Raw genomic sequence first — 144,179 nt, 5'->3', positions numbered from 1 at the left:
CAAAATCTTTGTAATAAAAGAAGACAAAATTGTTCACAATTTCTTTCAATTTAACTCGATAGGAGTGACAGAGCAGCTGAACTTGAGGAGATGATAGTCACAGATCATTAGGAAAGGAAAAAAAAAAACAGAATTTGACGAAATGGGGGGGGGGGGCGATAATTAAGTAAATACCTTTTAGGCCACTTGTAGCACTTTAGCCTATGCATGCAACTAGGGTGTCAAAGAGGTAAATTTCTAGGATATGATTTATATTATTCTCCAACACACCCTCTCAAGTGAGTTTTTTGAGCTTGAAACTTTCATAGATACACATTACTTTGTACTTGATTTGTATTAAATAAAAGAGAATGGTGAGATTCGAACTCGTAACCACATGGTTATTAAAGCTCTAATACCATTTCAAAGAACTATCTCAACCCAAAAGCTTAAGCTGTTAGGTAAAGTCCCAGGATATAATTTATAATATTTTCAAACACAGGGTTTGATTGAAATAGGTCCTAATTCTGATTAATCTCCAGTAGGCTGAGTAACTTGATCAATGAAATGCTGCAGACCACATGTGAGAATTTTGATGGTGGTTTCTTAAAGAAACAGAATGGGATTTAAGAGGTGCAAAGGGAATCGGGACTGTGCTTCTACAAACTATATATTTATGTACGAGTGTTGGTCTGAGAAACATGTTTCATGAATTAAGCCCTTTTCAGTGTAGTAAATATGATTCACAGGCAATTATCAAAAAGGGGAAAAAAATGATCACAGGACTGTTGGTCATGGTGGCTGGCAATAGTCCAGAAATTTGGTTAGGATCGAGAGTATAGTCATACGGAGCTCTCTCAAACTTCCTGCTATGAGAATTAATGCCATATGTCTCGAAGTAGATGGTTAGTCTACTAGAATTTCAAACCCATCAGTAACATATCCCGACGAATAGATTTCTACTTGTTTCTCACCTTTGAGCAAGTTATGAGAGGATTTCCGTAGAAATTTTGCTTCCCATACAGTACATGGAGATCATAACCCGGTAGTGAGGCAATTTTTGCAGTGTTATTAAAATATATTCATGTTTTTAACTTCTATAACATTACAGCACGTATAAGGTGATGAGTGAAGGTGTTAAGACTTACAGCGTTTTCAGAAAATCCGATTTCCACACAGCTGTTGGGATCACTCCAGTTAAATTGATGTTTCGCAAAACCCTTCAAAGAAATTAAAGATAGGCTTAATTAGTTCTCAATAGAACATGTTCTCAAGTTTATTTATTTTAGACATTTTACGGACAGTTGACGAACAATTTTTTCACTCTGGGGGGGATGGTGGCTAAATTAGACTCTGGTCCAGACATATCAGTGATCCTCCTGCAGTACATTGAAAAGAAAAGAATGTTATAGTTCCCTTTATTCTTTCTGTCTTCTTCACAGAGGAAACACCAAAATTATTGTATTTATTGCTGTGCCTCTCAGGAAGTAGTTTGACTCACAAGTCTGTCAGCTTCTCTAAAGAAAGAATGGCAGGAGGTATGGGCCCTTGTAGTCCACTTGCGTATAATTCACTTCGTAATTAGTCCAAAGAGGAAAAACAAAATATCAGAATATTGTGTAACATGTAGCAGAGAAATGAAATGAAAATCTCATGCAGATAGAGATCCTCACAGTCTATCAAGATAACTCTAGTTCCCAATGAAATCAGGTATTCTGCCACTAAGATTATTATCACTTGCACGACTGCACATTGCAAAACCGAATTAAGGAAACCAGATGCTATTGCATAATCAAAAACTGTGTTTAAAGAAGAAAGGAATTGATTGCTTACAAATTAGTCAAGTTTAGCTTAGCGAGAGTCTTTGGCAAGGTTCCCTCCAACTGATTGGAGGAAAGTATCCTGCAACCATTAATTCATAGCACAGCATCAAAGATCGCAACTAAAATGTCTAGCTTGCGTTGGTTTAATAATGATGAGCAGTTAAACGCCTTACAGGTCTGTTAAGTTGACAAGATCACCAAGCTGAGAAGGAATAGTACCAGAAAACTGATTTGCTTCAAGGGACCTTCATGTATTTGTATTTGATTAATTGACAAAAATGAAATTAGTAAGCTAGCATTGTCAAAAACAGAAACAGAAAACAAATCAAATGATAAATCGGCAGAACATATATATATTTATGACTTCAATACATACAAATAAGTCAGGCTACGAAGACTTCCCAGGTACCCAGGAATATTTCCTGACAAGCGATTGGATGTAAGTGAGCTGCATGCATAAAACGTTATCTAGTTATGGTGAATTCTGCCTTGAGTATGAACTGGTAAGCAAAGATGAGGTGAATGAACTTACAGGTTTGTCAAATGTTTCATTGAAGCCCATTCCTCAGGAATATTGCCGGAAATGTAGTTGCGAGTTAGGTCACTGTAACAGATAATACATCATCAATACTTGAGAATTTAACTTGTTCAACTTATAAATTAGTCGATAAAAGTTACTTTGAGATTCTAAAATTAAAATTAATACACATAGAAATACAAATAAATTATATCCTGAAAAGGTTCTTACAGAATTTCAAGATATGTAAGGTTGGCTATTTCAGGCGGGAGCTTGCCTGGAAGACTGAGCGTTTTTAGATATCTGTTATTGAAAGGGAAAAACACCATCAGTATATAAACATTTATTTTAACAAGAAGTATTCAAATAAATATGGAACGAAAAAAAATAAAAATCTTACAGTGACGTGATATGACAATAACCATCATTATTGAGGGTGCAATTGCACATGACGGTGCTATTGGCTTCTAAATCTTGTTTGAACAGATTCATATCGTGCAGAGGTCCTGGTTGGTTGCAAGCATCGCCCACCTCGAAGGGTTGCCCACCCTGCGTCAGTGTCTCGCCAATTTGTTTTAACGCCGTCACTAGTTCAAGGATCATGCATCCACGGAAAATCTTATCAAAATATATCCATATCCATAACATCGGTTAATATTAACTCTTATAAAAAAAAAAAAAAAAAACTTATAGTTTTCGAGTGGTATTCTAACACATAAAAATGGTCGGAATCTTGAGTACAAATCCAGTAAAAATAGAAATAAATAGTGAAAAATATATAAAATATAATACAAATCCTTTTCAATTTGTTGCATGTATTTTAGGTTAATTGAAAATCAAAAACCACTTTTTTATTAACTCATTTATATGTTTTAATTTTTTTTTACTCAATATATTTTAAAAATCATGTCCCATTTTCTTATATTCTTTTTCTTCAAGTATTCTTTTTTGGCTCTTGATTTAAATCTCTTTTTTTAATAATAATTAGGGGCATTTTTTGGTATAAAAAAGGTTTCTGTAATATTTTCTTAAAAGTTAGAGAGGTTTTATTAAATCTTCAAACTTTTTTTCATACTATTTGTAGTTTCCAAATACCTCGAGAATTTGCTGTAATTTTTGTAGAAAAAGAAATCTGATATAAATTAAATAATTTATGCATCTTTAATACCATCCCACATGAGCTACTTCCTGTTGGATGCACAGTCGAGAGTGAATATGTACGGATTTGAGCCTTTTTTTCAAAATTTCCTTTTATGTTCTTACCCCATGAGTTTTTTTTTCTGTAGCTGTACTGTAAAGTGATGAAATGATTCTCCAATAAAGTAATTAATAAGCAATAATTAAGGGCATTTTCTTATATTAATATTATTCATATATTGAAAAATCATGCCCCATTTTTCTTATATTCTTTTTATCTAAGTCTTTTTTTTTTAGTTCTTGATTTAAATATCTCTTAAAAATAATAATTAAGGGCATTTTTTTTTGTATAAAAAAGGTTTTTGTAATATTTTCTTAAAAGTGAGAGAGGTTTTATGAAATATTCAAACTTTTTTTAATGCTCTTGGTAGTTTCCAAATACCTCGAGAATTATTGTAATTTGTAGAAAAAAGAAATCTGATACACATTAAATAATTTATTCATCTTTAATATCATCCCCACATGAGCTACTTCCCGTTCGATGCACAGCTGAGAGTGAATGTACGGATTCGGGCCCTTTTTTTTCAGAATTTCCTTTTATGTTCTTACCCCATTAGTTATTTTTCTGTAGCTGCAGTGTAAAGTGAAGAAATGATTCTCCAATAAAGTAATTAATGAACTATAAATTTATATTAATGAATTTCTTAATCTTAAAGTATGAGGTTGTAGTTGTAAGCAAATCTGTGGATATGTGACTTAGCACACCAATGGAATGGAAAGGCGTGGAAATTAATTAGCTCAGATTATTACAACACTCCATTATTGCAATAAAAACAAAGCTTAGTCTCTTACCTTCGTCTGGATGTAACTGATATGGTATAACTGAACTGAAAGTTGCAGAACTGAAAAGAGTGATCACGACCACCATAACTCGGCAAAACTGAAGAAGTCCATGCGGAGGCTGAAGCGTCGTGAACATGTTGGGTGCAGGAGTAGGGAAGAAGATTGAATAAGTTTTCATTTTATGAGGAACGTACTTGATTTATACTGGACGGACGTGGGGACAAATCATTCTTGTTTTTAAAAATCTTTTTTACAATACATCTACGGCTACACCAACAACACATGATGCTCGTAATTTTTGGTTGTGGTAACTTTTATGATTGTAGTTTGAAAAAAATTATTTTATAAAAAGAATTTTTTGTTGAGGTTGGTTTAGTATTTATATAAATTTGGTTAAAACTGTGGTTGAAATTAAGGTTGAATAAAAAGTAGTTTAATGTGTTTGGTTAAATATACTTTTCAAATTGAGGTTATAAAATAACTAATATATATATATATATATATATATATATATATATATTGATGATTTTTAATTTAAATATTGTAGATTTAACCACTACTATTATATCATTAAATAAATAATACTTTATATCAAATATTTTTTTATTGTTCCATTAACTTATCTATAATTTCATCACATATGAAATTCATCGAATAAGAACTACAGTTTTCATTGTCTTTTGAGCGTGCAACAAAATAAGATAAAATATCATCAGAAACAAAATTAGAATTGCAATCAAATTTTGCAAATGATATGTCATCATGCGATTTCCTTTAATATTAAACATTAGTTTTTCAAGAAAAAATACAATTATGAAAAAAATGTACAATGACTCATGAAAAAATATACAATTATTAAACACTAGTTTTTACCGGGTTAAACGCAATCAATGAATAGTGACTCGTGAATTAATTCACCTGACACTATTTAAGTGAACAGTAGTTAATTCACTCGACACATATGGCAATGGGTTAGGCAATGAAAATCAATAATTTTTTGCTTTAGCAAAAATGGTTGTATGACCTCAATTTCTAGTAGGACCTATCTCTAAAATTTGTGTTTAAATGTTTACCAAATGGTTATAAATTGTGGTTGGAACAAAACATAGTTCCAACAATAATACCAAAAGGACATTAAGCCAATGACATGTGATGCCAACAGCTAAACCAGCAGTTAAGTCCATCAATTACGCCTCATATGGCTATGCTAGTGGCTACACCCAAGGAAACACCCACGATGATGCCCACAACTATGTTTATGGCTATGCCCCAAAGCTACGCCCACAAATAACTTTTGTATCATCCGGACATCGCGGTGACCATTAAAATTTTTCATGAAAAAAGAATAAATATCTAGTATCTTGTTCTTTGAGGAAAACGGTCTCGTTTAAAGAATCGTCACCTGTTATTATGGTAACTAAAAATCCTAATTGATCAATTGAGATTCTATGGTCAAGAACTAATTATGTGAAAGGAAAGATGCTATCACCCCTTAAACGTCTCCCTGAGACAGGCTGCATTACTAGTTTTGTCTAAAATTGGTAAGTGTTTTGTCCTCTTTTTTTTGCGTCAATAAACAGTGCATGCGAATATTTCCAACTCTAGCGTCAATAAACAGTGCCTGCGAATATTTCCAACTCTAGCATTGGTAAATATTGCACAAATGCAAAAAAAAATATGATATTCCTGACTTTAGCGTCAGTGAATAGTTCGTGAAATTTTGAATTTTTAATGAAGAAGAAACAATTTTTCTATGCCTTTTTCTTTTTGTTTACCCTTTTATTATTTACTCTATTTAAACAAAAATAAATAAATAAATAAATAAATAAATAAAGCAGTACACAACATATTTACAGTAATGGTCAACAGATTGAGCATATAGTAAAAAAAAAAAAAACAAAACGCAAAATAAAAAACAATAAAACAAAGCGTGAGGGGCTACAAATAAATCTACGAAGATCCCCGTATATTTCAAGAATTTTTTAATATTGAAAGAGGGCTTATTCAACCCATATTTCAAAATAAAAAGAGAATAAAATATATGGAAAAAGTATAACAGTGTATTTTTCCAAACACACTCTAAGTAAACACTAGTTGCCATGTCTGCGCGCTGCCACGAGCTTATGGCATGTTTGTGTGTTGTCATGGATTTGTAGAAAAATTCAAAAAAAATATTAAAACAAATATACGGAGAAACACTATATATTGCAATCCACAAATGTTTTTTTTTTTAAAATAAACTACAAAACTAAATTCTTAACCAGCTTAATATTAAAAAAATAAAATAGACAAAGATAATTTTTTGAAAACAAATCATAAAAAAACAAAAGGAAAAAAAATAATGTAGGAAAACACTACAGCAATCTATGGTGTTTTGTGAGGAAATATACAATTATAATTCTCAACGAACTCAATATTAAAAAAATAAAATCAATAAAGATAATTTTGAAAAAAAATAATAAAAAAAATAAAGGAAAAAAAAACTATGCAGGAAAACACTATAGCAATCTATAGTGTTTCATAAAAAAATCTACAGTTGTAAATTTCAACCAGTTTAATATTAAAAATATAAAAATCGATAAAGATAATTTTGAAAAAAAAAATTATAACAACTGTCGCACGCCAAAAAAAATTTCAATTGCGGGTTCGACTGGTGAATTTTTTTTTATTTATTTGATTTGATTTGATTTGGTTCTTTGGAGTCGCCACCTAGTATTTTGGTCACTAGGAACCCTAACTGGTCTCAGAGATCGGGTACGGGGACTAGTTGCGTAAAGGGAAGGTATTAGCACCCCAAATACGCCCTACCTAAGGTAAGCTGCATTGTTTTATTGTTTGATAAAAACTAAGGTATTTTCATGTTTTCCTAGTTGTTGGTCTGTCTATGGTTCAAGAAAAATCCTCCTCGGTAAGAAAGACTTTATCTTATCGGGTAAAATCCTAATCGTTCTAACGTCCATACCAAAATTTCATTAATAATATTTAGGAATACGTTTTACGTATAAATTCGTAATCCCAAATACTAAAAGAAAACAAAAAAAAAAGATTTTTTGAATTTTTGAAATATTGGCCTAGTTCTCATGGCTTGAATAAACTGGTTATTAAAGCCAAAATGCATGCTAATACATATATTGTTTTTTGGAAATTTCTTTTGTTGTGTGAAAATATGATGTTTTATAATATTTATATATATATATTGGAGAGACTAGGCCGTATTTTAAAACAAAAATTTTTTTTTTGAAAATATTAATATTATTATTGTTTTGACGAAAATCGAGTATTTTAATATTGAGCTTGTATCCTTACGGTATAAAAATACAACCCAATATTAATCCACTTTGATAAAAATATGCAGAAAAATCAACAACATTTTTAGGGACTTTTTTAGAATTTTTTTGAAAGCAAAAACATTTTTTATTCTGAAAATCTTTGATATTTTGACGAAAACCGGGTATTTTTAAACACTGGTTTTTGTATCTTTACGGTATAAAAATACAAACCAACATTAAACCACTTTGACAAAAATATGCAGAAAATAAACAATATTTTTCAAAGATTTTTCAAAATATTTTTTTTCTTATTTTTATACATATAATATGCAAAGATTTTTTTATTTTATAAAAATTATAACACACACACACCCACCCACACACACACACACACACACACACATATATATAATTCACGTCCTGCGTGAACAGTAGGACGTGAATTATATTTCACGCCTACTGTTCATGCAGTGAACAGTAGGTAAGGAGGAAGAAGAAGAAGAAAAGGAGGAAGAAGAAGAAGAAGAGGAGGAAAGGAAAAGGAAGGAGGAGGAAAGGAAGAGGGGCTCACTTGGCCGGAGAGGTTGTGGCTGCTGTGATGAGGTGGTTCAGCCGGTGGTTGCAGCGGTGGAGTTGGAGGAAGACGGCGTCGGTTTCCTGTTGCAGAGGAAGAAAGAAGAAGAAGAAAAATCTGCAGAAATTGGGCGAAAATGCTGGTTTTTTGGCTGACTTTGGACCTGCATTTCTCAACCCTCAGATCATCAAATCCGACTCTATTTATAGGCTGTGGAAGAGGGCAATCTTGTCTACGTTGGGGAAACATAGACTGCCCGAGGTGGCCACTTTGAGCCACTCAACGGAGCCGCTTCTAACTTTTCCGACCCGACCGGACCATTCTCCGGGATAAAGGGGTTTCATGTTGAGATTTTGGTGCAAGTTGTGTCGGATTTGGAGGCCACACGAGCCGGAAAACGCGCCTGGAAAGCAGCCACTCAGGCAGCTTTTTGAGGAAGAAAGTGAACAGTAATTTAAGGCACCTTTTCCAAATTGGTCCCTAGTTTCGGATTTTCTCAATTAAGTCCCTAATTGGCCATTAAACTTCAATATTTTATGCAATTAAGCCCCTGATTTATGACTTAATAAATTCCTAAAATTATATTTTGGCCCTAGAACTTAAATTTCTTCTAATTAAAGCCCAAATTGACTTAAAAATCAATTTTCCTTGTAATCAAATCCTCTATAAATCCAATTAGAAATCCAATTAAGTCCATAAACATCCAAATTTGGGCTTTTCTCCTCAAAATTCAAATTTCCTTCTCAACAGGGCTCTCATCCTTTCAAGAATAAACTGTTAAAATCCATCTTTGTATTTTAACCTCCTTGACCGATTTTCTGACCATTTGCTGAGCGCTTCTACCTCCTGTTATTTTTTCTAACCTCCTTTAGCTATTTATTTTTATTTCATTTTATTTGGGGACCCAAAAATAGGTTACAACAGATGCCCCCTCTTTATAAAGCTTACGGAGCAGAGATTTCTGCGGCAGTAAGTTTTTATAAAGATAAACCAAAACTGAGCTCCCGAAACTGATCTGGTCGGAGCTCGATTGCTCTGAAACTTTGTCCTTACAGCAATCCTCTTTAACCCAAAAACTATGATTAAAATCTAGTCATCTCGAGATCCCTTCTGGTGATCTCCTTTAACCCCAAAAACTTGGAATCCAATATGGCGATTCTTCTTAACCAAGGCTAAAATATGAAGTCCCTTCTAGCGACCTCCTTTGACCAATATCGAAATGCGAGATCCCTTCTGGCGATCTCAATCAACTTGGAATCTCATCTGGCGATTCCTTTACCCATAACCAAATACAAAAACGCGTGTGTGGTCTCACTATGATGGGTGACCTGCCCGAAAAAAAAAAAAGAGTGGTCTCATTATTATGGGTGACCTACCTAGGTAAAAGATGAAGAATGGTCTCATTGTATGGGTGACCTACCCAGAAAAGTAATGGTCTCATTGTATGGGTGACCTACCCAAATGGAAAAAGGAAGAGTGGTCTCATTATTATGGGTGACCTACCCAGGGGGAAGAATGGCCTCATTATTATGGGTGACCTACCCAGGTAAAAAAAGATGAAGAATGGTCTCATTGTATGGGTGACCTACCCAGAAAAATAATGGTCTCATTATATGGGTGACCTACCCAAGAAAAATAATGGTCTCATTGTATGGGTGACCTACCCAAGAAAAATAATGATGGTCTTATTGTGATGGGTGACCTACCCAGTGGAAAAGAAGAAGAGTGGTCTCATTCTTTGGGTGACCTACCCAGGGGGAGGAATGGCCTCATTCTTTGGGTGACCTACCCAGGTAAAAAAAAGATGGAGAATGGTCTCATTCTTTGGGTGACCTACCCAGTGGAAAATAATGGTCTCATTGTGATGGGTGACCTACCCAAATGGAAAGGGGGAAGAATGGTCTCATTCTTTGGGTGACCTACCCAGGGGGAGGAATGGCCTCATTCTTTGGGTGACCTACCCAGGTAAAAAAAAGATGGAGAATGGTCTCATTCTTTGGGTGACCTACCCAGAAAAAATGGTGGTCTCATTGTGATGGGTGACCTACCCAAGTGGAAAAGAGGAAGAGTGGTCTCATTCTTTGGGTGACCTACCCAGGGGGAGGAATGGCCTCATTTTTTGGGTGACCTACCCAGGTAAAAAAAAAGATGGAGAATGGTCTCATTCTTTGGGTGACCTACCCAGAAAAAATGGTGGTCTCATTGTGATGGGTGACCTACCCAAGTGGAAAAAGGAAGAGTGGTCTCATTCTTTGGGTGACCTACCCAGGGGGATGATGGTCTCATTGTGATGGGTGACCTACCCAGTGGAAAACATGAAGATTTTTCGAAGCGGTGAAAAATGCAGAGATTTTTCAAAGTGGTCTTGTTGTGATGGGCGACCAGCTCAGATGAAAAAGTTTGGAGGGGGTGAGAAATGCGAGAATTTCTCAAAATGGTTTCATAGAGAATGGTTTTACTATAATGGGTAACCGACCCAAAAATGAGAGAGTTTGAAGGTGGTGAGAAATGCAAGGATTTCTCAGAGAATGGTTTCATTGTAATGGGTAACCAACCCAAAAATGAAGGATTTTAAAGGTGGTGAGAAATGCCAGGATTTCTCAGAGAATGGTTTCATTGTTATGGGCACCGGCCCAAATGGAAGATGAAAAGAGTTTTGAAAGAGGTCTGATTATAATGGGTGACCTACCCGGGCGAAAAGGCAAAATGCTTGAGAGGGACAACATGATAGGACTCGATGGGGAACGAGGGCTGAAGAGTGCACTCGAAAGGAGGTGGTAGGGTTAGAAAAATACACTACCCGAGAAGTGAGGACTCAACGGTGCACTCGAAATGAGGTAGGGTTAGAAAACGCACTACCTGAATGGTGAGGGCTCAAAGGCGCACTCAAACGGAAATGAGGGCTCAAGGGCGTACTTGAAATGAGGTAGGGTTAGAAAATCATTATCTTCTCTTCTTGTTGTTCTGGAATCAACTCAATGATTCTTTCTTCGTCCATAATCTTGTTGGAATGCACTAAGATCTCCTCCAGTAACGATCCAAAAAAACATACATGCAATGATTTATGATTAGATGCAATGCATGCATTCGTACCTGGTTTTGAAACATAGGCCCCATCATCTTCTTCTAGTTCATGAAACTCTCTCTTAACATGAGCTTGCTTTTGGAGTCGTATGCTGGATTTATTCTCACGTTGCCCTATCATATCTTTGAGAAGAAGTCTTCAACTTTTTACAAGTAGCGTTTTCCAAAATGTGTGACTTGTCAATGCCTTCTTTGTCATTTCTTTGTCAAATGCTTTAACTTATCTTTTTCAAATCTACGGGCTCTCATCCCGTAAAACTTTTCATGAAATATCTTTTATTGCCCCCAGTGTGGGGTGTGATCCTAGTCTGGGTTTTCATAAAGAAGAAATTCATTCTGGCTCAAATAGGGACCACCAACGATAAACTCTTTAGAGAGTGAAGGGATAATGATTTCAAAATGCACCTTGTTTAGGGTTGATAAACTTTATTCTTATCTTGAAAGAAATAGATAAGCAATTTATCATCACAAATTACTTCTGCTATTTTGTTGCAGTAGGATCGAAGGTGAGTGTTTAAACCGGTGTACTTAATGAAATTAGGTATCCTAAAATCCTTTGGCACCATAATGTTTGGTACCAGACATACTTTAGCTGCTCGCATAGGGTGAAACCAGTCATTACCCTCAATTGCCCTTAATCTTTCCTCCAAGGCAAATAGCTTATCCTGGTCCATCAAATTGGGAGACCTATTATCCGGGATTCCCTCCGTTGTTAAGTCAACAGTGATTGGAGGATGAGTTGGCTGGATAGGGGTGATAGGTACAAAATGTTGTTCATTGGCCGAGTTTGCCCCCTGGTTTTGGGATGCTTGAGGGATATGAGCTGCTGGCGCTCCTTCAGGTGGTTGTGCTAACGTTCCCTCCCCATTCTTAGTTCTTAGAGGTTGCTCGAGTAAGTCGGTCAAACTAACAACTTCACCTTTTACGACTTCTATATCGATCTGGATCGGATTTGGTGAACTCTGGGCGTGGGACTTATGTTTCACGATTTGGCGCATATGATAATGTAAAAACAAAAATGCGTGATGAAGATGTGATGCACAAGTGATGCGCGATGAGTTTAACATTATTAATCTTGATGCAAATAAGATACATAACCTAAGGACAAGCTCTATTTATTAAGTGAGAGTGGGTAGGTTTTCTATCTAGTCTTGAAGGGTCTCATATCTGCCCAGTGACGTTCTTCGTAAAGATAGTATGGGGGCGTTGCAAGGAACAGTTAAGACACATATGCCCACCATTGCCAAGTAGGCACTCAGATATGAGTTGGGTGTTTCACTCATTTAAACCCTGACCAATAGTCTTAGGGCAAATCGCTAATTCCCCACTTAACTTAAGGCTTGTGTGTGCTTTTCAAAATTAAAGCAAGTGATGCATGAGACAATTGTATACAATGCATGAATAAATGCGCGTAAAATAAAAACAAATACGCAAATAAATAACATGAAAGGCATATATTAAAAATAAGCACAGGAAAACACAAATAAATCAGACAAAAACAAAGCTTAGTCTACAAGGTCCCCAGTGGAGTCGCCATTCTGTCGCACGCCAAAAAAAATTTCAATTGCGGGTTCGACTGGTGAATTTTTTTTTATTTATTTGATTTGATTTGGTTCTTTGGAGTCGCCACCTAGTATTTTGGTCACTAGGAACCCTAACTGGTCTCAGAGATCGGGTACGGGGACTAGTTGCGTAAAGGGAAGGTATTAGCACCCCAAATACGCCCTACCTAAGGTAAGCTGCATTGTTTTATTGTCTGATAAAAACTAAGGTATTTTCATGTTTTCCTAGTTGTTGGTCTGTCTATGGTTCAAGAAAAATCCTCCTCGGTAAGAAAGACTTTATCTTATCGGGTAAAATCCTAATCGTTCTAACGTCCATACCAAAATTTCATTAATAATATTTAGGAATACGTTTTACGTATAAATTCGTAATCCCAAATACTAAAAGAAAACAAAAAAAAAAAGATTTTTTGAATTTTTGAAATATTGGCCTAGTTCTCATGGCTTGAATAAACTGGTTATTAAAGCCAAAATGCATGCTAATACATATATTGTTTTGGAAATTTCTTTTGTTGTGTGAAAATATGATGTTATAATATTTATATATATATATTGGAGAGACTAGGCCGTATTTTAAAACAAAAATTTTTTTTTGAAAATATTATTATTATTATTGTTTTGACGAAAATCGAGTATTTTAATATTGAGCTTGTATCCTTACGGTATAAAAATACAACCCAATATTAATCCACTTTGATAAAAATATGCAGAAAAATCAACAACATTTTTAGGGACTTTTTGAGGAAGAAAGTGAACAGTAATTTAAGGCACCTTTTCCAAATTGGTCCCTAGTTTCGGATTTTCTCAATTAAGTCCCTAATTGGCCATTAAACTTCAATATTTATGCAATTAAGCCCCTGATTTGACTTAATAAATTCCTAAAAATTATATTTTGGCCCTAGAACTTAAATTTCTTCTAATTAAAGCCCAAATTGACTTAAAAATCAATTTTCCTTGTAATCAAATCCTCTATAAATCCAATTAGAAATCCAATTAAGTCCATAAACATCCAAATTTGGGCTTTTCTCCTCAAAATTCAAATTTCCTTCTCAACAGGGCTCTCATCCTTCAAGAATAAACTGTTAAAAATCCATCTTTGTATTTTTAACCTCCTTGACCGATTTTTCTGACCATTTGCTGAGCGCTTCTACCTCCTGTTATTTTTCTAACCTCCTTTGGCTATTTATTTTATTTCATTTATTTGGGGACCCAAAAATAGGTTACAACAACAACAAAAAATCATGTGGGGAAACACTTTAGCAATCAACGATGTTTTAAAGAAAAAAACTACAAAGCTAAATTTTCAACCAGTACAGTATAAAAAAAAAATTGACAAAGATAATTTTGAAAAACAAAATCGATATAAAAATATGTGGGAAAATACTATAGCAATCCACAATGTTTTTTTTTTCAAGAAAAAAAAACTATAAAGCTAAATTATCAATTAGCTCAATATGAAAAAAAAAAACTAAAATTAACAAAGACAATTCTGGAAAAAAAAAAAACATATGGAGAAACACTGTAGCAATCAACATTGTTTTTTTAAAAAAAAAACTATAAAGCTAAATTCTCAACCAGTTCAATATTAAAAAAATAATTCTTAAAAAAAACACAAAAAAAGAAGACAATTTTTGGGGAAAAAACAAAAAAAGCAAAAAACAAAAAAAAAATAAAGAAAAAAACATGTGGGGAAAACTAAAGCTAAATTCTCACCAACTCAATATTTTTAAAAAAAATTCAAAAAAGAGAATTTTGAAAAAAAAAACACGTGGAGAAATATTGTAGCAAAACAAAAACCATGTGGGTGAAATACTGTAGCAATCTACAATGTTTTTTTATAAAAAAAACTACAAAGTTAAATCCCCAACTAGCTTAACATGAAAACAAAAGAACAAAAAAAAACATTTAAAAAAAATCATAAAAAATTATATAAAAAAGTATTGTAACAATTCATAATATTTTTTTAAATGATAGAGCTAAATTCTCAATCAATTTAATATTAAAAAAAAATCGGTAAAAATAATTTAAAAAAACACATAATTTTTTTAAAAAAACTAGAAGTAAATCAAGAAAAAAAACATGTAAAAAATCAAAATAAAAATATTAGTATAACAAAAATAAAAAAGTTGAAAAAACTAGATTATTTTCCCTACATTTTTTAAGTATTGTCATCCAATTCAATGAAAATTTGATTCCAAGAAACACAGGTATTCAACACAACTTGGTCTATTATCACATATGATTATCAATTATTTAATTAAGTGTATGTATAGAGTTTTTAATTTGTGATTATAATTTTTTCTTGGTGCCAAAAACAGACATTGTAAATGCCTGGATGTTCATTTTTTCATGCAAAAACAAAATTATTTGGCTAACGATGAATTGCGAGTGACATAGTTAGTATACTAACATAAATATCTTCCTAGATTTTGAATGAATAACCAATGAGAATATAGTAATTATTCAATGAACATGAACGATTTTTTATGCCATAATTATATTTTTAAATTAAGTTTAATTTATTGCTTAAAACTATTTGATTTTTAAGTTTTAGGAATGGATTAACGTTATCTTGAAAACCAAACTTTAACCTAAGTTAATCCAAACAATACATTCTTTGATTGCCAGGTTTAGGTTTAATTCAAGTTCATAAAAAAAAAAAAGGCTGGTAATTATTCAAGATGGAAAAACCATGAACACCCCTGGAAATTACAGCACACCATCAGACATCAATAAGATAAATTATCTAGCTATCTTCCTTTTCTGAGATATGATGATATGAGCAGCACGTAATCAATGCATGATTATCCCATGATTATGCTTTTAGTGCGGGATTATCATCAATTAATTGCTTTTAGTAGGATTATCAGCAATTAATTGACAACCTTTCGAATGATTATCTGTCGGATACTTCAAACAAAATGCGATGTGACGCCCATAACATATGTAATTAGATAAGTATCGGGCATAATGTAAAAAAATATAAAAATCTCGAACGCATGAAATAAAAACTTTCCTAAAAGATCATGTCTACGAAAAATTGAATCAAGTATATTTTCAGCAATAGATCCATGATTTTATCCTTTAATGATGAAATAAAATAAATAAATAATATTTATTTTTTGTTTTTTATTTTTTAAAAAATAAAAAAAATTTCCAATATACAAGTAAAAAATAAAAAAAATTTAAAGTCTTGGATCCTGCTGGGAGCAGGACCCAACACCATTGAGTTATTATACAATGACCTAGCAATCCTTTCTAATTTATAAACATAAAAAATAATATTTCTTACAGGTATTATAATATTATTTACAATACAAATATTCTATATTTATAATGTCGTTCACAATATAATAAGTTTATGTACATAATAAATGTCTATTATTTTTCCCTCCCTTTTTAATATAGTGTGTGTATATAAAAGCAGAGCAACAATTAAAAGCCATGAAAAGCAACCTGACACGTGGGTTGTGCATGTGTTATGAAAAATGGTCTCGTTATTTTTCAGAAAATACTTTGTGAAAGTAAAATGTTTTCACTCGGCAAAACTGAAGAAGTCCAAGCGGAGGCTGAAGCATCATCAGAAACATGTTGGGTACAGGAGAAGGACATATTCTTAAATTGGTGAGGATGACCTTTAGCTACTTACATTGGATCCTTCTGCAACAACCCAGCAATCCTTTCTAATTTATAAACATTAAAAACAACATTTCTAACAAATATTACAATATTATTTATAATGCAAACATTTTATATCTATACTATTGTTCACAGTACAATAAATTTAGGTCCATAGTAAATGCCTATTATTTTTCCCTTGCTTTTTAATATAGTGTGTATATACATACATATAAAAGTAACTTAAAAGAAAAATAATAAAAACAATTAAATTAAATTTTTTAAAAAAATATTTTTAAAACAAAACTATAAACAGTTAAGTTTTTGTATTTGTCGTTAAAATAGGCACAGAAGGATCATATTTTCTTTTATACGTCACATCCATGTACGTACATACTTGTTTCTATGTCATTTCTTTGCCGACCCGTCATATTTGAATTCAATTTTAACTTTTTACAATCATTATAAAAGATTTATTTCTTTTTCAAGAGTTATTGGTTTTCCATGTCAATAATTTTTTTAATTTTTTAATTACACATAATTTATTTAAAATCATAATAATATTCTATGTAAAAAAATTTATTTTAAAGATTAAATTCTAATAAAATTTTTCTTTTCAAAATGATTAAATTCTACTTTTAATCTAGTGTAAAATATACCTATATTAAAATAAAATTCCAATAATCCTATTCATGAATATATATTGTCTGGAAAAAGTAAAAACAATTCTAAAATTTGTTGAGAGATATTGATTTGGTGAATCACTATTTTAAATGATTAATTTTTTACTTTAATTTTTTTTAAGTGAAATACCATTTAATTTGCTTGGCTAATTAAAAAACACAATATCTTAATATATTTGATTTATATATATATAAATCAAGATAATAATAGTAGCAGTATGAATCTTTTTTTTTGAATTTTAAATAATATATAAATCAAGTTGAATTTTCTGCTCTCTTTTTTTTTTTTTTTTTTTTTGCAAATACTGATTGATGTAGACATAGACTAATCTCTTTTCGACCTCGTCCTAAAGAACGACGAGCTATTTATTTCTCAAACGAACACCCTCTCGTTATAGCACAAAAATAGTTTAGTCTCGTGAGACGTGGGCTGTGCATGTATGATAAAAAATAATAATTAATAATTATAGTTGTCTGCCTACAAGCCAGTGAGTTGTGCATGTATTGTAAAAAATAGTGTCGTTATTTTTCAGAAAATACTTTGTGAATGTAAAATGTTTTCACTCGGCAAAACTGAAGAAGTCCACGCGGAGGCTGAAGCAACACAAACATGTTGGGTACAGGAGAAGGACATATTCTTAAATTGGTGAGAATGACCTTTAGCTACTTAATTAGATTTGATTCCTTTTCATTTCTATCTCTCCAAACCGTCAAGGGTTGATTACAAGAATATTCCAGCTGGTATATATCGCAACAGGTAATTAATTTCTCCACTTCTCTTTTACTTGATCAGCCTAAATTATTGATAAAACCAACAACACTGTAATACCAAGTCCAATGAAGCATTTTATGGTATTTTGTACATTATACATATTTTTATAAATATTTAGGATGTATATAAAATAAAATAAACAAATATATCTAGAGTATAAAAAGAGAGGCTAGAAGGTCATAGCTCATCTCTCTAGATAACACAAGTTTACTGTAAAACTTAAACAAAATTTAAGAAATATTTAAGATTAGAAACTACTTGTTATTTAAAACAATATACTAATTTAAATATTTAAATGTTTTTCTCGCAAGTGTCATTGGCCCACTAAGTTCTTTGAATCTAATTTTTATCGCCTCATAAAAACCTCCCACAATCTTTTTCTTGGCGGATTGTTTCAGTTCTTTGGATTCAATTTTATCCGTTCATGAAAACCATTCACAATTTTTCTCTGATGATTTTTATTTTTAATTTTAGAAGTATTTTTAAAAGATAAAATCAAACATATTTTAATAACGAAATGCAATTCAATTTCAAATTAAAAAAAAAATTATCTTTTTTTTTTTTTTACGGTATGAGAAAGTAGAACAAAAGGTAAGTCTTGGTCGCGCTGGGGTATTAATAAAAAGAGAACCACATTGCTTGAAGTTCATTCCATACTGCTGTAAAGTGCACGGAGGACTTCACCATCAATTGTTCACTAATTCAAAGTAGAATTTTCTGCTTTCTTTTTTCTTTTTCTTTTTTGCAAATACTGATTTTATTCTTTTTTTCTTTTTCTTTTTGCAAATACTAATTTTCCACCTTGTGCTAAAGGACGACAAGCTATTTGAAGTTTATGATAGACTCAATTATATAGCTAGTTGGTGCATCATTGACAGTTTCATACTTGCAATTATTTTTATGTTTGAAGAATGGTTTTAGAAAAAATTAAAATTTTATTTATTTTTTATTTTAAATTAATATTATTTAATTTTTTATATTATTTTAATATATTTATATCAAAAATATTTTTTTAAAATAAAAAAAATATTATTTTAAAAACAAAAAAACTTTTAAAAACACCAATTATACATCTTATAAAGCCGCCCTCGATTTTAATGCTTCTGTTAGCCATCATTTGCTAATTGAATATTGAGTTTTTTTCCTACACTATCACCGTGAGCAAATTTATTTCTCAAACGAACACTCTCGTTATAACACAAAAATAGTCTCGTGACACGTGGATGGTGCATTTATTATAAAAATAATAATTAATAATTGTAATTGTCTACGTACCTGCTACATGTGGGTTGTGCATGTATTATAAAAAATAATCTCGTTATTTTTCAGAAAATAGTTTGTGAACGTAAATTTTTTATCAGATGAACACACTCTCGTAATTTTTTTATTACTTATCCAATTTGTGACGGACAATTTTTTAAATAAGAGTACGAATAACTAACAGATATTTAATATTATATACTATACATGCATGTTTTATATAAAAAAATTAATTAAAAATATATGTCCAAACTCAAGTCAAGTAAAATTAATTTAAGAAATACTTTTAAAATAAAAAAAATTATATTATAATTATTTTTTTAGAGATTTTATATTTTAAAACTGCTTCATAATAATTTTATTTTTAATCTCATTAAAAATATCTTTCTCAATATATACAACAAACTTTCATTTATCTATTTCTAAATCTTTCAAGGACTAAGAAAGTTTTTTGTAACAATTCTATGTTGATAGATGGTACATAACATCTAAAATCATTGTTTAAAAGAATTGTCATAAATTGATATTATTCTTGCTGACTTGTTGTTTTGTATAAGTGGTTAAACATAAAATATTAAATGTTTTCTTTTAATTTATCTATTATATCCCTAATTTTTTAAGTTGTCCCATACTTCATTTTTAATCACTAGTAAATTCATCACCATTATTTTTCATATGAAATTCATAGCAAAATACTTTATCAATTCATATCCATTAGCATATAATGTTACTCATAAATACATTAATTCAACAAACCCATAAATTATTATAAACCTCAACATTTTCAATAACTAATTATAAAAAAATAAAACTAAAATTAGATAATGAAATAAATAGAAAAGATGAAGGAAACTTCTCTAAAGCATAAAGCATAAGAGGTTACTTGCTTAACTAATTAATAGCTTAGGTCTTGAAGAGAAATTTTGTTAAAAAGAAAGAGAGTGGTGTTTAAAAACTATATTTTGGGATTGGTGGATTATTATCAAGGTTGTCAAAATATATTTTTGACACGACAAAGAAAATATAAAATAAACTCAGATCGTAAATACAGATCGTAAAATCATAAAACATAAGGAATATTTTTTTCATACATAGTTCAAGCACCTTAAAATATATGGTTCAAATAAAAAATTCATAGTTCAAATAAAAATTTATACATAGTTCAAGTATCTTAAAATACATGTTTCAATAATTCAATATTTACACTATGTTCCCATTCCACATCAAATCTATTACCAGAAAATTTTTTTATAGATGTCATAAGTTTACCAATTTAAATATCATTTTAAATCAGCTTTGTAATTAATCCAAACATAATATGATTTTAATTAAATTTTTGTTAAAAAAAGTATTATAATACATGTGTTATATATAATATATTTTTTATTTTTAATATTAATATATCAAAACGATTCAAAAATATAAAAAATATTAATTTATAACTAAAAAAATTAAAAAAAAACTTTAAAAACATGACAAACATTACATGACTAGGCTAGAAATAGCTTTTGTTTATAACATTAGTGATGGGGGATGCTATTGGAAGGTGACGTAGGTGAGATATTAAAAAAGTTAAGTTAATAAGTAATTAAGTAGAAAATCAAGAGAGGTTAATTGTGCTGTTAAAGTGGAGGCAAGAGGGGATATATTGGGATTCGAGCCTGACAAGAAAGTTTGCCATGTCATCCTCTTTCGGGTGTAGCTGGCAGCAATTCTTTTATGTGCATAAATGGCATGCTGCTATTGGTCTACAGAAATATTGCAGTGCAGTATAAGTTTTGGTTGAAATCGTAAAATCGGCAATAAGATTGTGATTTCATCAAATTTTATCAATTTTAACTTGATTTTTATTAATTTTTAAGTTTTTAAGAAGATTTGACACGTTAAGTAAATATTAACTTATAAAATTATATAATTTTATAAATTAAATTACAATTTTAACAACCTTAATTATTACTATAAGTAAGTGAGTGAAGGAAGATAAGAATGTGTTATTTATAAATATTATTTTATTGTTATTTGTACCGGTAGATGTATCTTAATTGGTATGATCAAACGAAAAAAAGAAATCATGTGTTCAAATTCTACAGTGAGGATCTCATTCCTTGAAAAAGAATTAGATACAAAACAAAATCACAACTTTTTAGGTGATAAAAAATTCAGATGCCTAAAAATGAACCTAATTATATAAAACAAAATATCGCATCGAAACTATTTTATCTTAACCTATAGGAGATGTATTTTATTGATTTTCAAGCTTGTGTAAAGTCAAAAACATTTTTGATCAGCGAGTATAAATTTCATTAATCTTAAAACTAAAAAAAATATTTTTAAATAATATGTAAAGATAATAATATCTATGTTCAATCTCTTAATAACTAATGGATCAACATAAAAAGATCAAAATATCAATGGTTTTTTTAGCCTTTAAACTTTTCTATTAAGAAACATAAAAATAAATTCATTATAGCAATCCTCATTAAATTGAATCTATTATTACAGTGAATTCACCACACATTTTTAAAAATTATGATTAATGTTATTTAATTGGACGACAGATAACTCCCTTCAAGTTTAATGCAAGAAATACACAATTATTAAACTTTATTTGTAAAAGTTATATATTCATATTATTTTATATAATAATAATAATAATTAACAAGAACTTAAAAAAAAAGGTACTTCTGTAACCTCTCCTCATAATTTATTGTTAATTGGAATAATGATTTTTTTATTTAATATTAATTTTATTTTTCAACATTAGATTTATTATATATTGAGTTTTATTTATATTTTTTAAATTTTATTTATGAGGTTATTCTATTCTTATGACCTGAATTATGAGTTTTGCAGATTAATATGATTAACTTGATATTTTTTTGTCATTATTTTAATTGATTTTTTTTTTCAGTTTCTACTTCAACATTGGGTTAATTGGAATTAGATTTCATAATTTTTTTTATTTTTTTTTATAGAGTTAATCCTAACCTTGTGACACAAGTTCGGAAGGTTAATTCGGGTTGACTCAAGTCATTTTTTTTTAATTGATTTTTTTTTAAAATCTTATCCTTTAGCATAAATTTATTATGAATTGGGATTCATCAACTTTAATATGAAAATATTAGAATAATAATTTTTCTGAATGCTTTTATTTTAAAGAAAAATTCAAGAGGAAAAAAAATCTTAATTTGAAGTAAATAATTTTTTTATTATTATTTTTTAGAAGCATTTTTTATAGACAAAAACAAACATGCTTCAATAACATAATTCAATCCAACCTCAAATGAAACAAAATTATCATCTATTTATTTTCTCTTTATCGTACAAGAAAGAAAAAAAATAATTAAAGTTTTTGTCCAGTTTAGAGCAAGACCCAACACCATTGAGTCCTGGTGCTGGCATGACTCAATACCATTAGATCCTAGTGCAACGACCCAACAATCTTTTTTAATTTACAAACATAAAAATCAATGCTCTTTAAAAGATATTATTATAGCATCATTTATAATGCAAATATTCTATGTTTATTGTTATAGTATTATTTTACAATGCAAATATTTTATATCTATAATATTGTCAACAGTGCAATGAGTTTATACTTACAGTAAAAGCACGTTATTTTCCCCTTGCATTTATATATATATATATATATATATATATATATATATATATATATATAATAAGTAACTTAAAAGAAAAGGCAGAGCAACAATAAAAACAGTGAAAATCAACTGTACAAGTTCGACTACAGGCTATGTTGAATGATTCACATCAGTAGCGTCGGCTGCTAAAAAGCATTTTCATGGAAAAACTCTCAGATATTTAAACCCGACATGTCAGTTTATTGACGTGAAACTTGCTAAGAACGTACTGAAAACGAGAGAGATTCCAATCAGAAAAGAAAGAAGGATTTATACATTGTTTCAAGATTAATAAAAGAGACACATTGCTTGAAGTTCATTCCATACTGCTGTAAAAGTGCACTAATTAAGAACACAAAGGTTTTTCTTACTTTCAATGCTGTAAAGTGCACTAAGGACTTCATCTTCAATTGTTCACTAATTCAAAGTAGATTTTTCTGCTTTTTCTTTTTCTTTTTGCAAATACTGATTGATCCTAAGTGTTGAAAATATAATTATGGTTATTTTTTTGAAGTATTTTTTTATTAAAAAATATATTAAAATAATATATTTTTTTATCTTTTAAAAATTATTTTTGACACTAGCATATGAGAATAATTTTAAAATAAAAAAATATATTAATTTAAAATAAAAAAATAAAAATAATTTTAAATTTTTTCAAATTTTTTTTTAAAATATAAAAATAAATAATACACAACTTACATCAATCTCTTTTCCAGCTGGTCCTAAAGAACGACAAGCTATTTGAAGTTTATGATAGATTCAATTATATAGCTAGTTGGTGCATAATTGACAGTTTCATACTTGCAATTATTTTTATGTTTGAAGAATGGTTTTAGAAAAAAATTAAAATTTTATTTATTTTTTAAAATTAATATTTTTCAATGTTTTTATATCATTTTAATATATTTATATCAAAAAAATATTTAAATAAAATATTATTTTAATATATTTTAAATAAAAACACTTTAAAAAAACACCTATTTATATATCTCATGAAGCCGCCCTCGGTTTTAATGCTTCTGTTAGCCATCATTTGCTTTGAATTTCTCACTATCATCGTGAGCAAATTTATTTCTCAAACGAACACTCTCGTTATATCACAAAAATAGTCTCGTGACACGTGGATGGTGCATTTATTATAAAAAATAATAATTAGTAATTGTAATTGTCTATGTATCTACCTGTGGGTTCTGCATGTATTATAAAACATAGTCTCGTTATTTTTCAGAAAATACTTTGTGAATGTAAATTTTTTCAGATGAAAACACTCTCAATAAAGTGTAATTTTTTTTTTATTACTTATCCAATGGTCTCTTCTATTTTATTTTTCCAAAATGTTAGATAAAGTGTAATTTTTTCAATTTCAATGTCGATAAGAAATTTGTATACACAAAAAATATGCCTTGTGTCTTGTGTATTTCTTTCTGGCCCCAAGCTTTTTACACAGGTCTATATTTATAATTCAACAGTCCGTAGTCATAAGAAATTCAAGAATCTCAAACAAAAACAAGCTGATTCCTTCTTTAAATTTAAATTTTATTAAAAATATTCATAATATCCATCCCATAAATCGGGAGTAATAATCACTGGCCAGGAAGAGTGCCTTGGGCTCCGAATTCTCACAACCACGGAGATAGCTTTCATAGACCGTTTACATATATAGAATTATTACATATATAGAATTATAAATCCATAAGCATACCAATATGGATGGTAAGGAACAAAACGTTGTGTAGACGTCTAAATCTTGATCCTCAGTATCATCATTATATGATTACAAATGAAGCTCCAAGCATGTCTTTGGCTTTATTCAAATTAAAGACGAGGTTTCACTGAGGTTTAAACTTATGGACTCGGGATTGATGGGGTAGAGATCATGGGCAGATGTAGAGGAATTTCCAGTCCACGATTTATCAGATCGAGGAAAGAGGTCTTGTGTGCTGTTTAAACTCGGGTCCATGACCTGCTGATAGTGGCCTTTGAGATGTTTGGAGTGTAAATCATCACCATAAATGCTAGGATCTGAGGTCACCTCCTGGATGCTGGTCTGTCCTTCAAGCATGCTCACCACTTCTGACATTGCAGGCCTTAGAGATGGAGATGCATTGGTGCATAAGAGAGCCAATTTGATCATCCTCTCAGCCTCTTCCTTGTTGAATTCAGACTGCAGCTTTGGGTCCACTATCTCCATTAAATTTCCCTTTTTTTGCAGTACTTGGGCCTGTGAAAGCAAAAGGTACAGTATTTGCAGGGAGGAGTAGTGCCTAATGCATCATGAATTCAAGATAGCAACAAGAACAGACTCGTAACTTACCCAGTCAAGAAGACATACGAATTCATTTGTTGTCCTGTAGCTCGAATTGCTTCTTCCACTGACAATTTCTAAAGCAACAACTCCAAAACTATAAACATCTGCTTTGTCTGTTAAATAACCCCACAGCGCATATTCTGGAGCCATATATCCTCTGAAATCAGAAGCATGCCAGATTAGTGACTCTAACGGAGTATATTGCGATCACTGAATAAAGGAAGCTGCAAATTAAGTCTTGATTAAAACTGACATGGTTCCAGCAACACGAGTGCTGATGTGAGTGTTCTCCTCTTCATTGAGCTTAGCTAGTCCAAAGTCTGATATCTTGGCACTTAGATCTTTGTCCAGTAATACATTTGTACCTTTGATGTCTCTGTGAACAATCCTGATTGCAGATTCTTCATGGAGAAATGCTAAACCTCTGGCTATTCCAACACATATCTTATATCTTGTTGGCCAATCCAGCATCAGAAAACTTGTTTCTGAACCTGTAGCTAATCCAGTAAAGGAGGTTCACTTAATAAAATGACTTCAACTTTGCTAGTCGATGCTATTATTCAAAAAAAAAAAAAAAAGATTTTACGGGAAAGTAATCAGATGCCATAATGGTTACCAAAAAGTGCTTTGGCGAGGGAGTTGTTTTCCATGTATTCGTACACCAGAAGCAACTGATCTCCTTCAATACAGCATCCATAAAGCTTTACAAGATTGGGATGCTGTAAACCAGATATCATGCCTATTTCATTCACAAATTCTCGGTTTCCTTGCCTGGATTTAGGAGATAGCTGCTTAACAGCAATGAGAGTTCCATCTGACAATTTACCCTGCATTGAATTTATCGTAGACATTTTGCATGATCAAACAAAGGGTCCAATGATCAACTGGGATAATATGCAAGAGAATATTAGAGTGACAGACCTTGTATACGGAGCCAAATCCACCTTCTCCAATTTTGCCAGCAGAATCAAAATTGTTAGTGGCAGCTCTCAGCTGCCTCAAAGTGAAGGAACCAGTTTTCAGATCTAGCCCCTTGAGATCTGCACATAATTATTGGTGACACAAGGGAAATGCTTCAACATCATCAATGCGTGGATGTGTTATATTCTAGATGTTTGCGTGTGTAATAGCTGCTAATTAACTAATTAAGGAAAAGGCTTTAGCACGCAGATGATTGATTTCAATGTACCTCGTTCTCTCATGAACTTGTCTCTAAAATAGAATTTCCAACAAATAACACCCATTACCAAGAAAACGAGGAGTAAGGCTGAAGTGACAACTCCAACTACGATAGGTGTTTTACTTGCTTCTCCAGGTTCTGAAATTAAACAAAGTTACACGTACAAACACAGAAAGCCAATGGGACAATAAATCACTGTAGGGCAGCAGTTCACTTCTCACCTGGACAATAAGTTCTCTGGCCTGAAAACAACAAACCATAAAGTGCTTCTTAGAAGGTATAATGAACCGAGTAGAAGCTTACATACAGTTATGATGAAAATCAAAGCCAGGTTCATAAGGAAGAATTTGTTTGTTAATTATGCAACTGGTTGGGGAAAAGACCAAGTCTAAGTCTAAGGGGTGATGAGATTTGAATTCTTAAGTACTTGATCAACAAAGCTATGATATCATTGCTCGGTTTTCATTTTAACTTAATTGATAAAGGTCATTGTATATGAATGAAATCGCAAAGTCAGTGAATTTCAAATGAAATGCTGGGAATATATATATAAAACATGCCTGAGCATACAGTTATTGCAGAAATAAGAGGACCGTAATTTCCTCTTTTTGGAATGCAAGTAGTCCCTTTTCCATTCCAGTATAAACGGATCTCCAAGGTAGTGTCTGTCACACTGGCATTGAATACTATAGAATAAGCTTTGTTAGATCCATTGGCAGCCTCCTCAATATTAAAATCTGGTTTCTCTAGTTTCCCCTGCAAAACAAATCCCAAGTTAAAAGGATCTTTTGGAAAGAAAGAAAAAATCTTTATGGATAATTTAATCTCAATTACCTGAATATAAATGTCAAAATAGCGTTTTCCAACTCTTTTGTACAATTTGTCATCTGTGAATTGTATCTCAGCAAAGTCGAGTTTAACAGTGTACATCCCATTTTCTAGACAATATCCATAATAAGTGAGAGAGATGGCAGCTCTGCGTGCTGTAGAAAACAACGGTTCATTCCAGTAGTTTGAATGAAGTATATATCCGGGGCCTTCATCATTATCATCCATAAAATCTCCTGTGTTGCTGAATCCCCAGTTTGATCCTTGATTGTAATAAATCCTAGCAGCATCACTTTCAATGTTTCCGTCACCTTTATACAAGATACCCCCACTGGTTATATCCGGTCCACCACAGTTTACATGGAATGAACGATAACCTGCAATACGTCAAATTAGTACAGATGCAAATATTCCCTTTGTAGGGGCGTGTAAGTGTTGAGATTTTTGGATCCGTTTGCTCTACAACAAGAGCTATTACTCTACTATATAGCTTGAAATCGATTAGTCATTGGCTAATACTTTTCCAAGTGGCTTGTCACAATCAGTGTTTAACTCGAGTCGGTGAAAACGTGTGGTGCTCAAGTTCTGCTTGAGGCCATGTTTTGGTTACAGATAAATCCTTACTTGTCCAACAAAACTTAGAATGAATACATCCTTAATAGATCTGTGTGCAGAATAGAACGTACAATTTAGGCAAAAAAATCTACGTTGAAATTAGTACTCGAGCTCAAATAAATACACAGACACTGATATTATAGTAGATCACTGATTTCGGTATGCTGATAAATTTGAAACAGATTTGCTTTGATTTTAAAGAACTTCGTTACTTCTTATTTAAGGAGGGAAAAGAATATCATACTTTTGGGGCACTCATGTATGCCTGAGCATGGAAGAAGTCCGCTTCTGTAAGACATGGAAATTATAGTTAGAATTTCAAATGGTTCTGCAAACTGCAATATAAGAATCAGATATCGAAACCATGCTGTTCATTATAGTAAGAATTAGCATTATTTCACCCCCCAAAAAAAAATCATATTATTGAAGTAAAATATTCATTTTATGTTTGCTCATTGAGAAAATCGGTGCTTTGCTGTTCCCTCTTCATGAGTGTTTGTGCTTATATCTTGGGGTAAATGAATAATAAAGCATGTCACATTCTTATGTTCTTCATTCATTCATTCAGCATTAATCAACAACGTATATAATTGATGATTTCTATTGATATTAAAAGCTACAAGGACATGGCCTGGTATATCTGATCCTAGGATACCAAGTTTGTGCTGAGAAAGAAAATCCTGCTTAGGGTTTAAAGATATAAGTATAAATTGCATATTTAACTCCAAAGATATTCAGTTAAAATCCTGCTTAGCATCTGATATATAATGTATTTTCCCCCCCTCAAAACTATATATGAACATGACATGGTTTACATGATTAGCAAAGATGTTTTTAGTCTACGGGGGTGAGTTTTTACAAGGGATATTTACCTGCCCTTAAGCATTTAAGAAATCCGTTTAAAATATCCCAAAAGGGAATTTTGAAATTTTATCCTGCAAGAGCTCCATTTCCAAATTAAGGTTATCCATAGGGACCTCATTTCATCATAGATTTCTGCTAAGCATAAATACACCTCTTTTACATTGTATCAGTTGTGGTTCTTTTTCCTTTGAACATGATTATTGGACTTGGTATGACAACTACCAGATTGGATCTCCAAAAACATGAAATACCAAAAATATCGCTCTCTCCAGAGTGTATAAGAGGAGCCTTACAAGTTATTCTTGATGAGTGAACTCCTGTACGTGTTTATACCCCTGGCATCCCGACAGCTTGACAGCCATGAAAAGTTATTGTAGGAAACATCACTGCAAGAAGCCAAGGGAATCATAAATATCAACCTCAACAAAATTAAAAATAAGTGGAACAAATGAAATGGTAAGCAAGATTAAAAAAAAACCACATATTTTCAGAAACTAGGCTTTCGTTGAGGCGCTAACGGGATAGATAAAAATGCCTATGGCATGAATATAAATGTAGCCTTAGATTATCAAGATTCACTCAGAAGACCACTTTAAAAATATTAATGGTTGATCAATCATCAGCAGTTATATCTTTACAAGAGAGCAGAGAAGTTGAACAGAATATCCAAACTGAAAGAACTGAAACATTTGAGAAACATACATATTTTTGTCTGTTTTGAGAAATGAGTCTGGGACACTTCCATTCAGCTTGTTTCCACTCAAAAACCTGGTTTTCAAAAGCCAGATAGATTCTTTCAGCATAATTCACTCCTCCATCCATGCTCAGATTTCAAATATTCAAATTTAAATACTTGCATCAATTTACGTGTTTTTGCATTTCGAGGAATTTCTCCTTCCAACTTGTTGAAAGTTAAATCCCTGCAAAAGATTACAGTAAAAGATTTTCCAGCTTTAGTTTTCAGAATATCCCTTGCACCTTTGTAAGTAGTTTTGCAATAGACAAGCTGCAGCTTCAGCCAAATGCAAATACCTGCATTATTTTTACTTGCGTTTCATTTGGTTCATGGTTAAGCACAAATCAAGTTAAATGTCAAGGATGTAAAAGTGTGTAGAATGTTAGGAAGAAAGTTTAGAAATAAGATTCTAAATGTTGTAAGTAAATTGATCTATGAAAATTAGTTGAACCGGTCGACCGGTTGGGAACAAGTCAACCAGTTGAGACTGAGTAACCGGTTTAGTCAATAGAATACAATTCCTGTTCAGATTAAGATTTTCTTATATTAGCTTAATTCCTTGATTGTTTAAGACTTTATGTCTATATAAAAGATTTGTAATTTAGCATTATTATAAGTACAAAAAAAGAGAAACTAACTAAGGGAGCTTAAAAAGAAACACTTAACAAAAGTATTCCCTCCTCTCAATCTTCTTCTTGTTATTGAGTTGTTGGCCTTGCATTATTATGTTGATTTTATACCACACCTATTTTACTTACAACAAGTGGTATTAAAGCTTAATTAGGTTTGATTATTAGACATGATCAATTCAAACTTCTCACTTCAATGTCTTAGGTTGACAAGAGACAACTACAAAACTTGTGTATTCAAGTACAAGCTTGGCTATGTTCCCAATATGTATGGGAGACGTTGAAAAAAGATTTGAGAAGCCTATAGATGGAGCAACATTGACTTCAGCCTAAATGGAGGCCATGTAAAAGACACAAAGCAAAAATTAACAAGAACTCATAATCACCCACCAATGTCTGGATGATGCCACTTTTAAGATACTAGCTAATGAAACCACCACCAAGCATGCATGAAAAGTTTTGCAAGAATCAAATCAAGGAGTTGATAATGTGAGAAAGGTACATTTACAAAAACTACATGGTAACTTTGAAAAGTTATATATGCTTGAATCGGAGAATATTTTAGAATACTTTGCAAGAGTATTAGTCATATACAATCAAATGAAGAGATATGGAGAGAAGATAAAAGAGACATGTATGGTAGAGGAGATCCTATACTTGCTACAAAAAAAGTTTCATTATATGGTTATCGCGATAGAAGAATCACAAAATATGGATGTTCTCTCAATACAAGGTCTCATGGGAAAATTACAAGCCCATGAGGAAAGAGTCAATGAGATTCAAAAGGATGTGGGTTCATAAACACTTTTTTCAAAGCAAGATTGTTCTGGATATTTCCATGGGGGTAGAGGACATGGACAAAGCAAAGGAAGATAAGTAAGAGGTGGATTTGGAAAAGAAGGCTGAGGCAGCCTTAACAGGTCAATTGGTCGATTGCATGAACCAATCCGATCGATCAATTACACTGACAATGACAATTCAAGATCCAAGTTTGACAAATCAAAAGTTAAATACTATAATTGTTAAAAGGCAAGGTCATTATGCTAGAGATTGCAAGAGTCCAACCAAGAGGGTTAAGGAGAATGCAAATCTTATAATAGAAGAAGAGACGGAAGCCACTCTACTATAAATGCATAATGAGAGATGCAAAAAAAAGAAAGAACAGGTGGTATCTAGAAAATAGAGCTAGCAACCACATGTGTGAAGACAAAAACAAGTTCATAGAGCTTGATGAAGTAATTACAGACAATGTCACCTTTACGGATCATTCAAAAGTTGTCATCAAAGGAAAATGTATGATTTTGATTAAATTGAAAGATGGAAGTTATCAATTTATTGGTGATGTGTATCATATACCAATAATGAAAAACAACATATTAAGCTTATGCTAATTGTTGGAGAAGGGGTATGAGATTAAGATGAAAGATCATATTTTGACATTACTTGACACTAAATGAGCTATGATTGCAAAGGTAGCTTGAAAAAAAAAAATCTTGCTAAACATAGAGAAAGATGTGCCTAAATGCCTAAATACACATGTGAAGGATGAAACTTAGCTTTGGCATATGAGACTTGGCATGTAAACTTTGTTAGCTTAAAGATGATGGCACAAAAGAAGATGTTGAAGGATCTACCATCCATTATACATCCAAATTAGTTGTGTGAAGAATGTTTGGTGGGCAAATAATTTCGTAAGAGTTTTTTGAAAAAGTCTACATCAAGAGCAAGTCAACCCTTACAAGAAATACATGTTGATGTTTGTGGTCTTATCAAACCATGTTTGTTTGGCAAACATTTATGTTTTCTACTTTTTATTGATGATTATAGTAGAAAAACTTGAGTATACTTCTTAAAAGGAAAGTTTAATGTGTTTAGTTGTTTTAAGAAGTTTAAGGCATTAGTTGAAAAAAAAATAGTTATTCTATAAAATCATTTAGGATGGATAAGGGGTGAATTTTGTTCTAATAATTTTAAAGAGTTTTATGAAGATCATGGTATAAAGAGACTCATAATGATGCCTAGATCCCCACAATAAAATAGCATGGTAGAGAGAACAAATAAAAACGTCCTTAATATGGCAAGAAGCATGCTTAAAACTAAGAAGATGCCCAAGAGTTTTAGGCCAAAGTTGTAGATTATGCTATCTTCTTTTCAAATAGTTGTCATACTAAAGGCTAGAATTTCATAACTCTATAAGAAGCATGAAGTGGAGGAAAACCAAGGGTTTCTCACTTTGAAAGTTTTTGGGAGCATTGATTATGTACCTGTAGATGATCAAGTAAGAACCAAGCTAGATGAAAAGATCAAAAAGATGATGTTTGTAAGTTATGATCAAAAGTCCAAAGGATACAAGCTTTACAACCCTAATGAAGAAAATATGGTGATTAGTAGAGATGTTTGATTTAATAAAGAATTAGCATGAGATTGGAAGATAAGTGATTGTAAGAAATGTGACTTCTTATTGATTCTTGATGAATAGGTGGAAAGATATGAAGATCATTAAGAACATATAGTCACACCTCTATAAATACTAATGAGCTCAACTTCTTCTTCTTCTAATGGAAACTCAAATAGTGGCACTCTACCAAGTCCACCAAGAAAGATGAGAAGCCTTCATGATTTATATGAGGTAACTAATCCTATTGATGATGTAAAACTATATTGTCACCATGCTACATTTAATCCTATAGTGTTTGAAGAAGCAATAAAGGATACAAAATGGAGAATTACTATGGATGAGGAGATTGCTTTAATTGAGAAGAATGACACATGTAGATTGGTTCTTAGACCAAATAGAAAAAAAAAATCAATAGGTGTCAAATGAATCTACAAGGAAAAGAAGAATATTAAAGGAAAGATGGAGAGTTACAAGGCAAGGTTAGTGGCAAAAGGCTATAGTCAAAAGCATGAGATTAAGTATGACGAGGTATTTGCTCTCGTTACTAGATTGGAGACCATTCACTTAATCACTATCTTTTATGCCTAACATAAATGGAGAATCTATCAAATAGATGTCAAATTAGCCTTAATGGTTTTCTTGAGAAGAAGGCCTATATTAAGCAATCTATGAGCTATAAAGTAAAGAGACATGAAAACAAGATTTTAAAGTTGAACAAAGTATTGTATGGATTGAACCAAATTCCAAGGGCTTGGTATAGCCGTCTTGATGGCTATTTCTTAGAAAATAGATTTGTTAAATGCTTCAATGAATATGCTATCTATATAAAGATCAAAGAGAGTGGTGATACTCTTATTGTAAGTTTGTATGTGGATGACTTAATCTTTATAGGAAATAATCCAATGATGACGGATATTGGTCTCATGTCTTACTACTTAGGGATTAAGTTCAAACAAGGAGAAGATGGAATCTTTGTAAATCAAGAAAAGTTTATAGGAGAGGTTTTTAATAAGTTCAGGATGGAGGATTGTGCAAAAGTGAATACTCCAGTTGAGTGTGGAGTAAAGATGTCAAAGAATGATGAAGAGGGGACAATAAACTCTACAACATTCAAAAACCTAGTTGGGAGTTTAAGATATTAGACATGCACTCATCTAAATATTTTTTTTGGAGTAGGACTTGTAGGAAGGTTTATGAAGACAATTACTATAACACACTTCAAAACTTTGAAGTGAATTCGTCGGTATATCAAAGGTACTGTTGATTTTGGCTTATTCTATGATTATTCTAATAGCTTTGAACTTGGGGGTTATAGTGATAGTGATTAGGCTGGAGATATAGAAAGAGCACTATGAGTTTTTTTTTCTACATGGGAGATACAATATTGACATGGAGTTCAAAGAAGCAATCTATAGTCACTTTATCAACATGTTAAGATGAATATGTAGCTATTACATCACATGTTTGTCATTCCACATGGCTAAATATATTATTGAAGGAATTGTGAGTGCTACAAAAGAAGCCTACTGAAATTTATGTGGGTAACTCATTAGTCATTGCATTAGCAAAAAATCCAATATTTCATGATAAAAGTAAGCATATTGACACATAATTTCATTACCTACAAGATTGCATTGCAAACAAGGAAGTTGAAGTCAAGTATGTGAAGATACAAGATTAAGTTGCAGATATATTTATAAAGCCACTCAAATATGATGTTTTTATCAAGATGAGAGATGTATTGGGAGTTATGAAAAAATCAGGTTTAAGGGGGGATATTGAAAGTAAACTGATTTCTGGAAATTAGTTGAACCGGTTGACCGGTTAGGAACAGGTCGATCAATTGCAATAAAGTGACTAGTTGGATCAAATGAATCTTTCAATCAGTTCAGTCAGTAAAATACATTTCTTGTTCAAATTAAAATTTCCTTTCATTAGTTTAATTTCTTGATTGTTTAGGATTTTATGCATATAAAAAGATTTGTAATTCAACATTATTATAAGTACAAAAGAGAGAGAATAACTAAAGGAGCTTAAAGAGAAACACTTACCAAATGTATTTCTTCCTTTCAATCTTTTTTTTTTTTTTTTGAGTTTTTGACTTTGCATTATTGTGTTGATCTTATATCACACCTATTTTACTTCCAACACTAAACCACCATTTGTTTTTCAAAATCTTTGTAATACAAGAAGATAAAATTGTTCAGCAATTTCTTTCAATTTAATTCGATAGGAGTGACAGAGTGGCTGAACTTGAGGAGATGGTAGTCCCAGATCAAAAGAAAAGGAAAAGAAAAAGAAAAGAAAAGAATTTGATGAAATGGGAGGGCGATAATTAAGTGAATTCCCTTAAGGTCACTTGTAGTACTTTAGCCGATGCATGCAACCAGGGTTGGATTGAAATAGGTCCTGATTCTAATTAATCTCCAGTAGGTTGAGTAACCTGATCAATGAAATGCAACAGACCGCCTGTGAGAATTTTGATGGTGGTTTCTTAAAGAAACAGAATGGGATTTAAGAGGTGCAAAGGGAATCGGGATTGTGCTTCTACAAACTATATATTTATGTACGAGTGTTGGTCTGAGAAACATGTTTCATGAATTAAGCCCTTTTCAGTGTAGTAAATAAAAAATGATCACAGGACTGTTGGTCATGGTGGCTGGCTATAGTCCAGGAGCATTTGGTTAGGATAGAGAGTATAGTCATACGGAGCTCTCTCAAACTTCCTGCTATAAGAATTAATGCCATATGTCTCGTAGTAGATGGTTAGTGTATTAGAATTCCAAACCCATCAGTAACATATCCTGACGAATAGATTTCTGCTTGTTTCTTACCTTTGAGCAAGTTATGAGAGGATTTCCGTAGTAATTTTGCTTCCCATACAGTACATGGAGATCATAACCCGGTAGTGAGGCAAATTTTGCAGTGTTATTAAAATATGTTCATGTTTTTAACTTCTATCACATTACAGCACATATAAGGTGATGAGTGAAGGTGTTAAGACTTACAGCGTTGTCAGAGAAGCCATTGTCCACACATCTGCTGGGATCACTCCAGTTAAATTGATGTTTCGCAAAACCCTTCAAAGAAATTAAAGATAGGCTTAATTAGTTCTCTATAGAACATGTTAATTCTCAAGTTTATTTTAGACATTTAACGGACAGTTGACGAACAAAGTTTTCACTCTGGGAGGGATGTTGGGTAAATTAAACTCTGGTCCAGACATATCAGTGATCCTCCTGTACATTGAAAAGAAAAGAATGTGTTATAGTTCCCTTTATTCTTTCTGTCTTCTTCAAAGAGGAAACACCAAAATCATTGTATTTATTGCTGTGCATCTCAGGAAGTAGTTTGACTCACAAGTCTCTCAACTTCTCTAAAGAAAGAATGGCAGGAGGTATGGGCCCTTGTAGTCCACTTGCGTATAATTCACTTCGTAATTAGTCCAAAGAGGAAAAACAAAATATCAGAATATTGTGTAACATGTAGCAGAGAAATGAAATGAAAATCTCATGCAGATAGAGATCCTCACAGTTTATCAAGATAACTCCAGTTCCCAATGAAATCAGGTATTCTGCCACTAAGATTATTATCACTTGCACGACTGCACATTGCAAAACCGAATTAAGGAAACCAGATGCTATTGCATTATCAAAAACTGTGTTCAAAGAAGAAAGGAATTGATTGCTTACAAATTAGTCAAGTTTAGCTTAGCGAGAGTCTTTGGCAAGGTTCCCTCCAACTGATTGGAGGAAAGTATCCTGCAACCATTAATTCATAGCACAGCATCAAAGATCGCAACTAAAATGTCTAGCTTGCGTTGGTTTAATAATGATGAGCAGTTAAACGCCTTACAGGTCTGTTAAGTTGACAAGATCACCAAGCTGAGAAGGAATAGTACCAGAAAACTGATTTGCTTCAAGGGACCTTCATGTATTTGTATTTGATTAATTGACAAAAATGAAATTAGTAAGCTAGCATTGTCAAAAACAGAAACAGAAAACAAAACAAATGATAAATCGGCAGAACATATGTTTATGACTGCAATACATACAAGTAAGTCAGGCTACGAAAACTTCCCAAGTACCCAGGAATATTTCCTGACAAGCGATTGGATGTAAGTGAGCTGCATGCATAAAATGTTATCTAGTTATGGTGAATTCTGCCTTGAGTATGAACTGGTAAGCAAAGATGAGGTGAATGAACTTACAGGTTTGTCAAATGTTTCATTGAAGCCCATTCCTCAGGAATATTGCCAGAAATGTAGTTGCGAGTTAGGTCACTGTAACAGATAATTTAGCATCAATACTTGAGAATTTAACTTATTCTGTCAAAGAATCTTCTCAACCCAGTAGGTTAAGTTGTTAGATAAGGTTTCAGTATATGATTTATATTATTCTCTAACATATTTTCTTAAATGAAAACCTTTTGGATTTGAAACTTGCATAGACTAATATTATCTTATACTTAATTTTTTAAAAAAAAATTGGGACAGTAAGATTCAAACTCGTAACTGATTGGTCATTAAGGTTCTGATATCATATCAAAGAACCATTCCAACTCAATAGTTCAAGCAGTTAGGTAATGTTATATATGATATAATTTATATTATATATTCTCTAACATTTTCAACTTTATAAAACGTCCAGTAGACATTTCTTTGGAGTATAAACCTTTGTCGAAAATAAAGTTTCTTCTACAACATAATTTGAATTAGACGATACTTTAGTTTCTGTTAAGGTTGCGTCTATGATGCAAATCGTGCATGTTAGATTTTGAATGCACATATTATTACCAAATACTTCATATATAGGTGCATTCAATACCTTTAAGCAGTTGAAGTATGCAGATTAGTGAATGCTCATGCAGAAAATATTCTCAAGACGTTCACCCTAGGAATTATACTAACGAGTATAATTTTTTATTTAATTATTAAATTAAGTTAAAATTTTACTAATAAATTTTTACTGGATCAAACCTAAGCATTATTGTTCAAGATTTACTATATTTTTCTAGTTAATTTAAAATTGTTTAACCTATTTAATGTATATCTCTTTAATTATTTTCCTTGGTATCCAAATAGCTTTAAGAGATGTAATATTGATTTTTGATTATTAAGATTACTGGAAAGAAATCATTCAATAATAATAAAAATGAATTAAGGTTTATGTGTGATCACAACTTTAAAAAATTATATATTTTTTTTGTTCTCATTTGTTAGGTTTAATTAGCTGCGCCAAATAAGCTTCTTCTTCTTTTTAGTATTAAGGTATTTCCATTCCACAATTTATAAATTAGTTGTTAAGAGTTACTTTGAGATTCTACAATAAAAAATATCCCATTTATAAATATGCTACTTTGATAATACACATAGAAACACAAATAAAATATATCCTGAAAAGATTCTTACAGATATTTGAGATACGTGAGGTTGACCATTTCAGACGGGAGCTTGCCTTGAAAATTGAGCGTTTTGAGAGATCTGTTATGGAAAAAAACATCATGAGTGCATAAACAAATGTTTAGATGATTGAAAAATAAACTAAGAAATTTACTTGTGCTAATTTACATCCAATTCCAGAACACAACTTTAAGATTAGAGATATTTTCAGATAATTAATTTAAACATAGGAGCAATGTATCCAATCTATTTAAAAATGGGTTAACAACAAGTATAATACAACAAAACATTTTAACAACAAGTATTCAAATAAATATAGAAGACAAAAAAAAAAATCTTACAATGACGTGATATGACAATAACTATCATTATTGAGGTTGAGGGTGCAATTGCATACGGAGGTGCTATTGGCTTCTGAATCTTGGCTGCAAGCACCGCCCAACTCAAAGGGTTGCCCACCCTGTGTCAGTCTTTTGTCAATTTGTTTTAACGCCGTCACTAGTTTAAGGATCATGCATCCACGGAAAATGTTATCAGGCTATCAAAAATGTAAAAGGTATGGCCATATTGTGTGTATTTACACAGGCTATCAAATGATATACGAGAGACAATAATTAGCTTTCCTTCTTGTTAATGTATCGGCCATGTGATAACATTTGTAGAATTGAAAAAAATTACAATAATCATGAAATAACAAAAATCATCCAGAAGTGAAAAACAAAACTCCTTATTATACCCAAGATCCGCGTAGTTACTATACATTAAAAAAACAATACTTAGGGAATTTTAAAAAATTAGAGGACAAAATACTAAAAAGGAAACTCAAAAAAATAAAAACTAATTTGAATTAAATAATAATATTAATATTATTCATATATTGAAAAATCATGCCCCATTTTCTTATATTCTTTTTATCTAAGTCTTTTTTTTTAGTTCTTGATTTAAATATCTCTTAAAAATAATAATTAAGGGCATTTTTTTGGTATAAAAAAGGTTTTATTAATTAGTTATTCAAACTTCTTTTCATACTCTTTGTAGTTCCAAATACCTCGAGAATTATTGTAATTTGTAGAAAAAAGAAATCTGATACACATTAAATAATTTATGCATCTTTAATATCATCCCCACATGAGCTACTTCCCGTTGGATGCACAGTTGAGAGTGAATGTACGGATTTGGGGCCTTTTTTTTCTTCAGAATTTCCTTTTATGTTCTTTCCCCATTAGTTATTTTTCTGTAGCTGCAGTGTAAAGTGAAGAAATGATTCTCCAATAAAGTAATTAATGAACTATAAATTTATATTAATGAATTTCTTAGTCTTAAAGTATGAGGTTGTAGTTGTAAGCAAATCTGTGGATATGTGACTTAGCACACCAATGGAATGGAAAGTCGTGGATATTAATTAGCTCAGATTATTACAACACTCCATTATTGCAATAAAAACAAAGCTTACTCTCTTACCTTCGTCTGGATGTAACTGATATGGTATAGCTGAACTGAAAGCAGCAGAGCTGAAAAGAGTGATCACGACCACCATAACTCGGCAAAACTGAAGAAGTCCATGCGGAGGCTGAAGCGTCGTGAACATGTTGGGTGCAGGAGTAGGGAAGAAGATTGAATAAGTTTTCATTTTATGAGGAACGTACTTGATTTATAGCCACTTGATTTGATTCCTTTTCATTTCTATCTCTCCAAAGCGACAAGGGTTGATTACAAGTTACCAACTGGTAAGTATCGCAACAGGTAATTAATTATAAGTTGGACAAGTTTAAGCTGGTCATCTCTCCAGCCATTAATTTCTCCCCTTCTCTTTTCCTTCATCAGCCTAAATTATTGATAAAATTAACTACACGGTAATACTAATTCTTTGGCCGAGTCCAAACAGACTTATGGTATATATTTTATACAATATCTATACTTTCATAAATATTTCTATAAATATCTAGGATATATTTAAGATATTTATATTAAATATTTTATAATTATAAAATATTTATCTTAAAAAAGTTTATATAAACAAATATCTCTAGTGTTGTAACCCATTTTCGGGTTCCCACAAAAATAAATAAAATAAATAGCCAAAAGAGGTTAGAAAAATAACGGAAGGCAGAAGCATTCAGAAAATGGTCAGAAAAAGCTGTCAAGGAGGTTAAAAATACAAAGATGGATTTTTGACAATATATTCTTGAATGATAAGAGCCCTGGTGGATAAGAAACTTTGATTTTTGAGGAGAAAGTCCAAATTTGGAGGTTTATGGACTTAATTGGATTTTTATTTGAATTTATAGAGGATTTGATTGCAAGAAAAATTGATTTTTAAGTCAATTTAGGCTTTAATTAGAAGAAATTAAAGTTCTGGGGCCAAAATATATTTTTTAGGATTTTATTGGGTCAAATCAGGGGCTTAATTGCATATATATTAAAGTTTAATGGTCAATTAGGGACTTAATTGAGTAAATCTGAAACCAGGGACCAATTTGGAAAAGGCGCGAAGATAGAGGGGGCTGTATTGGATTGATCCGGGGTCAAATTGAAGAAATTAAAAACTGGAGGACTAATTTAAAAAAAATAAAAAAAAAACATGTTACTGTTCACTTTCTTCCTCAAAAAGCTGCTTGAGTGGCTGTTTTCCAGACGCATTTTCCGGCTGGTGTGGCCTCCAAATCCGACCAAACTTGCACCAAAATGTCCACATGAAACCCCTTTATCCTGTATAATAGTCTGGTCGGGTCGGAAAGGTTGGAAACGGCTCCCTTGAGTGGCTCAAAGTGGCCACCTCGGGCAGTTCACAGCCTTGAGCTGCCAAATTTGGCAGCTCGAGGTGCACACTTTGAGCCAACGGTTGAGATGCTTCCCAACTGAATCAAGGGCTGCAATTTTTTCCCAATGTAGATAAGATTGCCCTCTTCCACAGCCTATAAATAGAGTCGGATTTAATGATCTGGGGGATGAGAAATTCGGGGATGAGAAATTCGGGTCCAAAGTCAGCCAAAAACCAGCATTTTCACCCAATTGCTGCAGATTTTTCTTCTTCTTTCTTCCTCTGCAACAGGAAACCAACGCCGTCTTCCTCCAACTCCACCGCTGCAACCACCGGCTGAACCACCTCATCACAGCAGCCACAACCCCTTCGGCCAAGTGAGCCCCTCTTCCTTTCTTCCTCCTTCCTCTTCCTTTCCTCCTTTCCTTCTTCTTCCTCCTTACCTACTGTTCACTGCCTGAACAGTAGGCGTGAAATATAATTCACGTCCTACTATTCACGCAGGACGTGAATTATATATATGTGTGTGTGTGTGTGTGTGTTATAATTTTATATATATAAAAAATATTTGCATATTATATGTATAAAAATAAGAAAAAAAATATTTTGAAAAATATTGTTGATTTTCTTGCATTTTTTTCAAATGGCTTAATAATGGTTTGTATTTCTACACCGTAGAGATATAAATTCATTATTAAAATACCCGGTTTTGTCAAAACATCAAAGATTTTCAAAAATAAAAAATGTTTTTACTTTCAAAATTTTTTTTTCCAAAAGTCTTTAAAAATATTATTGATTTTTCCTGCATATTTTTATTAAGGTGGATTAATGTTGGTTAGTATTTTTTATACCATAAGGATACAAACCCGGTATTAAAATACCCGATTTTCGTCAAAACATAAAAATAATATTTTTTCAAAAAATTGTTTTTTGTTTTAAAATACGGCCTAGTCTCTCCAATATATATATATATATATATATATAAATATTATAACATCATATTTTCACACAACAAAGAAAATTTTTCAAAACAATATATGTATTAGCATGCATTTTGGCTTTAATAACTAGTTTATTCAAGCCATGAGAACTAGGCCAATATTTCAAAAATTCTAAAAAATCTTTTTGTTTTCTTTTAGTATTTGGGATTACGAATTTATACGTAAAACGTATTCCTAAATATTATTAATAAAGTTTTGGTATAGACGTTAGAACGGTTAGGATTTTACCCGATAAGATAAAAGACCTTCTTACCGAGAAGGATTTTTCTTGAACCATAGACAGACCAACGACTCGAAGTACAATAACACCTTAGTTTTTATCAGACAATAAAACAATGCAGCTTACCTTAGGTAGGGCGTATTTGGGGTGCTAATACCTTCCCTTTACGCAACCAGTCCCCGTACCCGATCTCTGAGACCAGTTAGGGTTCCTAGTGACCAAAATACTAGGTGGCGACTCCAAAGAACCAAATCAAAACAAAAAAAAAATCGCCAGTCGAACCCGCAATTGGATTATTTTTTTAGGGTGCGACATCTAGGAGCATAAAGAAAGAGGCTAAAAGGTTAAAGCCAATCTCTCTGACAATATAATTCTTATAAAACTTAAATAGGGTTTAAGGAATATTGAAGTCTAGAGAACACAAAGGTTTTATTACTTTTGATATTGTTAGATAATAATATAAATCATTTCTTGAAATCTCATCTAAAAATTTAAGCTATTGAATTGAGATGATTCGTTGACATAGTATCAGAGCTTTGATGACTAAGTCGTTACGAGTTTGAATCTCACTATTTTTATTTGTTTGATAAAAATTAAGTACAATATAGTGTTGATCTGTGCAAGTTTCAAGTTTAGAGAATTTTCACTTGAAAAAATATATTAAAAAATAATATAAATTATATCTTGAAACTTTATTTAAAAACTTAAGTTAAGATTATTATTTATTTAAAAACTTTATTTATAAGTGCTTCATCATCAAATGTTCACTGATTGCAAGTAGAATTTTCTGCCAAGAGAGAATGATGTAGGCAGGGACCAATCTCTTTTCCACCTGGTGGTAAAGGACAACATGCTATTTGTAGTTTATGATGGACTCAAATGCATGCATTTATATAGTTAGATGGTGCATAATTGACAATTTAACCGTCATTGATCTGATCTCAAGATATATTACTGTGAAAACAAAGTAATACAGTGCTTGGGCAATTAATTAATTAAGTAGGTAGCTACGTTGTTCTTACCTTCTCCTGGATGTAGGTGATCAGAAGCAAGCAAAGTAACGAGACACTTATCATCATCATTGTAGCAAGTGTGTGGCGTTGCGGCAATCATCTACCCTCAAAGAAAATGTAAACGGTTTGTTCTTGGCAAACATCGTAAGACAAGGAAATTTTGTCTCTTATCAGTAAAATATGAACTGGGAGTCGCCACCTAGTATTCTGGTTACTAGGAACCCCTAACTAGTCTTAAAGATTAGGTATAAGGTAGGCTGCATTGTTTTAATGTTTGATAAAATCTAAGGTCTTGTTGTGTTTTCTAATTGTTGGTCTGTCTAAAGTTCAAGAAAAGTCCTTATCAAGGAGGTTCTTATCTTAATAGGGTAGAACCTAATTGTTCTAGCATCTAAAAAAAAGAATTTAATATCTGAAATACGTATTACGTGTAATGTCGTACCCCGAATACTGAAAGAAAAACAAAATAAAATTTTTATTGTTTCTGAAATTTTGGATATTGTTCTTTTGACTTTAATAAACTAGTTATTAAAGCCAAAATGCATGCTAAACATTGTTTTTTGATGTATGAAAAACACAATATGATTTTTTAGCTTAGAGACACTTGGCCGTATGCACAAAAGCATTTTTTTTTTCAAACATTTTTGTATTTTTTGGAAGTTTTGACGAAAATCGGGTATTTTAATACCGGATTTATATTTTTTCAATATAGAATACATCCGATATTAAGCAAAAAAATAGAAAAATACACGGAGAAATTATAAGTTTTCGACAAAAAAATTTTAGAATTCTTTTTTTTTAATTGGGCCAAACCCGGCCCAATTATTTTTATTTGGACTGGGCTGGGCCCAAAATCCGTGAGCCTAGTCCACATTAGCTGGTTACTATGCATGAGCACAATAACTAGCTTTGCCTTGCCTGCGTTGACGTGCACTATGCACGTCTTGCATGGCGAGGGAAGAAATAAAAGCAAAAGAAAAGGGGGTGGAGGGTTTACCTGGAGAAGCCTTAGTTGTCGGTGATGGCTAGCGGTGGCGGCGGTCTGTCTTCTTCCCTTCTTTGCGTTTTGCTCTGTTTCTCTCTTCTTCTCTTTTTTCTGTTCTTTCTCCCTTCGTTTTTTTCCCTTTTTCGGTTTGTCGACCCTCTCATTTTTTTCCTCCTATCTTCTCTATTCTCTCTGCCCCCCTGTTTTTATAAGCAAAAATAGGGGAGGGACGTGGCTGGGGTGGCCATTGTGCTGCCGTTCAAAAAATTGCCCGAGGAACACATCTCCTCCCCTTTCTCCAACATGTGGAAAGCTCTGAGCAAGTGGTGTCGCTGTCTTTTTGAAGAGAGAGATGGCGGTGATAGAGGAAGAAAAATCTTCTTCTTCCCCTGCTTCGTGCATCCAGGGGAAGAAGAAAACCTACAGTGCCATTCAAAATGGCACCATTTCAGCCTCTTTGTTTTTTTTGGTGAACAGTGTATTAAACAGCGCCGTTTTTTCCAAAACACATCATTTTATTTAAATGGGAATTGGCTCCAAAATGCACCAAATTCTAAAGCAAGCCTTCAATTTGCACGTTTTTTGCATTTTGGTCATTGGTTTTGGATTTCTTCAATTAAATTTCTAATTGGCCAACAAACTTCAATATTTATGCAATTAAGCCCTTGATTTGACCAAATTAACTCTCAAAAATTATAATTTGACCTCAGAACTTTAATTTCTTCCAATTAAAGCACAAATTAACTCCAAAATCAATTTTTCTTGCAATCAAAACCTTCATAAATTCAATTAAACCTTCAATAAAATTTAATTGAGTCCATAAACATCTGATTTTGGATTTTTCTTTCTTAAATTAAATTTTTTTTATTAACAGGGCTATTATCAGTCAATAAAATATTATCAAATTTTAATTTTTGTATTTTTAAACTTTCTCAACCAATTTTTAATCACTTTTTAAGCGTTTTGACATTCTTTTTCACTATCATATTTTTTTATAATATTTTTTTGATTCTTTTTTATTTTATTATTTGTTGTGTGGAATCCAAAAATAAATTACAACAACCATAACTTTGCAAAGCTGAAACATCGTTAACATCTTGTGCTGAAAATTGGCTGCAAAAGCTCGAATAAGTTTTTGTATTTGTCGAGAGACGGGCAGGGAAGGAGAGGTTAATTTGATTTATACTTGCCAAATCTTAAAACGTCACATCCAGGTGCCAGAGTACTTGTATCAATTTTAACTTCTTACAATAATTATAAAAAAAAATTATTTATTTTAAAGAGTTATTGGTTTTTTCCATAACATGTAAATAGTTTTTTTTAATTTATTAATCATGAATAATTTATTTAAAATCATATTGATATTTTATGTTAAAAAATTTATATTAAAAATTAAATTCCAACAAAATTTTTACTCTAAAAATAATTGGACTTCATTTTTAATATGGTTTAAAATGTACCTATATTATAAATAAAATTCCAACAATTCCTTACATGAATATAAATTCTAAAATTTATGGAGAGATATTAATTTGTAAACATAATGTTTTAAAATATTTAAATTTTTTTTTATGTAAATCAAGATAAGGTGTGAATCTTAACCTCGTATTTTCTTTGGTTCTCCTAGTTGCAGGTTGGAAGATGTTGAAATTTAAAAGATAAGGAGGTTGCCACAAATTTAATGACTACAAGCTATGATGTTGAATGATTCACATCACCAGGGCCGTCGGCTGCTAAAAGGAATTTTCATGGAAACCTCTCAGATATTTAAACCCGACTTGTCAGTTTATTCACTTGAAACTTGCTAAGAACGTACTGAAAACGAGAGAGATTCCAATCAGAAAAGAGAGAAGGAAAAGGATTTATCCTTGTATACATTGTCTCAGCCTCTCAGGTATTAATAAAAGAGACCCACATTGCTTGAAGTTCATTCCATACTGCTGTAAAAGTGCACGCTAAGAACTTCATCATCACTTGTCCTTACCTCCTGCTCTGATTGTTGACCGCTGGCTATAAAGAGCACTAAGAAAACGAAGGCTTTTTTTTTTACTTTCAATGCTGTAAAGTGCACTAAGAACTTCATCATCAATTGTTCACTAATTGCAAGTAAAATTTTCTGCCTTGTTTTTTTTTTTTCTTTTTCTTTTTGGAAGTACTGATTGACGTAGACATAGACCAATCTCTTTTCCACCTGGTCCTGAAGGACAACAAGCTATTTGAAGTTTATGATGGACTCAAATGCATGCATTTATATAGCTAGTTGGTGCCTAATAGACAGTTTCATACTTGTAACGAGATTATTTCTATGTTTTAAAAATATTTAAAAAACAATTTAATGTTTTTAATATTTTTTTAATTTTAAATTTAATTTTTGATATTTTAGATTGTTTTAATATGTTTATATTAAAAATAATTTTTTTATTATTATTTTAATATACTTTTAAATAAACAATACTTTATAAAATAACTGCCGGCTTTTATAAAACCACCCTCGGTTTTAATGCTCCTGGTAGCCAGCATTTGCTTTGAATATTGAGTTTTTTTTTCTAAAACCGTGAGCAAATTTATTTCTCGAATGAACACACTCGTTATATCACAAAAATAGTCTCGTTACACGTGTGCATGGATTATAAAAAATAATTATTAATAATTATAGTTGTCTACGTACTTACATGTTATAGGGGTGAGCAAAAAAATCAAAAAATCAATTAAACTAAAAAAATAACCAAAAAACTGATTAAACTGATTAAAATTTAAAAAAAAACCGACTGGTTTGGTTTTGGTATTTTAAGCCTGAAACCGAAAAACTCAAACCGAACTGAACCCAAACCAAGAAAAAACCTGAGTCAAACCGGAAAATAAACCGAGCCAAACCGAAAAAAAAACAAGCCAAACCGGAAAAAAACCGAGCCAAACTAAGTCAAAACCGAGTTAAATCAAAAAAATCGAGTCAAACCGGTGTGAATCGGTTTTTGTCCTAAAAAATTAAACCGAACCGAAACCGGTTGGTTTGAACCGGTTTAGGTTTTTTTTTAAAAAAAATTTGGTTTGGTTATTTTTTTATATATAAAAACCGAATCGAATAAAAAATGATCACCTGAATTGTGCATGTATTATAAAAAATAGTCTTATTATTTTTTAGATAATTAAAGATATAAAAAACTTTTATAGTTATTTAGATAATTTGAAACAACTCTAAGATCTATAGATAGATATTGATGTGATAAATCACCATTTTAGATATATAGTTTTTAATTTTAAATCTTTTAAAATAAAGTACTATTATATTTACTTGACTAATTAATAAATATAATATTTTAAAATATGTAAATCAAGAAGATAATAATAGTGGTAAGAATCTTCACCTGGTATTTGCTTTGGTTCCCAAGTTGCAGGTTGCAAGATGTTGAAATTTAAAAGATAAGGAGGCAGGCACATATAGAGGCATTCGAGCCACAATTTTAATGACTACAAGCTATGTTGAATGATTCACATCACTAGTGGTGGTTGCTAAGAGGCATGTTTGTTTCTGTGTTTTAAATATTTTATTAATTATTTTTAATGTTGTTAGATAATAATATAAATCATATCTTGAGATCTTTTCTAAAATTTCAAACTATTGGGTTGAGATGGTTCGTTGACATGATATCAGAGCTTTGATGACTAAGTGATCACAAGTTTGAATTTCACTATTCTTATTTATTTGATAAAAATTAAGCATAATATAGTATTGATTTGTGCTGATGACTAAGTAGTCATGAATTTGAATTTCACTATCCTTATTTATTTGATAAAAATTAAGTATAATATAGAGTTAATCTGTGCAAGTTTCAAGTTTAAAAATTTTTCACTTGAAAAAATATATTAAAAAATAATATCAATTATATTTTAAAATCTTATCTAAAAATTAAAGTTATTAGATTAAACTTTATTATCAATTATTCACTTATTGCAAGTAGAATTTTCTGCCTAGAGAGATTGATAGAGACAGGGACCAATCTCTTTTCCACCTGGTGGTAAAGGATAACAAGCTATTTGTAGTTTATGATAGACTCAAATGCATGCATTTATATAGTTAGTTGGTGCATAATTGACAGTTTAACAGTCACTGACTGATCTCAATGTATATATTGAAATATTATTAGATTTACCTGATGAATTAGTAAATGTAATATATTGAAATATTCAATTTTTTTAAAAAAATCAAGATAATAATTCTCGTATAAATCTTCAACTGGTATTTTCTTTGGTTCTCTTAATTGTAGGTTGCAAGATGTTGAATTTAAAAGATAAAGAGACAGGCACGTATCATGTTGAATGATTCACATTACCAGGGCCGTCGGCTGCTAAAAGCATTTTCATGGAAAATCTCTCAGATATTTAAACATGCTAAGAACATACTGAAAACGAGAGAGATTCCATGTAGAATTTTCTGCCTTTTTTTTTTTTTTTTTTTTGCAAATACTAATTGATGTAGACATAGACCAATCTCTTTTCCACCTTGTGCTAAAGGACAACAAGCTATTATTTGAAGTTTATGATAGACTCAATTATGTAGCTAGTTGGTGCATAACTGACAGTTTAACACTTGTAGCAGGTTTATTTTTATGTTTTAAAAATGTTTTTAGAGGTAAAATGAATTTTTTTTTATTGTTCTTTTGTTTTAATGATAGTATGTTTAAAAATAATTTTTTAAGAAAAAAATATTTTAATATATTTTAAATAAAAAAAATACTATGAAATAAAGCCGCCATCAGTTTTAATACTTCTGTTAGTCATCATTTGCTTTGAATATTGAGTTTTTTTTTTTTTTATTTCTCAAACGAACACTAAAATAGTTTCATGACCTGTGTGGGTTGTGCATGTATTATAAAAAATAATCTCGTTATTTTTCAGAAAATACGTTGTGAATGTTAATTTTTTTTCAAATGAACAAACTCTCGATAAAGTGTAATCTTTTATATTACTTATCCACCAATGGTCTGTTCTATTTTATTTTTCCAAACTTTTTGGTAAAGTGTAATTTTTTTCAATTTCAATATTAATGTCGCACCAGAAATTACGATGAAGTTTAGAATGTAAAAATGGATAAGAAATCACCATTTGTGGAGAAGATGAGTTTACAGTGTGGGTTAAATGCCCCCAAGCTTTATACACAGGTCTATATTTATAATTCAAAAATCTCATACAAAAACAAGCTGATTCCTTCTTTAAATTTAAATTTTATTAAAAATATTCATAATATCCATCCCCATAAAAAATTAAAATATTATAGGTTTGTTATTGTTTTTCTTTTTTTTAATATCCTAAGTGTCGTTATAATTTGTGCTTCTTCTGCCACCATTCACAATCTCAAGATTCTAAACAATAATGTTAAAAAAAATAAAATCATAACCCATTTAACAGAATGAAAACCACGAAAAGTATTTATTGGCCATTTAACAAAACAGCAACCACCAACCCAGAAAAGTGTAATGTATTAAAATATAATTGCTTTCAAAAGGTACAAGTAATCTTTCCTTCTTTTTACTTTTGATATATCTAATTGTTCAAGCAGCAAAACGAAAGGGCGTAGAATTTTCCGCAAAGACTTTTCACAACTTCAATGCATTCTTGGAAGTTGCAATGTGAACTCAAGTAATCTCATGGATGCATGGATCAATCAATATTGATGCTAGTTTTTCTCTCTGTAATATAGACATAGGTAGAAAGAACTTGCTGCTTTTAAATGCTGATAGGTTGATTGATGCAGACATGACTTTTTTTTTTTGTTTTCATTTATGTACTTCTAGATGTTTTTGAGAAGTATGCACATGAAAATCTACTATTATGAAATAAAATTATATTTGAGATGAAGTTTTTTAAGAATGCTGAACATGACTTTGACTGAGCATCCGCAATAAATAATCGCACCCTTATACCTCAAGTATATAATTTTTATATTTAAAAGCAGGAAAAAGGAAGGGCATAGAATTTTCCGCAAAGACTTTTCACAACTTCAATGCATTCTTGGAAGTTGCAATGTGAACTCAAGTAATCTCATGGATGCATGGATCAATCAATATCGCGGGTCCATTCAAGTTTCCTGTATTCCATGCTAGTCTTTCTCTTTCTGTAATAAATGTTAGGATACTGGCATGCAAACCCGACAAGATAAAAGGCAAAGAATAGGATAAAATGAGAAATTAGACACACAAGAATTTACGTGGTTCACCCAATTGGCTACGTCCACGGGCAAATATAGAAGGATTTTACTAAGTAATGTGAGAATTACAACCTCTCTCTACTAATAGGAGAACAACTGAAATCTCTCTATTAATAGGAGAAAACACCTCACTTACTCTCTCACAAATACCTCACAATTTTATGGGATTACTTTCCCTCTCTCACTCTTCTCTTCCTCTCTTGTTTCTCTCTTGTGGTGTGTTTACAATGCTTGGATGCATTGCCTATTTATAGGTAAACATCCATGCAAATACAAGGGGCAAGGCAAGTGGCACAAGTTTGGTGCCTACAATTTGTGACCAAGGAAGGATGGCTTTACCACCATTGTTGACTCCCACCATTGTTGACTTAGGTGGCTGGTTTCACATTCTCCCACTTAAAGACTTTGATGATTTAATCAAGTCTTCACACATGATCATCTGTGATTCTTCTATCCTTTCAATACTTGCCATCTTCATGCTGCTTACGTTTCTGCTAGGCCACAAGAGGATCTGCACCATATATACTTATCAGTGTTGACTGGTTTGGTTAAAGCATATGCTGGGTTTTCCTTTGTGTGAACCTTCTAAAAATCCACACTTTCATCTTCCACCACTTCACGAACAAAGTGATACTGAACATCTATATGTTTTGTTCTTGAATGAAACGCTAGATTCCTTGCAATATGCAAGGCACTCTGACTATCACAATACAAAAGAATCTTCTCTTGTTTATGCCCGAGCTCCTCCATAAGTTTCTTCAGCCATATTGCTTCTTTACAAGCCTGTGTAGCTGCCATATACTCAGCTTCTGTTGTGGATAAAGCTACAACAGTCTGAAGTTTAGAGACCCAGCTCACAGCTCCTCCTGTAATTATGAACACATCGTCTGTAGTGGATTTTCTTTTCTCAAGGTCACCAGCAAAATCTAAGTCAACATAACCTCTGATAGTAAATTCTGATCCTCCATAACATAATGCGGCATCTGAGGTACCCTTGATGTATCTCAAGATCCTCTTAATAGTATTCCAATGCTCTCTACCAGGATTTGCCATGTATCGACTCGCTGCTCCCACTGCTTGTGCAATGTCTGGTCTTGTACATATCATGGCAAACATTAAACTTCCCACTGCTGATGCATACGGTACTCGAGTCATCTCCATCCTCTCTGCTTCATTGCTAGGAGACATACTTGAGGATAATTTGAAGTTAACAGGAAGTGGGGTGGAAATTGGCTTACAATCTTGCATGTTGAAGCGTCGCAAGATCTTCTTTAAATAATTCTTCTGAGAAAGCCAAATCTTCCTCTTACTTCTGTCTCAGTGAATTTGCATCCCTAGAATCTTGTTTGCTGGTCCCAAGTCCTTCATATCAAACTCCCTAGCCAACTGTGCCTTCAATTCTTGGACTCGATCTTTGTTGGGGCCTATTACCAACATGTCATCCACGTACAACAACAGAATGATGAAAACATCATTTTCTTCAAACCTCTTGTAATACGTACAATGGTCTGAACTGAGTCTGTTGTACCCAAGGCTAATTATGAAGGAATCAAATCTCTTGTACCAACACCTCGGCGCCTGTTTGAGACCGTATAGAGATTTGTTCAACCTGCAAACCAAGTTCTCTTTGCCTGTTTCAGCAAAACCCTCTGGTTGGAACATATAAATTTCTTCTTCAAGTTCTCCATGAAGAAATGCAGTTTTCACATCTAACTGCTCTAAGTGAAGATCAAATATAGCACACATCGCCAAGACTACTCTGATTGTAGTAAGTCGTACCACCGGAGAAAATATCTCATTAAAGTCTATTCCTTCTTTCTGAGCATATCATTTCACCACCAATCTTGCACGATACCGCTCCACTTGATCATTGCCATCACGTTTTATCTTGTAAACCCATTTGTTGCCAATGGCCTTTCTTCCTTATGGTAGCGGAACAAGATCCCAAGTGTTATTCTTGTGCAGAGCTTTAATCTCCTCTTGCATTGCTGTCATCCACATAGATACATCTGTGCTTTTGATAGCCTCATGGAAAGTTGATGGCTCTCCATCCTCTGTTAGAAGACGGTATGCAATGTTGCTCTCAGTAACATATTCTGAGTGCCAAACTGGTGGTCTTCTTTCACGAGTTGACCATCGAACTTCAAGAGTTTCAGACTCTATTTGTTCTTGTTCTTCATGCTCTGGTACAGCTTCAGAAGAAGTACGATTCTGAGTATTTTCCATCTGGACTTTTGTAGTCTCCTTTAAAATGCTATTATTTTCTTCCATTTGCATTTTATCTTCTGCAAATATGACATCTCTGCTGATGACTACCTTGTGGGCAGTGGGATCCCACAAGCGATACCCCTTCACTCCATCAGCATATCCCAAGAATACACATTTTCTGGATTTTGAATCCAGCTTGCTGACCTCTTGAGTATTGTACATTACGTACACAGGACTTCCAAATATATGCAATCGAGAATAATCAGCTGGCTTTCCAGTCCACATCTCCATTGGTGTCTTCAACTCAATTGCAGTTGACGGAGATCGATTTATCACATAACAGGAGGTATTGACTGCTTCTGCCCGGAATGACTTTTCTAGACCTGCAGCCTTCAACATTGCTCTTGTTCTTTCCAATAGAGTTCTGTTCATCCGCTCTGCCACTCCATTTTGCTGTGGAGTGTATGCCGTTGTGAACTGCCTTTTGATACCTTCATGTTGACAGAAGTTATCAAATTCATCACTGGTATATTCTCCTCCATTGTCAGTCGTCAAACACTTGATCTTCTTTTCAGATTCAAGTTCTACCCGCGCTTTAAAGGTTTTAAAAACTGCGAACACATCTGCCTTTCTTCTAATCGGATACACCCAACATCTCCTGGAGAAGTCATCTATGAATGATACAAAGTATCTTGCTCCTCCCAAGGATACAACCGGTGCTTGCCAAACATCAAAGTGAATCAGGTCTAAGATGCATTTGCTCTTAGTTGTTGACGTGCCAAACTTCAACCTGTGTTTTTTGCTTGTAACACAGTGCTCACAAAAAGGTAAAGTAACCTTTGTAAGCCCAGGGAGTAACTTCTGATCAGAGAGAACCTTTAAACCTTTCTCTGACATGTGGCCTAGTTTTTGATGCCACATCATCGTTTTCTCTTCTGCAGGACTGGCTGATGCGACTGACGCTTCTACCCCATGATGTGTTTCTCCCATTAATACAAACATGTTTGCAACTGTCTTTCTTGCCTTTAAAACCACCAGTGCTCCTTTGATAATTTTCATGATTCCATTGTCTGTTCGAATCTTACAGCCAAGACTATCAAATTGTCCTACGGACAAAAGATTCTTCTTTAAGTCTTTCACATGTCACACTCCTGAAATAGTACGAATTAAGCCATCATACATCTTCAATTTGATGGTGTCAATGCCAGCAATCTCTAAAGCATGATTATCACCCATGAACACTTTGCCTTCAGAGATAGGTTCGTATGTATGGAACCAATCCCGATTAGGAGTCATATGCCATGTTGCTCCTGAATCCATTAGCCAGACCTCAGTGAGCTCTTCTCTATCTGTAGAGATTGTTGCTGCTTCACTATATAAAACCTCTCCATCTTCTGAGGTGCTTGCAACACATCCTTGAGGTTTTGATGACTCTGCAGTATTCTCTATACCCTTTTTAAACCAACAATCCTTTTTGAAGTGCCCTTTTCTGCCACAGTTGTAGCATTTCACAGTCTTCTTACTTCTTGATTTGGACCTCCCCTGCCTTTGACTCCCACTGGAGCCACGCTCCGTTGATCTTCCTCTTGACACCAATAATGCCTCTGCTTGGTTTGAACTGTTTCTGTCTCCTTTGTTTTTGCGCCTATTTTCTTCTTCCAAGATAGCGGTTGCAACATCATCGAAGACTAAATAGTCTGAGAGGATATTATTGGTCAGGTTGATAATAAGCTGATCATACGAATCAGGAAGACTTTGAAGTAGAAGCTCTGCACGTTCATTTTCCTCTATTTATTGACCCAACGTAGTGAGTTGTGAAAATAGAGTTCTTATTATGTTGATGTGGTCAGTCACTGACGTGGTTTCTGCCATTCGAAGGGTATAAAGTCTCCGCTTTAAGAAAATCTTATAGTGCAAAGACTTGGACTCGTATAGCTTTGTTAGAGTCTCCCATATCTCCTTAGCTGTTTTCTTCTTCGCCACACTTGATAATACTTCATCAGCTAATGCTAAATGTATGTTAGCAATAGCATTGCCATCCATCTCATTCCATTTTGCATTATCAGTGATCTCCGCGGGCCGATCCCCAATTGCTGCCAAGCAATTGTCTTTCCTCAAGATTGCCTTGATTCTCATTTTCCACAGTGAGAAATTGCTCCCTTTGAACCTCTCAATCTCGTACTTTGCTGCCATTGTATTCACCGAGATCTATTCAGCTATCACTGTTTCACAGATCTGTAACGTATATAGAAATAGTATCGTGTAAATAATACTTCACTAAGTTCCCAGGAAAGATTGGAGGGGTCACAAACGGTCCCGCTTAAAACCCAATCTCCTTAGACAGAACTTCCTAGACTGTATTTAATCACCGCACTGACTTTCTATATACGCCAACAGTAACGTAAGTGAACAGTACCGTATGGATGAATAGTGTCGTATATGTGAATAGTGCCGTAGACGTGAATAGTGACCATATACACGAATAACTTTTGTGTGTTAACAACACCAACCAAGAAGGCTCTGATGCCACTGTTAGGATACTGGCATGCAAACCCAACAAGATAAAAGGCAAAGAATAGGATAAAATGAGAAATTAGACACACAAGAATTTACGTGGTTCACCCAATTGGCTACGTCCACGGGCAAATATAGAAGGATTTTACTAAGTAATGTGGGAATTACAACCTCTCTCTACTAATAGGAGAACAACTGAAATCTCTCTATTAATAGGAGAAAACACCTCACTTACTCTCTCACAAATACCTCACAATTTTATGGGATTACTTTCCCTCTCTCACTCTTCTCTTCCTCTCTTGTTTCTCTCTTGTGGTGTGTTTACAATGCTTGGATGCATTGCCTATTTATAGGCAAACATCCATGCAAATACAAGGGGCAAGGCAAGTGGCACAAGTTTGGTGCCTACAATTTGTGACCAAGGAAGGATGGCTTTACCACCATTGTTGACTCCCACCATTGTTGACTTAGGTGGCTGGTTTCACAATAAAGACATAGGCAGAAAGAACATGCTGCTTTTACATGCTGATAGGTTGATTGATGCAGACATGACTTCTTTTTTCCACATTGGGTCCTGTTAATCTCATGGACTTGATCAAAAACGATTCATGGATCGATCAATCAATATAGATAGTACGTGAAGTGTTGATTAATTTTAGTAATTCCCATTCCTGTCTTTCTTCTTCTTCTTTTCTAAACATAGGTTCTTTAAATCTAGGTTAATTTGGTTCAAACCTGGTTATTAAACTTGGCTCATCTGGTAGGTCATTCTAGAACTTAGTTGATCTAATGGCTAGATCAATCTAGGTTTAATCTATTCATTTTCATGAAAACTAAAAAAAATACTCCAAGTCAAGTAACACGCAACAAAGAATTTAAGATAATTTATTTTAATTTTTTGACTCTTTTAATAGATAAATAGGAATGATTTTTCTTTGAAAAAAAAGTCATTTTGGCTCATGATTTGGTTTTCTCTGCAAAATCAATAAAGAACTGAAAAAATAGTTTTTATTTCTTTACAAAGAAAGTGAAGTAGATATGAAATTGCTTGCAAAATTGTGTGATGTTGCCGAGGTGTTTTGTTACTTGCAGATCTAATTAATTAAAATTTAATAATAAAAAGATGTTGGATATAATTAACCCAGTTGTGCCACTTACATTATATAAGCTCTTTGTATTTAGATTAAAGGATGTTTTTTTTACAAATCAATTCAGAAGAATTTTAGTCTTTCCTCTCTTTTGTATTCGTATTTATTTTATGTTAATTGAATTGTTTTAACAGCATGAATCCAAAAAACAAATCTCACCTTTTTTCACCTACTCACTCTACTGGGACTGACAAAAATAATCAATGAATAATTTATTTGCAAGATACTAACCCAGAAAGACTAGGAATTTTATTTTTTATGTTGTACCATTCTTCTACGATTATAAGTATCATGTGTTGTTTACCTTTGCCTCCTGGAGTCACTACCAGAAATTCGCTAAATACCAACGGACTCACTGACGGAATTTTTTCTGTCGGTATTTTTCGGTCGAAATCACCGACGGAACATTTTCGTTGGTAATTCGGTCGGTAATTACCGACCGAAAATTCAGAATTAATGAAAAAAGGGCAGGTAGATGGCGCCAAGGTTTTGGCGGGTGATTTTTCCAACGGAATCACCGACGGAATTAAAACCTGGGGCCCGTACGCGTGATGGGACCTGTTCACCATCAATAATACCGACGGAATCACCAACGAATTTGAAATGTCAGATCCGTACCGGTGACGTGACCGGTGCACCGTTAAAAATACCGACGGAATCACCGACGGATTTGAATAGCAGGTCCGTGCGGTGACGTGTCGATTGCCCGTCAGAATTACCGACGGTTTCGCCGACGTATTCACCGACGGAATAAAACCGTTGGTAAGGCCGTCGGTAAAAGTGAATATATGGCCACTCTGCCGACACTCTCCTCCCCCATTTCTCCTTCTTCTTCCTAATCCTAACCCTCTCCATCTGCAAATAACCAGCCCCCCCTCGCCCCAAAACAAAAATCTTCCTCATCTCAGCACAACAAGTTGTATTTCTTGAAGTTTTGTGGTCACAGCATCCGTGTTCTGATTTACCGACGGATTTTATCATTTATTGTAAGTAATTCTATCTTTTAAAATTTTAACATTTAAATGTCAATTTTATTGTTTTTTTTAGTATATGTATTTTTTTTAGTAGATGTACATGTTTTATTGTTATTTCTCAAACAAACTTGTAGTATATGAATGTATAATTTTATACTTGTTATGGTTTGTTTTAGATTTTGTAAGATTGTATTTGTTTGTAAATTGTTAAAACTTAATTTGTAGAATTACCGAATTACATGTTATGTTTTGAAATAATTAAGAGCTTGCTTAATGGATCCTTTTTATAGAGGTTCGATAGAAGTCATGGATGATCGTTCATGGATGTATCTAGATTCACCCCAAGGATTGCGGAGGATGGATTATTGTAACAGGGTTCAGGGTTTTATTAATTTCACAACATCTATTCCCAGAAATTTTACTGGAGGCGGTATTAGGTGTTCATGCAGGAAGTGTCAAAATAAAAAGTATCTGCATCCAGATGTTGTAATGATGCATCTTCTACACAAAGGGTTTGTGGAGGATTACGAGTGTTGGTATGCACATGGAGAGGTATTTGTTAGTAATAGGAGAATGGGAGAAACGGTGGTTGGGTCAACTTCTAGTGCTAGCAACGTGCATGAAGCGGCAAATGACAACACTAATCCTTACAGAAACATGGTTATGGATGCAATGAGAATGAATCAAGATAATGTCAATCAATGTCCAATCGTAGAAGAAGAACCTAATGCAGAGGCAGCTAGGTTTTTTGATTTGTTGAAAGATTCTGACGAACCATTATGGGATGGCTGCACGAACCACAGTAAATTATCGGCCATGGCACAGGTGTTCACCATCAAGTCAGATCACGGGTTGAGTGAGGCCGGGTATGACAAAATTATTGATTGGGCAAGAAGCATTTTACCTGAAGGGAACAAGCTCAAAGAGAACTTTTATGCTGCGAAGTCCATGATGAAACCCCTCGGTTTAGGATACCAGAAAATTGACATGTGCCCTAACTTCTGTATGTTATACTACCTTGAAAATGTTGAGATGACTGAGTGCATGACATGCGGGCATTCCCGTTACAAACCCAAAACTGGCAGGGGGAAGACTCTAGTGGCATATAAAAAACTTAGATATTTCCCGATCACACCTAGACTGCAGAGGTTATTTATGTCACCAAGGATTGCTGAGCACATGACATGGCACCAAACACACGATGCCGTTGATGGTGTGATGGTGCATCCTTCTGACGGCGAAGCGTGGAAACGCTTTAACAGTGTTCATCCTGACTTTTCTGCTGAATCAAGGAATGTTCGACTTGGGTTGTGTACAGACGGGTTCAACCCATTTGGGTCATTTGCTGCTCCCTATTCTTGTTGGCCGGTCATTCTCACAGTTTATAACTTGCCACCGGGAATGTGTATGAGGCCGGAGTTCATGTTTCTATCTACTGTCATACCCGGTCCAAGCAGCCCGGGGCGGAATATAGATGTTTGTCTTCGACCGTTGATAGATGAGCTGGCGCAGTTGTGGTCCTCCGGATCTATGACTTATGATATATCGAGGAAACAAAATTTCCTTATGAGGGCAGCTTTGATATAGACTATCAGTGATTTTCCAGCTTATGGAATGCTTTCTGGTTGGAGCACACATGGGAAACTCGCATGTCCATACTGCATGGAAAACAACAAGGCATTCACGCTAGCAAACGGAGGTAAAGCTTCTTTTTTTGACTGTCACCGTAGCTTTTTGCCACTTAATCACAGGTTCAGAAAGAACAGAAAAGATTTCTTTGTTGGTAGAGTTGAAAAAGATGTTGCATCCCCGCGTCTTTCTGGTGAAGAATTGCATCATGTTGTATCAGAGTACGGTGACATTGTGTTTGGCCTTCAATCAGGTAAGCAAAAGTTTCCTGATTTTGGTTTGACCCATAATTGGGTAAAGCGAAGTATCTTTTGGGAGCTTCCGTATTGGAAGACTAATCTTCTCCGCCATAACCTTGACGTCATGCACATCGAAAAGAACGTGTTTGAGAATATTTTCAACACCGTCATGGATGTGAAGGGGAAGACAAAGGACAACATGAAGGCTAGATTGGATATAGCTTTATATTGTAACCGTAAAAATATGGAGTTGGTTTATGACGAGTCACGGGTTGCAAAACCAAAGGCAAGCTTCGTGTTAGAGAAAAACGCACAACTGCTAGTCTACAAATGGCTTAAGAGTCTGCGTTTCCCGGATGGACATGCATCGAACATATCAAGGCTTGTTAACATAGAGGACTGCAGATTGTATGGAATGAAGAGTCATGACTGCCACGTGTTTATGCAAACACTCATCCCATTAGCTTTTCGTGATTTGTTGCCAAAGGGAATATGGGATGCACTAACAGAGATCAGTCATTTATTCAGAGATATATGCTCCAGCAAGATGAATGTTGAGCACACTGAGATGCTTCAAACGAATATCATCGAGACACTATGCAAACTTGAGATGATATTCCCTCCTTCATTTTTTGACTCAATGGAGCATCTCCTTATACATCTACCGTTCGAGGCAAAAGCTGGAGGACCGGTCCAGTATAGATGGATGTACCCATTCGAACGGTGAGATATTACAGTTGCAATGGAATTCATATCTTAAAGTATTTTCTATGTTTTTCTTATTTGAAAATACTTGAATTGTACTTCAATGCAGGTACTTGTTTAATCTAAAAAAAAAGGTTAAGAACAAGGCGCATGTTGAGGCTTCGATATCTGAGGCCTATATTGTTGAAGAGATATCAACATTTATCTCGTACTATTTCGAACCTCATCTGAGAACAAGAATCAATCGCGTTCCACGGCATGACGATGGTGGTGAAGTGCCTTCCAGTGGGAACTTGTCAATATTCTCCAATACTGGACGACCCACACCTAAAAATGCCGTAAGAGGAAGATATTTGTCGGAAATAGAATTCAAATAAGCACACAACTATGTTCTATTTAACTGTGATGAGCTGAGACCATTTATTCAGTAAGTCTATATATGTGTAATACTAATTAAACTTTGTCAGTAATATACTGTTAATTATATATTGTAATATCATACATTCATTATCACTTGCAGGCAACATCGATAATATTTGCTCTCCAATAACTCGCAGCTGACCGAATCCCAGATCTTTCAATTACAAGATGAACAATTTGCCACATGGTTCAGAACACATGTAAGCACTATCACAAACTCATTCTAACGTATGCATGTCATTACGAGATTCTCGTTCATTTACCGTGTATTGATGTACATTTAATTACATATATTTACAAGGTTTATCAAATGAGGAGTGCGCCCAAGTCATTGTCTTCACTAAGCCTTAGCCCTGAAAGAAAAGTTAAGTGCTACAACAGGTATTTTGTCAATGGATATGTTTTCCATACTGAAGAATACGGGCAAGGAAGAAAGACATACAACTACGGTGTTTGTGTTAAGGGATCCACAAGTAGCCAGTTAGAAGTTGACTACTATGGTAGATTAGAAGAGGTCGTCGAACTGCAATATCATAGCGAGCAGAATAAAGTGTTTTTATTCAAATGCTATTGGTATGACACGACGGACAGAGGAATCAGAGTTGATCCGCACCATGGTCTGGTCGAAATCAACTCAAAAGCTAGACTCCGCAACATAAACGATGTCTTTGTTTTCACAAAGCAATGTTAACAAGTTTATTACACATACACCCCTTCATTTAGAAAGGATCGATCAAGAGTTGATTGGTTGTTCGTTTTAAAAATGAAACCACGGGGTCGTGTCAAGGTTGTTCAGGATGAGAACGAAGACACAAGTGTGCGAGATGAAGTCTTTCAAGTTCGTGAGTTGGTTGAACCATATCGAGTTGCTCCTTCGATTGAATTGGAAGAAAATTCAAATTTTCGAGTTCTCGATGATAGTCTTGTTGATATTGACGGAGAGGAGTTGAATGTTGTTCTCAGCTCAAACGGACAAGCAAATGTCGATGAAGAAGATGATATCCATATTGAAGATTGCGATGAAGATGATGACAATTCAATTGATGAGGAAGAAGAAGAAAATTCCGACTAATTATGAAAATGAAGCCCTATGTAAAAACATTTGTCTCATGTAATTTAGATTATAGATGATGTATTTTGTAAAACAAAATATTTATTGTTTAAGCAATGTAGTTATTGTTTTATGTGATGGACAGTTTATCAGTTAAGTTTTTACAGGAAGGTAAACAGGCAATACAAAGACAACCTTTCCTGCATAATGCAAACTTACCGACGTCTATACCGAAGGATAACCAACCGTCGATATCTCACAAAGAGTTCGAAATTAATTACGCGAAATGCCACCAACATCGACGACATTACCGATGGATTCACCGACACATACACCGACGGATTCTAGTCCGTCGGTATCTCATAGAGAGTTCAAAAATAATTACAACAAAATGCCACCTTCACCGACGGGTATACCGACGTAATTAAATCCGTCGGCATCTCACAGAGAGTTTGAAAATATTTACAACAAAATACCACAATCATCAACGGGTATACCGACGGATTATATTCCGTCGGTATATCACAGAGAGTTCAAAAATATTTACAACAAAATACCATAATCACCGACGGATTCACCGACAGATTTTTCGACGCTAATACCGACGGAATATTTCCGTCGGTCACACATATTACCAACAGCAATACCGACAGACCGCGCGATTTCCAAAGTGTGTGAATTAATGCGCCTCTGAACTTGTCATATTACCGACGGAATCACCGACGGACGTAGAAAAATATGGAGGGTTTTTAAAAATTTGGTGCGAAATTCAAAAAATACCGATGGATTTTTGACCTGTTACCGACGGATATTAAGTCCGTCGGTGATTCCGTCGGTAAAACTGCCCTATAAGTTCCAGCCCCCGTCGCTTCGCCTCATTTTTTCTTCTTCTCCCCGCGCCGCTTCTCTTCTCTTCTCCCCGCGCCGCTGCACCTCAGATTTTTGAATCCTTCAAGAATTTCACCTTCAATCTCTAGCAAGATTTAGTGTTGTGAATCTTCCTCAAATTAAAAGGTATGTGTTTTTTTTCAATTTATTTTATTTACTTTTAATTTATTTTTAGTTGTTTTTATTTTTGTTATTTTGTTGTTTTGGTGTTTTTTTTGGTAATGTAGATAAAGTTTTGAATTTGTCACATTATTAAGGTATGTATATTTCGTTCCTTTTATTGATGTAGGTTTTTTTTTTGAATTTTTTGAATATTTTTTATTGTTTTGTTGTCATAATTATAATGATTAATTTGTTGAATTATAATTGTTAATGTTGAATTATAATGATTAATTTCTTGAAGTATAATTTGTTGAATTTATTGAATTAATTTTTTGTCATATTTTTTATTGTTTTGAATATAATTATTGATTAATTTGTTGAATTATAATTGTTAATGTTGAATTATAATGATTAATTTGTTGAATTATAATTTGTTGAATTTATTTTTTGTCATATTTTTTATTGTTTTGAATATAATTATTGATTAATTTGTGAATTGTAATTGTTAACGTTGAATTTATCTTAAGATTAATAGTTGAATATGTTGGAATAATTAGTATAGATTGGTTCAATTGGTTGTGGCTATTGTTAATATTTTCAGGTTTGTGGATTTGGGTAGTATCCAGTATAGGGGAGGTGCTGCCGATTTTTTTTTAACTTTTGAATTTTATTATACAATTATTTATATAAAATTGTTTAGATGCGCAAAATGAAAACCAGAGCTGGTCGTTCACGTCCAGTCGAATCAAGTTCGTCTAGCAGCGATGATGATGTTTTCTTAGGTGCCTCTCAAGAAGAGGCACCTACACCACCTGCGCCGTCAACCGATGCTGCCTCTTCCAGCGATGTTTCACATCGCAGAAGCGGCGTGCCTTCGCAGCGGAATCAATTTACCCGCAAGTACGAGGCACAGTGGAAAGACGATCTTTCAATGTAAGTTTGTTAAGGTTTTAGTTTTTTTTATATAAAAAAAAAACAAATTTAAAAACATAATTTATGAAGTAATCACTATTTCATTAATTTCATTTCTTTTCAGGTTCACAAACATTGAGGCCGCCTGAGTAATATCATCGGTGTTTAAAGCGTCGATGGAGATTCCATTGTTTCAATGGAGTCAGATATCCAGGCATCCTGAATGGATGCCTCAAATCAATGCATGGTTTCGTAGATTTGAGGTTCGTGTTAATATATAATTTTCAGTTTATTTCTAATAAATTCTAGTTATAATTGTAAATAAATTATTAACATTTTAAAAAATTATTTTTTTATACACAGCATCGATTCTGCTGGGACGATGAACATGACACTGTTGTGAGGAGGGTGTGGGAAAATCACGCGGCAATTAGGTAACATCGAAAACAATACGACTTTTTTTTTACATAATTATTTATGTTTCGAAATGTAATTTTTTCGTGCGTGAATTCGGTTGCGTGATTTTTGGTATGACACCCAAAAAAAAGCAAAAAAAACAGCGAGGGATAAGGGGTTCCAAGACTGGAACGATGTTGCAGTTTGGAGGGATTTCAAACCAATATACATCCCGGAAGATATATGGTCGCACTATCTTCAGCACGTGACGTCTAAGCGGTTCACTCGACGCTCACAGTCCGGTGCTGGCAACCGGAATCGGCCAATTCATGGCTCGGTGACAACGCACACCGGCGGCTCCGTTCTGTTTGCTGCACATGCGAAATGGATGGTAAGATTAATTTAAATGAAATATATCGTTCAATTAATTTGTTGTTAATACATTTTTTTCATTATAGGCTACGTCTCTTGGACGTGAGCCGAGCCCTATGGAGCTGTTTGTGGAGACGCACGTGCGGAGTCATGACCGCCAAAAGGGGACGCAACAGTTCGTTGACAACCGTGCTCAACATTTTGTGGTATGTTTGTTCAACTATTTTATTTTGTAAGTTATTATTATGTTTATTGAATTGAATATGATGATTTTTTTTTTCAAGAGACCTATAATAATCGGTTGAGGGAGAGATACGGGGACGATCCTTCGACCCATCCGGAATTCGATCCGGATTTGTGGATGGAGGCTGGATCGTCAGGTGGACCCGATAAAAATCAGGTTTACGGGCTCTCCAACACTACCGCCGCCAACTTGCGGTCGATCGGTACTGCTTCAACCGCTGGGAGCTCCCAGTCTGTATCGAGCTCCCAATCTAAGGAGTTTGTGGCCTTGCAGCAAAGGTGCGACCACCTATCAGAGGCGTACACACAACTCAAAGAAGAGCAAAGATTGGCGAACGAACAACACAGAGCAGAGTCTGAACAACAAAGAGCGGCCTATGAAGAGCTTCGTCAAATGGTCATGAACATGACACAAGGTGGAACATGTGCGCCTAATCCTTTTTGGCCGCCTAACCCCCAGTCTCCTCCTCCTCCACCTTTATATTAATTTTTAATAAACATTATTTACATTTTAAATTTTGTTTAATGTTTTTTTGAAACACATTCATTTTGTAATGAATATTATTTCACTTTGAGTTTTTGTTGTTAATATAAATTTTATTTGCATAATTGGTTTGTATTACCATTAATTTATATTATTTTTTCTAAATAATTAAAAAACAATTACACAGGGATTTACCGACGGAATAACTCCGTCGGCATTAGACAGTGTCTGCCACCATCACCCACCATCACCGACATAATCCGTCGGTATAAATTTATCGATAAATTTACAGACGGAAATATTCGGTCGGTATAAAATATCACCGACACTTTTGCCGACGGAGTTAGTCCGTCGGTATTTACATAACACCGACGGAATATTTTCCGTCGGTATATTCCAAGCGGGAAACTTTTTTTTTTTTTTGCGCGCACGGTCCGTTAGTAAAACCGTCGGTAAAAGTTTTTTTTTTATTTCCGACCGATATAGCGACGGAATGTGGAATCACCGACAAAAGGTATTCCGACGGGAGTATTCCGTCGGTAATATAGTCGGTAAATACTTTACCGACGAACGTTCTATCACACACCGACGGAATATGTCCGTCGGTAAAACTGTGAAATCTTGTAGTGAGTCTATTTGTTCTCCTTATAATTTAGAAGGAAAAAAATAATAGACAAAAGGTTGATTGGAGTAGACATTAATCACTCTTTCCACTTGATTCCTATCTTTATCATAGACTTAATCAAATGTGTGAAGGTGAAATGTTGATCATCTCGTACATGATTTTTAATGCTTGTCATTTCTCTGTCTTTCTGATTTACTGCATTTGTCTTGTATATAGGTACTTTAAACTATTTGATCAATATGGTTGGAACAAAATTCACCAAGCTACGAGACTAAATTCATTTGGTTTTGACGGAGTAGTTAAAAATGAAGAAGAATTATGGAGGGGAGGTTGTTCTAAAAAACAGAAACAGAAAAGACTGAGGCAAGTTGGCAAATGGCAGGTTCTGAAACGATAAGCCAAAAGGTGAGGCTTGAATGCAGCACCGCTGCTGTAGAGGCTACATATGTTTACGATGTTGTAAAACAATATTTATATCTTAAGCTGTTCTTCGGTAATAAAGTTGCCTGGCGAATGCAAGTAAATGTATAGAAACTCTTATTTTTGTCGTGTTTTTTCTTCCTCTAGTCTATTCAATTTTTTCCTTGCTAATAAATACACCTGACAGAGCAGTCATTAAAGAGGTCGGTGGTGGCAATGTCACTGCTATTCATTAAAGGAACTGCCAGCATATGGAACCATTAATGGCGGCAAAACTTCAGCCGCTACCTGTGATGCATCCCACCAGTTTTGTTCAAAGTTATCTTGGAAAATGGAACAAAACATGATCTTTACAAAGTTTTCCCATTGAACTGGGCCGATGAGTAATACAGCAACAAAACAATCAGGAATGAGATTCGAAATTGCCAGTGTACATACAGATCCGTCTGATAAACTTGAAATTTGCAGTTTTATATAAAAAATAATTAAGCCTCTCCCTCTCAGAACTTGGAAAAAAAAAAAAAAAACTGTAGTCACGCTGAGTTAAATTTCAAATAAATAGCAGAAACCCAACATCACAACAGTGAGAGAGCCAGTGCATCGTTTCCTCTTGTCAAGGACTCTTTGAGAACCCCATATGATCTGGGGTACATGATTAGAGCTTTGGTTCCGAGCTTATCTCATAACAGCTGTTCTCAGATGTAGATGAAGAGCTTAAAGTTTGAATAGAGGCTGACTTTTGTGTTTGTCTCCCACTGAATCTATGACTTTGCTCGTGCTGACGGAGGTCTCTCATGGCTTTGAACCTCAGATCTTCAGTATATGAACTCAGTTCTGGAAGCGTGTCAGGAACAGCCATACGTCCTTCAAGCATGCTTACTACCTCAGACATTGTAGGTCTAAGTGTAGGGGACGCATCTGTACACAAGAGAGCTACTTTAACCATAGTTTCTGCTTCTTCTATGTTAACTTCAGATCCTAACGTCTCATCAACAAGCTCTATAAAACTCCCACTTTGTTGCAAATGGCAGGCCTGCGATGAAGTACTTTAAAACTTCAGCACTAAGACTTGCAACCAACAATATGAGTGCAACGTATCAAGCACAGAAAGAAGATTACCCAATCTAAGAGACAAACACAACTGCTGTTGCTTGGCATGTAGTTATTGTTGTTCTTCCCACTAATAATTTCCAAAGCAACAACCCCAAAACTGTAAACATCTGCTTTGTCAGTCAAGTAACCCCATAGCGCATATTCTGGTGCCATATATCCTCTGCATGTCAAGATAAAGAACACTTGTAATTTAACATTGAAAAGTAATACCAAAAATCGCAGCTTTTATTAAAGCATGTGGTGACTAACATGGTTCCAGCAACTCGGGTGCTGATGTGGCTCTTCTCTTCTTCATCAAGCCTAGCCAATCCAAAATCAGATATTTTAGGATTCAGATTCCCATCAAGTAGCACATTTGTAGCTTTGATGTCTCTGTGAACGATCTTAAGTCTTGATTCTTCATGGAGAAAAGCTAGACCTCTAGCTATCCCAATACAGATCTTAAGCCTTGTAGGCCAATCCAGATTAAGCTGATTGTTTTCATGACCTACAAATCATCCGATAAGAAAACAGTGTTATACATATGATCATTTCAATTAGCATTATAATATTTTAGGTGAATATTCTCATTTAATATTGATGAACACTCACGAAACAGAGCTCGTGCAAGGCTATTGTTTTCCATGTACTCATAAACCAATAATAACTGGTCACTTTCAATGCAACATCCATGCAGCTTGACAAGATTCGGATGCTGCAAACATGAAATCATGCCTATCTCATTTAAGAATTCACGATTTCCTTGCCGTGATTTTGATGAAAGTTGCTTCACTGCTATTACAGTACCATCAGGTAATTGACCCTGCACGCTGATCTCTGTTAAGAATTTCACATAGTTGTGACATAAAAGAGAGAGAGGAGGGGGCAGAGGATACTCCAAACAGGATAGTTGAGATCTTTTGCAAAGTACCTTGTATACAGGACCAAAACCACCTTCTCCAATCTTATTAGAAGCATCAAAGTCATTAGTGGCAGCTCTAATTTGCTTCAGAGAAAATGTTCCCTTCGGAAAATCAAGTTCTTTAACATCTGTTCAAGTAGGAGACAGGACATAAAGTGCCAACAAATTGTCAGTCTTTTGATATATTTACGAGTCAAAATCAGTTCTGGAGAAAAGTAGACCATGAAACTCTATTGAAAAGAGGCATTTTTCATTCTCCAACATAAGCATGTCTACCCTGAACTTTCCTCCTCCTCAGGAAAGCACCCTTACTACATACAATGCCAGTCAAACTTATACAATTAATAATTGTGTGTAATCATCTTGAGGTGAAATATCGCAGCCACTTGTATCTGAATAAAAGATAAGCCCATGAAACTTGATGCTTCTTTTGCTTTTCTTTTCCCTAAATGTCCATGCATAATTTTAGCAAAGAAATCTCAAGTTGTTTCCATCTAGTTCATAATCTCATACTAGAAACAAAACCAAATCCATAGGATGCTGTTTGAGGCTGCAGTGTTTGGGCAGCTATGTAAGTTATACCCACATGCAATTTTTCCTACATCTGGCAAACATGGATGCAGCGTGGAATTTTATTAGACTACTAACACAAACATGGGTAAATAATATATATGGCGTTACCTCTTTTCCTGTGCAATTTTCCTGGCAAGTTTCCTTTCCACCAAAGAATTACCAGTATAATGGCAACCAGGCATGATGCTCCAACAGCTCCAACAACCACATAAACAGTTCCCTTCTTTTTCCCACTAGAACAAACTTTCAAATCTGCCCATTAGACAGAAAAATTAGTCACAATCACACACACAGATTGGATATTTAAACTAAAATGACACTTCCTTAAATTACATGAGTTTCTCTGTAATAATTTACCCAAATGGGACTTGGATGCCAGAATCTGAATAATACTCTCTTGAGGTACCAAACTATTTTATCATAATATTGGAGAACTTACAAATAAAATAGTTGTTTCATACTATCCACGCCTTCCTGAGTCTCTGTTACCCTACACTACATTTACATTTACAGGGGAAGGAGAGGAGAGGAGAGGAGAGGTAGGCATATTGTTGTGGATCTCAACCCATAATTTAAACAGAGACCAAGTGCTATCCAGCAAGGGAAGGTCAAAAATATAAGAAACATATCAAAATTTGTTATGCAGCCCTAAAATCTTCTTCTTTAGCACAGTGGTGCTGATTTTAAATCAATCGTATGTACATGCACAGCTGATAATTGTATGATCGAGAATAAATGTCAAACAGACAACTTACCAGAAAATACAGAGATGGGCAGATGGCTGATATGATGGGACCGTAAACTCCCCTATCAGGAATCCTTGTTGTCCCTTTTCCGGCAAAATAGAATCTGATCTCCAACATATTATTGGTCACATTGACATTCAATACTTGCTTCACTAAAGGCTTTTCAGCACTGCCAACCTCATCTTCAATATTGAAATCTTTCGAAACCAATCTTTCCTGTAACACAGTAGTCCAGCTAAGTCCTTGCTTCCAACTTCAAAAAAAATTAAGTTTCACATTAGAGTGACTACTTACCTGAACATAAATGTCAAAAACACGCCTGCCTAAGCTGTTATATGTATGGTCATTAGTGTACTGTATCTCTGCAAAGTGAAGGTTTACTGTGTAGTTCCCATTTTGTAAGCAATAATGGAAATAGGTAAGAGAAATTGGGGATATGCGAGCTGTTTGGTATAATTCAGGGATGGTAGATGATTGCAGAGATACAGTATAACGAGTATTTTGGTAATCATTATCATCCATAAAGTCCCCAGTGCTACTGAAACCCCAGAAGCTTTGGTCATTTACAAAATATTTAGCTGCACCACCTTCTATTTGTCCATCTCCTTCATATGACAAGGTTGTTTTGTTTTCATTGATAGTTATGTCCTTTCCACCACTGTTAACATGTAAACAGTTTGAATCTGCCCACAAAGAAATAAAATGAGAGCAGATAAAAGACATATGAGCATTTTATTTAGTCCATTGTTCCAGTCTACGTTAGTTGATTGAAGTACATTGTTTACTTATTACAGCCGCATGTGTTATTACACCTGTGCAGGCTGAAACAGTAACTATTATACCCAGTTTATTAATGAAAAAGCGACCATTTTTTGCAGTTGTGGTTAGGACATAGACAATCCTATATGTCATTGTAGCTTTTCTGCATGAGATATAACACTTTTAAAGGAAAAACACTGCATTTACTATAGAATCATTGCACTATGGATCACATGTAGTGTCATAAAAGCATTGTCTTTGGTGTTTTATAGTAAAAAAATATTGTTAAGAGCATTATTTTTTTTGTTTTTTGCGCCAAAAGTTGTTGGGTCTCGCTATAAAGGTGTTGGGTTTGGCTTGGCAACTAGACCCAACGCTATTGGGTCCGACTTTCAGCCACACCCACCAATCTTAGGTCTGGCTGGGCAGCCAGATATTTTCAATTTTATTTTTTGCCTCTTTAAATTTTTTTTCTATACGGTAAAGATGAAATACATTGATGAGATTTTTTTTATATTGTACAAAAGTTGGATGATGATAATTTTTTTTTTCATTTGAGGTTGGATTGAATTTTCTTATTAAAGCATAGTTGTTTTTGCATTTCAAAAATGTTTAAAAAAAAATTGAATTTTTTTTTTTTTGTAATTCAAATTAATATTTTTTTATGTTTTTGTATTATTTTGATGTGATGATATAAAAAATTAATTTTCAAAAATAAAAAAAATATTATCTCAATACATTTAAAAAAATACATTTATTTTAAAAAATAACCTTTAAGTAATAATATGATAGCTAGCATATTGGCTCGTGCTCTGTAACAAGTTAATAACAATTTCTTTTTCAAATGTAAAAATATTTAAGTTAAAAGCACATAAAGTAATTGCACCATCACCATCTTCAAAAAAAATATTTTCTACAATAGCACCATGAATAGCACATAGCAGAGCAATGCCTAATATACAGGCAACTAATTTCTTTCCCTTTAATTTTTTTTTCCTTTTCAAGATATTTCCAATTTCATTTTTTCCCTCTTAAATTTTTTTCTTCTCTTATTGAATTCTTTTTCATACTGTAAAGAGAAGATAAATTGATGTGACTTTTTTTATAATGCACAAAAGTTGGGTGATGATAATTTTGTCATTTAAGGTTGGGTTGAATTTTCTTATTAAAACATGTTAGTTTTTACGTTTTAAAAATACTTTTAACAAAATTTAAAAAAAAATTATTTTTTTCTTTACTTCTTCATTATGGAAAAGAGCAGCCAGAAGTAATCCAAGAACAAACCAAACATTTTATTTATATATTTGTTTGCATTATGTTAGCAGCTTTCCTGCTCCTAACAACAAACATCAACTCTTTCAGCCATATATAATATTAAACAAACAATAAAAAGAAGAAAATGTTGCGATGATATCATGTGCGATGTCTTAAACCAATTCATAACCATATGCAAATAGAAACAAACAACAAGAAAACATCAATATGCTATCTGGCCTATTGAATTCAATGAAGAAAACACGCACACAGATACCAGGTTCATACTAACATTTTTTTCAATTGACAAGGACAATAATTTAGACCTTCAGTCTTCTCATAGTTCTAAGTTCTGAAAGTCAAACTAACTATAAGCACTCATTGTTTTAATGCTTAAAATACAAATAAACTTTACATGAAACAGATATGTATGACATACATGAGTGGTTGTATGCACCATTTTTGTGATCATATTAAAAGCTTATGGCACCACTCGCTCATTTATCTTACAATTAAGTTTGCAAGCACCACTCCATGCTGTCTATTTTCCTTCCACCGAAACATTTAGAACAATTTTCCCATCATAATTCCAACCAATCTCCCTGTTTTCTTGCTATAAAGTTCCAAAATTGATAACACTTGTAAAAGATTTACACAGGAGTACATGAAACAATAATTGAAATAGTCAATCCTGCTTTAATTTTCGAACTAAAAGGGTTATCTAGTTGGCAGGTTTTCTTTGTGAAGCATATTGATAGATTCAAAAACTCAAAGAATTATGGACAATCAGAGTTGACAATATAGAAGAAAATGATGCAAAAACTGCAAGTTTAAGAAACTTCATGCACCAAACTTCCCATTGGTTACTTACAATAATTCCAAACTCTTCATAGTCCAAAGGTATGCAGGGATCTCCCCCGAAATGTTACAGCTCCTCAGAGTTCTAGTATACAAACAAAAAACAATGTTAAATCGACATACTTCAATGAATAAAGGTAGAGTTCACCCCTTCAATTTCTATGATGATATGATCAGTCAACATACAATCTGATCATGCCTGTCATATTCTTGAGCATGGGGAAACTCTGGGTTGGTCCATTTTGTTAGCATTGTCAATATATTCTCTTTTATTTCAACTCTTTAATAGCTGTCAGTCTTTCCTTTATAGCTGTCAGTATATTCTATTTCTTTCATAGCTGTCACTATATTCTTCTTTCTTTGTTTAATTTCTGTTATAGCTGTATATCCCTTGATTCTCTTTAAAGTTCTCAATTATTGTCTAGGCCTAGTATTAAAGGATATGATTATGTTTTCCTAGAATCAAGGGATTTGATACTTCTTGATGTATATATATATTGTAACTCTCTTAGTGAATGGGAGGAAAACATTTCCAGAATTTCTCTTGTATTATTTTGTCATGGTATCAGAGCTATACCTTTGAATTTGTATCCCAAAATCAGGTTCTTTCTTGTTGTTTTCGGTTTCTGGATTATTCTGGATCAGTCCTAGATACATAGGACTCTCTGTCTCCTGGCTCTTTGCAATCAGTCCTAGATACAGAGGACTCTCAGTTTCTTGGTTCTTTTGGTTTGGTTCTTGGTTGTCAGCTGAGGTCTGTATTCTCCTGGTTCTGTGATTTTTTTTTGTGTGTATCACTACAAAGATGTCAAACAATTCTGATCTGTTTGGTGTCCGATTTACTGGGAAGAATTATTCAGCTTGGGAATTTCAGTTTCAAGTATTTGTCACAGGAAAAGAATTGTGGGGTCATGTGGATGGGAGTGATCCAGCCCCTACTGATGCTAAAGAACTGTCTTTATGGAAGGTCAAGGACGCTCGGGTAATGTCCTAGATACTAGGGTCAGTCGACCCCCTCATTATTCTGAATTTGAGGCCATACAAAACAGCAAGAACCATGTGGGAATATCTGAAAAAGGTTTACTATCAAGATAACAATGCTAGACGTTTTCAATTAGAAAACGACATCTCTAATTATTCTCAAAGCAATCTTTCTATTCAGGAGTACTATTCTGGTTTTCAGAATCTATGGGCAGAATATACTGATATCATTTATGCCCAGATTCCAGTAGAATCCCTCTCGGTTATTCAGAAGGTGCATGAGCAAAGCAAGCATGATCAATTTCTCATGAAATTGAGATCTGAATTTGAGATTACTCGCTCAAATTTGATGAGCCGAGCTCCCTTGCCTTCCTTGGATGTTTGTTTTGGGGAATTACTGCGGGAAGAACAGCGAATCCTTACACAAAGTACTCTAAAGCAGGACAACCCAGCTGCAGTTGCCTTTGCTGCCCAAGGAAGAGGTAGAGGCCGGAATATGGGCAATGTTCAGTGTTATAGTTGCAAGGAATATGGCCACATAGCTAACAATTGTAGAAAGAAGTTCTGCAATTATTGCAAACAGCAAGGGCACATTATCAAGGAGTGTCCCACTCGTCCTCAAAACCGGAAAATACAAGCCTTTCCAGCGGTGGTATCTGAAAACTCATCTGTGACAGTCGCTACCAGTTCTCTTACTCCAGAAATGGTGCAGCAAATGATCATTACAGCCCTCTCGGCCCTAGGGCTACAAGGTAATACTTCCAATTCACAACTTTGGCTTGTTGATTCCGCTGCTTCAAATCATATGACCAACTCATCAAGTATGCTTAAGAATGTGCGAGAGTATCATGGTTCATCACAAATTCAGGTTGCTAATGGTGGTCATATACCCATCACTAAAATTGGAGATATTGATCCCACCTTCACGGATATTTTTGTATCACCAGAACTGTCTACTAGCCTTATTTCAATTGGTCAACTGGTGGATGATAACTGTGATGTGCATTTTTCTCGTAATGGTTGTCTTGTGCAGGATCAGGTGTCGGGGAAAGTAATCGCGAAGGGGCCTAAAGTTGGACGCTTATTTCCGCTGCATTTTTCCATTCCTAGTTGTCTTTCTTTTGCATGCTCGAATGTTCTAAATAAAAGTGAAGTCTGGCATAAACGTTTAGGCCATCCAAATTCTGTTGTTTTATCGCGATTGTTGAATTCTGGTTTGTTGGGAAATCAAGATAAATTTTCTTCTTTCGATGCTTTGATTGATTGTTCAACATGTAAGTTAGGTAAGAGTAAAACTCTTCCTTTTTCCTTCTCATGGTAGTCGTGCCACAAAATGTTTTGATATTATTCATAGTGATGTTTGGGGACCCTCACCGATACTTTCTCATGCTCATTCCAAGTACTTTGTAACTTTTATTGATGATTATAGTAGGTTTACTTGGGTATACTTCCTACGTTCCAAATCTGAGGTTCTTTCCGTCTTTAAGACATTTCTTGCTTATGTTGAAACCCAATTTTCTACTGGTATTAAGGTATTAAGATCTGATTCGGGTGGGGAATATATGTCACGTGACTTTCATGATTTGTTACTACAAAAGGGCATTATTTCACATCGTTCTTGTCCATATACACCTCAATAAAATGGGGTTGCTGAGCGTAAGAATCGACATTTGTTGGATGTCACTAGAACCTTATTGCTTGACTCGTCTGTTCCCTCTAAATTCTGAGTTGAAGCATTGTCTACTGCTGTTTATTTAATCAACCGTTTGCCCTCCCAGGTGTTAAAATTCGACTCCCCTTATTATCGTCTATATCATAAGGCTCCTAGCTACTCTGATTTGCATACTTTTGGTTGTGTCTGTTTTGTTCATTTGCCTTCTAATGAAGGCCACAAACTTTCTACTCAGTCTGCTAAATGTGCTTTTCTAGGTTATAGTATTTCTCACAAAGGTTTTGTTTGTTATGATCTAAGTTGTAGCAAATTTCGTGTCTCTCGAAATGTGGTCTTCTTTGAAAATCAATATTTTTTCCCTACTGCTACTCCTACTGCATCTTCATTGCATGCTCCTATTCTTCCTCATTTTGAGGACGTGTCGTCATTTGAGCGGTTTAAACCTGGAATTGTGTATGAAAGACGGCGCCCAATTTTGGCTCTTCCGGAGACTAACCCACCATCTGATCCTGCTACTGAGACTGCTTCGGTACCTTCCCCTCTGCAGCCTGCACTTCGTCGTTCTCCGAGGTTTTCTTATCCTCCTGATAGGTTTGGTTTCTCTGCTACTCTATCCAATATTATTGTTCCATCATGTTACTCACAGGTTGTCCAGCATGAGTGTTGGCAAACCGCCATGCAGGAAGAACTTTGTGCGCTTCAGGATAATCATACATGGGATCTTGTTTCATGTCCTCTATCCGTTAAACCCATTTGGTGTAAATGGGTATATTCCATAAAACTTCGCTTTGATGGCACTCTAGACCGCTATAAAGCTCGGTTGGTTGCTCTGGGGAATCGACAAGAATATGGGGTGGATTATGAAGAGACTTTTGCCCCTGTAGCCAAAATGACTACTGTGCGCACTATTATTGCCATTGCTGCTTCACAGGGTTGGCCACTTCATCAAATGGACGTCAAAAATGCGTTTCTTCATGGTGATCTCAAAGAGGATATTTATATGGCACCTCCACCGGGTTTGGTTTCATCTTCTAAATCGGTTGTTTGTAAATTGAAGCGGTCCTTGTATGGTTTGAAACAAGCTCCCCGGGCATGGTTTGACAAGTTTCGCACTACCTTGCTTCGCTTCTTTTTTGTGCAAAGCAAATATGATTCTTCATTATTTCTTTGCACAACATCTACTGGGTATGTTTTTCTACTTGTTTATGTCGATGACATTGTCATTACAGGCACTGATTCGACATTGATTAGCAGACTTCAGCAACACCTTCGGGATTCCTTTCATATGAAGGACCTTGGTTCTCTCACTTACTTCTTGGGTTTGGAGGTTCATTCTTCCTCTTCTGGTATTTATGTGCACCAACAGAAATACACTCATGATGTGATTGCTTTGGCCGGTCTTCAAGCTTCTTCTCCCGTAGATACTCCTTTAGAGGTGAATGTTAAGTTTCAAAGTGATGTTGGGGATCTTCTTCCTAATCCATCTTTGTATCGACAACTTGTTGGCAGCTTGAATTATCTTACTATTACTCGACCTGATATCTCCTTTGTCGTTCAACAAGTCAGTCAATTTATGCAATCTCCTTGTCATCTACACTTAGCAGCAGTCCGTCGCATCATTCGATATCTACTTGGTTCTTCTAACCGTGGTCTATTCTACCCAGCTGGATCTCCTCTTAGTCTTGTTGCATACAGTGATGCAGATTGGGCTGGTTGTCCTGATACCAGACGCTCTGTTACAGGTTGGTGTATGTTTCTTGGTGATTCCTTGATTTCTTGGAAAAGTAAGAAACAAGTTCGAGTCTCCAAATCCTCGACCGAATCTGAATATCGCGTCATGTCCGCTGCCTGCTCAGAGATTGTTTGGCTTCGTGGCCTGCTTGCCGAGATGGGATTTCCGCAGACTACTCCTACTCTCCTCCATGCAGACAACACGAGTGCTATTCAGATTGCTACGAATCCTGTCTTCCATGAGCGCACCAAACATATTGAAGTGGATTGTCACTCTATCCGCGAAGCCGTCGATGCTCATGTTATTTCTCTTCCACATATCTCCACTGATCTCCAGATTGCTGACGTGTTCACCAAATCCATGACTCGACCACGACATCAGTTTTTGGTTGGCAAATTGATGCTTATTAATCCTCCAGCATCAATTTGAGGGGGGATGTTAGCATTGTCAATATATTCTCTTTTATTTCAACTCTTTAATAGCTGTCAGTCTTTCCTTTATAGCTGTCAGTATATTCTATTTCTTTCATAGCTGTCACTATATTCTTCTTTCTTTGTTTAATTTCTGTTATAGCTGTATATCCCTTGATTCTCTCTAAAGTTCTCAATTATTGTCTAGGCCTAGTATTAAAGGATATGATTATGTTTTCCTAGAATCAAGGGATTTGATACTTCTTGATGTATATATATATTGTAACTCTCTTAGTGAATGGGAGGAAAACATTTCCAGAATTTCTCTTGTATTATTTTGTCACATTTATATCACTTATTCTCCTGCATATTGGCATCCCACCATGAATATAACTGTTAATCGATTCAATAGACAAAACATATTAAGTCACATAAGACAAATGGATGAAAGCAAGTAGACCTTATACTTACAACTCAACTAAATTATTCAAAAGATAGATGTTCGATGGAATAGGTCCCTCCAGTCCAGTTGCATGCATTTCTCTTCAATCATTCAAATTCAAAAGAACAGCAATTAGAAAATGAGCATGTATTTATGGTTATCTTTTTCAAAACTAAAAATTGAAAGTCATAATAAATTATGTATCTTACAATCTTTCAAGCTTTTTCCAATTCTGTATGAAGATAGGAATGGTTCCACTGAAGTTGTTATCGTTTATCCTACTGTATTATACAATCAGAAGCTGTTTAACTAGCACAAATACCACGTGAATGTTTAAGTTTAAACTAAAGGAAAAGAATTACAAAGCTTACAAATCTGTTAGATTTATTAGTCCAGAAAATGACACTGGCAAGTTTCCTGTAAAACGATTGGAGGACAGCATCCTGAAAGTACAATATTAGAGAAACAAGCCATCAGGATGCATGCTCTTTCATCCTTGAGCAACATTTTAGGATCTAAATAAAAAGGATGAAAGAAGTAACATAACAAGGGAAGAAATGAAGTGTACAGTGTCTGCAAGTTGATCAATTTTCCAAGGTCAGGGGGGATTATGCCAGAAATTTGGTTCGCTTCAAGGGACCTGAATTAAAAATAAAGATTATACCCAAAATCAAACTGAAGCTCTTGAGATTTCTAAGCCAATGTAACAGAAATACATTATTACATCTTTCTATTAATCTCTATGAAATAAAGATTACTAAGCCTGGATGGTGTTTCAAATAATCCAACAACAGATAAAAACATCAAAGCTATTGCAAATTTCATGGAAATGCATGTAACTCTAGTCTTTATAATAATGTCCAGATAATGAATAACAAAAAATATCAACACAAGTTTGCAACTTACAGGTAGGTGAGAGTGGTAATATTTCCCAATTCCTTCGGAATCTCCCCTGACAAACGATTTACAAGAAGAGTGCTGCATGATTATATGTTAGTAATGTTTATAGAGGAGACTATAATTGATTACGAAGGAGAGAGATTGTGTGAGTTGACCATAGCTTACATTGAGGTTAACTGCATTGAAGCCCATTCACGTGGTATCGTACCACTCAGGTAATTGTACGCAAAATCACTGCACTTGAAATGAAGGTTACTTGAAATGTAGCATTGTCAAGTATAAAGAACTGTGTGGGAATACTAACATCAAAGAGAATAAGGAAGAACTTTAAGAGGCGCTTACACTACTTGGAGGTGGGGAAGCTTAACAAGTTGAGGCGGAAGCGCTCCAGGAAGATTATATTTTTTGAGCTCCCTGAAGTAAATGAATAATTGATAATAAAATCAGGATAATGGCAATCAAGAAAGTACATTACTTACAATGTCATTCTAACTGTTGTATATGTGATGTGTGTAACAGTCATAATATCAACAGCAGTACCATGTTAAATACATCAAATAAACAATGCAGCGTAATAAAGCATACTTCTCATTTGCAACCTTTCCATAAAGTAAGTCTGGACTTGGCAAAGAACATGTAATCAATAATGCATACATCTTCTAACCATAGCAACAACAGAACAGAATATGTATTGAATAAAACCAAACCTACTATCAAAAGAGGAACATTCAAGTAATATTTCTTCTGAAGTGAGAGAGAGAATTATACAATCTTGTGACATGACAATCAGTATTGTTCCCATTCTTGCATTCACAATCTATCCTTTGCTCTGCGTTCTTTGGTGGGACTTGAGTTACTCCAACCGATTCAATCTTGCAAGTGTCGGCATTGAACTTCCAGTATTTAGAACCCAATGTTCATGCAATTTCTTCAAGTGCATCAACTACTTATCAACCATAGACCGATAAGCATCATATGAGCAGTTAATGTTGTAAGAATTAAAATACAAGCTGACTGAAAGTAAAAGCTATGCATACATTAATTCCTATATTTACGAAGTTCTGCAATGCAAAAGTGCATTGAGATCCAATGCACTCCCAAATTCATCCCATTTTTATTTGTTCACTTTAAGAGACATTAGGTTCAGTTTTCAGGCTACATTTTTTCATGAAGATTGTTTCCAGCGTTCTCATGTATGTGTGCACATTTAATTGCTGAGAAAAATTTTAGTTAAAAAAATAAAACAGAAAACTTAACTAAAAATGAAAAAAGGACAATAAGCTTAGGCTTAGCCAAGCAGTCTAAGCGATTCAAGTGATTGAAGAAGCGACTCTCGGTTTACAGAAAAAAACCCAAAGATCAAATTTCCAATTTCCTTCACTTTCCCATATTTTCTCAGTAACCATCAGAAAGCAGCCTATATATCACAAAGAGCCCAATACCCAAGATTCGAAGTCGTACTCTTTTTTTAATTATTTTTTTTTCTATACCGTTTTTCCCCACATGTTCTCCAAAATACCAAGCAAGTGGTTCCATCAATAAATCCCAGAGATCAACAAAAGAACCCAGAATCCAAAAAGCCCCATTTCAATTAAAAAGAAAGAGCACTGCTACAAACTTAATGAAGGAAATTGTGATTTACCTTCTTCTTGAACCAGCTTTGCCTCAAAAAACGCCAGCAACCCTAAGCAACTAGTAAGACTAACAGTCAAGAAAACAAAGAGCTTCCCAGCAAGCATTATCAAGAACAGAGATACTTTGGATTTTCTAATTCTAAAGCAACTAAGATATACAGTTGGGTTTCTAGTACCAAGCAGCTAATAATAGTGTCTGGTTTTCAAGATGAGGTAACAAAATTCTGGCTCCGTGGATCAAAAAAAAATCGAGGGAAAAGAAACGCATGCAGTGGACAGATCAAGAAGGACCAAAGACTGGTGAATCTGGGTGGAAAGTTTTGCCTGTCCCAGTTGTGTGCGGAAGGTGCAGCAGCAGATAATTTAATACAATGTAACAATGGTATGATATTGACACTGTGTACTCTGACTCTTAATAATTAAAAGCAACTGTTTGAAATACTTTCAACTTGTCGTGAACTTGGTTTTGAATTTTTTAATTTAATATTCATAGCTTTCTTCCTTTTTGATTTTCCAATTTATATTTTACGTTCTTCCAAGTATTTTCACTGGCTGCTTACCTAGATATAATGTTGAATTTGTCTTAATAAAACACGCACATTTGAGGTGAAACTAGTTTTCCACATTCCCGTTCCACCATGAACCCAAAATAACAACAAAGTTAACAATAACAACAAGCTTAATCCTCACATATTTGATATCATTAACAATAACATATGACGTGGCAAGATGTTATTGATTGGAAGACGTGGCCTTTGACAGAGGTTACGCCTGCTAGGGGGTGTAGAAAAACACACCGGGGTTGAGATATTTGCTTGGTGACGAAGCGATGTTTATCGGAGTAAGACTAGCGTATTAGCCCGGGATATTTTTTATATATATTAGTACGGGATACGCAGCGGTTTAATATTAATTTTTTTTTAATATAAAATTTTTTTAAGGATATGAGAGTATTTTAATAGTATTATTAAATTTAATTAAGTAGGTTAATTTTTAAATTTTTACTCAGTCTTTTATTAGACCCAAGAGTGTTATGTCTGGCAGTCATATCAACCCACGCAACCTGAATCTGGCATATCTTGGCTAACAAGCCAGACCTAAAAGCCTTGAGTCTGGTAAGCAGTCACGCCAATCCAGGCGACTTGGGTCTGGCATGACCCGGCAACAATATCAAACTCGGGTGCCTCGTTGTTGCAAACATACCAGATCTAGGTGTTTGGACTTGACAACCATGATAGACCCAACCATACTAGACCATAGTTATCAAATTTGGTCTAGAGTTGACCCGACAAAGGGATTGGATCCTGTGTCACATATGTTGACCCAGGTTAACTCAGAAAAAAAATTAAAAAAACATATTTGAGATTTTAATATTTCATATAAAAAAAATTAAGATACAATCCATATGAATATAAGATAAAAGATTATTTCAAAAAGTTTTTTATCTCACATTAAAAAGATATTATATTATCATATTAAATTGAAGTATTTAAACAAAAAATATTTTTTGTTATCTCACATTGAAAAAAAACAATTTTTTTTTCTTGTAAACATAAATATATATATATATATATATATATATATATATATGAACTTCAAATCTAACATTGAAAAAAAAATATTTTTCTAGTATTTATCTATATAGTGAACTTTATATGGGTTAGTAATCAATTTAAAATGATATATATATAAAAAAAAAAGTGGGGGTGTCTCTGGGTAGGGTAAAAAACACATTTGAAAAAAAAAAAAAGTCTCTATTACGTTTTATTAGGTCACTCAAGTCTCAGGTTAACCTGTCAGGCTGGGTCGGGTTTGATAAATATACTTAAACAACAAGAAATGAGCTAGATAGTGTTAATTATAACTTATTCCGTTCTTCTCTTGTTCAATAAAACCAATTAATTGATCCTTGAAATTTTAAAATATAGATTTAGGTTCGCTTCTACACTATTTCTGAATATTTTTAATTTTATTTTTAACCCAAGCGTCTAGCCTTGACAATCATGTCAGACCCATGCATCTTTTTTTGAATGTCAAACTCAAAGCTTTTAGGTCTGGCATGGTTGCCAAACTCAAAGCTCTTGGGTTTGGAATGGTTGTCGAACCCAAGTATCTTGGATCTACTGTAATTATCAAATCCAAGTGGCTTGGATTTGGTGCCTTGGATTTGCATAATTTTCATGCGCAAGGCAAAGATAATAGTTTTTTTTGTACCAAAATACACGTGCAAATGTATTGAATGGTCTCAGGACATCTAACTAATAATTCATTGTGGACTTCTAATGTATTGTTAAGAAAAAAGCAACATATACCTTTGCCAAACACTACTGAATTTCAATAAATATATACAAATTTTAAGCTAAATTATGCTATGTTGATACCAATTGCTAGATACATGAATATGCTCTTACAACTTTAAGAAACTTCGATCAAGAACAAAGAAAAATTACTCTTGCAAGCTTCTCTTGTTAACAATGCAAGGGTATACTTACTATCCTCCAATAAAAATGTTGATTCAACATACTCAAAGTTTCCATGTTCTGTCCATTAATTTGTTGTCCAAACTTTCTGTTACCCATCTCTAATCATTCTACTTGGGTCTGACGTGGTTGTCGAGCCAGGTAGTGTGGGTTTAGAGTGGTTTCCATACCCAAGTAGCTTGAGCTTAGCAATTATGCCAGATTCTTGTGCCTTTTTAAAAAAATATATAGGAATTTGCTTATAATTGTTTTAAAAATATATTTATTTTGTATTTTTCATCTTTGTTTTTTAACCAAATATATTTTTATCTTTTTCTATTTTGGAACATTAATCATGCACATCCCTAAAATTCACTCAATATTTTTTATTAATCTCTAATTTTAGTAAACAAACCATCTATAAAATTGCATAAATTAAGATAGTCAAAAGGACAATAAGTCTTTTACATATACAGTATTTCCCTTTAAAAAATTGTCCAACACTTGTATGTAAACATAAAATTAATATTTTCATCCACAATGCATACAAAAAAGGAAAGTTTATTTTTGAAGACTTGAAATAAATCACTTAAAACTCAACATATTTTCCATTTTTTCCTCTTCAAATATAACAAATTTATAATAAATTGCACAAACGAAAAAAGAGTTTGCAATTAAGTTATACTGCATATAAATTAAAAATCCTGCTTAAATGAGACAATGTTTGTTTTTGCAGTCTAATCATGCTTTTGAAATTTTTTTAATTTTTTGACCTAGACGCGCGGAGCTGGCAACCATGCCAAACCCATATGTCTTAGGTTTGGCAAACCATGCGAGACCCAATGTGCGTGGGCTTGGTAACCATGCTAGACCCACACGCCTGGGTTTGCCAGACCAGCACCCGGGTCTAGTAACCATGTCATACTTGCGCCTGGGTTTGCCAAACCTGTGCTTGAATTTGACAACCATGTCAGCCTACACCTAGGTACGATAAACATGTCTAATCTAACAAACAACAAACAAAAAGGATAATTATGCACTTTAGTTGTCAAGAGAGAGAAAAAAGAAGAAGAAAAAACATAAATAATCAATCATTGGCAACAATCCAACCATTATTTGTCTATACGCGTCACACCATGGAGAAAAGGGCATGGTTGCGTATCTAGTTAGATGACGGGTGGCCAGATTTGGTCACTAGGAAGCATCATACGCGTCTCTTTAATGTCACAGGCGCCACCCACTCCTTGGAGCGTGAGAATCACACATTGTAGCTTTTCGATTAAAAATAACAAATACATCATGAAAATACTAAAACACCTCCTGATAGTCCTTTTAATTACACAAAATGTCCATGTAAAAATATTAAAATACCATCAAAGGCAAAGCTTTTTTTTTTTTGTTTTTTCTAAGGCTAAAAGCGTTATTTGACTGTACTTGAAAATTGAAAAAACTCAAATAGCCTTGTGGAAGAAAACCAAAGAAACGTTTATCCACTAGCGAAAATATGAGAGATTAAAAGTGAAACTATTATTACAATCCATAGTAAATGATCTTTTAATCTACAATGATCTCCCACACCATTTAACTTTTGTTATAATTTGTTATTTTTAAAGTTAAAATTTTATTTTAAATAAAAACTTTTTAAAATGAAATATTAATATAATTAAAACAAATTATATATAAATAAGAAGTTGATGTCAAATAATCTATGTGTGGCATATTATCATGAAATCCAAAAAAACAATTGTCCCATATAAAAAATAAAACTTTATTGTAGTTTATATAGTGAAAAGTTGAATAGTCATAAATAAATGTTTTAAAATAATAATATGAGATTAACTTACATGCAACGATGGAGCTATTAGGAGCAAGAGAAGAGAGGGCAATTGCCCTCTTAATTATTTTTCAAAATATTTTTTTATATTAAAATATTAATACAACATCCTATATCTTGCAAAAATAAATAAACATAAAAAGAAAGAAAATAGAAAATGGCGTGGCTAGAAAAAAGACTATAACTTACGGGTTTAAAGCTCAACAATTTCTGTGTTCTCGTTATTTTTTTCTTATCAATTTAGTTGTCTTCTTTCATATAGATTGGTCTCTCTTTGTTTTGTCTTTTTCTTTCTTTGACTAAATATTTGTCATACCTACCTTTTGAAATTTCAGAATTGTTATGATTCTTGAATTTTTAGTGTTAGTTTCTTTTCTAAATCTCTAAATAACAAATTTAGTTTGAGTTATTTTACTTTTTTTTCTCTTTCAAGAAAGTTTGAGAATTTTGGATTTAAGTTTTAATTGATACCTAACAAAAATCAAATTTATAGGGCTTGTATTTTTTAGTTGTCTGCCAAATAAAAAATTATATGGATGACTTGATATTTTTCAGACACATATGTGCTTCAATATATTATGTTAGCAATTCTAAAATTACTTAATCACTTATTATTTCATTATTCATTAATTAGGGATTGAAAAATTAATTGCCAAGTTTATAAATAGAATTCAATAACTTGGATTTGAAAAAAAAAAATTGATTAATCTCTACTTTTTGCATATTATCGTTGCCAATTATTTATAAAAAAAAGTTACTAATTTGAAAATATAACCTCAAAAAAATAATTAATGATCTAAAAAATATTGGTACATATTTTAATTTACATTGCTACTAATTTTTATATATAAAAAATACTACTAAATAGGAAATTTGTGTAAAGATATTATAGTAAAATATTAATTATCATAATTTTTCTATAAGAACAAACCCTTCATGCAATATATTTCACCACATTAGATGAAAACAACTTCATGCTTATCACATGTTTGGTATATAATTTTGATTTAAAATTTACCTTATTATCATCAAATAAAATAAATTGTACTTAGATAAAAATATAACGTTGACATACATACATACATATATATATATATATATATATATATATATATATATATATATATATATATAATTGAGTGTTTAATACTTTTATAAATAAATATGATTGAGATTGTTTAAAAGTCAAGTTGAATCTATGTAATGTCCTAATAATTATTATGTAACTCAATTGATTTTTATTTAAGAACAAATTATTGTTTAATTATGTTAATTATTTAACAATGTTATTCACATGCAACTTAATGAGTTAAGATCAAAGACAACTTAATTATGTTAATTATCACTTACAAGATTGATGTCTTCTTCCAAGTGCAGGAGTGTTGAAGTAATAAATAATCCGACAAGACCGTGGTCGAACCACAAAGAGGTTAATTATATAAATTATAAATAACAATACAACAACAACAACAATAACAATAATAGTAATAGTAATAATAATAATAATAATAATACTCAGTACATGGCGTTGTTATACCTGAGAATGATCTAAAAGATCGGGTCACAGGTTTCCAGCCTATATACTGAGTTTATAAAAAGATCAAAGACATATATTATATAATATAAACAGATTTCTGATGCAAATAAACAAGGCAAAACCAACAATGTCAGGATCCTTGATCAAACATAGAGCATACTTAACGTACATAACATATAACAAGAATGTAAATAGTAGTAGTAGTAGTAGTAAAAAAAAAAGGAAGAAATTAATGAGAACTTTGAGATGGAAGATTACTGTAAGGAATAAACAATGATAAAAACAAATGTCAAGGTTAAAGGATCCACTAATGGTATTTCAAACAGGTATAGTATAAACTCTTATTACTCAATTTGAAAACCACACACGAAGGAGGTTCCAATCGAATGATTTGTCATTAATAGCTCATTATAAATTGTTAACATGATCATATTAATTATTTTATTTACGTAACACCAAAATTTTAAATATTTTTAGGAATTCATGATGTTAACTTATGTTAACAACAAATCAAGTTCCTTTCATAGCACAGGTACAGGTAATACTATACGGTTAGGCTATGAGAGTGCCAAGCATTTATTGTACCAAGTATTATACAACACAAATCTAGATTAACCATTTAATAAGCAAGGTATTAAGAATTAGTAAGATAAAAAGATAAGACATGTTAATATTAAACATTAAAGTCCATGTTGAGTTTATACTATACTTATTCTTACACCATTAGTGTAACCTTTTCACATTGACATAATAAACTTAGCTAAACATAATGAAGAAGAGAAACATAAATAAACAAAACAAGAACATAAATAAGATACAAGTTAACTAAGGAAAGGAAAGGAAATGAAAAGCATAAACAAGATATTAATGAAAGTAAAACTTAAGAATTATAAAAAATATATAAAAAGAGAAATAAAGAGCATGATCTTGATCTGAACAACCAAGCCCTTAAATACATGGTAAATGCCTCCTTTTATAGGCTAAAATTCAGAATTATTGATTTGATGACTAATTATTGAGTGGGTGGTCAACTCTTAACTTTATGAAAATCATTATCTTCTTGTTTGAATAAAACGAAATTTCTAGCATCAGAACTGGACCTCTTGAAAACATGAAAGTTATAGGAAATTGACTCAACTTTCCAGAAGAAAAAAAATAGAGGTCATTTGGACTTCTAGAACTCCAGATATGGGCCAAACACTGAACAATGTTCGGACTGTAGGACAGATTCGGACTTCTCCGTTGTTGCTATAATTTAGACTTGCAAACAACTTTCTTAGATCTTGGTGTCCACATGAAAGTTGTAGACCTATGTCTTACTGAGTTTGTGTAAAAAATTTGAGATCATTTTGACATCTAGAACTCGAGATATGACCCAATTACCGAACAGTGTTCCAGTTTGGACTACACCAACATCTCTTTTCTAAGTTTGACCCTCTCTTTATCCTTTCAATTTCCATATTTGAACTCATCAATCAATCCTTTGATTTATGTGATGGGCCTACATTTAAGATGAACATTTACTATATGTTAAGGCATTTTATAGTATTAGGCTTGTTATTATAAAATATGCTTTAGTTAAAGAGTTATTGATACTTTAAGAGCAAAATGATGATATAAAACCTTGATAAATATGCACTTTTAAGTACTAATCAGTGAGTATGAAGTTACTATTAACAATCATACAACAACTGCAATAAGCAACAACATTATTTCTCCTTTATCCTCATACAGCTCCATAACACCGCTGCAGCAGCAACAGAAGATAGCGGTAACATTACAGCGCCTTTATCCTTGTCAACAACCAATCTTAATTAAATCCTATCCCGCCAACATCCAGGATTGTAGGGACAATTACTCCAACAGCTCCTATTCAGAATGATAACCAATTATACATGGAAACTATAGTTGTGGCAGATCAAAGACAAATCAATAAGGAATCAACAATTATCTCAAAGAAACCAATGAGTACTTATCATACAAAAAAACTATAGTTGTGGCAGAACATAAACAAATCAATCTATATAAATAAGGAACCCTATAATTATAGAAAGAAATAAAGTTACGAAAAGGTAACGGTTACTACTTACTACTCTATATATATAAAGAGCATCATGTACAAGTAGTAGAGTGTGCTCACGTCTGTATTTTATTGTAATAGCAATAAATCTATCTTTTTCATCTACTATCAACTCTTTATTTTTCTCTTGGTATCAGAGTCTGAGTGAGCACACACAAAACAAACACAATCATATATTCCCATAATGACTTCGTTGTCTCTCAATGTGGGCAACTTTATTACCCTTAAACTTAATCAAACAAACTACCAATTATGGAAAGAACAAACTTTAGCTCTTGTAGAAAGTTAGGAGCTAGTTGAGCATATCACCAATGAAGATCCTACACCAACAAAATACATCACACAAAATCCAATCAATAACCCACACATGGAAAATACAATACCAGTCCTAACAGAAGCCTTCCTCACTTGGAGAAAATCTGACCAACTCCTTCAAGGTTGGATTATTGGAACCTTGTTTGAAGAAGCACTCAATCTTGTTGTTGGATTAGAAACACATCCCTTATTTGGGAAGCACTAAAGAATACTTATACCAAAGATTCACAAGAACGTGAATTTACATTTCGTCAACAGGTTACTTACTTTTGTAAACATGAAAATCAATCTATGAAAAACCACATCCACACCTTCAAAAGCTTGTTTGACAGCCTTGTAGCAATTGAAAAACTAATTTCAGACAATGAAAAGGTTTTTTTATCTTCTCACCAATTTTGATCAACGCTGTAACTGGTTCTCCTCTCACACAAACATGACAAACATAATTATCAACTATAAGAATAAAATTTTGATAGGATTAATTCAATTAAGAAGTTCATATAGGAATAGTTACAGTGAATCCAAAATCCTAGGATCTACTTTATCTTGATTTCAACTTATTTTTTTTAATCACTTGTTTGCTTTCATATAATTTTTTATTCTTGCAATCTTTCATATTTGATTTGTCAAATAAATTGTGATTTAATAAATTTTAGTATTTATTGATAATTTTTGCTAAAATTATCGAGAAACAATACTCTACGCATTCACTTTATTATTTATTATAATTTGTGCATTTGTGACTTTGACCAATAAAAATACAGAGATCTTCAAACTCATTACCTAAGAAAATTAACCTATCTACTTTGCATTCACATAATTGATAAGAATATGAATAAATTTGTGAAAAGTATCATCAAACTCAAGACTAAATTATATCTAGACAATTTTAAAGTATGTCCTCACATTCATCCAAGTCTATTCAAAAGAATAAATTCTCTTAAAGCTAAAGCTCAAGAAGCAAGGGAATAAACAAATCTTTGGAATGAGTACAAATCAATTTGTAATGGCTCCATGTTTAAAATTTAAACTTTATATAATGTTATCAATCAAATTTTGGAAGGTCTTCATCAATTTGATAACTTATCGATTGTTTTGTTGCAAAAGTAAAGATGAGAACGCAAAGTTATTAAGAGATCTACCCATTAAGTATTTTAAAATCTTATATAGAGATAGATTAATTGACCAAATTCATGGATTGCCGCCTGCTATAAAGGTGCCAAATGAGTACGCATCAGTATTTTTATTTAAAAATATATTAAAATATTTTTTATATACTTTTAAAATTATTTTTAATATTAATATATTAAAATAATCTAAAAACATTTTAAAAAATTAAAATAATATAATTATAATTATTTTTCAAAATATTTTCGAAAATATATTAAAATAATATATTTTTTTATTTTTTAAAATTATTTTTAACATAAATACATCAAAATAATATAAAAATATTAAAAAATAAATCTAAAATATATATAAAAAAAATGATTGTTTTTTTCAAATTCTAGCTCTAATACAGTACACGGGATGAGGGTTCAACAATCTATAGCCGTATCTACAATCGGTTTGGGCCGTACTACCTAGTGACCACCGACAAACTCTGAACTTTTGAGACCATTCATGTTCAGAGAATTGCTTACAATGCCTCCCCACAAGTGTCTGCATCGCCATCTTAATGCCAAAATGTTTGATAGAACATGTTTTCACGTAAACATGCTTTGGTTAGGTTTCTCTTTCTTCTGTACAACATTTGAAAACCACATCATAAGGCGGAACGCCAGCCGCCAGCTCTCTATAATTGGCGAAGCCAAAATAAGGCTCCCCAAAGCTTTCATCGTGACATCAAATACATACACGATGATTCACCAAGAAAATAGAGCTCACACGCAACTTAACAAATCACGTAATCTTTAAAACTTGAAAGAGTGAGCAAAAGCAATATAATCTCTCACCAAAAGCAATCAATTCGAACAAGAAATCTAGCATCAAATTTGCTCTAGTTCAACAAACTAGTAAAGCTAACAAGCTCGGAAATAGAAGAACCAGCAAAACAACCAACCATATCACATAAACAGGTTGGGCCTGGATGCCTTGTATGTTGTCTTGAGCTTCCTGGATGGGGGTCTGACCTTCTTGAATACCAATGGGAATTTGATTTTGGAGTTGTGGAACTGCTTGGTACTCTCTCTCTTGCAAAGCTTAGCTGGGATGGTAGCTGTCTTGATGATTTGGATGCATGGAAACCTCACCCTATGGCGAGATGCCATCTCAGTGTACATTTGTTCAACAGCACCATTAAGAGTTGTGTCTCGGTATTCCTTGTACATGTTGTGATAACCAGTTCGGCTCTGGTATCGCAGCCATATTCCATAATTCTTGATCGTGGTAGGATTCTTCTCAAAAATCTACAATCAGAAAATAATTATCAGAAAATGCATCTAAATCCAAGCAAAAGAATTATGATTCCAAGCAACTAGCAACATTGGATGGACAGGTACCACAATGACACATTTCCTGTTAAAGGATTTAACTAGCTTATTCATCAAATTAGTATTATCCTTCCCTTAATTAATATGAAATTTTGGCCCACAAAGGCATCAAGCAAAAGAGCTATACAAGATTCATCAATGTAACATCAAAATCTCAATTATCCAGATGCATTATGCAGAAACTATTAGTCAAAATTATTCTTTCGAAGTTATCCTCTCATAGACTTTACATATCACAAGAATACTGGTAAATTTAAGCTCTAACAAACTAATACCAGTAGTTAAAGAAACAAAACAAAAAATCACAGGCTTATTTCCATGCACCCACCTGAATAACCAGGTCAAGTTAATGTGATCAACCAACACATGTTTGCATTGGTGGGAACCCACAACACCACATAAAAACTGAGGTATTTTATGCCATAGAGCATGTGAATAAAATTGGCCTTGGCCCGGATATTTATTTCCAGGGAAGTACATTTATGTGTTCCTTAAAAAGCCACAGGCTTATTTCATGTACCCATGATATTGGGATGGTATGAATTGCAAAGCACCAAGTGATTCACACAAAATATAATTTTCGCTCACCACTCTAAGGTACAAAACCAAAGGGATACAGATACAAAATGAAGAACTCACCACTCTAAAGTTACATATCACTCACCACTTTATTTAGAGATACAAAGTTACAGGAATAAATTCCCCACTTACAAAGGAGATACAAAACTTGATAGATTGCCAAAAGACCAAGTCAAAGACTTTTCAATTCATATTTTTCAACAAGATCCGAATATATGGTCTGAGATGTTATTATATAGTTGGAAAAACTCTCTAAGTCTAGGGGAAACACTAAAATGACATAATTGAGACCCAAATAAATGGCTTGAACAGAAAACTAGACAAATATTAACTAGCACAAGTTTTTGACTTTCTAAAAACACAAACACAAAGAAACTAAAACAACCATAACTTTATGTAGAAAATCCCAATGTATGCATGGTTGGACAATTTGAAAAGATCACACTTTGAACCTGCAAAACCACATATAATAGGCTTATTCTCCCATGCAATGAAGACATGCAAATCCAGGTTCAAAGTTGGCCCATGGGCTGATCGTAAACATCATCAAGGATTTCATTCATTTGAATTGCCAATCCAAACTCAACATTAGTAGGACCATTAAAGACAACCCACCTCAATCAACACCCCAAGTAGTGATCAACCAACACATTTTTGCATGTTGGCGGGATCCACTTACACAAAAAAATGTAGGTATTTTATTCCATAGAGCATGTGAATAGAATTGTCCCTAGCCCCAAGAATTATTTCTAGGGAAAGTAATTTTGTAATTTAAGGAAATCGGTAGCTTGATTTTATAGTTAGAAAAAAAGGATGCTTGATTATGAATTAAGCCAATCAAATTGTTACTAAAACCTACTTTACAAGTAATTTGAAACCAATTCTATGCTAAAATTGATTTCATTTCTAGAAATAAAGTTGAATTCATCTGATTTCTAATTCAATTTCTATGTTTGTAACAAATCTGAAATGGTTGAATTCAATCCTACCAGTCTATTACAAACAAAATAACAAAATAAACAAAACTTTGTGATGTTACCATATTAACCTCAGAAATCTCATCACATAAAAATAGAATAAGAGTTTTAAAAAGCTGATCCATCCCAATTGTAGGAACCCATTTTTTGAATCAAATGATTGTTCCAAATAGCGTGAACTTTTAAAAACTAGAGTATGGTCTTACTATACTGAAACTGTTGTTTTATAGCCCATTTTACTATTTTTCATTGTTCAGTGTCTTTGGCACTATAAATAACCACTCTGAGGCTTTGCACAGTAGCTTCAGACCTTAATAGGGAAAAAATAATCATAGATAGATCTCAAACCAATAATTGAGGACAATGCAACCATTTCAAAAACCAACATTCCTACCCCTCAACGCCAGGAGTTTAGCACATAAGATATTATGAAATTCATAACCTCAATTGAAGATAAATAGTTATTGGACCATAAATCTTAATAGGGAATCCTAAAAGGTAAACAATTTTTTTCACATATCATGCCCATAGGAATCTAGATATAAGAGAAATTAGTGTACAGCTTCTCTAGACTACTAAGTTGCTCCAAGCAAGGGAAATTTGAAACTTCTTATGCTTCTCTTGTTTTAAATTTTCCACTACTAGCTTTAAAACACAAAACATTTTTACTAGCAAAAAACAAAGACAAAGATTTAACCTAGAAGCCCAATTAAAGATTGAAGAAGAAGGAGAAAAACATCAAGCAAAAATAGCAAGGACACCTAAAAGCCACAAATCTTATTGTCGTAGTTAATAAATCGAGTTATCCAACATGCCATAGGCAATGTAACAAAATCCAAGCAACTATGCAATAAGATTTCAAATAGGTCATATTCTTCTTTCCACTTGTCAGAATATGCTTCATGTAACAATTAAAAGAATAAACAGCAAACAATGAACGGAAACATTCATCACAGCCTTTGTTTCAAGCAAGCCAAAAACTGGGAAATTCAACACCACAAGTATACATGAATTACAAAGCAAGCAACAGCTACCACTCACCACCACTTCATTTGTCAATACCATCAGGGAGACCAGTCAATTAAACATTAAAAATTACAAAAAAAAATGAAAAATACTTCAAAACAAGAGAGGCCCAAATAAGCTCTCATACCTCATTGATGGCAAGAACTTGTCCATTGCTCTTCTTGACTTTCTTAAGCTTCCTCAAGAAGTACCTATAATCAACAAGAGGCATCGCAGAGTTAGCGAAATATTATAGAGCAGCAAAGACAGATATTATGGCAAACAAAAATAGAGAGAAGTGAAAATAGATACATACCAGAACTTGGATTTGGCACGGACCTCGTTAGTTGCCCAAAGCTTCATGCGGTAGATCTTAGGATGCTCATCGCTCTGTGTTGGAAGTGCTCTCCCGACCACCTGGTACTGGTGAAACTGTTTTCCCCCACAAACAAACAATCAACCATCTTTCTGTTTAGATCCATGAATGACGAAACACAACATAATATAATTAAGGATGTTAATGTCACATACCCTGAAGGTAACCATTTTTTAAAATTTTTCTTTGCTTGAGAGAGAAGCCGGCGGCCACCACCAGTAACGTTTCCTCTTTTTCTCTCTCTTTTTAAGCTTCACAGAAATAGCATCCGAGTGAGCGTTTGAAACCCTAGCTTCCTTCTCGCGGATAGTTTTGTTAGACTGAACCCTAAATGTTCTAGCTAGGCTCAGCCCAAGTACTTGTTTACTGTGGGCTAAACACCAGACAAGCCCAGCTCCTCGTCTCCTTGGTCCTTAGGATAATTACTGTGGGCTAAACAAATATCCCGCAGAAATCATTAGTAAATAATTATTTTAGAGAAAGTGGGTCTCTCAAATAAGAATTTAGGATTTTATATTTCCTTAATTATATATAAAGCTAAAAAGCATTAATCTTTTACCGTAGAAAAGAATACTATACACTTTCAAAATTTACTATGGACATGGATTGAAGCCGTGCATGTTTTAATAATTTTACTTTGGTTTTTGAACATTTATTTTATGTGATTTTGTCTTTTTGAGCACAAATTAGCCCCCAATTATATAAAAGAGAGGATTAAATTGAAAGTTAAGGAACTGAACTGAAAATCTTAGGTAACACAGGGGCAAATAGAAAATTTTGTTAAAATTTTCATTTTAATCCTTCATATTTTTTAGATATTAGATGATTAATCTCTTGAATTTCAAGACAACACATTTTGATACCCTACTTTATTTGTTTATTTATTTATTTATTTATTATCCTTTTATGTTGGGAGAAGAGAAAGGAAATTGCTAAATTCCAACCTAAATAGAGAAAGTGATCGTTGGAGAAAATTATAGCCATTAAAATAGTTGATTTTTTTGTCAGAAGATTTCATATAATGATAGGGTTATGTTTAGATGTTTTTTTTTTTTTTTTTGTAATCTTGAAAATACCTAAAACAATAGATCTAAACTCAAGAAGAATTTTTTGTTTTTGGTGGATTTTGGGTTTTAGAGTGGTTTTTTATCTTTTTTATGGCTATAAATTGGTTTAACAAGGTCTCTAAGATGTTATTTTTTTTTTTGGAGTAAAAAAATGGGCTGAAAATAAATTTTAGGTGAAAAAAACAAGTGATTCTATTTTTATGGCCACCACAGTAGTTGGATTCTGGGTTTCCCAAGTGATGCATCATTTGCTAATGTTGTCAATGCGTCATATTTTTTTAACTATTTAGGGTGGACGACATTAAATGTTTATTTTAAAAGGCTCGTGCTAGGGCTTGGCATTGAAAGCCTGCACACAGGCCGTTGCTTTATTGGGGCGGGCATGGAGCTGGTAAGCCAGACCCAACAACGCCTAACCTGGTTCTGTTTTTTAATTTTTTAATTTTTTAAAAAATAATACATCATTTGTTTATATTTTTTCAAATAAATTTTTGGTTTATGTTTTAATTAGATTGTGATTATTTTTAAATGATATTGAGTATGTTTAAATTTTAGAGATGTTTATACTTGTAGTTTTTTTATTAATTTTATATAGATTGTTTTTTTATTAATATTTATTTTTTATATAAAAAAAATTATATGTATAGCCTTGAATTTTTTTTATATAATTATTGTTCAATAAATTTTATTGATTTTTATTATAAATTTTATATGTTTTTCCACTATAAATTTATTTTAATAAAATATTAAATATAATCAAATAAAATTCCTGATACTGTAAACATCCAAGACATCTCTTACAAAATATTAACCCAAGCTAATTTCATAATTTATTTTAATAAATCGTTCCTGAACAAAACTATTTACAACAAAATACTTGCATAGGAACTTTAAGTACAGTACTAGGACATTAATCTTGACGGAAATTTATGTGCAACAGGACATCATCATTTGCATAATTGTGCTACTTAGATCATCATCTTCATCATTTTCTTAAAAAAATTGAGATTTCTCAATCAATAATTTCACAATAATGTCCTTTCCATATACTCATTCTTGTTCTGAGGAAGAATATTCAATCCAACTAATCTGACAAATTTTATCCATTGCTAAAATCATCAATAATTCCTTTCGATTACTCAATCTCTTTGTCTAACAACTTAACTAGGTATTTATCAACCAGGAATTTCTAACAGAAATCTACAAGTCCTTACATGGAATGCCAATAAAAACTAATATCCTCACATGGATACACATCAATTCAATATTCTCATTTTAGAAACCAATTAATTTGGTATTCTCTATCAAACACCACATAAATTCTAGTATCTTTACATGGATACCCTTTAACTTGACATTTCTAATTTGGAAACTAAACAATTAGGTATTTTCTTTTGAATACAACATGAATTCTAGTATTATCACATGGATACTCGTTAACTAGTATTCTCATTTTAAAAGCCAATCACTATTATATGTTTTTTTAAATACCACATAAATTCTAATATCATCACATAAACACTTATTATTCCAGCATTCCATTCTAGAAGCCAATTAATTTGGTATTCTCTTCCAAATAACACATGGATTCTAGTATCATCACATGGATAATCATTATTCTATCATTCTTATTTTTAAAGCTAATTAATTTAGTATTTTTTTTAAATACCACATGAACTCTAGTATCCTCAAATAAATACTAATTATTCCAATATTCCCATTTAAGAAGCCAATTAATCGAATACCACATCTTCTAGTAATCCCTTTTTGAATACTAATTATTTAACATATTAAATTACCTAGATTTCTCGCATGACGATCACAACTAAATAATGAAATTAAGCATTTTAGTAACTATAAATACTAACATTCTAAAAATTTAAATAACTTTATTTGAGATGAATACTTTTCACCTACTTGCGACTGTCGAGCGTCCTATAATTCTTTAAGTTTGCATCCCTCTTGTAACTTTTCTTGCATCATTGAATCAAATTTATTTTAGGTTAATGAAATCTCTTCTTCCAAGAAATTTTGTCTTCTTCTTTTTATTACATTATTCCCATCTATATATTCTTTAGTCAAAATTCCTTAATTAACATGTTCATAATCATTTCTTTTATTAATTAACTCAATTTTTTCCCTTTCATTTTCTTATAAAAATAAAACTTCATTTCATGAAATATATGTTTATCTTTATGATATTCTCTTCTCACAATTAATATATCTTCCTTAATTTGAATTCATTTGGCTTAACTCTATATAATTTTTATTTAAATCTTTATACAATCAATTTCTATTCTAATTAACACGCTTGCTTTCATAATTATTCATATCCAAATCAAATAACCATAACATCCCATATATAATTTCCTAGTTAGAATTTAATATACTAATTCAAAAATTCCTTTCAATTACGTATTTACCTAAATAGTTTCTCATGAATATCAACATTAATCTATCACAAGAACAATGATTTAAGCATTAAATTATTATACACAATTCTACATAATTGTTTTTCACGCAAAATTCATCAACGCATCATTAGGAGTGCATGTAAATCATAAACCAAGGCACCTTACCAATTACTAACAAATTATTTGAGAATTTTATAAATAAGGGTAGGTTCTTTTTTCATTTAAATTTAAATATTGTGTTGGCTAAGAATGTAAAATGTAATTTTTAAAAATATAAAGACAAAATAATAAAATGACTAAACTACAGGAAAGTCAATGTAATTTTTTCTATTATACTTATTTTTAGAGGGGTCATTTGAAAACTTATACTTCATTTTAATACATTATATTATGTATTAAAAAAAACAAAATGAAGTGAATTCTTAAATAGATTTAAAACATGACAATTTATCTTGGTTAATATATATTTTCAAGATTAATTATAATTTCAAAATAAGTAATATTTGTTGAAATTCTCAACAAATTAAAATTAATAAAAACAATCATTTTATGGAGGAGGGAAATAAAAGAGTTAAGCCATGGAAAATTTTTAAATACAAGCTATATAAAATATAACAAAAATAATATGTATAGTAATCAAAAATTCATTGTTAATATACGACATTAACTTTTTTTTCAAGGCAATTTTAACCATTTCGATGTAAAACATTATAAATTTATATAATATAAACTATGACTAACAATATATTTTTAAAAATTAAGGTTTCAATTGACACACTCAATTATTAAATCCCATCAATGAATGAAAATGAACATTAAGTATCCCTTCTCTTTTGGTTTTCCTTATTAATTATTAATATTAATGATAATTGTTAATTAACGAAAAAAACTAAAAGGTTGTAGTTTTTCATTGCACAATCACTATATAACATGTGAGTTAAGACACTTTAGTTTGGAACAATGTCTTTTTTTTTGTTATTAATTGTATCTTTTTTTATCATTCTATGCTGCATTAGTTAAGGGATTATGTTTCATAACTCATTTTGATTTGTTTTATATCAGATTTTTGTATTGTCAAAATCCTGCTATTTATTTAGTGTTTGGTTTGCAAAAGAAAAATCTTGATTTTATTGTTTGTAAAAAAATAAAAATAAGGGAAGCACAATTGAAAGTGGGGAGACATGAAGCTTTTTTTTGGCCCTAATACTTTTTTAGGAAAACAAGCCTTGGGATTTTTTTTTAATTTTTATTTTGACCTTTTCAGTTTGACAATTATACTTTTTAGTTCAAAAATTTATTTTTATTCATGTTTAGGTCTCTAGTCTAAGGGATGCGAGGGAAAGTCATTGAAAAATAGAAGAGGAAAGACTATTATTAATTGTTCACATTCTAGAGACAAAAAAATTTTTGGTTCAATGAGTTCTATTTAACATTAAGTCAATTATTATGTTTTTTTTATCCTTCATCTTGTCAAAGAAAGTAGATTCGGGTTGAGAAAAAAAATAATTTTTCTCCACTTGACTTTGTGTTTTTAACTATTTTATGAGTGTTTTGGATTGAGAAATTGGTTTATTGAGATTTAAAGGGTATTTTTTATGTTTCTTGGGTAAAATAGTGTGTCATCTATGTTGTTTTTTTTCCTTGCATTTTATTTGGTGGATTTTCCATGCATGTCAATTTTTATTATCATACAATTAAAAAATAGATTTTTTTTATTAAGGTTACTTATGCCCATAATCTAGGTTATGAGTTTGTTGAATTAACTTGAGTTGATTTAAGTCAATTTAAAATGTTATCTTCTTAGCATGTAAAAAAAGAGGATAGAACGATGTCATTTTAGATTTATTTTTTTCCCTTCAAATCAACACGGTTTTAACCAGGTCATATTATGAGAATTTTTTTTCAAAAAAACATAGATTCTAGTAAAAAAAAGGTCTAAATGAAAAAAAGAGCACGATGATGAGATAATTTTTTTTTTTTAATTTGAGAGATTCCTTTCTTACCCTTATTTCAAATGGCACAAATTTATTTTTTGTATTTTTTATTTCTAAATAAAAAACATATAAACAAATGAGTTATAATTCTTCAACGAAAAAAGAGAAAAAAAAAGAATAGAGATTATACCATCAAATCATTTTATTTCAATAAAATTTTAATTATAAATTTTCATACAAAAATAATAATTATTGCCATATAATTAATAATTTTTTTAAAGAATTCCCACAACATGATTTTAATTCACAATAAATAAAAATTATTGTTAGATTATAGCTGGCAACAACTACATTCTTTCTTATGTTAATTTTTTTTTTTTTTTTATCAATCCGGTGGGTAGATATTCTTACTTGGAGAACATGTCATAGCTAGGGCTGGCCCCCTTAAAAAACAGAGTTATTCTACTTTGGCCCTAACTGTGATAATGCTAGCAGCCACGGTTGAGAAGGAGTACAAAAAAGCATCTCGAGTTATGTATCCATACTTTGTAGGCAATAATAGACATAATAGCATTATAAAAAGAACTTCAAAGCAAAGTGGATAGTTGTAAGAAGAGAATTTACAGAACGAATGCCGGAGTCCGAATAAATATTAATACACTAACAAGGACAAACACACATCCAAATCCACATCTGGGACTGATCTGTAGTTACTTGAAACGAATGTATTTGATGATCCTAAAAGGTTCAAAATCTTCTTCTTCTTCTTCTTTTTTTACACCAGTGAAGAAGGCCTATAAACATCACACTACGCGATTCTGCTGTCGTGGAAAACACAGGGTACCTTGTCAGGAATTTATATCGATGTCAAAAAGATCCTGAACAGAGGTCGAGGAAGAGGCTGTTACCGGCAATATTGAAGTTGAAACCTGACCCGGGCTTTCATGGTGTTTGCTCCTCGTGTTAGACCTCACATTTGACTCAGTATCGGTTTCCCATATATCATCATCTGTACACACGTAGGAACTACTGTTAGCGGATCTGTCTAAGATCGTCTGCTTGCCTCTCTCACGCAGACTTCTTGTCTGTTCCTGATGCCCTCGTATGGCCTTGAACCTTAAATCTTCACTAATTGGTTCAGGGATCACTTCAGGTATGATCCTAGTTCCTTCGAGCATGCTAACAACTTCAGACATGATTGGCCTTAGTAATGGTGAAGCATTTGCGCACAAGAGAGCTACTTTTATCATCCTTTGTGCTTCTACTCTGTTGAATTCAGACCCCAGCTTCCGATCCACTAGCTCAATTAAATTTCCATTTCGTTCTAAATGGCAAGCCTGAAATGCAGGGAAATCCGCATTAGTTCATCTGTAAAAACATTCGCATTACAGAACTTCTCTTCCACGGATCTGATTGACCTGACTAGAGATATAATTTTCTCTTCAAATCAGATGTGATGTCTCTAAATGGGTGGACAATTTAAAGGGATTAATAAAAACAAAAACCATAAAGGAGTTCAATAAGTATAAACCTAGAGATGTGGAGGTGAAAACTGAGGTGGATCATTAAAAGAAACTTGAAGAAATTGAATAAACAGATGTTAATATTTGTGATTTACCCAGTCTAGAAGACAAGAGTATTGATTCCCTGGCCCACAACTCATGTTATGCTTCCCACTCACAATCTCCAGTGCCACAATTCCAAAACTGTAAACATCTGCTTTATATGTCAAACGACCCCATAATGCATATTCTGGTGCCATATATCCTCTGCACATCAAAATCATGCAGTGCCCCTTTTTAGCCAAACAACGTTAGAATATGCACTAAAACTTCTTTCAGCAAGAAACATGTGACTTACACAGTTCCAGCAACTCTGGTGCTGATGAAAGTTTTATCTCGTTCATCAAGTTTAGCCAGCCCAAAATCAGATATTTTAGGATTGAGATCCTTATCAAGGAGAACATTGGTGACTTTGATGTCTCTATGAACAATCTTAAGCCTTGATTCTTCATGTAGAAAAGCTAAACCTTTGGCAATTCCGACGCATATCTTCTGCCTGGTTTTCCAGTCCAAATGTGGCTGATGTTCTGGACCTGTGCTTAATCATCCAAGGAAACAATGCTTTTGAAAAAAAGAACATCATTTAACTGCATGTAATTTTCCAGAATTTTCTTTTATTTTATATGAAAGTATATTCTTACTTACCAAACAATGCTCGGGAAAGGCTGTTGTTTTCCATGTATTCATATACTAACAATAGTTGATCTCCTTCAATACAACAACCATGAAGTTTTACAAGATGAGGGTGCTGCATGCATGAAATCACACCGATCTCATTCAAAAATTCACGATTTCCCTGACTTGACTTAGAAGACAGCTGCTTCACAGCAATCACAGTACCATCAGGTAACAATCCCTGCATAGCAGTTGTGAAAATACTATCTTCAGTAACCTCCTTGAAGTAAGATATACATTCATGGCTTCATAATGGCAATTAAAGAATAGAAAATACCTAGAGAATACCTTGTAAACTGGTCCAAATCCACCTTCTCCAATTTTGTTTGCAGGATCAAAATTGTCTGTGGCAGCTTTAATTTGCTTTAAAGTAAAAGAAACTGTTTGGATTTCTATTCCTTCAAGACCTATCAAAAACAGAAATCGGTCAAACAACTTCATGAATCTGTACCGAAACCTAAAGTTTGCTATATAGAAAATATGTTCACACCTACAAGTTGGGTGCTATACTTCTCTATATATTTTGTATTTCTTATTGATATGCCACATGAGCTTGAACAAGTAATCTACTGTTTTGCATACTGCGTCCCAGAAACAACTATCTGAGACAAGAATAATCCTGAGATGCTCAAGAGATCATGCTCATAGCAGGTTTCAACACATGGTAAGAGAAATCATATCCGTTACGTGTGATTGAAATTTCTCTTCCACTTTGTTTGCCTTGTGCAGTATGCAAAGTCAAAGAGAAGTAAAGAGTATAATTATAGGTTTTCTAATGGCCCTTAAGAATGGTAGGCCAAATTTTATTTTATAATTGCTAATATAGCACCCCTGGCAAAAGAGCCAATTCCAAGCCCCGTTCAAGTATTGCACATCATAAGAATTTATAAAACACCTAACTAGATGGCTAGCAAGTAAAGCCTCCCACAATATGTCCTAAATTTTGAAAAAGCCTTCAGAAATTTATATATTAAGCACTAATGACTTATGCAACATGGGAGTAATTGACATAGGTTTGATATGGAAATTATACGCATGATATTGGTGCAGGAAGTCTAAACTAGTTGGACACTGAAACAGTAGCTAAGAATCTTGAAACGAACACAAAACGGCTGCACAATAAGGGCTGATTTGTAGAGAACTTCCTCTGCCATAAAAAAAAGACAGCAGTCCCCATGATGTCATGTTTTAAACCAGCACATAAACATTTAACAACTATCCAATGCAAAGCAAAGATATCCGTCTGAAATAGCCCAAACCTTTTTGTCTTTTTTTATTTTTTCTGAAACAGCATCTCCACCAAAAGATAGCTAGTACTGAGAATATTAGACAAAAGCCTACTACAACTCCAACAATTATTGGCACAGTTTTTGTCTTCTCCCCTCTTGAAAAACGTGGTTTGAAGTCTGCAAAAAAGAACCAAATAAGTAATTGTGCTAAAACAAAACTGAAAAGCTTACAAACGAGGAAAATATATTCTAAATTTAGGCAACCCATTGATTAAGATTTCATGATTTTACCTCAGATATTGGTTAATTATAAAATATTTGTTCAGTAAAAGCTTTATTCTCTTCTGTAAAAATTGATCAGTGTTTGTAACTTTTCATTTATGTATCTGAAAATGTTTGAATCAGGAGAAACCAATGCTCTTCAAAAACATTCCGTTTCATTTTTCTCCTTTTTTTGCAGGAACTAGAATGACACACTAGAACTAGATCATCATGCATGCTGAACTAGCATAACTTATCACCCCTAACATGTATTCTCTTTGAGATAACATATTTAACTGACCAGAAAAACAAGCTACTTTATTCATTTCCCTAACTTCTGAGGTTCTTTTACTTCTTCTTTTAACTTCTTGAAGATGTGATCATCACTACTATTTACAACAGTAACCATAGCAGAAGATACCAAAGCAAGAATTTCTTACTAGGATCAACAGAAATAGCTGATATAAGGGGACCGTAGACTCCACTAACAGGAATTCTTCTAGTCCCTTTGCCAGCCCAAAATAGGCGGATCTCCAAGATATTATTTGTGACAGTAGCATTGTGTATTTCTGTGACTGGCTTGGCAGCCCCAGCAGCCTGAACTTCTATATTGAAATCCTTCTCAACTAGATTATTCTGCAATAAAGTAAAGCAGTAGCACCTCATTCCATTAGTTAGACAAACATTTTATTTGCATTCAGTTGGGCAGAAATAAATGTTTGGCATCTAAGAATGAGACCAAAGGAAAGTAACTTAGTGAAACAACCTAATTTGGAATTGTCGAACTTCTATACTGACAGGACACAAACAGATAACCATGATCTTATTGTCACTAGCAAGCCATCCATTGTACTGTGATCTAAAGAATGCCGTTTCTTTTTTAAAATAACCCTTCTAAAATGAATCCTTCCAGAAACATGACAAGATCAACATAGCGGTTTAAATATATGAATAGATAAATATTTTCAACTCTCAATTGTCATATTGTGTTATTCAATTCTATCTCACAATCTACAATTCTATCTCACCTGAATATAGATATCAAATAACCGTCTTCCAAGGCTGTTGAATGTATTATCGTTTGTGAATCTGATCTCAGCAAAGTGTAGACTCACAGTGTAATTCCCATTTTCCAGACAACGACGATAATAAGTAAGTGAAATAGGAGAAATGCGTGCTGTTTGGTATAATTCATTAATATTTAATGACGGCACATTTTCAGTGTAAGCCCTGTTTTGGAAATCATTGTCATCCATGAAGTCTCCAGTGCTGCTAAGTCCCCATTCATCCGCACTCTGATAGAATAAGCCAGCACCACCACTAACTGCTCCATCTCCTTCATATGTGCTGCCATTTATTTGAACATTTTGTCCTCCACAATTTATGTACAACGAGTGCCAGTCTGCCAAGAGAAAAAGGACAGCTTAAAAGGAAGCTCTATTAAGACGGCTTAAGTTAAAAGGCTAACCATGTTTTGCAGGTTGAAAAATATACACCATTTCACATTAAGAAATCTCCATTCAATAACATGGAAAAATTTAACAACACTATCATACTAATTAAACTAATTCACTGCTCTCGTTGAGAAAACTCTCTTATTTTATATTTCTGCTGCAATGCATTTGGAGAGAACAAGAACATATGAACTGCCGTAAAACAAAATGATGGGAGGAAAAAAAATTTCAACACATTTTGATAGGTAAGCTGGATAATGGTTAGCCGGGCATCAATAAGAGAACAATTTCCTTATGACATTTCGCTTGTCAAAACTTGGAAATCTTGAAGACATGCAAACATTCGTGCACTTGTGCAAGCATGTACAGGTATGTCTGTTGTCCTCCTACTGAATTCATAGTGCAGAATGGAAAACTCTGCACGGAAGCTGGATCACATAGGATCATACCTACTTAGCGTTAAAACAAAGCAATTGATCCAGGAAACTGCTAAAGCCTAATTCATGAAATGAAAACATGATCACTGTGATAAATTGAAAATAATTCTCTGAATATCATACTTACACTTATCACATTTGAGATCATCCATGCATGCTCCTCCTCTAGTTAAGTGAAGCAAAGAGATTAGTATCATAGATATCTCATGTATGATAACAAATAAAAAAAAAAAAGATTTTCACAGGGAGATGTCACACCAATTTGAAGTAACATAGGCAATCTAGTTTATTTTAGGAGCAAGAATTAATGATAAGAAATCAGGAAAAGGAACTTACAAGTCATTTCCCATCGAAGAACTTCGGAACAGGTTTAGAGTTACATCCCTGGTAAAATAAAAATGGAATAATAGTTAAAGCAGCCCTGAGGTCTCCCATATAATGGTGAAAAATGAGAAATACAGAAACAGAGAGTTCTATTCAACACTTGCATGAACACAGATGCAAGGATGTAGAGAGAGATTGTACTTACGTTTTCTGCTGACAAGCAGGTTGCCCAATGCTTTGTTCCGAGAAATTATTATAGGAAAGATCTCTGCATGCAGAGAGAAGCAGAACCATCTTTTCAATATGTTGAGGTTATGGTGTATAGTTATGACAGTATATGAATTTCAATAATCGAAGAGAGTGTCTTCTAACAACAGCATCCACAACCACAAACTTCCTTTCTCTTAAATTTCGGGAAATTAACCATTGTTTTTATCATTTCTTACTTTGAAATATTTAATTTCATTGGAAGAAAGCCAAATTATATACAAAAAAAAAAGTACTATTTTTTTAGTATATATATTAAATAAAATAAAAAAAAAAAACCTAAAAACCATCAGTGTTTTTATCACCCCTTGATCATTACTTTGTTCATTGGAATACCATAAATGATTTTACCCCTCTCATCAAAACTTATAAAGCTTGCGGTGCAAGGAAAAATCATCTTTTTAAATGAATTTACTGGACATTACAAGATTGATGAGGAAAAAAAATGATATGTTCACTTTTTTTTAGCATAGTTAAATTATCTTATTTCTCTTAAAAGTAAAAAAGTATATGACTTTTAGTCAAGGGTTTTTTGTCCTTTTGAAGTGATCTGTGTATTTACTCTAAAATCCTTGAAAGCCAACAAAAAAAAAAAAAAAATTGCACATAGAAGCTTTTTCATCTTCTCTTTTTATTTAAATACTAAAGTTACAGGAGGAGTTACAAGGTTGCCTTTTAAGTTTAAAAAAAAACACAGATTGCTTTCAAGGGTGTTTAATATTTTTCTTTTGTTTCTTTTTTGTTATTTTAGCCTTACTTATGGGTTCCTTTGTAATTTGAATAAATTATATATATACACACACACGTTGATGTGAACAACACACGTGTTTGCGCATGACAACTCCTATGCTCTTCAGACGGCCCGCACGATTACCAAATTTTTCCATTCGGGGCAGCATTAGGAGCAGCGTGGCAGCGTGGCATGTGCTTGTGACAAAGGCATAGTTGGTCTCCAACAAACTTTTTTTTTTTCGAGTCAGCCCTTCAAAAAAAAAAGATTGTGTCCTTCTGTTTACATTTATATCAATTTTGATTCTTATTCTTTTGATTATTATTTGTTTTGTTTTAAAAGATTTTTGAATTTTGGTCTTTTTTACTAGGTCCTTCTTTTGATAGTCTAATTTTTTTTATCTCGATCTCATATTGCAAGTGGTTAGTTTGTCAAATTAACTCGGGTTGACTTGAGTTTTTTTTCTTCGAAATATTTTTTTTTAAAATTGATCTTTTTTCATCATTTGACATTAGATTATTGGATTTTGAGTTTTTCAATTTTTTATTTTTTTTTTACAGTTTATCTTGATCTCATATCCCGAGTCGCATACTAGTAAAGTTAACCAGGATTAATTTAGATTATCATTTTAATATTTTTTTTTATATTAGAAAAAAATTGACCCAACCCGTGATATAACACATGCCACCTATTTAGTCCTTATATTAATTAGATAGATGGATATAAAAAAAGGTTTTCCTCAAGCATAGTGCCGCCGCAGCTTCAGTATTCAATAGGGTGTTCTAATCTTTGATTTGGTTTCCACCTAGCACTAGTAAGATATCATGACAAGTTCAAAGAAACCAAACGCAAACGAGCGCTTATGTTCCCTTACAAGGATGGATGTGCATTCATCCCTCAATGAATAGAAGAAACTTCAAGTATCAAAGACAAAGAAATGAGATACTTACACGGTCATTCCTTTTCTAAACATTGGTATATTTCCGGTGAGAAGGTTTCCACTTAGAAAGCTGATGCAGACAACAAGGAGTAGTTAGCATCATGGATATTGCAGAGTAGCATACCGCGGCTTGCTATAGTCTATAGGTTCCATTACTTACATAAATACAAGTGTCTCTGTGGTTATGGCATTGGGAAGCTTCCCGCGGAACTTGTTGAAACTGAGATCCCTGAGCAAGAAATGAAAATTCATAAGAACACAAGGCCCGGTCCTTCCTTTCTGATATGTCAGATGACAAGAAGTGTTTGCACGTATCCATGGCACAAATATTCTTTGGGATACTTTCAGGCTTCGCTGCATCTGTACATTTTCCGATGTTATATTTGGCTGTGTGACATGCATAAATTAGTTGGACACATAAATTTAGAGTTATTTTAAGTATTTGCTGTCTTGCAGTATAAGAGCCTGCACATGCTGCTTAGCACTGCCAAACAGAATACCTCTGCTTAGTTTCTGACATTTTCATGCATGATATGTAGGAGCTTCACTTTTCAAGCATGTGTTTATGGTAAAGTCACATTGAGAAACATAATGGAGTACTCATCAAATAAATAGGAATCGTAGGCCATGCTTACAGAATTCGCAGTTTACTCATTTCCCATATGTATAAGGGAATTTCTCCAGATATATTGCAACCCCTCAACAACCTGGAAGTCCAACAGTGAGTATGTCAGATGTGCTGGTGATATGGTAGCCTAACTGTATGCATTCGTAAACAGAAACTGGATATAAGAAGTGAGCATACAGTCTTGTGAGGCCTGTTATGTTACTAAGATCAGGAAATGACTGATCTGTGCTGGTTATATCAGCGATCCTCCTGCACATAAAATGGCAAGTTGGCTTATAAATTGATAATAAATTAAGTACAGTATTCACCAAGAAAAATAATGCAATAGACATTTGTAGTAGAGTAATCAAGAAATTTCACTCACAAGTCTGTTAATGTTTCCAAAGCAGAGATGGAGGATGGAATGGGTCCTTCCAGTCCGCTAGCTACCATTTCTCTGAATTAGATCAGTTAATCAAATCAACCAATGAACTTCGACAGCAACAAAATAAGACAACTTTCCTCCTGCTTCCTCAATTCATAACATTGAAAAGGAGAAAAAAAACCTTTGGATGGATGTAAATCTTACAGTCTTTTAAGTTGCTTCCAGTTTTTTACAAAATCTGGTATGCTCCCGTTAAAGTTGTTGTCATTTATCCGACTGCATTGCGGAATGAAGACCGCTCACTTTATTTCTATTGAATCTTATGTACAGAGATAGAGGTTTCATTCAGAAATGCTTACAAGTCAGTCAGGTTTCCCAGCTTACTAAGTTCCATAGGCAAATTTCCGTCCAGTTTATTGGAGGATAGAATCCTGCAAGAGATATTAACATCAATCACCAAAAATACTACAGCTGCAGGAAAGGTTAACATCAATCTCCAAAAATACTCCAGCTGCAAGATGACAGTCAAAGAAATGGCTTAGAAGCAATCATCCATGAAATTACTTACAAAAATTTAAGGTTAACTAACTTCCCAAGCTCGTGCGGGATCATTCCAGAAAACTGATTTAACTCAAGGTCCCTGTTAAGAAATTACAATTAGGCTGCTGGTACAATTCATTGTATCAACAAATTCATTTCTCCATAATTGCAGAATGGCATTGGCGAAAGTGGCACCTTACAATTCAATTGAGCGTATGCACAGAAAAAACAGTGTATTTTGAAGAGGAAAAGGAAAAGAAAAGGAAGGCAATTTTGCTTAAACCGCTAACTTCGCTTCTTTCATGCTATTTAGCAGAACTATAAATACCATCTGCAAGAAACTATGATCGAGGCCTAATCTTTCAATTATAATCTTATCACATTGTCATGCAAAAGCCCAGTAAAACTGAATATGAACACTTACAAGTATGTAAGACTGGTAAAGTTCCCCAGATAGCTTGGAATATTCCCTGATAATCTATTTGCAAGAAGAGAACTGCACTAATGTTGCTTAGTTAAACAATTAAGTTGCCAGTTTAAAATGAAGATAGATAAGAAGAAGACAATTGCTTACATCGATTTCAGCTGCAATGAAGCCCATTCACTTGGAATAGACCCATTAAGGTAATTGTAAGAAAGATCACTGCCAAGCCAGTAAAACACGATTTAAAAACTCTCATGGATCATTTCTTGTTTCATAAATGATTAGGAAACACAAAGAAAAATGCATAACAAAGGAAACAATTATACGAACCCCCTGTTGTTCGGTCGAAAGAAAAAGAACAAGTACTCTTCAGAATTTACATTCTCTTCGCAAGTAATTCGACTACTATGATGTGAAAACAAAACAGTATGCAAGCACATAGTTATACATATGCTTACATGCTTTCAAGATAATGAAGCTGAATGAGTTCAGGTGGAAGTTCTCCAGCAAGACTAAAACGCTTGAACTTCCTGAAATTCAAGGAAAAAAACCCAAAATTACTTTTTCTAGCACAAAAAAAGTAAAGCAAAATTGGAAGCTTTATTATACATGCACCTATAGGCAGAAATAAGCAACAGTACAAGCACAAGCACAAGCACAATAATTCTACAAGCTACTAATTACAAAGGAAATAAACTCACACCTATTTTAAGATGAATTAACCATCAACATTCTACCTCTTATGAAACATGTCTTCACATCTAGATTGAATGGATTTTCATTATTCTAAACACTGTCTGATTCCTGTTATGGACTGGGTGAATTCACATATCTATACAGATATATAAAGGAGCAATAAGTTAAATTTCAACTCAGAGAGAGAAGACATACAGGGAAACAATATGGCAGGTGTTGTTCTCAGTTCTGCAGTTACAACTAATGTTCCTCTCTGGATCTGTTGGCCGGACTCGAGGAAGATATTCTCCACAAGAATCAGCATTGAAATTCCAGCCGCTGGCCCCCAACTTTTTGGTAATCAGGTTTAAAGCATCCACTAGATTACATACATCAATAAACAATAGTTGCAAGGTCACAATTTGAAACAAAAAGCAGTTCAAGATATTAATCCCTGCATATAGAACTCCAAACTACAGACTAGCTAACCTTTTCTTCATCTTATTGTTCTTTCTTTTTTATGGTTTTACAACCGAAGTTAGCAATTCTTGCCTGATAACTCTAATTTTGAATCCGTAAGAGCAAAACGAACTGGGAATTTCTACCCGAGTAATACTAATAACTAAAACCGGCAGAAACCTTAATAATCGGAACAGAAATTTTAGATTTAAGTGACAGGAACTTCTCAAGTAACAAAGACGAGAAAATCTTTAGAGGTATCCATGTTTCATAAAACTGTTAACATCACTTCACCTCTAAGTTATTTCATCATTCAGAAATGTAGTTTACCTCTACCATAAACTCCCAATAGACACCAGATATAGTAAAGAAAAGTAAAGGTACTTGTACTTTATTCTTGTCAAATCACAAAGAAACTTTTTAGATCACAACTCCACCTAGAACCAAAGAAAACAGCAAATATGGTAGAAAACTCGTACCCTCATCTTGAGGAAGCTCAGCAGCAGCCAATCTTTCTGTCTCCAAGCAACTCAAAGCTAGAATTGATATGAGGAATGCATACCTGAGGGAAAAGAACATCTCTAATACCCAAAATATGCCTAAAGATTGCTTAGCCTGTTCTTCTCTGCTGAGAGAACTTATCCCCCCTCTGTTATGAGATTTACAAAGCTAAGATTGTACCTTTCTATAATATTTGTTTAATAATTACGTCCATATACTAAAGAACTATGACCATATTGCAAATACAGTCAAATGGCTAAAAAATGTCACGTGGATCTGAATCGGCCTTTATTGATTGCTAACACCTACTAATAGCCTGACTTTACGAGTTTGTCTTGGACAGTGAAATATTGCCAGTGTTAACATAATTATACATTATATTATATTATGTACAAAGCTAAAACAGCTCCGGATGGCAAAAAAATTTTGAAGATTTTAAATTTAGTTCATGAATTTTTTTTTTATATATAATTGAGCCCTTTTAAGCTCAAATTAGAGCCATTCACGTATTTTTTTTTGGGGGAGGGGGGGTTGAGGGTTGAAATAAAAGATAGAGAATTGAAGTGAAAAACACGAGTAAAATAGATTACGTCTTTGCAATTTGTATATAAAATTCATTTTAATCTTTTTATCTTTTTAAGTTATTAGATAATTGGTTTTATAATTGTTAAACATTACATTTTAGTATCGAACTTCATTATTTTTTTTTTTTGGAGGAGAAAGATGAGTTCACTAGATTCCATGTTAGAGAGAAAATTTTTGTTAAAGAAGATTTTTGCTACTAGAATGGTCTATTTTTTTTTTGTTAAATGGTTCCATATGATGAAGAGCGTTGAAGATTAGTTGTTGTTTTTTTTTTTTTTATCTTAAAAACACCTAAAAAAACATATTTAAGCTTTGAAAGATTTCAAGTTTCAAGTTAATTTTAGATTTTGGGACGGTTTGTTTTTGCGTTTTTAGAGATCATGAAGTGGTTAAATAAGATTCTCAAAGTGTTTTGAATCAAGAATTGGTTGAAAATAAGTTTTTGGATAAAAATAAAACCATGTTTTTCCCGCCACACCGATAACTAGATTTTGGGCACTTATAGACGACGCACCATCTTTCTTTCTTTTTTTTGCAGACAATTGGGGTGAATAACTATTAATTAAAAAATAAATAAAAGCTCGTGTGCGGGCTATTTATGGGTGCCCAAGGTGCAAGGTCTGGCTCTATGGGGCAGTAGTGCTTAACTTCATTCAAATTTTTTTTTTTTATGATATTTTTATTAATACCCTTATTTGCATGCAAACATAATTTTGTAAATACATGTTTTAGTTAATGCTCCTCTATGATTTTTTTTTTGTCTTATTTAATTTTTTTTAAACAATGATTATTATTTAATTATATTAGGTGTTTTATTTTTTAAAAGGTTAGTATAATTTACTTGTATTGTTTTTTATATATATAGAGATGCAATATGTATTTTTTATACTATTTTTAATGTATGTAGCCTTGTATAGTATATTTTTCTTTTATTTTATTCAATAAATTTTGTGTGCATTGATTTCTAATATAGATTAATTTGAATAAAAAAAATTTGTTAAACAAAATCAAATAAATGACCTATGTTATAATATTAAATATCTTGATTTACATTAGTCTTTTAAATTTTTTGAATTACATATTTATTAATTTTTCATGATTGTTTTGTGAAATTTATTTACAAAATGGTTCATAATTTATTTAATCTTATATGTGTATACATTTTTTGATTTATATTTATTATTTTTTAAATGTAAAAAAATAAGTCCAAAAATTTTAGACATTCAAATTTTTATCATATATTGATGTTTTCAATTTGATTCTTATTCTTAATTTTTATTTTTATTTTTTTGCTTATCTTTTTGTATAAAAAATCTTTTATTTGTAACTCCATTCTTCACTCCAAGATGATAGTATATTCTTTTTATAAAATTAGATTATTTATTTGGTTCGTAGATTTTATTTTTTCGAAGTATGAATGTACATTGACACCAAACTAAATTTATTTAATACTTGTCAAGGCCATCCTATTGACGAAGTAACAAGACAAAACAAGTTACACTGAAAGTCAACTTTCAGCAATAATTTGCATTACGAATCTAACTCGCTTGTTCCTACAATATCTTGGACTCCTTGTAGCAGTCTTCACATATCTACATTATCATCAGTCTATTAATTGTTTTACAGCTGTGTATTCTTGAATTCAAAATCTTATATATTTTTTTAAAAAACTTGTCTATTTTTGTATTTTAAAATTAATTAATTAATTTGTTTATATATTTTATTTTGTTAATATACCAGTGTCAACAATAAAATTAAAAAATAAAAAATATATTATTTTAATATAATTAAATAAAAAATATTTAAAAAACATCATTATTAAATTAGCTTACGGCGACAAAAACGCTGCCCTCCAAAAAGAGCACGAATGGGGTAACCTGCTTGAAATAACTTAGCATTGTACAAATTAATCATACTATATACATACATATATATATATATATGTATATATATTTATGTATATTCAACGGTCAACGAAGGGGGAGGGTTATCTGTCATGTCAGTAGCCTAATCCTTCAAGGCGCAGGGAAGAAAAAACAATGCAGGAGCTCTTGGCTGTTTGTGCAAAGCTAGACCCTTTATTAATTAATTTAACTTCCTTGCGGAGGAGCCCCTGAGGAGGAGGATGACGCAGAAGGAAATCCAGAGAATGTGTGGTCGTGAACAGGAAAAAGTCTTATCAGCATTAATTAATAGACAATAGCAGCGTTGTTTGTTCTAAAATCCTGCCACAGCTCGCTCCGGTATTTGACAGTGTGGTAGCGGTTTCTTTTCAAATAATTTTTTGTGCTAAAATACATGTTAATAATGTTTTTTTATTTTTTAAAAATCATTTTTAATATCAGCACATAAAAATAATACAAAAAATATAAACCACACTCAATTTAAGCAAAAAAAAAATTCAAAATTTGAGGTTAAAACGGACAGCCAAACACTACCTTGAAAAGCTGCCCAGTCAAGGCCTCGATCCACAGCTTTACAGAGAGAGATGTAAAAACGTGTTTACATGCATGTGGAAGTCTCCGTACGTAGTTGACTTCCTTTAAAAAGGATAGACTCATCCATTGATAAAAGCTAGCTAGCTTGCACTGATGCCAGAGATCGGTTCATGTGGTATTTAAATAGATAAATTCTTGAAAAAAAAATATATAGAATTGAGAATGAGTTACTTTTCACAGAACTTGAAGTATTTTAGATGAAACCCAAACTTAATTATCAAATTTCGTACAATATCAGAGCTTCCGAGAAAATTACCTCACATGGAGAAGAGCAAAGCAAAGCAAGAACAAGATTTATTTTGTCGACAGAACACTCCACAAACCAATTTCGTATTCTTCACGTTACTCGGCCATGCTAATTCAATGGATTTTAACACGCACTCTCCTAACACTTGATGAAGTCATGAAAAGACTTCCCATGAAAATCGAGCTTTCCATGTGCTGCGGTACCAGGCTAAGACATGTGCACCTCCACATGAGATTGGCTTATGGCCGAGCAAGATTGACTGCTTTAGCTTTGGCCAATGATTGAGTAATATGTGTTGCTCGGTCTTGGGCTTTATATTATTATTATTATTTTGGAAAATTTGCACCATCATTTGCGTCTCTAATCTTCTAAAGATACATATTTTAAAGACTTAACTAGCAGAAATTACAAAAAAAAAAAAAAAAAAAAACTTATTCATTTTGTACTTAGTGATGTTATCTATAATGATTATGAGAGTGTTACCGTAGTTATGTGTTTAAATGTTGACTTTTTATTTTGTATCATGAAAGACTTCTTATAATTTTTTGTGAACATCTCTAGAAGAGAGAAAAAGATTTAATTGTTTTGCTTTGTTAAAAGTAGTGTAGTAATAAGAAATGAGCGTTAAAGTAACTAATATGGTTTGTGTATGCATTTAGGATGCAAGAAAGTGTTTTTTTGAGCGGTCATAAAAAATGGAAAAGAATCATTGATCCTTTAAAGAAACGTGATCACAAGGACCTAGAAAAGGACCTTATCCTTTTGTACACATTGGAGACACATATGAAGATTTAATGAAGATGTGTTTGTAAACTTGGAGATCTCATTGTGAAAATTTTCATAGAGACAAGTTTGGAGACATGGATATCCCGCATATGGAGACAAGTTTGGTGATTTTAATAGAGATTTTTTGTTGGAGACATTGAAGATATGGAGAAAAATTATTTCTTTAATTAAAAAATCCAAACAAAGGAGATACAATTCCTAGGGCTTGTCATAACCTAATGTTTACCCCCTTCAAAAACAAGAATTTCATCAAAATACTTCGCAAACAAATTTGACAGATTTTTGCAAGAAAAAAAAAGATAGTAATGGATCAAATTTTTTTAAAAGAAAAAAAATACAATTAGAAATAAAATCAGATAAATAATGAAATTCAAAAAGTAAAGACTAAGCTAGAGCAAATTAATAAGGGTTAGGAATAATATTTTAAGGACAATTAGAGGTGTGATTGAAGAAAAAATAAAAAGGTTGAAATTTGAAGAATGAAAAGACCAAGGATCAAAATGAAAGAGATGAAAAAAAAGTAGTCTTATTAAGTCAATTAGGAACTTGATGGAGGAGAAAATTGGAATTTAAAGTCAATTTGACTAAAAATACACAAATTAGAGGACCAAGAACTACATTACAAAATACAAAAAATAATAAGGGCTTAATTAAGTTTGATTAAGGGTGAAATTGAAAGAAATCTAAAGATTTAAATCTAATTTGAGTAAAACTTAAAGATTTGAAAATTAAGGACCAAAACTAAAAAGGCATAAAAATTCCTAGACTATAGTGCATTTCAACCCTGAAAAATAATGTTGTTTTCTATTAAAGTCAAAATGATAATCTAAATCTAAACGAAAAACAACACTACATCATTTCAAGTGAAATGACATGTTTCAGTTAAAAATTAAAAGAAATTTAAAGATTTAAATCTTATTTGAGTAAAAATTGAAGATTTAAAAACTAAGAACCAAAACTAAAAAGGATAGTTGCTTAACACCCAATTTCAAGTGGGGGACCAATTTTGGCACAATTCTACCATTGATTTTCTACTTTTTATGGGCAAGCAACACGCCCAACGCTCTCCTTAACACCCCACATGCAATCTCAATTAAAAACTTTGTATTTTTTAACCTTTAAACCATGCCGAAACCCTCTACCCAACTAGTCTTATTCCAGTATAACTTAACTGGATATGAATGAGTCAAGGGTTGTGATTTGTCTAGTAGAAAGGCCTTAAAATGTTTATAAACCCCTGTAAAAAAAACCCTAATCTCCATCCACAAGAGAAGAGAAGGGGAAAAAGAGAGGGGAAAAGATAATAAAAAAATAAAGAAAAGAGATAAGAGTAAGAATTAAGATGGATAGAAAAAGTGAAAGTACAAGAACTATGGAATGGTGAGGAGAGACCAAAAAAAAGGAAGAAAGGTTAGAGAGAGAAAAGGAATAAAAAAGGAATCGATATGATATAGTTAGAGAGCAAAAAAGAAGAGATGGAAAAGGAAAAAAGAAAGCTGAAACATAAGAGAGACAAAAGGAAGAAGGGATAAAGTTTAGAGAAAGTGGGGGAAAAAACCTTGAGTTTTGTGAGAGAAAAAACTTGTATGGTAATGCTGAACTTTGTTTATTCCAGTTTATTCATAGAGTTAATAATGTTTACGACCAATGTTTGTAAATAAAATGAACAAATGATTTTTTTTTTTTTTTTGTATATCATGTTTGATATCACTTATTGTAATCATTTCAAAATATTATGCTTTCTCTACCAAGTTTTGTTCCCTTTTTGATCTGTAAACAAACAAAGACACCCTTTGTCTTTGATCAAAGGATAGAAACCAGGCTCTGGAAAAATTTGTGCTAGCAGAGCGCCATGTTTCTATGAACCATATCTTTCTGAGATTACTAACATGCGGGCATGTGTATATAATCTTTCCTCTTATTCTCCATTTTGTTAATGATATATGATTCTTAATCGATTAGATGTTTTTTTCCATGTCATGCATGCACTTTATTGTAAATATATGGAAATATGAAATATTTTTATTTCCCTAGTGTAATTTGCAAAAACTGATTTTTTTTTATATTAATGTGGATATCTAGATTAATTTCACAAATTTTATAATTAATAATTATATAAACTTCCAATAATCTTAAAATTTATGAGATTTAAACTAGAAATATCTAAAAAAGTTTTTGCAGGTGGCCTAAAATTAGCCCTGCATATTAAAATGCATTGGACAATTAATGTCGGCTTGAAGTTATAAATAGAGACTCCATATTATGCATATTTACATTTAGTTTGTATGATCAATGTCTTTAGATTTTACCAAGGAGCTTGAAAATAATTGTTATTACAAAGCAGTCAAACAACTAAAGGAAGGAATACAGATATTCAATTTTGTAATGATTGAGCAATTTAAGATCCATTTCTAAACCGTGAATAAAGGGGTTACAAAAAGAGAAGGAAAAAAATAGTACGAGGGTTTTCTAGAATATAAGGTTTGTGTCGGTAATGATATTTTTAGAATATTATTTTTAATATTAATTCAATAAAAATTACTATAGTAAATCAAATAATCTCTGTATTGATTTGCTTTTGATAATTTTTTTTAAGTAAATAAACTCCATTTAAAATTTAAATTAACACCCATACAAGAATTTCAAACTAAAAAAAAATGATTTATCCGTTCAATTTAAGAGTTTCAAACAACATATAATAAAATTTAGATATGTAATCCATGGGTATTCATTCAACTCAACTTGAATGAGATAAATATTTTATAAATTACTTGATAAGTAAAAAATTAAAATATAAATATTATTAAATTTAATCTTTAATTTACCCGAATTTAACCTAAAATATTTATTTATATTTATAAAACATTTAGATTTTTTACACATATATAATTTAGATTTGTTTATTCCTGTTTTTTTTTCAAAACCCTAAAAAAAAAAATTGATTTCAAAACTGTTTTGCTATTGATCAATAAGATGAAGTACCCTAAAAAAACCTAAATTAATTTGTTGTCTCTCACGACCAAATCTCTTCTTTCTTTTAATTAATTCTATCTACTAGCATCTTGCACATCTTTATCTAGCTTTAACTTCTTTGTTTCCAGCACCTTTACATATATTCTCTTTCCCTCGTTTGCTGGGATTTGGCCTTTGCTTTATCCATGGCCTCCTTCATAGCAGCAGCAGCAGACAAAGTTTAATCCAGCATCTGCAAATTCATTATTATTGTTTTGAGTCCTCCTCTCGTGACAAAATCCATAAGTTCTTCAATACGAGAAGTCACTTAATTCCTTGCTGCATGATTTAGATTATAAAATAGAGTTTTGGAAAGGATACTCATTGACCTTGTTTCTAGAGCTCGTAGAAGAAAAGGAACCTATCTTTGACTTTGATATCCGCGGTGGTCTTGGAGGTGGGAGTCTAGAGGGTGGTGGCGCACTTGTGGGTTGAGTAAAAAGAGGGATTTCCGACGTAAAAAGCCATGATTCAGAGAACTTTTCAAATATGGGAGAGGAATTTATCTTCACTCGTAGAGAAATAAGAACCGCCTGTGCTTCGTCGTGTTCTACAAATGAACAATCAACCTTGGTGTTTCCAGGGTTACTGATTTTACTATTTTCTCCCCATGGTTCTGTTGATGATGAAGTTGCAGGGCATGAACAGTTGTGGATAGATAGCATTTTAGTTTTTAACCAGCAACATCACCTGCAAGATGCTGCTGCGAGTCCATTTATTTTACATAAAAAATATTAAAAAAACTATGATTTAAAAATATTAGAATCTTTTTATAAAGCTATACCAAGAATTTTAAATTTGACTGCAACGCCTGATGCAAGAATAATATTTATAATATTAATAATAACATTAAACTTGCATGACCCAAGTTTAAGTGGGTCTGACTGCAATATCCATACCTAATAATCTTGTATGTGGCTCTGACTGCAAGGTCGTGTCATAAAAATATGATGAATTAAATGAATTAATTAAAAAGAAAAAAAAAAACTAATAAGAAAAAAGAAAAAAAATATGAATTAACTGGGTTAACAATTTAAACCAGATTAACTGTCAAACCTTGGATTTGTGTCGTGAAAGTTTGATAACTAAATAGAAAAAAAAATAAATTGAAGGGTTAACTCAGAATTAACTTGGTTAACCTGTCAAACTCGAGATCCGTGTCATGAAAGTTTGATAACTAAATAGAAAAAAAAAATGAATATTAACAAACTAAATTAAAAAAAAAAAATTAATTAAAAAGAAAAAACAAACAAACAAAAGGCATCAGCTTTTTTACAGTGGACTGCATTGTACAGTCCATAGTCAAAGGCATAAAAACAACAATAAAGCAAAAAGAAAAAAAAAACTAAAGGTATAAGTCGATGACTAAATAGAAAAAAATTAAATATTGATGAACTAAATTAAATGAAAAAATATTAAAAAAAATAAAATAAAAAATAACTTATAAGAAGAAAAAAACTAATTAAGAAAAAGAAAAAAAAATATAAATTATCTAGGTTAACCCGTTAAACCTGAGATCCATGTCATGAAAGTCTGATAACTAAATAGAAAAAAAAAATTAATATCAACAAATTAAATAAAAAAATTAATTAAAAAAAAGCATTAGCCTTTTCATCGTGGATTGCACTGTACAGTCCATAGTGAAAGGCATAAAAAGAAAAAAAAACTAAAGGTATCAGCTTTTGTTTAAAAAGAAAAAAAAATTAATTAAAAAGGAAAAACAAACAAACAAAATGCATCAGCTTTTTCACTATGGACTGCATTGTGCGGTCCACGGTCAAAGGCATAAAAACGGCAAAAAAAAATAAAAAATAAAGGCATAAGTCGATAACTAAATAGAAAAAAATTAAATATTGATGAACTAAATTAAACAAAAAAATATTTAAAAAATAAAATAAAAAATAACTTATAAGAAGAAAAAAACTAATGAAAAAGGAGAAAACAAATATAAATTATCTATGTTAACCCGTCAAACCTGAGATCCGTGTCATGAAAGTCTGATAACTAAATAAAAAAAAATAATATCAACAAACTAAATAAAAAAATTAATTAAAAAAAGGCATTAGCCTTTTCATCATGGACTACACTGTACAGTCCACAATGAAAGGCATAAAAAGAAAAGAAAAGAAAAGAAAAAACTAAAGGTATTAGCCTTTTCACTATGGATTGCATACAATATTAAAAGATAAAATCAGAAGAACAAAATTAATGAAGAAAAAGAAAAAAAAATCTGAATCAACCGGGTTAACTCGTCAAACCCGAGATTCATGTCATGAAAGTGTGATAACTAAATAGAAAAAAGATTTAATATTAATGAAATAAATTAAAAAAGGATTAATTAAAAAGGAAAAAGCAAAGAGAAAAAAAAAAACTACAAGAAGAAAAAAAATTAATAAAGAAAAAGAAAAAAAATCTAAATTAACTGGTTAACCTGTCAAACTTAGGATTCATGTCATGAAAATCTGATAATTAAACTGAAAACAAATTTAATATTAAAAAACTAAATTAAAAAAAATTAATTAAAAAAAGAAAAAAGATAAAAAGACAAACTAAAGGCATCAACTTTTTTATTGTGGACTGCACTGGAAAATCCACAGTAATAGGCTTAAAAAGAAAAAGAGAGGAAAAAAAAGAAAAAGGCTTAAAAAGAAAAAGTCCACAGTAAAAAGCTTAAAAAAAAAGTCCATGGTAAAAGGCTTAAAAAGAAAAAGAGAGGGAAAAAAAAACAAACAAAGGCATACGCTACAGGATGATTTTTTTTTTTTTTGCATAAAAAATATCAAAAAAGGCTAAGATCTAAGAGTGTTAGGTCTAGTCTTTGGTCTAACTGCAACGTTTGGCACAAAAGTAATATTTATAATAATAATAATAATAATAAACTTATATAACTCGAGTTTAAGTGAGTCTGACTGCAACACTGGACCCAAGAGCCTTAGATGTGGGTCTGACTATAAGGTTGTGTTATAGAAGTATGATTATTAAATAGATTAATTAAAAAAAACCAAGAAAAAAAAACCAACATGAAGAAAAAAACTAATGAAGAAAAAAAAAAAAATGAATTAACTGGGTTAACCCGTCAAACCTGAGATTCGCATTATAAAAGTTTGATAACTAAATAGAAAAATAAAAATAACGAGTTAACTCGTCAAGCCCGAGATATGTATTATGAAAGTTTGATAATTAAATAGGAAAAAAAAAAAATCTAACATTAACAAACTAAACTAAACGAAAAAAAATTAATTAAAAAAAAGCATAAAAAAAAATCAGGTCAACTCGTCAAACCCGGGATCCGTGTCATAAAAATTTGATAACTAAATAAAAAAAAAATTAACATTAACAAACTAAATTAAACAAAAAAATTCATTAAAAGAAAAAACATAAAGAAAAAAAGCAAAAAAAAAACCTATAAAGGCATAAAAATTAAAAAAAAAAGAAAAAAATTAAAAAAAAACAGCTCAGTGTTTCACTGTGTACTACGCAGTAAAACATTAAACAATTTTAATATATGTTATAATAGGAATGTAGTTACAATATTGTAAATATATATTTTTTTAGTTTTCTTTTAAAAAAGATATAAAATGTTATATAATTTTAAAAAATTATATCATAATTTTTTTAAAAAATAAAGATAAAAAAAATTATTTTGTTTTATGAATAATGGGTGATAGGACTCTTGCCATTTATATTATAAATTTTTAAAATTAATATAATTATTCCGTTTATGTATACCTTGATTAATTTTATAAATTTTAAATTTAATAATTATATAAATATTTAATACATCTAAAGAGATTTGAGTTTGATGAGAAAGTAAATTCAAGATATTAAGCTAATATAATGTTATTCTTTTCTTCTTTCGATTGTTCTCTTTCTTGCAAAGCAATCGGATTATTATTATTAGCCAATCCACGCAAAGTTTCTGTCAATTAAGAAAATATTTAGCAAACGATAAAGCAACGAGCTGGAGAGATCACGCGGTTGAAATCATGCCGCGTGTACAAGAGTCCCTACTAACACAACGTGGCACCGACAGTCCAAACGAAGATGAACGAACTGTAGCTCAGAAATGGGCAAAAGAATAAAAAATAATGGCTTCACATTTCTTCTATCAAAACGTCCGCCGAAAACGAAAAAACAAATTCTAAACCGTAACCCTATTTATTACATTGGAATATTGATTTCAATGGAACCCCCAAATCAAAACGACGACGACGGTTTCTTCTACGACGCGCTCGATGACTTCCCCTCTCACGATTGCATAGTCACCGGCCAATCAGCTCATTCCACCTCAACCTCCACTCTCTCCGATTACTCACCGGATACTTCCTCTACGGTCTCCGCTCTCCGGCCCCGCTCTATATCTCACCTTGGAATCAAAGACGCCCATGCGGATTCCTCTTTGATCGGTTCAAATGCCTTAGTAATTGACGACCCCGGAAAGAGGAGGAGAGCGAACAGGCTTAAACTTTATCACGATTTGAAGGGAAATAAGAGGAATTTGGATGGCGCTGAGTCCACTAGGTCGATTTCCGACCGAGTTGGCGCTCGACGAGCTGACTCATCTGCGGTGGGAGGTGTTGGGGAGGAGGAGGAGAAGGAAGAATCGACGGTGACGAGGGCGAATGACGACCGAGTTGGTGTCTCGGTAGACTCAGCGGGTGAACTCGATAAGTCACCTCGACGAGCTGACTCATCTGCGGTGGGAGGTGTCGGGGATGAGGAGAAGGAGGAGGAATCGACGGTGACTACGGCGAATGACGACCGAGTTGGTGATTCGGCAGGCTCAGCGGGTGAACTCGATGAGTCAACAAATTTGCTTATGTTCGTAGCTGGGTTGGTGATTAAGGCAATTGGATTCCAATTAAATTTGTTAGTTTATTTTATCACATTTCCCTTGTGGATTTTGTATTGTTTTTATATGCTAGTTGTGGATCCATTTGGAGCTATAAGACGGGGTAGAGGGTTTATTGTCCGGAAGTTGGTTTCTTTATGGAATTTGGTTGGTGGGTTTTTTGGTTCTTTTCTAGATGATTGGTTAAAGGAACATAAAACAATATGGAGCCTTTTGATGCAATTTGGGTGGGGCTTGTTTTGGTCATGCTATGTTTGTGTCATTTTGTGTGGATTGTTGGTGTTCTCGGTTATGCTTAGTGGGTTTTTAATGAGATATTTGGTGGAGGAACCGATAAAAATAAGGCAGGATTTGAATTTTGATTATACGAAAGACAATCCAGTTGCAAATGTGCCCATACAATCTTGTGGTGGTGTTGCTTGTTGTGAAGAGAATATTGGAGATTTCAAGAGCTTAAATACTCGGGTTATACCGCCTAATCACAAGTTGCAAGTATCTGTTTTGTTGACACTGCCAGAGTCAGAGTACAACAGAAATCTTGGGGTTTTTCAGGTACATTTTTTATTCATTGGGCAAGGAATTTGCAGTGTTTTGGTTGCTATGTTGTAGTTTATAGTTTGTTACTTGGTTTGTAGCCATTTTGTTTTGTGGAACTGAACTGCATCATAATGCTTTAAATTCTACCAGTTTTGTTTGAAATATGTTTTTGAACTGATACTGCCATGTGAGAACTTGGGGGATAAAATTAACATCGGACTAGTAAGCTCACATGTCAGGGAAGATTTTATAGCTTTCTAGTTATGAAATATTCATTTGACGAGGCAATGCTATGGTTTCTCCAATGCTGTGTTCTGTAATTTGGCATAAAATCGTACAAGTTCTTATATTGCTCCTGTTCAAATTTACTAGGAGTAGGCTGTTAAGGCGTTTTGGTTGTCTCTTGCTAACATGAAAGCTCTTTTAACATTATGTGAAAGTGAAGGTGGCAGCAACCTACCGACCATTTTGGCAGAGGACCTGGTGATATTTATATGCATCCTTATCTTTTAGGAACCTGCTTCTTTTTTGGCATGATCTATAACAAGAAGAAGCTATCTCAGTGGTATTTAATTAAGTGAAAACTTGTACAGAGTTGAACTTGTTCTGTTTATTTAAGGAAAGAAGAAATAAAACCTCCTTATACTTCAGATACTAATCATCAATGATTTTCTTTTAATCTTTCAGAAATGCTTGCCCTGACTTGCTTCATTTGTTGATTTGCAGATCCGTGCAGACTTCCTCTCCGCTGATGGGAAAACCCTTGCCAGCAAAAGCCATCCATCCATTTTAAAATTTAGAAGTGAGCCTATCCGTTTTTTATTGACTTTTCTTAAGGCTGCCCCTCTTGTTGCTGGCTACATATCTGAGTCCCAGACTTTGGCATTGAAGATAAAAGGTTTTACGGAATGTGACGTGCCTACTTCCTGCTTGAAGGTGATAATTGGACATAGAGCTGAATACAGACATGGAGCTGGTATCCCTGAAATATATGATGCATCCATCGTACTTGAGTCGGAACTTCCTCTTTTAAAAAGGATTATATGGTATTGGAAGAAAACCATATTCATATGGACCTGCATGGTTTTATTTATGATGGAGTTGCTGTTTGCTCTGATATGTTGTAGGCCTGTTATTATTCCAAGAGCAATGCTGAGAGATGGTTCTGCTATCAACAATAGTACTCCAAACGACGTCCCTGCACAAAGTTGATACTCGGCGCACTTGATCATGATGATAAAAGAAAAGTTAACCTAACTGCAGTCCTAAAGTTTCTGTAACATTTCACATATAGTTAAGCATGCCATTTTAACATAGTTCTCCACCAATTCATTAATTGTTTTTCTTTTTTCATCAGTATAAATTCAATATCAATCAGTTGTAATTTGTGAATATTACATGGCGGGAAGACTTTTAAATATTACTGGCTGGGTGTGACGTAATACAAAGCTAAATCAATAATGCTGTATGGCTATAACTTGCATGTATAATTCAGTTGCATATAGATAATGCCATGTGAAAAGCTAAAGAAAGAGAAGTGGCACAAATTGTTGTATTTTGTTCCTAGAGCTTGGGAAATGCTTTCAAGAATGAAGTTAACAAGGACATGTTGAGACTTCTATATAATTTAGAGTTTTTACTGTGATTATATTTTAAAAAGTTTTTTGTGTTAAATTGCATGTTAATGATATATTTTTTTTATTTTTTAAAAATTGTTTTTGATATTTTTAAAAATATTTTTAAAACTGAGAAAATGTTTTTTTCAATCATTTTTAAAATTCTACGTCATGTCACTCTTTTAAAAATAAGTTGACAGGCATTAATCGTGATGTGAACTCAAAGATTATCTGGACATGCTGAGTAAAAGGCCTATATGGAGCAGTGTAAACAAAGAGATCTTGCTGTTTCCTTGGTTAATTCTAGTCTGGGCGAGACATGGGTTATGTTCTTGGCAGCTACACTTCTTGGTCTCGGCTCCAGAGCATGGCATGCTGAATTTAGTTTCTGTTTTGAAAACCTTGTTTAAACAGGTTCCTTAAATAGAACTTTGAATGATTCATGTTTGTCTCAGCACCAAGATTTGCAGCTATGCTATGTTCTTTGAAGTTTAGGGCACGCACCCAGAACTGATACCTAACTGATTTGTGAATTAAATCATCTTATTGTGCATTTCAGCCAAATTTTGATCGATCACTAAATATCTTCACTAGAGTTCAAGCATCAACAAGCCTAAAGATGATGTGACTGGGGAATGGAGAATCCTAGCTACAGCCGAAGCTGCTTTACATCATATCATTTGAAATCCATAACCCAACTTTGACATCATTGATTCTATATTTGTAGTCTAAATTCCTTGGTAATTCCTTCCGAAGATAACCAATACATGATCCAAGATAACCAATTTTTAAAAATTAGATATGATTCTATTTTGCTTTTAAAGATGAAAAAATCATCACATCATACAAAAAATACAAAATATACTCTTAAAAGCAACATTTTTCAGGCCTTAAATGTCATAATACTATTCCAAAGGCCTTCTATTTGCTATTGTTTTTTTTCAATAACACAACAAAGAGACGAGTATTGTATTGGAATGTTTTGATTGTCTATGGTAGGCGGCCGCTCTCACTATCTAATAATGAACAAGAGATGCCTTTGAATATATATTACTTATATTTAATTGAAATAATCAATTGTGAAATAGTTGTTAATATTATTTATATGAATATATAAATATTTAATATCCACTTTTCTTTTGAATTCATGTGCCTTTATTTTTCATCTTGGAGATTATTTTTCCAAATAAAAAGCATACAACTCTTAAAATATATCATACAAATACAATTTATTTATATCAATTATAAAAAATTTAAATTATAACGTTCTCTTTGAAATATTGTAAGAGTACAAAATAAATAAATAAATAAATAACAACTACTTTTAAAATATAAACAAAAAAAATTTATAAAATAAAACGGAGAGAGAAGACAAGAAATATTGGGTTTGACAGGTTAATTCACGCATAATAAGCTTATATTTTTTTTTTTTGCATTAAGGCATCCACCCTTTTCTTTAAATGATGGATGATGTGCGTCTATCATCCTGGATTCTAAACAATTAAGGGTGGCTAGAAAATCAGGTTTGTGTGTTTTGGGGTTTAAAATTCTATTTGTTAACCTATTTTGACATAAAAACACTCAAGAAACACCATATAGATCTCAAAAAACAAATCTCTCAACTCAAAAGACCTATAAATTGGTCTAAAAATACAAAATCAAATTGAAAAAAAATCTCTCAAGGTCGATCCATGTTTTCAATGAAGATAAAGACAAAAAATAACTATCACCAAACTCCTCTTATTGAATGAAACCCTTTGATATCAATGTTGGCTATTTTGATAGTTAAAGTCATAACAACCGTCAACTTTTTCTCTTTTTTATTATTTTTTAGCGAGTTTTTTTGTTTTTTGTTTTTTTAAAATTTATGAACTGAAAAATAAAAAATTAAATTTTGAGATTAAAATGAAAATGATTGAGAATTTGGAATTAACCTTTCCTTTTTCTCCATATTTTACATGCCTTTACCATAAGAAAGCCCATTTCTTTTATTATATTACATAATATAATACAATGTGAAATGCCCCCATTGAACTTTTTTCCTTGCAAAGAGTGGCAAAATTTATTCGAGCCATCTAAAAGTGAAAAAGAATCATGTGTTTTTTATAACAACAGATATTAACTCTACCAATCATGAATCTTGTTCTCTCTCAAGTGGGATGCCATTGTTTTTATCCATTTGTAAATAATGTGGCTTTTTTTTTTATACCATAAAAATTAAAAGGAGAGTGGTTTTAACCATGAGCGGTATAACTCAACTTCTGCACAGCAGGTCTCGAGTTCAAGTCAGGACGTGCATCTCTTGTAAGAACTTGGGACATCCGAGATTTTACTCACTCACTTGGGCTCACAAAGTCTGCTTTCCGGGAAGTGGGGTTTCTTCGAATCGAAAAAAAAAAGATATAATTCAATTAGTCAGATTTTAAATTTGTTTTTTAAAGGTCACCAGTTCGAGTTTTATAAATCCAGGGTCACTGTAGGCTTAAATAATCATTAACTTTAAAACCCGTAAAATTAATCAAAATACACCAATCTAATTCAAATATCCACGGTAATTAAAAAAAAATAGTTTTCTATTCGTCTGCCTTTTTTCTTACCTGATCACATGTTATGATTAACTATTTGTTCGTTTTTATCTTTTTTGTTCACATGAATCCAATGATGAAAACAAACAAACAAACTGAAGTATAAAAAAATATAATGTGTCCTGGATGGATGATGAGACTATGCGGTCTCAAAACAATGATTTGTAATGATTTAGGAAGTGTATTTTTTTTTTTTTTTGTAATTTGAATAACAATTCAATATTTCCATACAAATAACTAGAAAAAAAAACATAATTTACATGACGTGTGTTGACGGAGGATTTCTTGAAATTAAATATTTAAATATAGCATCTGTCTTTTTTAATTGTTTATTATGTTCTGTGACCAATTTGTACCAAGGCTATATGATCTGTTCAAATCATTTTTTTTAGCATTTTTTTAATCTCTTCAATTGCTAGTTTTTCTAACATGTTCAATTTTTTATTTTTGGGCTTTCAAAATCTTATATCAAGATTTTAAAAATAAGAATAATATAAAAAAAAATGGGCCCGAAAATTGAAATTCTGAATTTTTATTTCAGTCCTAAATTATTTCTTACTCGTGAGTTATTTTTTCAAAAGCCATCCAAATTCTCTAAAGAAATGGAAATAGGAAGACGTGGATTTTTTCAAGGAAGGTTCATGGCTGTGAGAGGATTAATTTTTCTTGGCTTGGGTGACAGGATCTATTCATAGTCGAAAAAAAAAAAAAAAAAAACACACACAGACAAGAAAAGAAACAATTAACAAAGCAGAATCCCTTCTTCTTCAGGTGTTGACTTGCATACATGCCCTGATCATTTGCACCTATATAAAAGAAAGGAATACTGTCATCGCCTTCAACAACCATCTCATCTCAGAAACGCCCTTTGCTCTTGAGGAATGATGCACTTTTGGTGATCTCGCGCAGCGGCTTGTCCGTGTACCTGATCAGATTATACACCCATGCACCAGCCTGAGCTCCAAGGATGGGCGACACTACGTAAATCCATATGCCTCTGTATTCGCGTGACACCATTGCAGGTCCCAAGCTCCTTGCAGGATTCATCGACGCCCCTGATATTGGCCTGTCGAACAAACATGAGACGACTTAGACGGTTAATCCTGTCAAGTATTCTAAGTAGAGAGGAATGGACTGGGTTAAATTACCCTGCAAACATCACGTTGAGCAGCACGGTGGAACCAACAGCAAGTCCAGCAAGCTCACCAATCTGCATAGCACAACAGAACATATGTTGTTTATCACCTGAAATTATAACTAATGATTAGGATGAGGATAGGAGCTTACAGCTCTGTTATCGGTGGCGACACCGGATATGATGAACATGAGGTAGAATGTGATTATAAACTCAACAACAAAGGACTGCAGATCGGATCCTGCCGGCATTGTTCCTGTGAACTGATCTTGCTTGCCCTGAAAAATTAATCGGATTGTCCCGGCTGCTAGAGTTGACCCAATGACTTGACACAATATGTAAGCCGGCACCTTTAGAAAACAAAATTCAACCACGTAATCATCCATCTGAACACTCAATCTCTTTATGATCTATTAAACTAAAATAATAATCATTTCTGTATAATCAACAATTCAACAACCCAATAATCAGCTGGGACAAAACTTGGCTATCGGGACAAATAGTACCTTCTGGCACACTTGTCGTTATAGGTAGCTTACACTACCAAAACAGAGTTGTTTTTTAAAAGGGACATGGAGAAAGGAAGTAAGAAAGAAAGAAAGAAAACCATTGTTGATGTCAAAACTTTCCAGCACCTCGAGGTTTGTGATGGGTAGAGGGTAACTAATTCTCAACAGGGTAGATATCACAGTTTTACCTGTTTCCATGGAAATCTCTTGCAAGTGGCAAAGGCAAGGGTGACAGCAGGGTTGAAATGGGCACCAGAGATATGACCAAGAGAGTAAACCAAGACCATCACAGCCAATCCCCAAACTATTGATATTCCTGGAAGTGTCACAACCTTCTCAAAGTTCAAATTCACGGCCACCGATGAGCAACCGGCAAATATCAAGAAGTAAGTGCCGACCATCTCAGCCACCAACTGCACATGCCAAAGCCATCAAAATCAAAGGCAATAAAAAAAAACAATTAATAATAATCAGTTGTCTGATAAATTCCTAGACATCATAAATTCCTAGACATCATGATGATCTCTCCATACAGAAGTGCATGCCAAAACTTATTCTTGATTTAGTCAAATAGGAATAGCAATTAGATGGCAGAAAGTTCTTCGTATACGCAATTGGTGGGTAATCTTGAAAATCAAATTATAATAGGAAACGGGTATCAGAAAAAGAATATTTTGATTCAGGAGCTGATCATGTGAAAAGGAGAAAACACAGGAACTGAGAGAAAGAATCCAGATGTTATCAAGAACACACACCTTTTGCATGAACGGCACAGAGAAATACAAGTCGGAATCTTCCTTGGTTAAGTTGGAGCTGGATGGAGGGTGAGCATCTTTAATATCCAAAACAGCCCCCCCATGGTTGCCATTTATACTAGTCCCATCGATATCAGCCATAACTAACCAAGAATGAAAAGGGAACAAGGGAAAGAACAAGCAAACGATATAAGAAGCGACAAAGGGGATGTTTGGGAGATCTTGTCCTTGTTGTAGCTTTGTTCTTTGCCTACGGAGTGTGTATATGGCAAGAACAAGCTATAATTCTGAAATTCTCAATTTATCATGGGGGGTATATATAGATCCAAAAAGGAAGGGAGAGAGAAGATTGTTGTATGGTGTTGGACGTTGAAAAATGTGACTTCCACATCTGGGTATTGTGAACTGGAAGCAGATTCAACTACCCTGTCATGAATGCCTCCTGCCTATAAATTCGCATCAGGCTAGGCTGTATTTATCAAGTCCAATTAATTCCTGTTCATCCAATCCAAATTTTATCCGTTTTCTTGAATTGGAAGGGCTATTTATAGAGGCCAGAATTCCTGCGAAAACTGTAAAATTCCAAGGACAGACAATTCTTTTCAAGCCTAGTCCACTGCCATGACCAAAAACAGCGTACAAGAATTGGTGTTTTTAGCATAAAAAGCCTGAAACTTTGAGAACCATTACACGGCACGCTTGCTACATATTTTGATTTCAGTGTTTGTAGCTCTGCATGTTAAGTCTCACATGTGATGAAAACGACACCCATGTTTCAGTGGTTTGGTTATGGAATATCTGGGTCCTAATTCCATGGCATATCTCATGGACTTGCTCGTAAAATATGTGAGACAAGTAGTGTAATTTAGATATAGGATTGCTTTTCTAAGAATCGTATCCATCACGGAATTCTTACATGTCGCATTATCAGGCCATTGCTTCACAATCAATATCATCAATAATTTACCTTTTCTAGCTAATGATATCCTTGTATGAGGAAAGACCATTTACAAATAGTACTCCCTTGTAATCCCTTACTAATAATTGTCCTAATGATTTTTACACAGATTTTTAGGAATAAAAAAAATCTAATTAAGAGTGCTTGTTCTAACAATGTTATACCACTTTTATCCCCAAGGTATTTATATAGTTAAAAGCTAATTATGATATTGCCACCCGTAAGTTATTTCTATCAATTACCTAATCATCTATACTTTTCATGTACTAATTTAGTTTTTTTTTAACTTTTCATTTCATATAGGTTTTTACAATGATTTACTAAAAATTTTCACTTCTAATCATAAATTCTTTTTTTTTTAATTAATTATTTTTCAGTTTGGTATAAGCTACTTAATATGAGATTTTACATAGCGTTTAAAGGCATAATTAGAGAAAAGAAATTGAGAGGCAAACTACTTTGATTTTGACTTCATATATTTTGTTAGCATGCTTGTTTTTTATGTTGTTTGTTGTTGATCAAATATTTATTTGTACTATTTCTCTATACATACATATTTTTTGTGTGTGCATGTGTGCATACTACATGCCCTAATCATCACAATATCCATCTCCATATGGTATTCATCAAAACTCTTTATCCATTGTGTCAAACCATATGATTTTTTTATACAAATCCTTGTAATAATGATTAGGGACAAACCTTCTTCTCATAATGGCCTTCATCTATTTCTAAGTCTCAATAGGCCCCTAATGATTTCTCCTCTTGTTTAACATAAGTTGATCCTACCACCCAATGTCATAATCATGAATTTAATCATTCCAAACTTAACCTTATTTTCTTTGGAATAATGGTAATAGTAACAAATTAGCTTAATCTTCTTTTTCCACTTTAAGCAAGCCTCGAGATTGTTTTTCCCTTGGAAAATAAGTATTTTCATCTTAATGGTTTCCAAATCTTAATCTGCATCATCACAATTTCTAAAGTCATAGAAAGCACTCTTTTGGACAAATTGGCCACATGCCTAAACCCATCATCCATTTGGCCTCTATACTGTTGAAATCTATCTCCATGCCTCATGGATATAATTTCATAATCATCATCTCTTACATCCGCATTATCATCAACAAAATCATCGAAATTGGTATTAACGTGTCTTTCAAGCCTCTTAACATGGTTAAAAGTCCAATCATCCTTATTTCATAATCTATCATGTCTCTCTATTCTATCCATACTATATTGTATATCTCTCATCACTGTAGCCATCCTCTCTATTTATTGTCTCACAACTTGTAATTGAAAAGCATGATTGTTACCCTTTATTAGTGGTGTCGTATTGCTCTTATTAGACATCTTTAAATCTATGCAATTTGGTTAATGGCAAGTAAAATATATCTTTACACCTCTTGTGTTTCAGACTATTAAGGTATTTCACTATAATATGCCCAGTTTGTCTTTTTCCACTCATCTCACCCTCTCTCGTCCATTTTATAAACTGATTTTTAAAGTCAAGTTTTGATACTAATTGATGTGAACCCCATAAATATAAAGATTCTAAAATCCAAAAGCAAGATTGACATAATCCTTGAAAGCTAAAAATCATATTTGAGATAGAACCTTAACCCAAATATAATCCTACATTAGAGAATCGAAAGTATTGGAATTGACTTGGACCCGTTAATTATAAAGAATCAAGAACCTAAAGTATAGGAAGAACACTACAAAATCAATTATATTTTGATAAGTTTGATTATTCTTTGTTCAACAAAGATAGAACATGTTGCACCAATTAGAAAATTGATATAATTAAAATTCAAAGGCTGTCAAAATTTATAGCTAAGAAAACCTTATATCATCCCACACATAATAACCCTAATAAATCTCTTTTGAGCTGTAAACCAAACTCAAAAAAATATAATTTAGCTAAAACATGCCTAAAACAAGTCCTAAATAATGATTATTGTGCTGTCATAAACCTAATTGAAAACAAAATCCAAAACTAAAATTATTAAGTCACAAAAACTAATAAAAGAAAAACAAAAGCCCAAATAACAATGTAGTTCAAAACATAATTAAATTAAATCATCCCAAAACAATATCTTCCTTACATAAAATCTTCTTATAATTGAAATCAATATCCTAATAGAGATAGGATTGTGTTGCCACCATTAATGTCTTGAATCAACTAGGAAACCTTTTATTTTAATTGTTGAAATAATTCCATTTAAATTGCCACCTTTGACTCTCCTTGAAATAGAAGGAAATAATGCTGACTTGTTTCTCATAAATAGTCACTCATTACCTACTTTGTAGATTATAAAATCCTTACAAAACATGGAAAAATAATAAGGAAGGTGTCCCATTATTTATGCCTCTTCGTATTTCTTTTTTAGCATTGAATTCTAGTTATTAGACTTGGAAAGACAATTACTCACAATAATCTCCTCCCAGTTAAACTCCTTTTTAGACCATAAAACTTTCCAAAATAATCAACATTAGTGTTGCCAACCATGTCTCCATAATTAGCTAGGATACTTAAAAAATCCTTGTAATATTCAAAAGAACAAAGATAACATATATTACCGTGGATTCACATAATGCATTCTTTTTTTCCTCTTTATTTGTTTCTTGGAGGCATGGCTAATGCCCACCACGTTTTTTTCTCTATTTTTTTCTCCTCTCTCTCTTTTGACAACAGTCCCCATATCAATTCTTCATTTTCATTCTCACCTCTCTTCCTCCTGCATATTTTTCCTCTCCGACCAGCAACCAATGATCTCAACCATTAATCATAGACCTAACCATTCCCTCTGATCTTATTCTTACACCCCATTGTTTTCCCACATAAGCATTAGTGTAAGTGTTTGGTTTTTTGTCTTCAGTTTTTTATTGTCGTGATAAACATATTTTTTTTTTTATGATTTTTATTTTTTATTTTTTATTTTTCATCATGCTTGAACTTTTTTAGTTTTAGAATATTGAAAGGTCACCATTTATGGTCATGGAAATTGCAGAATTTTTACTGGCCATTTACCTGCATTTCCAATGTGTATGTATTATTTGCGTATGAAATATTCGAAACATGAAGCTCCTCGTTTCTTTTCATGCTGGAGAATTATACAATATTTAGTGTGTTTTAACTTATGAACCTTAGAGTATCAGAACCTTACTCATGTAAACCACAAAAACAATCCCTGATTTTTTAAAGCTATAATATGATAATTTCAGTGAAAATAAATTGTACATGTTCAGTGAAAATTTGATTTTCTTAGGATTCGTTTCATTTCATCATCAATGCCAACTGCCTGTGGTGTAGTTCGGGCACCAACACTAGTTATATATCTATAGTATGTGAGACCACTTTATGACTTTCTAATAATCCAAAAACTCCATTAATATAATTCTTGCTCGTTAAAGGAGGCTTGAATAGAAGAATATTAAAAAAAAAACCATAATCCCTAGATTTTTCTTAATCATCATATTATGTATGCAAATTCTCAAATAAGAGATAAAGAAAACACACCTTAAAAATTTCATGTATGGCAAAACATGAACTTACATTACTATACATGATTTTTTTTCTTTCTTTTTTATACTCTTAATGATTGAGTATTTACTAATCTTCCTTTATATTAATAAAAAAGCTTAATTGTAAACCCTAATAACTTCTTGTTATTGTTGTTTGCTTTCACATTCAGCTCAATAATGTTCCTAGATATAAACCAAATTAGCATTTAAAACCCAAGAAATAAATCTTGGCATCTAATTTTTAGCCAAACGAATTGCAACTTAATTCTCTCTGATTATATGCATGTTTGTGAAGATCTTAAATTTCTCTTTTTTAACCTTAATCTCCCTAATTTCTATTAAACTCACATCATTTTTTTAAAATTTACAAAATTCATTTCATTTCTCACATTATGAGCATATCTTATGATGAAGTTGTGAAAAAACTTTACACATAAAATGTTGGGCTTTCCATGGTTTGTTATGAAATTGGGCATGTGAGCTGGGAGTTTCTAAAATAATGTCTCTCATGGAAGGACTCTTCGATTCTTAATTTAGTACTCGTGGAGGAGAAAAAAATTTTTCTTTGCTTTGTGAGACCGGGTGTATTTATACTCTTGGTTTAGAATTTTTTCATAAAAAAGGAAATCATGTTATTGGACAAGCAAGGTAGCTTATTGCGAGCTTGGGTTATATGTCCGGTACATGATTAGAGGAAAAAGTTGGTCTGCTAGTGTGACAAGGTATATTTATTTTTTGTTAGCCTTCGTGTAGGCTGGTAGTAGGCTTAGAAAAAAGGTAACTATTGATAATGAATACAATGCCCATCCTACGAATCATGTGTGCAAGATAAAAATAATAATAAACAAAAAATGATCCTTTTAGTTTTTTTTTTTTTTTTTTTTGCCTTTATTATGGACTGCATAGTGCAGTCCATAGTGAAAAAATTGATGTTTTTTTTTTAAAAAATTTATTTTGTTAATAATAAATTTTTCTCTATTTTGTTTTCAAATTTTCATGATATGGATTTCTAATTTGATGGGTTAACCCAATTAATTCAAAATTTTATTCTTTTTCGTCATTAGTTTTTTTCTTCGTATAAGATTTTTTCCTGTTATTTTTTCTTTTTAATTAATAATTTTTTTGTTTAATTTAGTTCATTAATATTAAATTTTTTTATTTAGTTATCGCACTCTCATGACACGAATTTCAAGTTTGACGAGTTAACCCAATTGATTCAGATTTTTTTTTTCTTCTTCATTCGTTTTTTTTCTTCCACTTCCATCTTTTAAATATTAACTATATCTAAAAGGCATCAGCCTTTTACTGTGGACTGCACAATACAGTCCATAGTGCAAACACTGATGCCTTTTGTTTTGTTTTGTTTTTTTTTTTAAATTTAATTTGTTAATATTAATTTTTTTCTATTTAGTTATCATGGATCTCAAGTTTGACAGGTTAGATTTTTTTTTTCTTTTTCTACATTAGTTTTTTTCTTCCTATATGTTTTTTTTCTTTTTAATTAATATTTTTTTGTTTAATTTAGCTTATTAATATTAATTTTTTTTTCTATTTAGTTATCAGCTGATGCTTTTAGTTTTCTTTTTCTTTTTTTTTCATTTTTATGCTTTTGATTGTGGACTGCACAGTGCAGTCCACAATAAAAAAGCTAATGTTTTTTATTTGTTTTTTTAATTAATTCTTTTTTGTTTAATATTAAAATTTTTTCTATTTAGTTTTCAAACTTTCATAATACGGATCTCAGGTTTGGCGGATTAGCTCAATTAATTCAGATTTTTTTCTTCTTCATTAGTTTTTTTTCCTATAGTTTTTATTTTTATTTTTAATTATTTTTTTTTCATTTAGTTTGTTAATATTAAATTTCTTTCTATTTAGTTATTAGACTTTCATGACACGGATCTCAGGTTTGACAGGTTAACCCAGTTAATTTAGATTTTTTTTCTTTTTCTTCATTAGTTTTTTTCTTCATATAGTTTTTTTTTTTCTGTGTTTTTATATTTTTCATTAATATTTTTTTAATTTAGTTCATTAATATTAAATTTTTTTTTCTATTTAGTTATCGCTCTCTTATGACACGAATCTCAGGTTTGACAGATTAACTCATTTGATTCAGATTTTTTTTCTTTTTCTTCATTATTTTTTTCTTTCAAATTTATCTTTTAATATTATAACTATAACTAAAAAAGATTAACCTTTCACTGTGGATTGCACTGTGCAAATCCACAATGAAAGTAGATACCTTTCAGTTATAGTTTTTTTTTTTTTTTTTAATTGATATTTTTTTGTTTATTTGAGTTTGTTAATATTAATTTTTTTTTTCTATTTAGTTATCACACTCTTATGACAAAGATCCCATGTTTAACAGGTTAACCTGGTTTGGCGGGTGAAACTAGTTGCTTCCAATTTTTTTTCTTTTTTTTTTAAATAGTTTTTTCTTCTAATTTCATCTTTTAATATCAATTTGATTAAGAATTAAATTTTATGATTTATTTTGTTTACTTTTCATTAGATTATTATGATCTCATGAGGGGATTTTGTTGTGCCTCTCTTCGCAAAGCACTATTCATTGGAATAGTGCTTTGCTTTGTTATTTTTTTTCTTTTCAATTAATCTTTTTTTTTTGTTTAATTTTATTCTGTAATATTAAAAAAAAAATTCTATTTTGTTATCACATTTTTATAACACGACCTTGCAGCCAAATCTACTTTCAAGGCTCTTGGGTTTGGTGTTGCAGCTTAAACTCACTTAAACTTGGATCATGTAAGTTTAATATTATTATTAATATTATAAATATTACTCTCGGATCAGGCGTTACAGTCAGACCCAAGTCCCTTGGCTATAGTTTTACAGAAAAACCTAAAACTCTTAAATTTTAGTTTTTTTTTAATATTTTTTATATAAAAAAAATTAACCCGCGGTGTAGCACGGGCCACACAGCTAATAATATTACTAAAAGCTATCTCTTAAAATTTTAATTAAAAAATCTATAATTTTTTTTAAAAAAAATTCTATCAAATCATGAAGGAGGAAACCTCAACGATAACAAACACATATTTCCGCTTGTGGGTCCAAAACACTTGTCGTTAGAATATGAAAATTGCTTTGTACTGAATCAAAAAAAAAAAAAAAAGGGAAAATTACCCGGCCGTTCCCTAGATCTTATTAAAGTACACGGTAGGCTCCATGGTGTTTTGACCCACCCCAAAGATGATCTCACAACACTGTCACCAGGACGTGGCACTTTGCTACTTACTACTTTTCCCCTCCTGCATGCGAGGCTCAAAAGAGTCGCCCAATTTAGACTCTTTTGTACTCTGTGCATTGCCAGTTACTACCGGCAACTAGCACCATTTTTCCAAATCAAAGGAAAACTTTAGACCAGAGGAAAACACCACGCCAGTCAAATACAAAACACAGCACCATGTTACATCCACTTAACACTAAAATTGGACAGATTAAGAGAACCACCAAACCATGTTCAATGCGCATGCAAAAATCCAACCTCCCACTAATCATCTTTTTCTTTTTCTTTTTCTTTTTCTTTTTCGAGTTGCAGAAAAGAAACCCCACTGTTGATTACCTGTTACCAAGCTTGTTCGATCTTGTGCTAATAGCCGCTTCCATCTTCCTGTTTGTAGCATCAATGCCCCATTACTAATAGCACGCTGACTTTTGACCTAATTAAGTCGCTGTACGCCACTGTTACTGGAATGTTGATCGAGTCCTCACTGCCTTTATGATCCATGGAACTCTACCACTCCCATTAATGTTACGTGCCCATTTCGTTGACTTTCGAGCTCTAAAAAGTATGCATGGTAGTTGTTGTGAGTTACAGTAATCTTTTATTTTCACATTTGGTTTCACACCTGCAGTATAAAATTCACAAGATATAGTTTCTTGTTGACTAACATGCAGGCTTGTGAGATGAAAGACTCAGCAAATGCCCTCCCGGTCCCCATGATTAGTGGCGGGTTACCGGAAATCTTTATTGTCAGTGGCAAACAAAGACTCCTGCGAATTGCGACCCTTCCTTGGGTTCTGGAGAGCTATATATACTTTTGCCTCAGTTTTTCGATTTTTGTTTGTTTTTGTTTTTGGTTTCTACTGGTGTTTTTGTACGTGTTACATGAAAACTTCATATATATTTAAGTTAATTATAACAGATTAAAAATGACTTTTGATTTTATTTGTTTCTAAGTCTAAGAATTATATACTTTGTTGCATACTAATTAAACATATGTAAATGTCATGAAAAAGATAGTTAAAAGCTTTAAATAATATATATATTATTTTACACATCTTTTCTTTCAAAAATCATCACAAGAAGTTCCCTAGGTTTGAAGATTATGAACTTTATTTCAATATTTGAAAGAAAATGCATACTCTCGCGTCCGATATTATTGATGGTGTGAATGGTACTTGTACCATAATATAATTTAGTTTTCGCTGGATTAGTCAAAACAATTGTTGATTTCGCATCATATTCATATTGTGATATGTTAGTCTCGTGAAGAAAAACTATTATTTCAGTGTGTACTATCTTATAAAATATTATTTATTTATTTTAATAATGTTTTTTTTTGCCTTTTTTTTTTCTTTTTTATTTTTCTAAATTTATTTATTTTTTATATTTTAATTTTTTTTATTAGAGATTGAACTTCTTAATTTAGTGTAGTTTGCTTTGTATGTGGTTAACTTGATCTCATGATCCATGTTGTGAGTTCGGCTGGTTAGCTTGATTTTCTCGAGTTTTTTTATTTATTTTAAATGGAATGTTTTTTTTTTTTAATTACATCATTCAATATTGGATTGATTAGGAATTTAGCTTTATGATTTATTTTGATTTGGTTTTTATGAGGTTATCTTAGTTTTATGACTTGAGTCATGAGTATGATCGATTAACCCAATAGATTCAAGTTTTTTTTTTGTCTTTTTTAATTAGAATTCTTTTTTAATTTCACTCTTCATTATATTAATTAAAAATTAAGTTTCATGATTTATTTTGGTTTTTTTTCTATGGGATTATCTCGGTCTTATGGCTTGGGTCACGTGTTTTATGAGTTACCTCAGGTAGAGTCAGGTTGTTTTACCGTGTCCTATTTTGTGATTGATTTTTTTTTTTTAATTTCATCCTTCAATTACGAGTCTATCAAAAAAATGGGTTTTATATTTTTTTTTCTACAAGATTATCAAAGTCTCATAACCCAGGTCACAAGTTTAGTATATTAATCCAGATTGACTTAAGTTATTTTTTTATTTACTTCCTATGAGATTATCCAAGTCTCATAATCTGGATCAAAGGTTTTGTAAGTTAACTCATGTTATTTTTTTTAATGAATTATTATTTTTTTAATTATATTCTTCAAACTTGGTTGATTGAGAATTAAACTTCTATAATTTATTTTGATTTGTCTTATATAGGGTTATTATAGTCTCATGATTCTTATCATAAATTTAATAGGTTAACCCAGATCGATCCAATATGTTGTTGTTTCAATATTTTTTTAAAAAAACGACATTATCTTGAATTTTTTAGAGTCGAATTATGTTTTTATGGATCATCTAGATAGCTTTTTAACCCATCAAGTTGATTATGTCAATCTCCACACAGTTCAGTTCTTTTTTGAACTAGAAAAATGTTTGGCAATGCATAAAAAAATTTTATGTTGAAAAAAATTGATTTGACTCCTAGCGTAACATTTGCCAACAATTTAGTTAAGTGATAAAAATCATCATGTGATCAGTGTCTAATTCGGTTGAGGCATTTGCACGTTTGTTTAAATATAAGAAAAACGAATAAACTTTTTGGAACACGTAGGTATTCATAACATAATTTGGAACATTATGGGTCACATTGCACATGGGATCCTTGATAAACAAGCCTCACATAGGACAGTTAAAAATTAGGTCAATTGATGATATATTATTACAGGGACAGAAAAGCACAAAGAATTTCTCTCTTCAAAGAGGGATTATTGATACAGCTGCAAGTGAGGTTAAGAAGTTCAGCATTTGATATTAAATTGCAGTGAGCTTAGGAAGTTTTGGTGTCGGCTAATGGTAGTTGGGACACCCTTGGATTGTGCCATACTCAGTGGATGAGTAGTTTAAGCAGTGGGTCAACTCTGCTCACAGTGAAAGTAAAAGTAAGTTGTGGTTTATGGCGTTAAATTCTACTATATGGTCAATTTGGTTAGTGAGAAGTGACTTTGTGTTCAATTGAGTGCATGTTGGATGGGATAATGTTTGGTGCATACTTTTCCAGTTTTCCACCGTCTAGCTCTTTGAGCAAAAAGTGTTGATGATCATTGTGTCTGTATTGGGCATGACTTGGCAAGAAATGCAGAATGTATTCAAGGCAATTTAGTCCCCCAAAGAAATCGAATACTGACTGGTTGGAAGGAGCCCTAACTTGGCAGCCTCAGGTGGAATATAGATGCTTCAGCTTTAGAGAAACCGGGAAGAGCAGGGATTGGTGGTGTTTTAAGGAATCAAGGCGAACAATTTCTATTTCTATCTATCTCCTCATGTCTGGTGGAAATCAAAGACAATAGAAATAAGTGCACCTTCTACCTTGGCACAGGAAGCTGTTCATTGGATCTTTTAGTCTGACTCTACAAATGCAGGTGGTTGGCTTCTAAAACCTGAGAGTAATCCATGGAGAATGCTGACAGAATTCAACTCAATCAACATTGTCGTGAAAAAAATGAAAATGGGCTTTTGTCATGTTCTGAGAGAGGAAAACGCAGCAGCAGATAGCTAGCTTAGCTAGGCAGGGTACTTACAAAGGTCCAGTGATTTTATAGCTTGGATTGAGTCCTTAATCATTGACTAGTGTTTTCTGCTTTCTCTAGGCCCTCCTCGATCTTTTACCAGAAAACAAATGTGTGTGTGTGTGTGTGTGTTAAAATAATAATAATAGGCCAATATCATAGATACTATTGATCACTCTTAATCCAAAACCATGCAAAACACGTAATTTCACAAAAACCATGCAAAACACTTACTCGGAAATTATTGCACAAATACTGAAACCAGTTCGAAAACAGGAGACCTAAGACTAGAAACACACATGCATTCAGGGGAACACTTGCCCCTTTCATTCAGCCAAAAGGATGAAGATCGAGTGAGAACAAAAACTGGATGAGAACAAACTGGTTTTGTCGGCCACCCCCAAAAGAATAACCTCAGATGGACCCCACCCGAACTAGGAGCCGAACTAGAGAAGGAATAGAACAGCACATGCTCACGAAGGTCATACCAGCCATGCAATACCTGATAAAGAAAAGGCTGGAAAACTTGAAGACATGAGAAGCAGGAGGAAAGGCCTTTTTCTCCATTGTTATGAAATGCCAAAAACACGCTTCCACCATCATGAAGCACTCTAGTGGGAGGTCTCCCAAGTGAATCTAGCTATACTAATAATAACGATCGAACAGGACATAGCAGGAGTAAAAGGAGGGAGACACGTCATAAGGAAAGATCTTGAACCATTTCTTCAGAGAGATCAGTAAGAGGTCAGGAAAAAAGAAGAGAAAAGAAAGATAGGAGATAAAAAAAAAATGAGTGCATCATTACAAATAAGTGCCGCAGCTCTGGCTCCAGACCTAAGAATTAAGCCACAAGGTTGCCTATGAGTTCAAACTCCACACCTAGATGGTTACCAGGAACTCACGGAACACATTCATAACGTAGAAACTAGTCTAGAGTTGTTTCTTCACAAGCCGCAAAATGTCCAGTCCTTCCCACAACATTTAGCTAGGGATTTCATGTTAAGAAAGAATCAACAAAATCTCATGATTACGTAATGTATTAGGAAATATATGCTGTCAAAGATATGTATTACTATTGTAACTCTTATTCCAGAATCAGCTTAACACAATATAGAAAAATAATCTTGTATATAATATAGCTGTGACAGACTCAATAATAACACAACAGGGTTGGCAATTCCCTTTTTCCTCTGAAATTCACATGGCATCAGAGCGTGGTTTACCCTAGCTCTCTTTCTCTTGCCGCTCTCTATCTCTGTTGCTTGAAAACCATCAGCCACCAATCAAACTCCTGGTTCAATTTTTTGCCGATTGTTCACTACCATGGAACGTGAGCAATTTTCTAAGGAATGCAGGAATAATGCCTTTGATCCTTTTTTTCTCTACCATTCTGATCATCCAGGATTGATGCTTGTTTCCAAACCTCTCAATGGTGATAACTACTCTACTTGATGCAGATCTATGACAATTTCTTTAAACGCTAAAAATAAATTGGGATTTATAGATGGGACAGTACAAATACCATCAGCCATCAACCAGCCAAACGATCATGCTTTATGGAAAAGATGCAATGACATGATTTTATCATGGATTCTCAACTCAATTACACCAGAACTTGCCGACAGTGTTATATATTCAATTACAGCACAAGAAGTTTGGGAGGATCTTCGAGACCGTTTCTCTCAAAGTAACGCTCCTCGTATTTTTCAGATTGAGAGAGACATAGCTTGTGTTTCTCAAGCTCAGATGACAGTTGCGGCATATTATATAAAGCTGAAGGGATTGTGGGATGAATTGGGATCTTATAACGGAACTATTTGCTCGTGTGGAGCAGATCATAAGTGACGACAATTGATGCAATTTCTCATGGGATTAAATGAATCTTACAAGACAATTCGAGGGCAGATTCTACTGCTAAATCCTTTACCTGATGTTCGTCAGGCTTATGCTTCCATTGTTCAAGAAGAAAAGCAACGCAGCTTAGGTGATACACATGATGTAACAAAAACCGCAGCCATGGCAGTTCAACGAAATGCACCCACAGCTCTGGCTTTTTGATCAGGTCAAGGGGTTTCCTCCCGCTCCAATTCCTTTAATCGTAAGCCACTGCACTGCACATACTATGACAGTGACCATCATGTGCGAGATACATGTTGGAAATTGCATGGATATCCACCAAGTCACCCAAAGCACAAATCCAACAAATTCAACAAGTATGTAAGTCGTCAACATTACAACAAACCTACACAACCTTCAGCTAATTACATCAAGGAAGGTCCCACGATGGAAGAGAAGCATTAAGTGATGAATGGAATATCTGATTTGCAGTTCCAGCAAATATTGTCTATCATGAACAATGTAGGAAATTCTCAAACCACTATTCCTCAAGCCAATGATGCGGTCACCACTCCAGGTTTGTTACAAACATTAGTTATTATGCCAAGTCGATTGATTCTCGACAGTGGTGCCACTGACCATATTACTTCTTCTCTGAATTTGCTTGTCGATAATTGGCAGAACACTATTTTGCCACCAGTTATTATACCAAGTGGAGAACGAGCTCCAATTACGTCTACCGGGACTTTACATTTGAATTCTGTTATTTCTCTAAAAAAATGTGCTTGGTGTGCCATCTTTTAAGGTGGATTTGATGTCCATAAGTCGAATTACAAGAGGACTTAATTACGAAGACGATGATTGGTTTAGGTAAACAACGAGGCAGACTTTATTACTTGGTTGCATTAGCATCAACACCACCAACACCAAAACACCAACCCTCCGCATCTGCTGCCATTGCTACCCAATCATCTCATTCTCATGTCATCTCCTCCATCGATTTGTGGCATCGCCGATTAGGGCATTTATCTTCCTCTAGATTACATTTTATGGCAAAAACTTTACTCAATTTTCCTTTTAAATCGCAAGATGCTTGTGATATTTGTGCACTTTCAAAACAATGTCGTCTCCCTTTTTCTACTAGTTCAATTTCCTCTATTCGATCATTTGAATTAATTCATTGCGATATTTGGGGGCCTTATAAAATTCCTTCTCTTTCTGGTGCTAAATATTTTTTGACAATTGTGGATGATTACTCTCGATTTACATGGTTATTTTTTATGCATCACAAACATGAAACACAAAATTTACTCATCAATTTCTTTTCCTTCGTCAAAACTCAATTTAATGCATCCATCGCAAATATTCACGTCGATAATGGGGGGGGGGGAATTTTTATCTATGCAGAATTTTTTCCACCAACATGGCACAACTTATCAACACTCTTGCATTTATACGCCCCAACAAAATGGGGTCGTCGAGCGTAAACATCGTCATATCCTTGAGTCTGCACGTGCTATTCGTTTTCAAGCTCACCTCCCCCTGTATTTTTGGGCAGATGCGTCCTTACTACTATTCATTTAATCAATCGTTTGCCCACACCACTTCTTTCCCATAAAACCCCCTTTGAAAAACTTTACAATAAGGTTCCAAATTACTCCCATCTCAAAGTTTTCGGTTGCCTTGCATATGCTACTGAAGTGCACGTTACACATAAATTTGCTCCTCAAGCTGCACGTTGGCTTTTTCTCGGGTACCCAGTCAGCCAAAAAGCTTATAAACTCTACAACCTTACCACCCATAAATTTCTCACCAGCCGTGACATTGTCTTTCATGAACATATTTTTCCCTATCAATTACCCCTTACCATTACTGCACCTCCCATACCATCAACTAAATCCACAGCTACCATACCAGTCATTCCCCTTTCCATCTCTGATCTTCCTTCAGCAAACTTCCCAGTCCCCTCTTCAGCGTCTTCCACCCCTGTCCCTCCATCCTCTCCCTATAATGTGCCTCTGTCACCACCTATCCTTCCTGTGCAACCTCTGCATCGTTCCCAGCGGCATCACAACTCTTCCCGTGCTCTAAGTTGTTTTTATTTGCAACCAAGTAACGTCTCCCAAACCAACGCTGCCTTCATTATCCAGTCTCACCACAGGTACAAGGTATCCTCTTTGTAATTTCCTTTCTTATCACCGCTACTCACCACAG

The 144,179-nt window shown here is 32.9% G+C and overlaps 8 protein-coding genes, 1 long non-coding RNA gene and 2 pseudogenes across 9 annotated transcripts; 2 read left to right on the top strand and 9 right to left on the bottom strand.

Moving 5' to 3' along the window:
- Positions 1-1,123: 1,123 nt before the first annotated feature.
- LOC118060732 (uncharacterized) lies at positions 1,124-2,648 on the bottom strand (annotated as a pseudogene).
- Positions 2,649-24,261: 21,613 nt separating this feature from the next.
- On the bottom strand, positions 24,262-29,598 carry LOC118060733 (probable LRR receptor-like serine/threonine-protein kinase At1g29720). Its single transcript, XM_073412242.1, has 13 exons — positions 29,593-29,598; positions 29,428-29,480; positions 29,263-29,328; positions 28,854-28,946; positions 27,941-27,984; positions 26,814-27,458; positions 26,475-26,495; positions 26,263-26,391; positions 25,995-26,113; positions 25,690-25,900; positions 25,327-25,570; positions 25,080-25,230; positions 24,262-24,986 (listed from the first exon to the last, which is right to left on the bottom strand). Exons 1-13 carry the CDS (start codon positions 29,596-29,598, stop codon positions 24,576-24,578), a joined length of 2,193 nt encoding a protein of 730 aa, XP_073268343.1. The 3' UTR covers positions 24,262-24,575.
- A 5,752-nt stretch (positions 29,599-35,350) lies between these two features.
- Positions 35,351-35,756, bottom strand: LOC140956168 (uncharacterized). Its single transcript, XR_012171255.1, has 3 exons — positions 35,684-35,756; positions 35,497-35,562; positions 35,351-35,403 (listed from the first exon to the last, which is right to left on the bottom strand). It is a non-coding gene; the product is annotated as an uncharacterized lncRNA (long non-coding RNA).
- Positions 35,757-35,851: 95 nt separating this feature from the next.
- Positions 35,852-36,979, bottom strand: LOC118060721 (uncharacterized). Its single transcript, XM_073412241.1, has 6 exons — positions 36,948-36,979; positions 36,534-36,605; positions 36,378-36,449; positions 36,179-36,250; positions 36,016-36,084; positions 35,852-35,927 (listed from the first exon to the last, which is right to left on the bottom strand). Exons 1-6 carry the CDS (start codon positions 36,977-36,979, stop codon positions 35,852-35,854), a joined length of 393 nt encoding a protein of 130 aa, XP_073268342.1.
- A 3,749-nt stretch (positions 36,980-40,728) lies between these two features.
- LOC140956071 (secreted RxLR effector protein 161-like) lies at positions 40,729-51,097 on the bottom strand. The gene is made up of 2 exons (XM_073412240.1): positions 50,605-51,097; positions 40,729-40,928 (listed from the first exon to the last, which is right to left on the bottom strand). Exons 1-2 carry the CDS (start codon positions 51,095-51,097, stop codon positions 40,729-40,731), a joined length of 693 nt encoding a protein of 230 aa, XP_073268341.1.
- Positions 51,098-65,588: 14,491 nt separating this feature from the next.
- LOC118060722 (probable LRR receptor-like serine/threonine-protein kinase RFK1) lies at positions 65,589-79,611 on the bottom strand (annotated as a pseudogene).
- LOC118060730 (uncharacterized) lies at positions 72,491-73,681 on the top strand. The gene is made up of 2 exons (XM_035073993.2): positions 72,491-73,176; positions 73,458-73,681. The coding sequence occupies exons 1-2, from the start codon at positions 72,501-72,503 to the stop codon at positions 73,493-73,495; spliced, it is 714 nt and encodes a 237-aa protein (XP_034929884.1). The 5' UTR covers positions 72,491-72,500; the 3' UTR covers positions 73,496-73,681.
- A 9,722-nt stretch (positions 79,612-89,333) lies between the features above and the next one.
- Positions 89,334-93,182, bottom strand: LOC118060731 (large ribosomal subunit protein eL20). The gene is made up of 4 exons (XM_035073994.2): positions 93,024-93,182; positions 92,809-92,924; positions 92,641-92,704; positions 89,334-89,847 (listed from the first exon to the last, which is right to left on the bottom strand). The coding sequence occupies exons 1-4, from the start codon at positions 93,036-93,038 to the stop codon at positions 89,506-89,508; spliced, it is 537 nt and encodes a 178-aa protein (XP_034929885.1). The 5' UTR covers positions 93,039-93,182; the 3' UTR covers positions 89,334-89,505.
- Positions 93,183-98,814: 5,632 nt separating this feature from the next.
- LOC118060723 (probable LRR receptor-like serine/threonine-protein kinase RFK1) lies at positions 98,815-110,014 on the bottom strand. The gene is made up of 24 exons (XM_035073986.2): positions 109,732-110,014; positions 109,010-109,172; positions 108,577-108,648; positions 108,269-108,337; positions 108,119-108,190; positions 107,723-107,794; positions 107,514-107,585; positions 107,359-107,430; positions 107,155-107,226; positions 106,968-107,039; positions 106,798-106,869; positions 106,323-106,391; positions 106,173-106,232; positions 104,431-104,493; positions 104,238-104,285; positions 104,029-104,066; positions 103,039-103,412; positions 102,451-102,646; positions 101,780-101,926; positions 100,809-100,927; positions 100,491-100,701; positions 100,144-100,378; positions 99,902-100,052; positions 98,815-99,620 (listed from the first exon to the last, which is right to left on the bottom strand). Exons 1-24 carry the CDS (start codon positions 109,829-109,831, stop codon positions 99,132-99,134), a joined length of 3,108 nt encoding a protein of 1,035 aa, XP_034929877.1. The 5' UTR covers positions 109,832-110,014; the 3' UTR covers positions 98,815-99,131.
- A 10,921-nt stretch (positions 110,015-120,935) lies between these two features.
- Positions 120,936-123,760, top strand: LOC118060724 (seipin-2). The gene is made up of 2 exons (XM_035073987.2): positions 120,936-122,285; positions 122,997-123,760. Exons 1-2 carry the CDS (start codon positions 120,948-120,950, stop codon positions 123,480-123,482), a joined length of 1,824 nt encoding a protein of 607 aa, XP_034929878.1. The 5' UTR covers positions 120,936-120,947; the 3' UTR covers positions 123,483-123,760.
- Positions 123,761-127,213: 3,453 nt separating this feature from the next.
- On the bottom strand, positions 127,214-129,389 carry LOC118060729 (aquaporin NIP1-2). Its single transcript, XM_035073992.2, has 5 exons — positions 128,871-129,389; positions 128,304-128,528; positions 127,759-127,956; positions 127,620-127,681; positions 127,214-127,537 (listed from the first exon to the last, which is right to left on the bottom strand). The coding sequence occupies exons 1-5, from the start codon at positions 129,009-129,011 to the stop codon at positions 127,327-127,329; spliced, it is 837 nt and encodes a 278-aa protein (XP_034929883.1). The 5' UTR covers positions 129,012-129,389; the 3' UTR covers positions 127,214-127,326.
- Between the last annotated feature and the right edge of the window lie 14,790 nt (positions 129,390-144,179).

The sequence above is a fragment of the Populus alba genome, chromosome 11 (assembly GCF_005239225.2).
Source record: "Populus alba chromosome 11, ASM523922v2, whole genome shotgun sequence".
Classification (NCBI taxonomy): Eukaryota; Viridiplantae; Streptophyta; class Magnoliopsida; order Malpighiales; family Salicaceae; genus Populus; species Populus alba.
The sequence above is the reverse complement of the archived record's forward strand: the minus strand, read 5'-3'. Positions and strand labels throughout refer to the sequence as shown.

Coding starts and splice junctions, on each gene's coding strand:
- LOC118060723 (XM_035073986.2), bottom strand. CDS start 109,831: ATGTTCTTTTCCCTCAGGTATGCATTCCTCATATCAATTCTAGCTTTG. Junction 108,649..109,009: donor ACCTGCCATATTGTTTCCCT/GTATGTCTTCTC, acceptor CTTGAATTTCAG/GAAGTTCAAGCGTTTTAGTC. Junction 106,233..106,322: donor ACAGAGACACTTGTATTTAT/GTAAGTAATGGA, acceptor TGTCTGCATCAG/CTTTCTAAGTGGAAACCTTC.
- LOC118060729 (XM_035073992.2), bottom strand. CDS start 129,011: ATGGCTGATATCGATGGGACTAGTATAAATGGCAACCATGGGGGGGCT. Junction 127,682..127,758: donor TCGCCACCGATAACAGAGCT/GTAAGCTCCTAT, acceptor TGTGCTATGCAG/ATTGGTGAGCTTGCTGGACT. Junction 127,538..127,619: donor CTCAACGTGATGTTTGCAGG/GTAATTTAACCC, acceptor TTTGTTCGACAG/GCCAATATCAGGGGCGTCGA.
- LOC118060731 (XM_035073994.2), bottom strand. Junction 92,705..92,808: donor CGTGCCAAATCCAAGTTCTG/GTATGTATCTAT, acceptor TGTTGATTATAG/GTACTTCTTGAGGAAGCTTA. Junction 89,848..92,640: donor AAGTTCTTGCCATCAATGAG/GTATGAGAGCTT, acceptor TTCTGATTGTAG/ATTTTTGAGAAGAATCCTAC.
- LOC118060724 (XM_035073987.2), top strand. CDS start 120,948: ATGGGCAAAAGAATAAAAAATAATGGCTTCACATTTCTTCTATCAAAA. Junction 122,286..122,996: donor GAAATCTTGGGGTTTTTCAG/GTACATTTTTTA, acceptor GTTGATTTGCAG/ATCCGTGCAGACTTCCTCTC.
- LOC118060721 (XM_073412241.1), bottom strand. CDS start 36,979: ATGTCTACTGGACGTTTTATAAAGTTGAAAAT. Junction 36,606..36,947: donor CGTTTTATAAAGTTGAAAAT/GTTAGAGAATAT, acceptor TATCTGTTACAG/TGACCTAACTCGCAACTACA. Junction 36,085..36,178: donor CTTGTCAACTTAACAGACCT/GTAAGGCGTTTA, acceptor TAATGGTTGCAG/GATACTTTCCTCCAATCAGT.
- LOC118060733 (XM_073412242.1), bottom strand. Junction 27,985..28,853: donor TCACTCATCAAGAATAACTT/GTAAGGCTCCTC, acceptor CATGTCTTACAG/AAGCGGACTTCTTCCATGCT. Junction 25,571..25,689: donor CCTCGCCAAAGCACTTTTTG/GTAACCATTATG, acceptor TTACTGGATTAG/CTACAGGTTCAGAAACAAGT.
- LOC118060730 (XM_035073993.2), top strand. CDS start 72,501: ATGTGGGAATATCTGAAAAAGGTTTACTATCAAGATAACAATGCTAGA. Junction 73,177..73,457: donor CTCGGCCCTAGGGCTACAAG/GTAATACTTCCA, acceptor TGTCTTGTGCAG/GATCAGGTGTCGGGGAAAGT.
- LOC140956071 (XM_073412240.1), bottom strand. CDS start 51,097: ATGTCTCCTAGCAATGAAGCAGAGAGGATGGAGATGACTCGAGTACCG. Junction 40,929..50,604: donor TTTGTATTGTGATAGTCAGA/GTGCCTTGCATA, acceptor AGTGAACAGTAG/GTAAGGAGGAAGAAGAAGGA.